General features: G+C 36.0%; 1 protein-coding gene and 1 pseudogene across 1 annotated transcript; one reads left to right on the top strand and one right to left on the bottom strand.

The window, feature by feature from the left end:
- Positions 1-38042: 38042 nt before the first annotated feature.
- Positions 38043-38710, top strand: LOC110127891 (phosphomannomutase 2-like; annotated as a pseudogene).
- A 21038-nt stretch (positions 38711-59748) lies between these two features.
- BCHE (butyrylcholinesterase) lies at positions 59749-129071 on the bottom strand. Its single transcript, XM_020878293.2, has 4 exons — positions 128938-129071; positions 121088-122612; positions 71305-71471; positions 59749-60354 (listed from the first exon to the last, which is right to left on the bottom strand). The coding sequence occupies exons 1-4, from the start codon at positions 129050-129052 to the stop codon at positions 60230-60232; spliced, it is 1932 nt and encodes a 643-aa protein (XP_020733952.2). The 5' UTR covers positions 129053-129071; the 3' UTR covers positions 59749-60229.
- Between the last annotated feature and the right edge of the window lie 15108 nt (positions 129072-144179).

The following is a 144179-nucleotide window of genomic DNA, read 5'->3' as shown; positions in this document are numbered from 1 at the left end:
TTTTACTATTTATTTATAAGACATATCTGAGGAGTCCAGGAGAGGCTAAAACATAATTCCTAAATCTCCTCAGAGGTTGTAATTAATCTTGTTTCATTTTCCTTAGAAAGATGTGAGTAGAAGGCAAGAGGAAGCATCATTCAAAACCTAGGGTAGAGAGGAAGGTGATAAAAAAGTGACCTCACAAATCTATCCCCAGAGTCATCTCAAATGGAATTAGCAAGCTAAATCCTTTCTCTATTAAGATATAAGTAGGTGGGGGGCGGTCCTAAGATGGTGAAGGAATAGGAGGAGACGACTTTCTCCCCCACAAATTCATCAAAAATCATTTGAATGCTGAGCAAATTCCACAAAATAACCTTTGAACACTGGCAGAGGACACCAGGCAACCAGAAAGGCAGCCCATTGTCTTCAAAAAGATGTAGGACAAAATATAAAAGATAAAAAGAGAGACGAAAGAGTTAGGGATGGAGACCCATCCTGGAGAGGGAGTCGTGAAAGAGAAGTTTCCAAACACCAGGAAACCCTCTCACCAGCGGATCTGTGGGGGAGTTTTGGAATCTCAGAGGGCAACATAACCGGGAGGAAAATAAATAAATAAATAAATGAGACCCACAGATTATGTGCCTAACTGCAACTCCCAGGGGAGAAGTAGCCCAGATGCTCACATCTGCCACCAGCAAGTGGGGGCTGAACAGGGAGGCATGAGCTGCATGCTTAGGGTAAGGACCACGGAATCTGGATGCCCTGAGGACCATCTGAGGGAGGTAATGTGAGATAGCAACCCAAACTGTGGGAGAGCCAGAGAGAGAGAAGAAAGAGAGAGAGAGACAGAACTTTCCCACGAGAAGCTCTAACCCGAGGCACTGCTGGCCCGCTCACAGAGCAAAGGACTGAGTGAATAGCAGAGGCGAGCTAGCTGGCTGCGGACCAGTCCATCCCCTACTGGAGGCAGAGAGGCAGGTGGGCGACAGCCAGAGCAAGCAAGGGGCAATCTTGGCCCCAGAGACGGCATCCTCCACCAAACTGCGAGCAGCCTCCCCGTCGCTAACCAAGTCTTCCTGAGATCCTGGATGGCTGACATTCATCAGGAGGGTCGCAGCCAGAGATCAGCTCCCCAGAGGAGACACACGGCATGCCTGAGATGATGCTCCAGCTGCACATCCAGGAAACTAAGCAGCAGGGACCCAGGAGGTGATAAGACCCACTGTACACCTGGGGAGAGTGAGCTCACCAAGCACATGGTCTCCTGAGCTGCTCGGACCTGGGAAGGGCACAAAACGCAGGCCCAACCGAGCAGGCCCAACCTGAGCAGCTTAGACCTGGGAAGTGCATGCAACCCTGGGCCCAGTTTAGACAGTTCCCCTGCAGAGCAACCTGGAGCCTGAGCAGTGTAGACCGGGGAAAGCACACACTCTGTGAGTGGAGGGGGAAACCCAATGTGGCCCAGACACTGCAAGCATTCCCCACAAATACCAGTGATATTTGCTTGCAGTGTTCCCCCCTCCCCACAGCACAACTAAACAAGTGAGCCTAAATAAGTGATCACCTTCGCCCCCTTGTGTCAGGGTGGAAATTAGACACTGAAGAGACTTGCAAACAGAAGAAGCCAAAATAAACAGAGGGAACCGCTTTGGAAGTGACAGGTATAACAGATTAAAACCCTCTAGTTAGCACTGACTGCATTGGAAGGGGCCTATAGACCTTGAGAAGAAGTATAACCTGGACAAGATACTATCTGAAACTGAACTGACCCCACACTGCCCACAACAGTGTCAGAAAAATTCCTAGATATATTTTACTATTATCATTTTTTTTAATTTTTAAAATTTTAAGCCCTTTATTACTCCTTTAATTTTAACTTTTATAACCTACTATTACCTTGAAGGAAAAAAGACCCTGTTTTTAAAGCAAATTTCATATACATTTCTTATAATTTTTGCGATTTTGCTTTGTTGCCTTTTTTTTTTTAATATTGCATTTTTGAGAGTCTAACCTCTACTCTAGATTTTTAATCTATGCTTTTTGGTATTTGTTACCAATTTTGTGCCTTTAAGAATCCAAAAAAAAAAAAAATTAAAAAAAAAAGAATCCAATCTTTAGTACCCATTTTTACTTAGGAACGTGATTACTGGCTTGATTACCCTCTCCCCCTTTTGATTCTCCTTTTTTACCCCCCAGGTCACCTCTATCTCCTCCCTCCCCATTCTCTTCTCTCCCCAACCCTGTGAATCTCTTTGGGTATTCTGGGATGTGGAGGACACTTAAGGAACTGATTACTGGCTAGATCTGTCTCTCTCTTCTTTTGACATCACCTCTTCTCCTGGTCACCTCTATCTCCTTCCTCCCTTTTCTCTTCTCTATGTAACTCCATGAACCTCTCTGAGGGTTCCAGGCTGTGGAGGGCCCATAGGGATTTGGTTACTGGCTAGATTGTTCTCTCTCCTTTTGGTTCCCCCTTTTCTCCTCCTGCTCACCTCTATCTCCCTCCTCCCTCTTCTCTTCTCCATGTAACTCTGTGACCCTCTCTGGGTGTCCCTCACTGGAGAATCTTTTCTCCATTAACCTAGGTGTTTTATCATCAGTGCTGTATGGATGGAGAAGTCTTGAGGCTACTGTAAGAATAAGACTGAAAACCAGAGGCAGGAGGCTTAAATCCAAAACCTGAGAACACCAGAGAACTCCTGACTCCAGGAAACATTAATTGACAAGGGCTCATACAAAAGCCTCCATACCTACACTGAGACCAAGCTCCACCCAAGAGCCCACAAGTCCCAGAGCAAGACATGCCATGCTAATCCCCCAGAAGAGCAGGAACACAGCCCTGAGCATTAACATACAGGCGGCCAGAGTCACACCAAACCCACAGACACCCCAAACTCACTACTGGACACTTCATTGCACTCAGAGAGAAGAGATCCAGCTCCACCCACCAGAACACCAACACAAGCTTCCCGAACCAGGAAACCTTGACAAGCCACTCGTCCAACCCCACCCACAGGGAGGAACATCCACAATAAAGAGGAACCACAAACTTACAGCATACAGAAGGGCCACCCCAAACACAGCAATCTAAACAAGATGAAAAGGCAGAGAAATATTGGAATATGATAAATGCCCGCCAAAGCAAACAAAAGAAGAGGAGGTAGGGAGTCTACCTGAAAAAGAATTCAGAATAATGATAGTAAAAATGATTCAAAATCTTGAAAACAAAATGGAGTTACAGGTAAATGGTTGGGAGACAAGGATTGAGAAGATGCAAGAAATGTTTAACAAGGACCTAGAAGAAATAAGAAAGAGTCAGTCAATAATAAATAATGTGATAACTGAGATCAAAAACACTCTGGAGGGAGCCAACAGTAGAATAACTGAGGCAGAAGATAGGATAACTGAGGTGGAAGATAGAATGTTGGAAATAAATGAAGCAGAGAGGAAAAAAGAAAAAAGCATTAAAAGAAATGAGGACAATCTTAAAGACCTCTGGGACAATGTTAAATGCACCAACATTCGAATCATAGGAGTCCCGGAAGAGAAGACAAAAAGAAAGGCCATGAGAAAATACTTGAGGAGATAATAATTGAAAACGTCCCTAAAATGGGGAAGGAAACAGTCACCCAAGTCCAAGAAACCCAGAGAGTCCCAAACACGATAAACCCAAGGCAAAACACCCCGAGATACATATTAATCAAATTAACAAAGATCAAACACAAAGAACAAATATTAAAAGCAGTAAGGGAAAAACAAATAACACACAAGGGGATTCCCATAAGGATAACAACTGATCTTTCAATAGAAATTCTCAGGGCAGAATGGAATGGCAGGACATAATTAAAGTGAGGAGAGAGAAAAACATACAACCCAGATTCCTATGCAAGAATCTCATTCAAATATGAAGGAGAAATCAAAAGCTTTACAGACAAGCAAAACCTGAGAGAATTCAGCTCCACCAAACCAGCTCTTCAACAAATGCTAAAGGATCTTCTCTAGACAGGAAACACAGAAAAGGCGTATAAACTCGAACCCAAAACAACAAAATAAATGACAATGGGATCATACTTATCAATAATTACATTAAATGTAAATGGGTTGAATGCCCCAACCAAAAGACAAAGACTGGTTGAATGGATACAAAAACAAGACCCCTATATATGCTGTCTACAAGAGACCCACCTCAAAACAAGGGACACATACAGACTGAAAGTGAAGGGCTGGAAAAAGATATTTCATGCAAATTGAGATCAAAAGAAAGCAGGAGTAGCAATACTCATATCAGATAAAATAGACTTTGAAACAAAGGCTGTGAAAAGAGACAAAGAAGGACACTATATAATGATCAAAAGATCAATTCAAAAAGAAGATATAACAACTGTAAATATATATGCACCCAACATAGGAGCACCGCAAAATGTAAGGCAAATGCTAACAAGTATGAAAGGGGAAATTAACAGTAACACAATAATAGTGGGAGACTTTAATACCCCACTCACACCTGTGGATAAATCAACTAAACAGAAAATTAACAAGGAAACATAAACTTAAATGATACAATGGACCAGTTAGACCTAATTGATATCTATAGGACATTCCACCACAAAACAATGAATTTCACTTTTCCCACAAGTGTACATGGATCCTTCTCCAGGATAGATCACATCCTGTGTCATAGATCTAGTCTTGGTAAATTAAAAAAAAATTGGAATCCTTCCAAGAAACTTTTCTGATCACAATGTGATAAGATTAGACGTCAACTACAGGGGGAAAAAAAAAAAAAACTATTAGCATTAATAATATTAACTATTAAAAATACAAACATACGGAGGCTAAACAACACATTTCTAAATAACCAATAAATCACAGAAGAAATCAAAAGAGAAATCAAAATATGCATAGAAACACATTAAAATGAAAACACAACAACCCAAAACCTATGGGATTCAGTAAAATCAGTGCTAAGGGGAAAGTTCATAGCAGTACAAGCTACCTTAAGAAACAAGAGAAAAATCAAATAAATAACCTAACTCTACACCTAAAGTAACTAGAAAAGGAAGAAATTAAGAACCCCAGGGTTAGCAGAAAGAAATAAATCATAAAAATTAGGGCAGAAATAAATGAAAAAGAAACAAAAGAGACCATAGCCAAAATCAACAAAACTAAAAGCTGGTTCAAATAGACAAACCATTAGCCAGACTCATCAAGAAAAAAAGGGAGAAGAATCAAATCAACACAATTAGAAATGAAAATGTAAAAATCACAACAGAAAACACAGAAATATAAAGGATCATAAGAGATTACTATCAGCAACTATATGTCAATAAAATGGACAACTTGGAATAAAATGGACAAATTTTTAGAAAAGTATAACATTCCAAATCTGAACCAGGAAGAAATAGAAAATCTTGACAGACCCATCACAAGCACGGAAATCAAAACTGTAATCAGAAATCTTCCAACAAACAAAAACCCAGGACCGGATGGCTTCACAGCTGCATTCTACCAAAAACTGAGAGAGGAACTAACACCTATCCCACTCAAACTCTTCCAGAAAATTGCGGAAGAAGGTAAACTTCCAAACTCACTCTATGAGGCCATCATCACCCTAATACCAAACCCAGACAAAGATGCCACCAAAAAAGAAAACTACAAGCCAATATCACTGATGAACAGAGATGCAAAAATCTTTAACAAAATTCTAGCAAATAGAATCCAACAAGATATTAAAGAGATCATACATCATGAACAAGTTTGATCCCTGGTTTGAGAATATCCCCTGGAGGAGAAAATGGCAACCCACTCCAGTGTTCTTGCCAGGAAAATTCCATGGACAGGGGAGCCTGGCAGGCTACAGTCCATCAGGTTGCAAAAAGTTGGACATGACTGAGCAACTAAGCATGCGCATACCCTGGTATGAACACATCTCAGTGCCATTCTAGTTCAGCAAACACCAGGAACATAGCTCACACCAATTAAAAATAAAATATCTGCAATGAGGCCCAAAAATGAGATTTTTATTTTCTCTAGGTGATTGCAATTTGTGTTCAGAATATTCTGTGCATTCCAAATTTAGTTAGATGTTGTAAATCCCCTTTAGTAGCTAGAATGCAAAGGCAAGAAACTTGGGTTTACTATTGGGAGGAAACAGAAGACTTTGAAGGAAATGGTGACCATTTGCCACCTAGTAGTCCATACAACGCAGCAGAACCTCAACCCTGCTGTCTCTTTAATTACATTTCATGCTCTTCTGCTCCTGTACTATTGTCCAACCGTTTTCATTCTCAGTTCATCAAACATTTTAATGTCTCAGGGATTTCACATATATAGCCCTAATGACTTGAATGCATCTTTTTCCACTCCTCACCAGACCAGCGAAGTAGACTATGTCAACTTCGTTAAATGGGAATCATATTTCCCTGAATTCTCTTCCCTAAATAGTCCCAAATTAGAAGCAAACAAAGGATATTTGGCGTGAAATTTGAAAGGCAGAGGAACCACAGATAGATTCTGTTCACACTCGGTTGATACAAAAAAAAAAAAAAAACTGTGCCAGTGCTGTCGTAGTTCACACAGGTGTTTGCTTCTCGGCTGACTCATCTTGATAGCACCGAGCAGCAGTAGGGCCTCTAACTCCTTCACAAACGATGAGTTCCTCCTTTGGCTTCCTCTGCTCCTGTACTAGGTGCATGTTTAGCTCCGTGACAAGGGTTGCAACTTTTCTAGAAAGTCACTTGAACCATTAAGATTGGTAGTTTGAAGGTGGTAAGAAACTGATGCAGGTTCCAGTTCATCCTCACCTGTTCTACTGTTTCCTCACTCTTCCCACTTCACATCATCTTCCAGACTTCCTGCCTGCCATCTTCAGTTTCCAGCCCCACATGCAAAGACAGAAGTCTTACATAGACTTAATCAGCTCTCACATCCTGTGAGCTCAAATCCCTATAAGAAATTCCTTATATACCGCTCCCAGTGGTTCAGTTCCTTCAAACAAATCTCGCTGATAATTCTAGCTTCTGTTCTCCCTTCAGGCTTCAACTTAAATGTCAGTCTTTGTGAGGTCTTCCCAGACACTGTTATCCAGAATGTTCCTCTTCTCATTCCTCTAGTTATACACCATTTCCTCATCTTGCTTATTTCTTTCCAAGCACTTATTTATATTTGTTTTATTAGACTTTTGTGCTATTTGTTTCCTTCATTACTAAGTATACTCTATAGGAGAAGGAGTGATGTTAGTCCTCTTGCTCACTTCATCTCTAAGGTCTGTTACAAATCCTGAAATACAGCAAATGTTCATGAAGTATTTTTTTACACATGAATGAACAAAAATTGAATGAGTGGATACTTTTTAGAAAGGTAACTCTGAAGGCCATGTGAACAAAGAATTAAAGAAGAGATTGGTGACTGGGTGACCAGATAGAGGATTATTGAAATAGTAAAGACCTGAAAGAGAACAGGATGAAAAATGAAAGAGAAAGATAAGAGACTCTGAAAAAAAAAGACTATATTGGTTAATTCATCTCCTCTATGGAGAAGGAGATGGTGAAAGAAGGTAGAACCAAGATATGAAATCCCTCATTCATTGTAAAAACAGGATCACTAGGAGGAATATATAAGGAATTTCTCCAAAGACTTAAATTCACACAATATAGGAGCTGATTAAGCCCATGCAAGTCTTCCATCTTTGCCTGTGGAACTGGAGGTTGAAGTCAGCAGCGCAGGAAGTTTTAGGGAGATCCATGTGAAGCTGGGAAAGTGAAGACAAACTGGAACAGTTGAGGATTAACTGGAGCCTGAAACAGTTTCTCATTCCTCATTTCTCATGGGGATGATGACACTTCAGCAGATTAAAGATGAAGGATAGACTTAGGGGAGTCAGGTGTTGAGTTTGACTTTTTCAACTCCAAAGGAAATTTCTGGATAAAAGTCAGGATTGATGACACTAATTTTAATTTATCAGATAGTGGTCTTATTTGAACCCATGACAGTAGTAGAGATTATCCAGGTAGACTGTAGAAGTGAGTTAGAAAGAGGTCAAAGAAGTCCTTAAATATTTGGAATGTGAGAGAGTGAGTAAAAATATAAAGCTTAAGAAATCAAAAAAAGATTTTCCATGCTCTGAGTAATCAAGTGAAATAGATCCAGGTAAGCAAGCTGGGCAAACATTAAGAGCAAAGAATCACATACTTCATTCCTCTGAACCAGCAGCCTTAGAACTAGGCTACCAACACTATGAGTATTTAACCTTCTCTATCTTCTTTTTTCCTCAGCCTTTCTGCCCAAATACATACCTTACTGTAACATTCTGAAGTACCTCAGTAAGTTCAAATCTGAATGGACAGCTACTACCTGTAGATGTCAAATGGGAGCAAATTTACCCCTGAGAGTACATTTGGCAATGTTGGGAGATATTTTTTATTAATACTGGCATCTGGTGGGTAGAACTTGGGAAGCAGCTAAGCATTAGATAATCACCGGACAGCAGGCCCTGTCCCCAGCCAAGGACTATTCATCCGCAAATGTACACAGTGCTGAGGCTGAGAATCACTGGTCTAGAGAAACATTTTGCAAGTAGCTGTTTTAGAACACAATTGGCACTAGCTCCAAAGAATATCAATAGATTTTGTACATATACATATTTATACATGTACATACACATAGACAGCTATGTGGTCCATTTAGTTGATAAATTTAAGTAGGTTATTTGCTTCAGTATTCCTCAGACTCTTGAATATATTAATGGACAGTTTACACCTCTTAAGTGGCATTTTGCATGCCCTGTTTCCCAAACTTAATTGGCCTTGGAGACTATTTCTAATGAAACGTGTTGAGAAGCTAATGTTTTGCAAGAAAACTTGGGGAAGCACTATTTTGGAGTCTGGGAACATATTCTTGGGATATAAAGGGCACAGTAATATGAGGATCGCCTTCTGAAAAGTTTACTAGATAATAAGCATTTAGACTTGACATTTAATTTCAAGTCTGTGTGGCCTATTAATCCAAGGCTGAGAATTATGTAGGACTTTATCTTGGGGCCTAGTTATTTACAAAAGTTTGATTCTGACAAATAAAACAGCATGTAATTTTAAGAATGCGTTAAAAATTCAAAACTTACTATCTATGCTATACATTTTTACAGAAAATTAAAATAAGAAATATTTAACATAAAAACATAAGTCAGACTAAGGAATTCAAATCAAGAATAGTAATTATTTCAAAAAAACAAGTAAACTAAGTTTATTTAAAATAAAAAAGATTAAGATTACACTAAAAATAATATTCAAGCTATGTAGAATAAAAATCATACTTAAAATTGAGTATCTTGCTTTTTTTTTTTTTTTTTACTTTAAATAAATATATTTTTATTTATTTGGCCGAGTAGGGTCTTAGTTGCTGCACAAGGAATCTTTCTTGTGGCACTTGGTGTCTAGACTGTGTGTGTGTGTGTGTACACAAGTCGCTTCAGTTGTGTCTGACTCTGTGCAACTCATGGGCTATAACCTGCCAGGCTCCTCTATCCATGATATTTTCCATGCAAGAATATTGGAGAGGGTTGCCATGTTCTTCTCCAGGGGATCTTCCCAACCCAGGGATCAAACTCACGTCTGTTAAGTCTCTTGTATTGGCAGGTGGGTTCTTTACCATTAATGACACCTGGGAAGACTAGAGTGTGGGAACTCAGTAATTGAGGTGTGCAGGCTTAGTTGCCCAATGGCATTTGGGATCTTAGTTCCCCCACCTGGGATCACCAGGGATTGAACTTTCATCCCCTGTATTGGAAGGTGGGTTATTAACCGCAGGACCACCAGGGAAGTCCCTAGTATTTTGTAGTTACTTGGCATCTCCATAAACACATGTCAAATTTAATAAATGGGCAAAATCACCAAAGAGATTTCTATACTTTGAATTCACTCTGATGTCAGTAGAAAAACATAAAGATATTCAAATGCACTGTAATACTGTGATCGCAGCACCTTGTTATAGGCACTACTTTTTGAAAGCAAGGCATCTTATTTGTGAAGTGATACTATTTCTTAGGCCTTATTTTTACTTGGAAAAATAGTGTTGGTCCATTGAGTGGCAAGTAAACATGGATTGTGTGTGTGTGTGTGTGTGTGTGTGTGTGTGTGTGTGTATCAAGTTTAAATTATTCTGAGAATTTGATGGTATAAATTTTAAAGAAAAGAAAGCTTGAAAGAAACCAGAGATCCACCATGAGTGATGGTAATATTAAATGGTCTGGAAAATAAGATATATAAAAAAGGCTAAAAGAGATGGTTAGCTTAGAAAAGCGAATCTTAAGCATTGAGTTACTGAAAATTCTATTTGAACCAAAAACAGAACATGTAAAAATGTACTTAAAGTGTACCAAGAAAAAAGGTTAAACATAAAGATGAACTGTGATGTTATACACTTGAATCATTTCTGAGGTTGGTGCTTTTATAGCATTCTCAGGATAAGAAACCAAACTCTTAAGCTCAGTTGAATTATATTTAGTTCTACTTGGATAAAAAGAAAATGTTATTTATTTTTATCTTTATACATCCTTCTATGACTTTAACAAATGCTTTTCTAAATGTATATAATGAAAAGCTATTAAGTGAAAAATGCATGCAGCAATGGGAGAGTGAAAGTATACAAAAAGATTTTATCAGGATGGAGGTGAGCCTCTGTGTATACAAGGTCGGGTACTATTGATAAAGGAACTCAGTAATTTAGGCTCTAAAACTTTATATTTTATATAGGAGAAATACTTATCCTTTTGAAAGACTAAAACTACCAAAATAAGAAAACTGATGCATAAAAATCTACTACTAGCATATTGAACGGACAAGAAGTCATGTACCTGTTACATTTACAAGAATCTTCATGGCCTGATCAACACATTACCTTGAGATAATTATTATTATTAAATTAGTTACTTAAATACTTATGTGTGGAGCAAAACTATATTTTTTATTTGGTGAATATGAAATTATAATAATGTAAATTAGCACACTAGGCAGATAGGCCGGTACACACTGTGGTATAGGTTTCTCCTACTATATAAAACGTTTCAAATCTTAAATGACATAAAATAAAGAAGCAATCACCTTAGGACGTATCTAACTAGAGCACACAAACAAAAAAAAATCCTGATAAATCACAGATGGTCACAGACGCAGTTCAATGGCAAGGCGCCTTGGTGCTGAGATGTTCAGTGCAGTTCCCCAAGAAGGGGCTGGGTGGCGCCACTCTCACAGCTCAGGGTGCATACTCCATCTTCAAAGACGCTACAGAACACATGAAAAATGCTATTTTTACTTTTTCTGTAAAAGCCCAAATCCTCTTCGTATTGTTTTAGGATAGTGAAAATAGGTACTAATGTAGGTCTTTTGCAAAAGCGAAGTGTTCTAGAGCAAAATTTATAAAATCTGGGACCTGTCACATAAACCCCCTGAAACTTCAGTGACACTTCAACTAGGGTTCATTTCTTTCTAGGAGAGGTGGAGGAATATACATCCAATGTTAAAAATACAGTTTCAAGTGACACACATCACTCTGGTCACAAACAACTGGCCCAGAATAAATCACATTGCCTAGTTGGAAGAGGGCTGAGAAATGTTGAAATGTGTGCAAAGATTTGGTGAGTTGTGATGAACTTATCCTGGTCAGACTCTCTCATTATTTAAGGGAGGTTAAAATAGGCTGCTAAAACCATCACTATGGTTGTGTGGAACTTGTTCATGATCTAAACAGCTTGAGTAAGAGGACAAATTCTCCTTTTCCTAAGAATCTCTGGAGTGGACATTGTTTAGTTTTTACTCAGAAATTCTAAATGCTTTTGCTATGATCCTATATCTGACCATCTCATTTTTAACTGGCATAGTCCATTTAACAGGTTTATATTTTAAGGCAACTTAACACTAAAATGTCAGCTAGCTCCATAGCCATTCTGATTCTTTACAGTGACTTAAGATATCTATAAGACTTGCCTGGTGGCTCAGTCGGTAAAGCGTCTGTGTACAATGCGGAAGACCAGGGTTCTATCCCTGGGTAGGGAAGATCCTCCGGAGAAGGAAATGGCAACCCACTCCAGTACTCTTGCCTGGAAAACCCCATGGGAGGAACCTGGTAGGCTACAGTCCATGGGGTCGCAGAGTCGGACACGACTGAGCAGCTTCACTTCAACTTCAATATGCCTATGATTTTAATCATTATATGTTGATTTTATTTTGGAACTGGATGGGTGAATGGGGTTGTAGACAGATTGAAAAAAATCATATGCTCGTTAAATATTTTAATTAAGCTTTCAGTTAATCTATTGTTTTATTACTAAGAAAAATAGAATTTAAGTTGAAATGTTCATATATATATGGTCTTTAGTAACAATCATTTTAATAGAAGTAATTAATGTTAAAATATTGAAAACTTTTAAATTGGTCAACTGAAATTATTCTTTCATTGTTTAAACTTACAGCTTATAAATCTATTTTCTAAATAATATGATATCTATTTTATTAAAGAAACACAAACTTTCACAAAATATTGTCATATTGAAAAGATGTCAACAGATTTTGTTAATAAAAAAGAGAAAATACACATAGACGTCATTTCTAGCAAGCATAAAAGTATTTTGAAAAAAAAATCTATATTGTAGCTCTATTTTGAAAGCTATTTTTGACAGAGCAGAAAAAATTTTCTTCATATTTACTGGACCATGCATTTTTCAGCCAAAGAGTAATTATATTTCCTAATATCACTAAGCACATTATAATACTGAAAAGAAATATTGATGAAAATTGTAATTTAAATTACAGTGAAAAACTCTGAAAAGTCAGCATTATTAAAAACTGCTGAAAGATCAAAATCTAAGTAGTTGACTCAACACCTGGCCTAGATGAATAGAATAGTGGGCTAAACAAAGAAGACACTGAGTGTTAAGAATTTAATTATTGAAAGTAGAGACTGAAATTATCCCAAACATTTTCAGAGAAGTAAAAATAAATTGGTGTCTACTAGGAGGGAAATACCATATCCAGATATACTAAAGAGTGAATTAGGTCCCATTGGACAAACTGGTTTGTGTCTATTCTGTCAGTGTTCATGCTCTCTGCTCATTAAATTTTTTAACTATCATACCCAATGTTATCTATTCATTTATATTTAATTGGAGGAGGTTAACTTGTGCATTTCTTTGTTTTCTCTTACATATATTTTCTTACGATTTTTTTTTTTTGAATGTGGACCATTTTTAAAGGCTTTATTGAATTTGTTACAATATTGCTTCTGTTTTATGTTCTTTCCATTTTTTTAGTCCCAAGGTGTGTAGAGTTTTAGCTCTCCCACCAGGAATTGAACCTCGTCCCCTGCACTGGTAACTACTAGACTGCCAGGGAAGTCACTATTTTCTTTTAAATATTTGATTAAAAATTTTCTTATATGTTTGTTCACACTTTATGATTAAACACTCAGACAATATCACCATTTTTTAAAATTGAGGTATGTTGATGTACAATATTACATGTTTCATGTGTGCAACAGAGCAATTCAAACTTTTAAGGAAATATTCCATTTATAATTATAATAAAGTATTGGTAACATTCCCTGTATTGTACAATATATCCTTTTAGCTTATTTATTTTATCATAATAATTCATGTCTCTTAATCTCCTGTATCTATTTTATATACAGTAGCTTGTATCTGTTAATCCCATACCTCAATATTTTCATTTCTTTACACCCAAAAAAGATGTCTTTTTCATTAGAGGGCACTGGAATGCAAACGTAGGATGTCAAGAAACATCTGGAGTAACAGACATTTTTGGCCTTGGAGTATGGAATGAAGCAGGGCAAAGGAGAAGACTCTATGCATGGACATCACCAGATGGTTGACACGGAAATCAGACTGATTATATTCTTTGTAGCCAAAGATGGAGAAGCTCTGTAGAGTCAACAAAAACAAGAGCGGGAGCTGACTAACTGTACCTTGGATCATGAACTCCTTACTGCCAAATTCAGACTGAAATTGAAGAAAGGTGAGAAAACCACAAGACCATTCAGGTATGACCTAAATCAAATCCCTTATGACTATACAGTGGGAATGAGGCATAGATTTAAGGGACTAGATCTGATAGACAGAGTGCCTGATGACCTATGGATGGAGGCTTGTGACATTGTACAGGAGACAGGAATCAAGACTATCCCCAAGAAAAATAAATGCAAAAAAGCAGAATGTCTGTCTGAGGAGACCTTAAAAATAGCTGTGAAAAGAAGAGAAGTTAAAAGCAAACGAGTAAAGGAAAGATATACACATTTGAATGCAGAGTTCCAAAGAATAGCAAGAAGTGATAAGAAAGCCTTCCTCAGAGATCAATGCAAAGAAATAGAAGAAAACAATAGAATGGGAAAGATTAGAGACCTCTTCAAGAAAATTAGAGATACCAACGGAACATTTCATGCAAAGATGGGCTCAATAAAGGACAGAATGGTAGGGACCTAATAGAAGCAGAAGATATTAAGAAGAGGTGGCAAGAACACACAGAAGAACTGTAAAAAATAGATCTTCATGACCCAGATAATGCCGATGGTATGATGGTATGTGAAGTCAAGCGGGCCTTAGGAAGTATCACCATGAACAAAGCTAGTGGAGGTGATGGAATTCCAGTTGAGCTATTTCAAATCCTGAAAGATGATACTGTGAAAGTGCTGCACTCAATATGCCAGCAAATTTGGAAAAGTCACCAGTGGCCACAGGACTGGAAAATGTCAGTTTTCATTCCAATCCCTAAGAAAGGCAATCCCAAAGAATGCTCAAACTACTGCACAATTACACTCATCTCACAAGCTAGTAAAGCAATGCTTAAAATTCTCCAAGCCAGGCTTCAGCAATACGTGAACCGTGAACGTCCAGATGTTCAAGATGATTTTAGAAAAGGCAGAGGAACCAGAGATCAAATTGCCATCATCTGCTGGATCATCAAAAAAAGCAAGAGAGTTCCAGAAAAACATCTATTTCTGCTTTATTGACTATGTCAAAGCCTTTGATTGTGTGGATCACAATAAACTGTGGAAAATTCTGAAAGAGATAGGAATACCTGACCACCTGACCTGCCTCTTGAGAAACCTGTATACAGGTCAAGAAGCAACAGTTAGAAGTGGACATGGAACAACAGACTGGTTCCAAATAGGAAAAGGAGTATGTCAAGGCTGTATATTGTCACCCTGCTTATTTAATTTATATGCAAGGTACATGATGAGAAATGCTGGGCTGGATGAAGCACAAGCTGGAATCAAGATTGCTGGGAGAAATATCAATAACTTCAAATATGCAGATGACACCACCCTTAAGGCAGAAAGTGGAGAGGAATTAAAAAGCCTCTTGATGAAAGTAGAAGAGGAGAGTGAGAAAGTTGGCTTAAAGCTCAACATTCAGAAAACTAAAACTGTCACATCCAGTCCCATCACTTCATGGCAAAGAGATGGGGAGACAGTGGAAACAGTGTCAGACTTTATTTTTCTGGGCTCCAAATTCACTGCAGATGGTGATTGCAGCCATGAAATTAAAAGACGCTTACTCCCTGGAAGGAAAGTTATGACCAACCTAGATAGCATATTAAAAAGCAGAGACATTACTTTGCCAACAAAGGTCCGTCTAGTCAAGGCTATGGTTTTTCTACTGGTCATGTATGGATGTTAAAGTTGGACTATGAAGAAAGCTGAGTGCCAAAGAATTGATGCTTTTGAACTGTGGGATTGGAGAACTCTTGAGAGTCCCTTGGACTGCAAGGAGATCCAACCAGTCCATCCTAAAGGAGATCAGTCCTAGGTATTAATTGGAAGGACTGATGTTGAAGCTGAAACTCCAATCCTTTGGCCATCTGATGCAAAGAGCTGACTCATTTGAAAAGACCCTGATGCTGGGAAAGATTGAGGACAGAAGGAGAAGGGGATGAAAGTGGGTGAGATGGTTGGATGGCATCACTGACTCAATGGACATAGGTTTGGGTGGACTCCAGGAGTTAGACAGGTGGACAGGGAGGCCTGGCGTGCTGCGGTTCATGGGGTCTCAGAGAGTTGGACACGACTGAATGACTGAACTGAAACTGAAACTGAACTAATTTTTTTCTCTATTAAAATTCCAATGACCTTTTTAAAAACTTTTATACAATTTAGAGGTTACCTTCCATGTACAATTATTGCAAAATTTTGGCAATGTTCCTTGTGTTGTACATTTTTGAGCCTGTCTTATTCATAATAGTTTGTCCCTCTCACCTCCACCCCGACATTGACCCTCCCCCACCACTGGTAATCATTTGTTTTCTATATCTTTGAGTCTTCATTTTAGTTATATTCACTAGTTTATTGTATTTTTTAGATTCCATGTATGAGTGATATGATGCAAAGTTTGTCTTTCTCTCTCTGGCTTATTTTGCTTAGCATAATGCCTTCCAAGCTCATTCATTTTTGTCAACCCAATACATTATAATCAAAGCTTCCTTACTTTCAGATAACTCAAAGCCTCATTAAGACCAGTAAGAATCTGGCCAATAAACATTTGCTAAATGTAGGGATAATTCAGCCTCCCAAATCCCATTGGTTCATTATATTTTATTCCCATTTCCCATATCCCTGAAGAGTTTTATAATGACTTTCCTAGTACTGATTCTACTTAATATACAACAATGTGTGTATAAATAAAAGCTTAGAATTCAATTCTTCTTGTCTTCAATTCTGTTTTTTTTTTTCCTTTAAGTCATTTCCTACCCTGAAACTTTCACTCAAATATCCATTGCAATGCCTTTCCTTTATGTTTACTTTATTTTAACAATTTTTACCCAATGTATGAACCCAATCTTTATCTAGCATACATTTATGTCTAAAATGTATCCACTCACTACAAAAAATTATTAATCATCTATTAGCTTAAAAACAGGCCTGTGTTGGTGTCAGTGGGATGCAAAATGTATAGAATACAATCCCTGTTCTTTGTAGATCATAGAAACTTCACCAAAGAAGGCAAATAATAGACTGGCCATTACCAAGTATAAGTACTACAGAGAGTATAACAGTGAAATACTGTCTCTGCTAATTCTATCTGGTGACACTGGAGACACCCTCTCAGAGAAGGGAAAATGTACACTGAATTATAAAAGAGGAGTAAGAAATTTCCAGCTAGAAACAATAAAATTGAGAAGGTCATTCTGAGTAGTGGCTCTAGTAAGCAATTGCCGCTTAGTTAGTTTGGTTAACTGCCCCTCTGTGGATCTTCATTTCATGGGGCCCCAACGCAGACTTGGGGTAGAAGCCTGCTTTCTCGTGGGTCCCATGCCCTCTCCTCCTGTAAATTGGAGTGTGTGCTTACTACACGCTGCATTTATTCTCATAATTCCTCTATCACTTACATTTGTATTATAATTTTATTATTAATATAATATTACACAAATAGATGAAGCACATCAAAATAAAAGGCACTGGTATAAAAGCTATGTTTTGGAAAGGATTAAGGTGAGTCTATGAATATACTGCTGTCAATTTACATATAGGTGGACATGGCCACAAGATATGATAGACATTTAAATTTGTATCTGCTATAAGGATTTTTACTCATATTTCTGTTCAACAAATTCCTATTCTACTTCAAATATCTGCAATACAACTGCATGTGGATATGGATATTATGGGGGCTTCCCCCAGGGTTCAGCTGTAAGAATCCATCTGCAATGCAGGAGCTACTGGAGACACGGGTTCCATTTCTGGGTCAGTAAGATCCCCTGGAGGAGAACATGGCAACCCACTCCATGGGCTGCAGGCTACAGTCTATGGCATTGCTAAGAGTCAGACATGACTGAAGCAACTTAGCACCCACACATGTGGGTATTGTAAGTCATTAAATTCTAGTCCTGGGCCCGCAGTAAAGAAATACACTTAACTCTGCATCTGTTTTAATTTACAGTACATTGCTTAAAGTATGATTGCATTTTGTTAGTTATCCCTCACTTGTCAGGTGTTTTCAAATGAAATGACCACTGGAAAGTTTTATCTTTTTTCAGAAACGAAAGTTTCTAAAAATCAGAAAAAGAAAAAAAAGTAAAACTATGGCTTAAAAAGTCATTGTTACAGAAAAAAATGAATATTATAGTGTTTTCTTACTCTTCTTAATAATTAACTTGCGTTGTCATTAGAATGTAAAAAAAAAAAATTTTAAAGGCTGCTTGAAGTAAACATTTATTGCCAGGAAGGAAAAAAAGGAATACCAAGAGAAGTAAGTTTTATTGTGTGTTTTTTTTTTTTTTCAAAGAGACACACCAGCAACATCTCAGTGGCCACAAAAATTACTCCAAATGAAAGAGTAATAAAAATTTTGCCACTATGTGTAAAAGGTCATCCTATTTAATAGACTGTTAGAAGATAATTTATTCTTTCATTCTGTCAATTTATATGCCAAGCATTGTGCAGTTTACTCAGGCTATTTATTCAAGAAGTGTTCCTCTCTTCTGGGAGGTAAAATCTGGTGGGAGACATAACAAGCAGAAAATTATAATTCTGTGCTATAAATAAGTTCTACAGTTAAAAATGCTACACCAGTATATTAATTTTCTACTGCTGCTATAAAAATTACCACAGACTTGGTAGCTTGAAACAATACAAATTTATTATCTTTCCATCCTGAAGTTCAGAAGTTCAAAATGCTTACAATAAAGAACCCTTCTACCAACCACTGATATAGATCAATCCATTAAATAACAAATATTTATTAAGGACTTTATATTTCAAGACTCAATATATGACACTATCTCTGTTCTTGTGGAGTTTGCAGTTCTTTAGTTGATGAGGCAGACATTAATAAAATGATCACAGACATGTAACATTACAATTACAATAGAATAAGATCTGTGAAGATAAATCACACAGTACCATGGAGTAGGGGAAAGACCTATCACCGGGGACCAGGAGAGAGGAAATTAAATTGTGATATCAAGAAATAACAGGAAATGAACACATAGAGAAGGGGAAAGTGCATTTAAGACAGAGGAAGGAACATGTAAGAGGCCCAGTGGTGAAGTCTGAGGTTCAGTTCATCAAGTGAAAGACCACTGTGTAAGACATAGAAACTAAGACTAACATAAGATCATGCCAAGTTCTATTAAGATTTCTGTTAAAAATTTGTAACATTTTGAGTAAGGATCTTGAGTTGATTAGATGTGCTTTGTGAACTGTTTGCCTTAGTAACAATGGGCAAGAATGGAGGCAGAGGGATGCATTCATAGGACTGCATTGTGATGCCTCTGGTAGGAGATTATAGTAGCTTGTTCTAGGGAGAAGAGTGTGGAGAACACGAGATGAATTCTAGAGATCTGTAAGAGGTAAGATCACAAGGATTGCTGATGGAAATGGACGATGAGAGGATATGAAGTGTAAACAATGACTTCTAGTAGTCTATCTGGAGGAAGAAAACATATGCAAATAGTATTCAGAGTTAAGTAACACATAAAGAGAATGAGTTTGCTGGGAGAGGTTAGGAGTTACTTTTGAGATGTATAGAGAAAAAAATTCAATTTTCTCTGAATTATCAAGTATTTCTGGTTCTTGTGGTGAGATGGCAGTAGTACTCAAATAAGAGGTGGTAAGAGAGTGGTAATAACTGAGATCAGAGTATTTGAAATGCCCATTCTTTTAGCACCATGTGGAATTTTACTGGGGATGAATTGAAGGATGATGGTGAACATTTCACTTGGGAATCATGGACTTACTATATACAGCAACAAACAGAGAGGTATAAGGCTTTTTCAATTTTCTGATCTACTAGCAGACATTTGCAAGACCAAAAGACAGATAAATTGTTGTGACAACTAAATATTAGGAAACTTTGGTCTGAAAGTGGAATATTAGATTTAAATGTGCCAAGTGAAGGATGTTAGGGTAATATCAAGGTATAGTGGCTGGACATGAATGTAAGTGAATAGTATTGGTTATTTTACACTGGCTTTTTTTCCAGTTGTGTGACTTCAGATTAGTGACAGAAATGCTTGGCACTTACATTTCCTACCTATAAAATGGGATAACAAAAATAGCTGTTTCATAGGCTTGTTGTGAGTTTTAAATTAATTAATATGCAAATGTGTAACAAATACTTAGAGCACAGTCTATTCTCTATAAATGTTACTTTTATTATATACAAGACACAGATTTCTTTTACTGCATGTTTATGCTATAATATACCCTCAGTTAAAAAAAATGTTTACCTTTATATTTTGCAGAATAGAATGAAACAACGAATCTTAATACATATTTGTTTTGTAAATCTTTCCCCAAAGGATAAGACAGTAGTACTACTGACCTTGATAACAACATAGCAGTTTCTTAATTAGCATGCATGTGTGATAAGTTTCTCAGTAATGTCTGACTGTTTGCAACACAATGGACTGTAGCCTGCCAGGCTTCTCTATTCATGGGATTTTCCTGGCAAAAATACAGGAGTGGGTTGCCATTTCCTCCTCCAGGGTGTCTTCCTGGGATAGGGATCAAACTTGTGTCTGCTGTGGCTCCTGCATTGGCAGGCAGATTATTCACCACTGAGTCATCTGGGAAGCCAGTTTCTTACTTAGATAGAAATTCTAATGTCTATGAATAACAAAATGGTTGTGTCTATCTGTTACAGATACTTATTTAATATATTTTTATATGTACTCATTGAGTCAAAATTCTGCAATTTTCTTCTCCTTATAGTTATTATAATTAGAACAAGTTAAGTTCTCATACTGTTGAAGCTTCACTTGGAGAATTTTGAGCATTACTTTACTAGTGTGTGAGATGAGTGTAATTGTGCAGTAGTTTGAACATTCTTTGGCATTGTCTTTCTTTGGGATTGGAAAGAAAACTGACTTTTTCCAGCCCTGTGGCCACTGCTGAGTTTTCCAAATTTGCTGGCATATTGAGTGCAGCACTTTCACAGCATCATCTTTCAGGATTTGAAATAGCTCAACTGGAATTCCATTACCTCCACTAGCTTTGTTCATTGTGATGCTTCCTAAGGCCCACTTGATTTTGCATTCTAGGATGTCTGGCTCTAGGTGAGTGATCACACCATTATGGTTATCTGGGTCATGAAGATCCTTTTTGTATAGTTCTTCTGTGTATTCTTGCCACCTCTCTTAATATTCTCTGCTTCTGTTAGGTCCATACCATTTCTGTCCTTTACTGTGCCCATCTTTACATGAAATATTCCCTTGATATCTCTAATTTTCCTGAAGAGATCTGGAGTCTTTCCCATTCTATTGTTATCCTCTATTTCTTTGCACTTATCACTGAGGAAGAAAGCCTTCCTCAGTGAACTGAGAAATTCCAGATGTTCAAGCTGAATTTAGAAAAGGCAGAGAAACCATAGATCAAATTTCCAACATCTGTTGATTCATAGAAAAACCAAGAGTTCCAGAAAAACATCTACTTCTGCTTTATTGACTATACCAAAGTCTTTTACTGTGTGGATCACAACAAACTGTGGAAAATTCTTGAAGAGATGGAATACGAATACGAAATCACTTTACCTACCTCCTGAGGAATCTTATGCAGGCCAAGAGGCAACAGCTAGAACCAGACATGGAAAAACAGACTGGTTACAAATTGGGAAAGGAGTACATCAAGACTGTATATTGTCACCTTACTTATTCAACTTCTACGCAGAGTACATTATGTGGAATGCTGGTCTGGATGAATCACAAGCTGAAATCAAGATTTCTGGGAGAAATATCAATAACCAAAGATATTCAGATGACACCACCCTTATGACAGAAAATGAAGAGGAACTAAAGAGCCTCTCGATGAAAATGAAAGAGCTGAAAAAGCTGGCTTAAAAGTCAGCATTCAAAAAACTAACATCATGATATCCAGTCCCAGCACTTCATGACAAATAAATGAGGAAACAAATTTTGAGGGCTCCAAAATCACTGCAGATGATGACTGCAGGCATGAAATCAAAAGACGCTTACTCCTTAGAAGAAAAGCTGTAACCAACCTAGACAGCATATTAAAAAGAGGAGACATTACTTTGCTAACTAGGTCTGTGTAGGCGAAGCTATGGTTTTTCTAGTAGTCATGTATGAAAGTAAGAGTTGGACCATAAAGAAAGCTGAGAGCTGAAGAATCGATGCTTTTGAACTATGGTGTTGGAGAAGACTCTTGAGAGTCCCTTGGGCTGCAAGGAGGTCAAACCAGTCAATTCTAAAGGAAATAAGTCCTGAATATTCTTTGGGAGTACTGATGCTGAAGCTGAAGCTCCAATACTTTGGCCACTTGCTGTGAAGAACTGACTCAGTGGAAAAGACCCTGATGCTGGGAAGATTGAAGTCAGGAGGAGAAGGGGACACAGAGGATGAGGTGGTTGGATGGCATCACCGACTCAATAGAGAGACGATTTTGAGCAAGCTCCAAAAGTTGATGATGGACAGGGAAGCTTGGTGTTCTGCAGTCCATGGGGTTGCAAAGAGTTGGACATGTCTGTGTTACTGAACTGACTGATGAGTTAAGTGCCACTGGATGTTTTCAGTAGTAAAAAGTTCTTCCTAAAGCAAGGTCACAAATAAGATGATATTAGGAACCTCTCTTTATATGAAAAGAGCTCTCTGTAAGTAAAAATAGAAAGAATAAATACCATTATGAACAATTTACCACTTTTAAATAATCTGCTATTTGTTATCTCATTCAATTATCATAAGTTACCTTTAAGCAAATCATTAAGCTAAGAAAACAAATGGCTGGAGATATAAAGCATTGTCTGCTATCACATGACTACAGACTGGTGAACACAGCTTTTAAACCCAGGGGTCTATCTGCTTTCAATCTTTGATTTAATTCTTACTAGACTTGTCTTTATCTTAAAGAGAATTTGACCTATGAGTACCTAAGGTTAGGTGTAATTGACACAAAAGAAAATTTATTTCATCTTAAGAAAGATCTTCCAATAGGTTCAGGTATCATTAAATGTTCTGCAGGGAAATTAAATGCTCTATGTCAGAAACACATGGCATACACATCCATAGACTTCATAATAAGTGCAGCAGAAATAAGGGACATTGCAAATGATATTTTTAGAAATGCACTCCTGACAGATCAGATTCCTGAAGACTAGATAATGGTTGTCATAACACACTTATCAAAAAGGCATTAAGCAATGACAAGTATAGGAACAGAAAATTGTTTGGCTTAACATAAATTATGGGAGAAACTATATCTGAAAACCAAGAACAGAAAATAAATGCTTGCAAAGAAATGCCACATTTAAAACAAAAAATAAAATTGCTTCAGTAGTGCTTCAATAGCTTATTTCATCATTTTAAAACACTACTTTCAATCACATGTGGGATATACACTGACAGTTATACTTGTATTATTTCCTACATAAAACTATGCATGTGTACTTTCCAACACAGCAAATGTGGTAAAGGCTCAAAATAAAGAAGTGCATATAGATATCAGTAGTGATCTTCAAATTAAACGCAGTAGTGTGACATTGTGCTTGGCCTTTTCACAAATATGTTTGGCTATCCAGTTATATAATAAGGAAATGTTAGATGTGTACATTAATTATCACTATGTATCTAACAACTCAATGGCTTTAAAAAAAATCAAAAACTTATTCTCACACTTCTGTGGATTTCCAGAATTTGACAATATAGGCTATCCTTTGTTTCAGACCTGGTTAGGCCTGATTTGGACAGCTCTGTTTTAATAATGTTCCTTGGGGTCCAGGCTGTGGAGATACTAGCGACCTAGCTATGTTTGTTAATTTTAGGTGTCAAATGGACTGGGCTTGGGGTTGCCAGATATTTGGTTACTTCTGAGTGTGTCTGTGAGGACATTTTCAGACGAGATTAACATTTGAATCGATAGACTGGATAAGCAGATTCCCTTCTCCAATGTGAATGACCTTCATTAAGCAGCTGGAGTTCTGCTGCTGCTGCTGCCTCACTTCAGTTGTCTGCAACTCTGTGCGACCCCATAGACAGCAGCCCACCAGCCTCCTCCGTCACTGGGATCCTCCAGGCAAGAACACTGCAGTGGGTTGCCATTTCCTACTCCAATGCATGAAAGTGGAAAGTGAAAGTGAAGTCGCTCAGTTGTGTCCGACTCTTTGCAATCCCATGGACTGCAGCCTACCAGGTTCCTCCGTCCATGGGATTTTCCAGGCAAGAGTACTGGAGTGGAGTGCCATTTCCTTCTCCACAGCTAGAGTTCCAAGTAGAGCTGAAAGGATCACTGGAAGGTGAGCAGGAGCTCTTCACCAGGACTACCATGAGCTGGGGCATGGGTCTTTTCCTGCCTTTGGACTCCAATTGAAACATAGATTCTTTCTGAGTCTTGAAACTATTGGTTCGTATATTGCAGCTGTTAGGAATTTTCAGCCTTCATAATCATATGAGCTAGTTCCTCTATATATATTATATATCAAACACAGGAGACCCAGGTTTGATCCCTGGGTTGGGAAGATCCTCTGGAGAAAGAATGGCAATCCACTCCAGTATTCTTGCTTATAGAATCTCATGGACTAAGGAGCCTAACAGACTACAATCCGTGGGATCTCAAAGAGTTGGACATGACTGAGTGACCAACACTACTACTTATTATATATTCAGTTCAGCTCAGTTCAGTTCAGTCCCTCAGTCGAGTCCGACTCTTTGTGACCCAATGAATCGCAGCATGCCAGGCCTCCCTGTCCATCACAAACTACCAGGCTTTACTCAAACTCATGCCCATTGAGTCAGGGATGTCATCCAGCCATCTCATCCTCTGTCGTCCCCTTCTCCTGCCCCCAATCCCTCCCAGCATCAGGGACTTTTCCAATGAGTCAACTCTTCACATGAGGTGGCCAAAGTATTGGAGTTTCAGCTTCAGCATCAGTCCTTCCAATGAACAGCCAGGACTTATCTCCTTCAGGATGGACTGGTTGGATCTCCTTGCAGTCTAAGCAATTCTCAAGAGTCTTCTCCATCACCACAGTTCAAAAGCATCAGTTTTTCGGCGCTCAGCTTTCTTCACAGTCCAACTCTCACATCCATACATGACCACTGGAAAAACCATAGCCTTGACCAGACAGACTTTTGTTGGCAAAGTAATGTCTCTGCTTTTTAATTTGCTATCTAGGTTGGTCAAAACTTTCCTTCCAAGGATTAAGAGTCTTTTAATTTCATGACTGCAGTCACCATCTGCAGTGATTTTGCAGCCCAAAAAATAAAGTCTGATGCTGTATCCACTGTCTCCCCATCTATCTGCCATGAAGTGATGGGACCAGATGCCATGATCTTAGTTTTCTGAATGCTGAGCTTTAAGCCAACTTTTTCACTCTCCTCTTTCACTTTCGTCAAGAGGCTTTTAAGTTCCTCTTCACTTTCTGCCATAAGGGTGGTGTCATCTGCATATCTGAGGTTATTGATATTTCTCCCAGAAATCTTGATTCCAGCTTGTGCTTCTTCCAGCCCAGTGTTTCTCATGATGTACTCTGCATATAAGTTGAATAAGCAGGTGACAATATACAGCCTTGACGTACTCCTTTTCCTATTTGGAACCAGTCTGTTGATCCATGTTCAGTTCTGACTGTTGCTCCCTGACCTGCATACAGGTTTCTCAAGAGGCAGGTCACGTGGTCAGGTATTCCCATCTCTTGAAGAATTTTCCACAGTTTGTTGTGACCCACACAGTTGAAGTCTTTGGCGTAGTCAATAAAGCAGAAATAGATGTTTTTCTGGAACTCTCTTGCTTTTTCGAAGATCCAGTGGATGATGGCAATTCGTTCTCTGGTTCCTCTGCCTTTTCGAAAACCAGCTTGAACATTTGGAAGTTCTCTGTTCACGTATTACTGAAGCCTGGCTTGGAGAATTTTGGCATTACTTTACTAGCTTGTGAGATGAGTGCAATTGTGTGGTAGTTTGAGCATTCTTTGGGATTGCTTTTCTTAGGGATTGGAAAGAAAACGGACCTTTTCCAGTCCTGTGGCCACTGCTGAGTTTTCCAAATTTGTTGGCATATTGAGTGCAGCACTTTCATAGCATCATCTTTCAGGATTTGAAATAGCTCAAGTGGAATTCCATCACATCCACTAGCTTTTTTCATAGTGATGCTTTCTAAGGCCCACTTGACTTCACATTCCAGGATGTCTGACTCTAGATGAGTGATCTCACCATTGTGGCTATCTGGGTCATGAAGATCTTTTTTTGTACAGTTCTTCTGTGTATTCTTGCCACCTCTTCTTAATATCTTCTGCTTCAGTTAGGTCCTTTCCATTTCTGTCCTTTATTGAGCCCATTTTTGCATGAAATATTCCCTTTGTATCTCTAATGTTCTTGAAGAGATCTCTAGTCTTTCCCATTCTGTTATTTTCCTCTATTTCTTTGCACTGATCACTGAGGAAGTCTTTCTTATCTCTCCTGGCTATTCTTTGGAACTCTGCATTCAAATGGGAATATCTTTCCTTTTCTCCCTTTTTTTTTTTTTTTTTTTTGCTTCTTTTTTTTTTGCTTCTCTTCTTTTCACAGCTATTTGTAAGGCCTCCTCAGACAGCCACCTTTTCTTTTTGCATTTCTTCTCCATGGGGATGGTCTTGATCCCTGTCTACTGTACAATGTCACAAACCTCCATCCATAGTTCATCAGGCTCTATCAGATCTAGTCCCTTAAATCTATTTCTCACTTCCACTGTATATTCATAAGGGATTTGATTTAGGTCATACCTGAATGGTCTAGTGGTTATCCCTACTCTCTTCCATTTAAGTCTGAATTTGGCAATAAGGAGTTCATGATCTGAGCCACAGCCAGCTCCAGGTCTTGTTTTTGCTGACTGTATAGAGCTTCTCCATCTCTGACTGCAAAGAATACAATCAATCTGATTTCGGTATTGACCATCTGGTGATGTCCATGTGTAGAGTCTTCTCTTGTGTTGTTGGAAGAGGGTGTTTGCTATGACCAGTGGGTTCTCTTGGCAGAACTCTATTAGCCTTTGCCCTGCTCCATTCTGTACTCCAAGGCCAAATTTGCCTGTTACTCCAGCTGTTTCTTGACTTCTTGACTTTTGCATTCCAGTCCCCTCTAATGAAAAGGACATCTTTTTTGGGTGTTATAATAAATATGTATAATAATGCTATATACAATATAAATTAAATATACATATAAATAATATGCATACATCTTATTGATTCTGTTTCTCTAAGAGCCCTGACTAATATATATCCAAGGGATCTCTTATGAAGAAAACAAGAATTTTCTTAAGTCTAAGTTCAGAATTGATTTATTGATACTTTTAACTGTATTCTATTAACCAGAAAAATCATATGTACAAAAATCATGTCGCGAAGTCAGAAGAAGAGACGAACACCATGCTCACTATGTGGCCATGGCAAAGGTGAAGATTTGGGGCATTTATTCACTGCATTTCAATAGAGCCAAAAATTTAACATGAGGATCCATGAGCATTGATATGCCTCTTTTTTAGCTTCTTTGCTAATCAAGATATAAAACTGATCACCTATGGAATATACTTTCTGTACATAGAATATTAAGGATCAGACATACATTTGAGAAAATTGTGTTGTAAATGCATTTCTCTCAAATATTTAGAAACTACTCTAGTAAGGAAAATGACAAAATATAGCAATAAAATGAAGAGATATTAACTACTTTAGAGGATTAAAATAGCCTACATTTGGTTTTGGTTTGACTAGATTTGGTCATTAGACCTGAATATTTTTTTCCCATAAGTTTATTTTTTCTATTTTTAATTGAAGGATAATTACTTTACAATATTGTGTCAGTTTCTGCCATGCATTAACATGAATCAGCCATAGGTACACACATGTGGAAATTTTAATTTTGCATTCACTTTCACTCTTCAAACTTTAGAATATACTTGAAGGAAGTACTCCAATTGAAAGAAAGAGACAATGACAAAGAGAAAGGGAGAAAGGGGGGAATAGAAAAAGAGAGATATTGAGAAAGCAGACAATTATTAAAAGTTTTTATTTTAATACTTTGTGTTCTTAAGAAGAACAAATAATGCATATGAAAAAAGGGTTATAACATCACAATAAATGATAGTAAATAAACAAAAGGTAATAAATAAAAGCATTTAGAGAACAAGAAAAATCTTCAGAGTTTACAATATTATGGCACAAATATAAAATTCAGTAGACTGAGAAGATAATTTGAACAAAGTTTCTGTAAAGTAGAAGAGCAACAAAAAAGAGACAGAAAGTAGAATATAAGAAAAATTAAAGCATTGACCCAGGATGTTCGATATCCAATATCAATCTACTAAGATTTTCAGGAAGCAGGAACATAAAAAAGTGGAAGCAAAGTCATCATTTAATAAATAATACAAGAACACTGCTGTTACTCTTCCCAAATCCTTGGAACCAAAAAAAGAGAATTTTATCAAACTTTTAAAATAAGAACATGACCATGCTAATTAAAATGTTCCACAACACAGAAAAATAAGGAGACATTTTTAACCACTTTTTTATATGAAAAACAACCACTATACCTAATAATGATTTTTTTTTTAAAAAGAAAAGAAAAGAAGGGAAACACTGATTTGCAAATGGAATGATTATTATGAGTTAATTGGGCTGAAGTATGTGTGGAAGAATAAAATATTTAAAGCCTCTGAGGTAAAAAATAGCATGTATCACTATATATTAAAAAAAAAAGACTGTTAATTCTTACTGTTAGCAAAGACAGGAAGGATGAATAACTGATATGAGAAAAGGTTGGAGAAATAGGCAGAGTATAAAATACAAAATCTTCTGAGATTTTGAGAAAGTTGTCATTAGGTACAATAGGATGGCATGAGAGTGTTTCGATCAGTAAAAATAACTGCTCAGATGTATCTAATTATGAAATCAGTTCAGTTCAGTTTAGTCTCTCAGTCATGTCTGACTCTTTGCAACCCCAGGGACTGCAGCACACCAGGCGTCCCTGTCCATCACCAACTCCTGGAGTTTACTCAAACTCATGTCCATTGACTCAGTGATGCCAACCAACCATCTCATCCTCTGTCATCCCCTTCTCCTCCCATCTTCAATCTTTCCCAGCATCAGGGTCTTTTCAAATGAGTCAGTTCTTCACATCAGGTGGCCAAAGTATTGGAGTTTCAGCTTCAATATCAGTTCTTCCAATGAATATTCAGGACTGATTTCCTTTAGGGTTGAGTGGTTGGATCTCCTTGCAGTCCAAGTGACTCTCAAGAGTCTTCTCCAACACCATAGTTCAAAAGCATCAATTCTTCAGCACTCAGTTTTCTTTATAGTCCAACTCACGTCCATACACGACTACTGGAAAAACCATAGCCCCGACTAGATGGGCATTTGTTGGCAAAATAATGTCTCCACTTTTTAATATGCTGTCTAGGTTGGTCATAACTTTTCTCCCAAGGAGTAAACGTCTTTTAATTTCATGGCTGCAGTCACCATCTGCAGTCATAGTTTCAATTATACTACTTTCACCAATTTTTCATTTTAAAGAATCTTCTTGGTGTCTCATCATGGGTCACAGAAAAAATGTATACTTGTTCATGATAATGAATCTGATAAAGGACCATGAGATTTAAGTTTCATATTGACAAAATGGGTGATTACCTATGCTGCACAATTTCATAGACAAATAGAAACTTACCAAGAGTACTTAACTTTATCTATTTAACAATACCTATAATGTATTCGGCCATGTGGTGCTTTCCTGGTGGCTCAGAGGTAAAGAATCCACCTGCCAATGTAGGGGACATGTGTTTAATTTCTAGGTCAGGAAAATCCCAGGGAGAAAGAAACGGCAACATAATCCAATATTCTTGCCTGTAGAATTCCATGAACAGAGGAACCTGGTAGGCTACAGTCGATGAGGTCGCAAAAAGTCGACTGAACAACAGCATCATTTGACAGGGTACACATATCAATGACGCTTCCTTATTCTTCCAATCTCCTGACCCTAATATGACGTAGAAGAGTTAATGCTTGTTTTCAATTTACACAAAGAGAAAAAGACCATAAAAAACCTTTAAATTGTTTGATCAAGGTCCTGTTTTTCAATCAGTTTTTCAAAGCTTTCTTTCAAAGATCTGGTTCTTGCTTACTTTTCTAGGATTATCTTTTGCCCTTTTATCTTTATACACCATGATTTCTTGCTACAGCAATACTGTATTTTTTGCTTTCATGGGAATTTGTATGGAAATTACTCTTTATATATGGAGAGTTCTTTGGGGTGAGAGATAGTAGCTTTTATTTTATGTTTATTTATGAGATGTATATCCAGCATATTTCTTTGTCAGATATCATTACCCACCAGGGAAAGAATGATATTAAGATAGAATTTTGTCTAGTAGTACTATTTTTGTGTGTGTGCTCAGTCACTCAGATATGTCCAATGCTTTTGCAAGTCCAAAATTGCAAAAGTGGGACTGTAGACCCCAAAGCTACAAGGCTCCTCTATCCTTGCAATTTTCCAGGTAAAAACACTGGAGTGGGTTGCATTTCCTACTCCAGGGGATCTTCCCAACTCAGGGATCGAACCCACATCTCCATGTCTTCTGCATTGACAGGCAGATTCTTTACCACTGCACCACCTGGGAAGCCCTAGTACTGTTCAATACCAAGTGCTAAATGTATATTTCTTGACTGTGCTATTAAGCACCAAATAAATAGTTTTGGAATGAATTTTAATCTCAATTTGCTTTTTAACATTTAAAGCCTAAAACTGAATAGATAAAGCTGTATATTCACAGAGAAGTTTATTTGATAGCTCTTTCTTCTCAGGAAGTATCTCTGTGTTAGGCAGAAGCTTGTCCCTATGACCTTTGCCCCTGGTGTTATGTCAATGAATACGTCACATCAGGTGGAGAAAATACTTTGGAGCTGTAATTAAGGTTAATAATCAGTTGACTTTAAGATTGAAAGATTATCTGGGATTATCCAGGTAGACAGAAAGCAATCACATGAGCTCTTAAAAGCAGAAAAGGAAGTCAGAGGGGTGTGGATAAAGGGTAAATCAGAGAGATTTGAAGAATGTGAAAAGTTCAACCTACTATTGTTGGCTTGAAGATGGGAGGAACCACATGGTAAACACGAGAAGGAAATAAATTCTGCCAAAGTTAGTAATCATGAAAAAGGACCCGAAGTTCTAGATTGAATTGTAACCCTGCTGAAACATTGATCTTGGCTTGTAATACACTGAATTGAGATTTCACCTATGTCTTGCCAGATTTTTGACCTACCAAAACTGGAAGATGATCAAAGAATGCAATTATAAGCTGCTATATTTGCAACTGATTATACAACACTAGAAATCTAATTTACTATCTAAAACAGTGTTCATTAGTACTATGGTTCCTTAGTTCTAGTGATAACACTTCAATGTTAAGAGATTTACTCACATAGAAAAACCAATACGTGAAATTAAATTTAATTGTATATCTAATTTAATGATATAAATACGATACCATTTGTACTTTTAGTGAATGTATAATCAATATATGGGCAGTATTCAAATTTGCAGCTCTTTCCAAAGACATTTTCTGTCATATTAGAAAAAAACCTGGAAGACCAACCAAAATAGCTGATTTCAAGTCCAATACCAGCCACTTGAGCCTTAGGGAAATCTGTTTTGCTTGTAAGTTATATTTGCCATATTGAAAATGGGAATCATGTCAGTTTTCTCCCCCCCACCCTGCACACGGTTGTGAAATTCTAATGAAATGATATGAATAAATACATTCATAAAACATAATGTAAATGAGATTTGTGATTACTATTAGACTACTGCTAAGTGAAATATTCATGTTTATGTTTTCTTAATTTGGAATAGTTTCCACAATTGCACAGTAATTAGGTATTATAATCAATGCAGTTTTCTCAAAAAATGTAAATGGATCAATGGATGGGTAGGTGAATGGATAGTGGAAGGCATACCTATTTAGATTTTAAAAAATATTATTGTGCTGTAAGGAAGACTTAAAATGAATTTAGAAAACTCCTCTTTTGTATAAGTGATTTTAGAGGGTTAATATCATTGGAAAAGTCTCAACTCATTAAATGCCACTGTGTAATTTATATAATTTTTAAAGTCAATATTGCTCAAGGAGCAAATTCAAAGAGCAAGACTATTTTGCATATGTGGCATTATTAATTTTGCAGCAACTCCAGGAGATGCTAAAAATAGTTCAGTTCAATTCAGTCACTGGGTCATGTCCGACTCTTTGTGACCCCATAGACTTCAGCACACCAGGCTTCCCTGTGCTATCACCAACTCCTGGAGCCTATTCAAACTCATATCCATTGAGTCAGTGATGCCATCCAACCATCTCATCCTCTGTCATCCCCTTCTCCTCCTGCCTTCAATCATTCTCAGCATCAGGGTCTTTTCAAATGAGTCAGTTCTTCACATCAGGTGGCCAAAGTATTGGAGTTTCAGCTTCAACATCCATCTTTCCAATGAATACTCAGGACTGATTTTCTTTAGGATGGACTGGTTGGATCTCCTTGCAGTCCAAGGGACTCTCAAAACTCTTCTCCAACATCACAGTTAAAAATGATCAATTCTTCAGCACTCAGCTTTCTTTACAGTCCAACTCTCATATCCATACATGACTACCGGAAAAACCATAGTTTGACAAGATGGACTTTTGTGGTAAAGTAATGTCTCTGCTATTTAACATGCTGTCTAGGTTTAACATGCTGTCATAAATTTTCTTTGAAGCATCTTAATTTTATGGCTACTGTCACCATCTGCAATGACTTTGGAGCCCCCAGAAATAAAGTCTGTCACTGTTTCCATTGTTTCCCCATCTATTTGCCATGATGTGATGGGACCAGATGCCGTGATCTTAGTTTTCTGAATGTTGAGTTTTAAGCCAACTTTTTCACTCTCCTCTTTCACTTTCATCAAGAGGCTCTTTAGTTTTTCTTCACTTTCTGCATAAGGGTGGTTTCATCTGCATATCCGAGATTATTGATTTCTCCCATTAATCTTGATTACAGTTTGTGCTTCATCCAGCCTGGCATTTCACATGATGTACTCTGCATATAAGTTAAATAAGTTGGGTGACAATATACAGCCTTGACATACTCCTTTCCCTATTTGGAACCAGTCTGTTGTTCCATGTCCTGTTCTGTTACTTTTTGACCTGCATATAGGTGTCTCAGGAGGTAGGTAAAGTGGTCTGGTATTTCCACCTCTTTAAGAATTTTCCACAGTTTATTGTGATCCACACAGTCAAAGGATTTGGCATAGACAATAAAACAGAAATATATCTTTTTCTGTAACTCTCTTGCTTTTTCGATGATCCAGTGCATGTTAGCAATTTGATCTCTGGCTCCTCTACCTTTTCTAAATCCAGCTTGAATGTCGGCAAGTTCACGGTTCATGAGCTGTTGAAGCCTCACTTAGAGAATTTTGAGCATTTCTTTACTAGCGTGTGAGATGAGTGCATTGTGGGGTAGTGTGAACATTCTTTGGCTTTGCCTTTCTTTGGGATTGGAATGAAAACTGACATTTTCCAATCCTGTGGCCACTGCTGATTTTTCAAAATTTGCTGGCATATTGAGTGCAACACTTTCACAACATCATCTTTTAGGATTTGAAATAGCTCAACTGGAATTATATCACCTCCACTAGCTTTGTTCATAGTGATGCTTCTTAAGGCCCACTTGGCATTGCGTTCCAGAATGTCTGACTTTAGGTGAGTGATCACACCATCCTGATTATCTGGGTCATGGAGACCATTTTCTTATAGTTCTTCTGTGTATTGTTGCCACCTCTTCTTAATATCTTGTTTCTGTTAGGTCCGTACCATTTCTGCTCTTTGTAGTGCCCATTTTGCATAAAATGTTCCCTTGGTATTTCTAATTTTCTTGAAGAGATCTATAGTCTTTCCCATTCTATTGTTTTCCTCTATTTTTTTGCAGTTATCACCATGGAAGGCTAAATGACTTGCTAAATGACATGTTAAAAAGAGTACATCATTAAATCGTAGATGTACATGGAATTTTCTCAGTTCTAGCTCCTCACAAATCTAAACTCACAAAGAAAATATGAAGGCATTAAAGATCCATTAATTTAAATATTAGAGTGAAGAAAACAGATATTGCCTTAGGGTGGGCAAATATTGGTCAATAACTCCTTATTAACTGTCTACATTATCATTTCTTTATTTTAGCACTTACTTATTATCCTTTGGTCTGGTAATTACTTTCTACACTCTGGACCCTCGTGTTATTTTCTGGCAAGCAAACTGATCTAGTAAAGATTCAACGTAGTTCATTCACACTTAAAAGTTTTCACTAAATCTTTATTAATACTGAATTTTAAAGGTTAAAACAATTTTTCAGTGGTTTTCAAAATATGACTCTGATGTGCTTTTCCTTTATATTTATGCTGATTGAGTTTATTGAACTCCTTTTATCTTTCAATTCATGTAATTCAGATTAGAATATTTCCTGATCATTATTTCTTCAAATATTTTTTCTTCCACCTTCAGGTCTGATTTCCTCTGTGCTTCATTCTATTACTATGTCTTCAAGTGCACTGATCTTTCTTTTGTGGCATCTAATCTGCTGTTTATATCATCCAGTGTACTGTTTATTTCAAATATGGTTTAGCACCTCTAAAAGTTTTAGTCTTCTTTTTAAAATCTTTGCTCTTTTTTGCTATCTTCTAGTTCTCTCCTCCTTATGTTCAAAGTTTTTTTATTCTGAGCATTCAGGACATATACATTAGCTATTTTAATACAACGTCATCTTTTCCATTTCTGCATCTCTTCCTTTTGATTCATTTTCCTGCTGGTTATACAACATATTTTTCCTGCTTATTTGCATACCTAGTAATTTTGTATTGAATCTTAGAAATTATGATTTTTATGTTGGGTGAATAGATTTTATTTCTTTAATGAGCTTGGAGTTTTCTCTAGCATGTAGGTAAGCTGCTTAAAGGAGATTTGATCCTTTGGGGATGGCTATTAATCCTTGTGAAGGCAAGTTCAGAGAAATCTTTAGTCTATAGTTGATTTGACTCAACTTCTAAAGTTGTGAACTATCCCTAAGGCCTCATAAAGTATTTAACTTTGTATTTCTGCTTTTGGTATTTTTGAGCTCTAGGATTTGTTTAGACTGGTGTTACCCCAAGCACTTCATGGAATGCTTCCCTATTCATGTGTAGAGAATTAATAAGGTAAGTATTCAAGAAGACCTCACTATAGTTCTCTGAACCTCTGTCTCTGTGCTATCTTCTCCCCAGTATTTTTTCCAATACATTGATCCTTCTCTACCTCCTTCCACCTGACTTCTGGCTCTTTAGCCGGTTCAGATTACTCAGTTTTGTTTGGTTTCTCTTTGCCTGCACTGTAGCCCAGAAAGCTGACGTCAGAGAGTAACGTACATCAAGCATAAGTCTGACTTATTTGTCTTCTTTCTCTGAAGAATCACAGTCCTATTCTGGATGTTTTCTAATGTCTGACACCTGTTGAGGTATATATATAGTTTTTTAGTTGTTTATAGCAGCAGGGTTATTCTAAGAGCAGTGCTCTACGGCCAGAAGTAGAAATACTCTTGAAGTCATTTTTTTTTTTTTTTCTATTTCTTTCCCTGAAAGGGACCAGAAAGAACAATGCATCATCCATACAAGTATATCCAGATCTTTGTTTTAAAATACTATTAGTAACTGAGATGAAGCAAAACTCCTTGTGGCTGATTTCCAATTTCCCATTGACTGATTCTAGAAGTGTTATAGGGAAAGGAAGAGATGAGCCTGAAAATTCTTGTTACACTAGAAAGTAAAAGCAAACTAAAAAAAAAGAAAAAAAAAGATGAATGTATATCAAAATTTTAAAAGTGTCTGAACAGCTCATATATCAAGCAATTCAAGAATTTCAGTGAAACACAGATGGGCCAATGTTTTAGGAGTAAAAGTCTTTCTCAAAATATGGAGCTGCGTTTGTATAGGAAAAACTGAGTAAATGTAGATCCACCCTGCATGTGTGCATGCTATGTCACTTCTCATGTCCAACTCTTTGCAATCCTATGGACTGTAGCCTGCCAGGCTCCTCTTTTCATGGGGTTCTCCTGGCAAGAATGCTGGAGGAGGCTATCATGCCCTCTTCCAGGGGATCTTCCAGACCCAGGGATCAAACACGTGTCTCTTATGTCTATTGAATTTGCTGGTGGGTTCTTTACCATTAGCGCTACCTGGGAAGCCCATAGATTCCCTAATAAAGTCTAAAACAAGAACATTCAGAAGATAAAGAGATTCATCAAAAATGTAACTGCCAGGTAGAGAAAATTCAATACTCTTCTGATGAAGGTAACAAAATCAAGATTTTCTTCAATATATCATCAATAGTGTTGTACATAGAGTTAAAACATTTTTGACATATGAAGAGGCAGGAAAATTAAATTTATAATCAAAGTAGAAAGCAAATGGATAGGAAAAGATACTCAGATGGTACATTTGTTTGAATTAGCAGCCAAATACAACAAAATTACTGTTGGAAATATGTTAAATAATTTATAGCCAAAGATGAATAGAATGCTAAAGAGGTAAGGAGTTTCCGAACAGATTGAAATCTCTCTTAAAAGTACCAGATATGAATCTTAGAAATAAAAATGTACAATATTTGAAATAAAATTATTGGAGGGAAATAATGACAATATAGAGAAAGAATATGTACTTGAAGGCCAGTAAATGGAAACTAATCTAATCTGAAGCACAGATATAAAAGGAAAGCTTGAAAAAATAAACAGAGCCACAGAGACCTAGATGGTGATAATAGCAAACAGTCTAAATACAAACCTCAACATATGAACCTTCTTGAAGTTGTGAACATGCATCTTGTTCCAGCAAGGAACCAGAACCTGTGCTATCGGTGGCAGGCATAAGTGAAATCACAGATTGTCCTCCATTCCCTATTGCTAACAATGCTTCGGTTCCACCTTAACACACCACCTCTCCCTCTTGCAGTCAGTAACTCTTCTTGCCCATTCACTGGATGCCAGCTCTTGTACTATACTACTGTGCTTTTCAAGGTACCATAGTGGAAGATTCAAAATGCTTTCTTAAAAAAAAAAAAAAAGCTTTCTTTATTTTTTTATGTTTATTTTTGCATATTATTTGTGTGAAAGGTATTATAAACCCTGTTACAGTGCAGTATTATAGCCAATAGTTGGATACCTAGACTAATTTTGTTCGACTTAACCAACAAATTGGACTTACAAATGTCCTCTTGGAACAGAACTACTTGTATGCAGGGAACCTACTATACATGTAATTGGTGTCCCAAGAGGAGAAGCAAAAATGGGAAAGAAAAAATATTAACCCCAAATAAAATTTTTAAGTTTTTAAAAACATCAGTCTACAGAGCCAAGAAGAAAGAAATCCCAAGCAGGATAAATAAAATAAAAACTACACAAGGTCTCAGCCTGGTGAAACTACTACTAATGACATATAAAGAAAATATCTCAAAGCATCTAGTAAGAAAGAAAGGAGGAAGGTAGGAAAAAGAAAAAGAAAAAAAAGGAGAGAAAGGGAGAAAACAAGTAATGTATACAGTAGAAGATGAATAGAACAGCTAGTGATGAAATGGTATCATTAAAGTGCTTTAAAAAATAAAGTACATTTGCCTGGAATGCTATATACAGTGAAGATATTCTTAAAAAAAGAAGGTAAAATAAAGAAACTTTCAGGAAAACAAAACTCAAGAGAATCAGGGAGTAACAGCAGATTTGCAAGGGTCATCACAGGAAGTGGATCCAACTAAAGAAAATGAGAATGAAAATAATTCTTGCCTTGTGTGCATTAATTAGATATTCATTCCAAGGAAATGAAAAGTTAAGGAAGCATACTGTAATCTCTAAAATACCCACTAGAAAACTAATTGAAACAGTGAATAACAAAATTCTGCATAGAAGGGAGAGTGGAATAGTAAAAACAATCTATTACTATATTTTCATTATTTTAACAGAAAGTAAGGGGGAGAGATGGAAACTAGGGTCTTGAGGGTTCCTGGCCCCATCTTCTTCCTCCTTGACACTGCTGGCCTCTTGCCAGGAAACTATGAAAGAAATAAATGGCATTCTAAGCAAATTGAGGCAGAAGATAAAAATCTGAGTAATAGGTGGGTTGACTTTTGATAAAGTGCAGAAGCTGGAAAATGATGTGGTTAAAAAGATATGATTATGTGTTTCCAGGAAATGGTTTGGTGGCATACAAAGATATGTAATTCTTGTATAAACAGAATATTCAAGGTCACCTGGGTGAGGACCTAATCCAAGATTTAATCGATTGTCTGAGCTACATTGCAGAAATGAAACTCTTGAAGAAAAGGGGTATTTTTAAATGAAATTCTAAATGAGATGTGAATGTGTCCTCTATTGAAACAAGCTGTAGCCCCAAAGAACACACGGAATTCTATACACAATACTAACAAAGAAAAGTTAAGACAAAAAAACATGTAGCAGATCTGGACAAAGAGTTTGCAAATAAAAACTTCATGTTTTCTGTTAGGAGGCCAGGTCAGCTTTCATGTCTTTCCTGATAGCTGGAACAAGAGATGTTTCCTGGGACATATGGAAAATCATGATTATGAGACTGTTTCTCTCTTTGGAGACATAACCATGGCAAGTAGGAAAGACCATGAGATATTCACAGATCTGAGAACCACAGGCCACACGAAGTCTGTGCCTGAAGATACATGCAAGATCCTTAAAGAGTTCTCGTCCTAATGATCCTTTTCCCCATGGGAAGGAAAGGGAGCTGACAGGTCATTCAGTGGCCAAACCTGAGGTTTCCTCATGCTTATGTGCCCCAGTCCAGGCCAGGCTCTCCACAGGGCCAGTCATCTCGTGAGTCCTGACAGTGGTATCCCCACTTAGCCAGGAGAACACTCTCTACCCTGAAACACACGATGTCCTCCATCTCCAAGGTGAGACAAGAGAAGAAAAGACTTGTCAAGAATGGAGCAAAGGAATAACCCCACCCATAGACTTTATCCTCCAAATCCATATTTTCAATCACAGTATACATGGGTTTGGGAGAAACTTCCTACCCTTCAAGAGGGAGAAAGAAGAAATGTTCCTGGACCCTCCCTCTTCACAGGCCATATGATATACTTAACAGATGTTTGTTTGGACATTGTACATCAATAACAGAAAGGGGGCCTTGAGATGAGAAAGAAAGGACAGGACACTTCAAACAATCCAAGCCTTGGAGAAAAGTGTAAAAACACTCTTTGAAATGGAACATCCTCCTGAGTGTCAGCTAGATGAGGCTTTGAAACTGAGACCACTCTGATCACTGGGGTAGTATTAAGCTCAAGACTGCCTGCAGTCTTTGTTTTTTGATCCTACACCCTACTTGTGAGATGTAGACCTCAGCATGGACTGCGGAGAGAGGACCCAAGCAACCACTGACCCCAACAAGTCTGCACTCAGCTCTCCTAGAAGGTGGATCATTTCTATATTCACCACACTTTGAATAGCCTGTCTGGTTCTGGGTGACCATGGAGATGGGAGGAAATCCAAACCAACAACCTCTGCTAGAGAACTGGCACCAGCAGAATGGTCCTTCCCTTGGATGTACATTCTGATCCCAGGTCTGGAGAAACTACCTTGGAGTGTTAAATTTCACCAAAAGTATCTTCTTATTGGACCTGGCTGGCTTCCCAAAATCATTATTCACCTCTGGTTTCTCAGATAGGAGTCTGGATAATCCACAGCAATAGGAACTGCAATTACCTCACTGCAGATTTTTTAATAAAAGGTGTTCATCCAGGCCCTTGCTGTTGTTGTTCAGTTACTAAGCCATGTCTAACTCTTTGCAACCCTGTGGATTGCAACACACCAGGCATCCCTGTCCTTCGCTATCTCCTGGAGTTTGCTCAAACTCAAGTTCATTGAGTTCACTGATGGTATCCGACCATCTCATCCTCTGTTGCCCCCTTCTCCTCTTGCCCTCAATCTTTCCCAGCATCGGGGTCTTTTCCAGTGAGTTGGTTCTTCACATCAAGTGGCCAAAATGTTGGAGCTTCAGCTTCAGCAGGCCCTCATTAGATCTTGCCTTAAGGGTTGAGAGCTGCTGTGATTGGGACCCTCTCTCTTCCCTTCCACATTCTACAAGTTCTTTGTGAAACTGGAAGGCAGTACCAGGTCCCAGTCTAGAACAGAGCTGAAGAGAACAGCCAAGGTCATTTTTCACACATCACTTTTCAGTATTTGAAATGACTGAGATCCACCAACCATCTACAAATAGGTACTGAGGGCCAGCCTCAGTCCTCAGAGAGGACTCTCCTGGGGATCACCCACCTGAATCCTGGTCTGGGGAAGCTCTGCAATTTCCCAGCCAGTTGCTTTATCATGGATTAAACTGGTTCCCTCCAAACCTTCTGGCCACTCAGTCTTCGCTTAGCTTGGATTGGGTTGGGGGTAAGAAAGAAGACACAGTGGCCTGTGAAGTCTGCCTGGCTCAACCACACTGTTTACACTACATGGGATTGTTGTTTCTTAGTGATTCCTAGGCACAAGCATCCAGGGGCAACTTTTCTCATAGAATTTAGTAAATGATACTGCGATAGCCTTTCAAAATGAAAAAAAGTGAAATGAAAAGCAGCAAACTAAAGGGATTTTTATTGTTTCCTAAAAACCAAAACAAACAAACTAAAAAAAGGCAGTGATGGCTAAACAGTGGACAAAGGACAGATGACCAAAAATAGGACAAATAGTAAAAAGGTACAATTGAACCCCAAAATATCACTAATTATACTAAATATAAGTGGACTTAGTGCTCTTATTAAGAGTCAAAGATTGTCAAATTGGATAAATAAGTAAAATTTTGTCTATATACAGTATGTGTGCCTGTGTGCTCAGTCATGTCTGACTGTTTATGGACTATAGCCCGCCAGGTTCTTCTGTCTGTGGAATTTTCCAGGCAAGAATACTGGACTGGATTGCCATTTTCTCCTGCAGGGGATCTTCCCAAACCAGGGATTGAAAGCAGGTCTCCTGCATTGGCAGGCAGATTCTTTACCACTGAGCTACCTGGGAAGACTTCATATGCAGTATACATGAGATGAACGTTTAACATAGGAAAGTTGAAAGTGAAAACATCAGAAAAGATATACTTTGTAAACACAGTAAAATAAAACTTGACATGACCGTACTTATTTCAGATAAAGTAGATGTCAAGACACAGGGTATTTCCAGGTATAATGAATATTTATAATTGTAAGAGAATTAATTTAACAAAAGGATCTAAAAATATTAAATTGCTTGCACCTAATAACAGAGCTCAACAAATCATAAGTAATAAATGTTGGAATTAAAGAGAGAAGTAGACAAATTCATCATTATTGTTGGGCATACAGTAGGATTTTATTTACATACACTAAACACTAATTTAATTTGAGGCAAATCTCAGTAATGGTCACTCTTGGTGAAACGTTTGACTGAAAAGGGGCAAATTATATTTTCTCAGGGTGATGAGATACCTTTCTATCCTTGACTGGGAAGGTGCTTTCACAGCAGTACACATTTGTCAAACTTCTCAAACTGTACACCTGTGCTTTTTACTGCATGCAAATTCTTTTTCAAAAAAAGCCTCAAATCAGTGCCCAGTATTTTCCATAATACCCCTTTTTCACTTACCACATTTAATATTGCATTTTCTACACATTTGAATGTATTATTTCTCCTTTTGGAAATAATACATATATAGAGTCCTGCTTGAGTTATTTTGGGGGCTTCTCTGGTAGCTAAGTTGGTGAAGAATCCACCTGCAATGCAGGAGACCTTGGTTTGATTACTGGGTTGGGAAGATCCCCTGGAGAAGGGAATAGCTACCCAATCCAGTATTCTGACCTGGAGAATTCCATGGACAGAGAAGCCTGGCAGACTGTATAGTCCATGGGGTCACAAAGAGTTGGAGACAACTGAGCTTTCACTCTCACATGTGTTATTTATTTATCTTTGCAACTTTTCAGCACTTTTCCAAATTTGAATAATCAATAAATATCAAATGAGCAAATAAAAATGAACTCTGAATACTGAATCCAACATTGTAGACAGCATTAAGTTTATCCTCTATTGTAGAGCAAGGAATGCCAAGTGATGCTAAATTTGGCACACTGCTTATTTTGATATGGCCCTCAAGCTAGGAATGGGATTTCCATTGTAACTGGATCAGAAGAAGAAAACATCAGTGAAAAAAATGATATGAGATTCAAATGTCAGGAAGCAGAAATGAAGTTTTATTATAACAGGGAAAGGTAAAAAGATAAGAAAAGACATACCATATAAACCCTGAGTATGACAAAGCTGATATGGTTTTACTAGCATCATGTAAAGGAGGCTTTGAGGGGACAGGGATTTCCAAATATAACTGAGGCAAATTCATGAAGATGAAATAGAAATTTTTAACTGGGCTGATCTAGAACTCAGGAATCTGAATTGTCTTCCCTGACGGCTCAGCTGTAAAGAATCCGCCTGCTAATGCTGTTTGATCTCTGGGTTGGGAAGATCCCCTGGAGAAGGGGATGGCAACCTGCTCCAGTATTCCTGCCTGGAAAATCCCATGGACAGAGAAGCCTGGAAGGCTACAGTCCTTGAGGTCACAAAGAGTTGTCCACGATATAGCGACTAAATATCAACAATGACAACAACAAATCTAAAATTGTACCACACCCTCTGTAAAAAAAAACAAACCTGCTGTAGCGTAATTGGAATGACAAAACAATTCTTAGTCATAAGCCATGCAAATAATTAGCTATTTCACAACATACAAAGTAGCAGATGGGGGTCACACAGATTTAGTGAGAGGAGTGCAAGTGATTATGTAGGCTACAGAAGATACAATTTGGAAGGCTATGAGATAAGGAGATAACTGGTTTCTGCCTACACAGTTTCAGCAGCTTTGCAAAGATGAGATTTATAAATACTTTATAAATTAAAGGAATTAACTACAGCACCACTAAACTGAAAGTACCACCTACACTACTTGCACAGTTTTCTATTAATAGTGACTGAAGCATTAGCTGCCAAGGCCTTGGAATAAATTATTATGAAATTAGAGCTCGCAGAGATGAGTTATCGCCTCTCATATGCACATTACTTGTAGCAAGAAAATACCATATTTGGAGTCAATCTCGTGGAGTGTCCAAAAGCTACACTTAGTTACAATGACATAAGAGCTCAGACATACAGCCTTATTAATGTTTTAAAGAAATGGGGTGGAGAAGATAAAATGGATAGTAATTTAAATGAAGATGAGATGGTTCTTTAATACTTCTCAATTCTTTTGCTCTCTCAGCTACTTCTAAGGGTACAAGAAGGAATTTCTTGTTTTAAAAGAAACTCATCATTCTATGGAGTCATTTATTAAGGAGGCAGTAAATTCAGTATTAATTACATGTAAGGTTATAGTTAGAAACTTTGAGTTCCACATTTAATAAATTGTCATATAACTACATGTGGGTGTAAAGGAGTTTCCTGGTCAAAATTGTCTACCTATAGCTAATATGATAATTATAACTCTTACTGGCAAATAACAGCTTGTTGGGAATTGTTTAATCAAAAAGAAAAAATTATTTACAGAATAGAATATAAGGGTAACTTACAGGTCACAAGGGCCTCGTGTGTCCAAACCTCAGAAAAAGAACTGGAACCATGAAAATGACTGTCATTAGAGCTTTCTCATCATTAGTCACTTGGACCGTTTCCTGGTTCAGTCTTGCTCTCATTGCTGAAAACGGCTGCTATTAGCTTCCATTTTAGAATTCTTGTGGTGGAGAGGTGCCATCATAAAGACTAAATGTTTGGATGCCTCATTAAAGAGCTGTTTGTGATTAGCTGGTGTCAGCAAGCACTTCTAGTCTAACCACAACGGGTCCTGCTACTGTGTCCAGAGGAAGTGATCTCACTGTTCCAACATGACAAGTACTCACTAATCGAATCAGAAATATGGTAATAGGGCCAAGGTGACAAAATATCATTTACCTAAAAAATTCCCTCATCCATAAAAACAATTATTTTCATTTATTGCCTTCAACCCACCAATTTGGGAAGATATTGAGAAAATAAGGAGGAAGAGCTTATTATGAACCCACACGCTTTTAAACTTAATAATTAGATGCATTTGTCAAAATTGAAAGAATACTAAGAGTTTAAGAATTCAACTGTATATAAATATATACCTCAACAACAATAACAAAAAAGCATTTTAAATAAATATTGAACTCTGGTTAATAATGTGCATGTTAAGGTTTTTGTGAGGCTGTACTGTGTCCATAACTTTGCTTGAAATGCATCAAAAAATAATATACATGAATCGATGGTTAGAGGGATGTGTAGATGAATATAGACAAACAGATATGTGATAAAGCAAATAGAGTGAAATGTTAATTTCTGTACTAATATAGTACATATATGCATTTTTACAGAAAAATTCATAGTACATATATGCATTTTTACAGAAAAATTCTTTCAACCTTTTTGTGTGTTTGAAAATTATCCCAATGAAATATTGGAAAAAAACTAAAAACCAAATGAAACAGAAGTTCCTCACATAAAGAATGCATTCTCAGTATTCCTATGCACTTGAAAGTCTAGAAGAATCTCTATTCCTAGTATACTTCAGATGGTATTTTACATTGCTTTAAATTCATTTACCTTTCAATTCTAAGTTCACTGTGTACCTTTCTCACTGATTAAAATCAGTCACCTCAAACATTTCTTTCGAGTTTTTAATTTCATAATGAATAGCTATCCATTTTTAAATACAAAACAGCAAAATCTGAAAATATAAATTATCTATATCCTTACTACTCAGGTATTTGATGTGTGTTCTTTAGAATTCACTTTAATAAATGCCCTTTTAAAAGTGAGAGTGAGTAAAGCAAATAGATGGGAAGCACGTATTATCTTTATCATCTAACAGATTTGGCCAGAAACCCTGCTTCTTAAAATTCAAATTTATCATTTCTCACCTGAACCTTATCATGACAAATATTGTATTTATCCTTCGGATTTCTCATTGACCTATCCCATGGGTATTTTATGTTCTATTGATTTTCTCAGCTAGTACAGTCTTCTACATGTACTTCATAATACAGTATTATCAGATTGTACTGTCTCAATAGCTTAGGGACTGAGATGTTTATCAAGTACTGTGTAATAGGCACCACTATGAATTGTGCCACAAAATAATATAAAGGAAATAAAACTTATTTTAGAGAATATTAAACAGGTTATTTTGTTGAATGGTTAAGACAGGTAGCTACTCTGAGCCCCGGTTATAGAACTTTAACAGCTTCAAGAGAAGCAAAATAAGATGCTTGTAGCACTTCATCTAGTGCACATCACATGCTCAGTGTATATAAGTGTGAATTGATATTAGTATGTAACTTTAAATTTGCATATTACTTGCATATTCACAGACTAAAATATGCTAAACATGTTTGTACTTAAAAAAGGTTTCAATATTCTTCCATAGATATTGTTTGCATTATTGATATTTTTATTAAGACTGTTTCCACAATGCAGCCCAACTTCAGCTTAGACAAGATCTACTATCACAAAGTCTGAATTTTTTTCGTCTCGGCCATTGAGATTTTGTCATTTAAGAATCTAAGATAATGAACCTCACTAAAAGTTTTAGATTCTTTGGGAAGCCATCCTTTTATCTGTATACTGGACTGTGACTCGGACACTTCATCTGTGCGTTTTTATTGTTGTTATTCTTTAGTCACCAAGTGGTGTCCCGCTCGTTTGAGACCCCATGGACTAGAGCGTGCCAGGCTCCTCTGTCCATGAGAATTCCCAGGCACGAACACTGGAGTGAGTTGCCATTTCGTCCCCTAGGAGACCTTCCTGATCCAGGGATGGAGCACCCATCTCCTGCATTGGCAGGCTGATTCTTTGCCACGGAGCCCCCCGCAAAGTCCTCATTTGTGTGTCTGCATTAGTCGCTCAGTTGTATTCGACTGTTTTGTGACCCCGTGGACGGGGGCCTGCCAGGCTCCTCTGTCCATGGAACTCTCCAGGCAAGAACACTGGAGTGGGCTTCCCTTCCCCAGGGGCTCCTCCTGCCCCAGAGAGTGAACACGGGTCTCCTGCATTGCAGGCGGATTCTTTACCGTCTGTGCCAGCACGTGTGCCATGTGAGGCACATTACACATAAAGTAAAGTTTTGTTCCTCAAATGATACAATATTATTTATTTTTGCCTTTCAAATTGAAGCTTTTCCATTTGCCACGAAATAGCCATTACTAATTGGAGAAGGAAATGGCAACTCACTGCAGTGTTCTTGCCTGGAGAATCCCAGGGACAGGGAAGCCTGGTGGGCTGCCGCCCCTGGGGTCGCAGAGTCGGACACGACTGAAGCGACTTAGCAGCAGCGGCGGCAGCCGTTACTAATCTCCTCCGACCATTTGTATAATTCTCACTTTCCATCAGTGTTCACTATATTTTTTCAATCAAAAAGAATAAATGGTCTATTTATTTTTGCTGTCCTCCATATCTAATGGAATTTCCCTTCCAACTCGCCTCATACGAGTCAACTGACATGTGGCAAATAACCGTCCTCACAGATGGATTGGTAATGGCAATCACACAATTGCTGAGTTTCGCAACACAGGTGCTCGGATTGGCTCTGCTTGCCTGCCAGCAATCTACAGATTTTTGGCAGCGCCCCCACAGTTGTAAAAAACAGCAGAGGGACAGCACATACTCATTCAGCTGGCGCTCATCCTTTTCTGCACTGGGGCCCAAAGTTGAGCCAGACTCACTGCTTTCATTGCCTCTCAGCCCCTGAATCGCTGTCAGATTCTTGACCCAAATCTGTGACTTGCGAGGAAACCATTTTGGGTTAATTACAAATGCACAAATTTAATATGAAAATAATGTGTTCCTTCATGTAATATTTATTACCAATGAAGGAGTGGGAACTGAGAAACTTGAAAAGTAGTTTTCTTCCTAGTACAGAATAGAATGTTTCTGCAATAAAAATAAAACTTAAGATGAGGTTATCTTTAATAAAAAAAAAAAAGATCTTATATCTGCTATTAGTTTCTAAGTTAAACCTTTGATGTTCCAAACATACGTACACGCTTGAAGATGTATGTAGAGAGAGGGCTTGCTATTTAGATATGTGCTGTTCTTCGTTGGTCAGTCATGTCTGACTATTTGAGATCTCAGTCATGTCTGACTATTTGAGATCTCATGGACAGTAGCCCACCGGGCCCCCCTGTCCATGGGGATTCTCCAGACAAGAATACTGGAGTGCGTTGCCATGCCCTCCTCCAGGGGATCTTCCCAACCCAGGGATTGAACTCAGGTCTCCCACATTGCAGGCAGATGCTTTACAGTGTGAGCCGCCACAGAAGTCCAAGAAGACTGAAGTTAGATATGTGGGTGGGTCTAAAATATTGTGAGCTATTTTTCAGCATAAAGTTGTGCAAGAAAATCTGCCTGGAGTAAGAATTTATACACTGGGCAAGTTTCCAGGAATCTTAATATGAATGAGATAGATTTAGCATTGAGGAACTCATAGTAGAGTTGATGGAAATGTCAATGTGATCCCTTCTCTTAAAGGGTACAAATAAAATGAAGTGATAGTATTGGGGGGGAGGCAGTGTGCCTGATGAAGATCAAGGAAAACAATAGAAAGAAATTGACATACACTTGAGATTTATAGGATGTGTAATACTTCATTAGGAAAGTATCTGGATAGGTAGTTTGGACAAAGAAATATGGAAGAGTAGGTTTGTTTTGGAAAGTGGAATTTACATATGTTTGCTAGGGTCAACTAGAGATGTGGTTGGAGAGATCGTTTTGGATCAGAAATGAAGCTCTGCTACGAGTATTTTCTCCTTTTCCTTGTTATGGCTTCTTATATTTACCCATCCTTTAAAAGTGGACATTTAATTTCCAAATACATGGGGTTTTTAAAATATGTTTGATGTTGATCTCTCATTTTGATATAAATTTTTCATTTAAATGCTTTCTTCTCTGCAATCACCCTCTGTGTTTTTTCAGTCTTTTAACTTTATTGAGGCTTTAAAAAGCTAAATCAAGGATCTCTCTTGGTAAATGTCACATTGAGTTTGAAAATATGAGGGTTATTTTCAAATATCTTTGGATATTGATTTCTAATGTAATTCCACGGTGATAAGAGAACAGACTCTGCATGATTTTGGTACTTTTAAATCATGAAAAATTTGCACCTTGTCTTATATCCCTGGATATGTTTCAGGGTCTCCTAGTTTAAGGTCTATGGGAACTTAAATAGAATTTATATTCTACTGTTGTGTGAAAATTGTATAAAGCTTAATTATGTTGAATTGGTTGGTAGTGTTTTCAGGTCTACTATATCCTTCTACTTTTCTATTTATGTTATTAATTTTTGAGAGTTTGATATTGAAACTCCAATGAAAAATCTTAATTTATATACTTAAAAGTATTTGTAATATATAGTGTAACTATATGTAACTTTGTTCTGTATTTTTCAAGTCTCCTGTAAATATGTTACCATACCTTCCCCTAATTAAAAAAATGAAAACAAAAAATTTTTTTAAATGAAGATCTAATAATTTTTCCTAAGGAGCACTGGATTTACTAAGCATAGGCAATGTGAATTTTGGGTCTTATTTGAAGGAACACTTGATTTACACCTTCAGCTAATGAACTTGTTCCACTTCCTGAGTTTCCTGATCTCAGCTGCCCCACCTCACTGCACCACAACACACTGAGTTAATCAAAACAAAAATTTTGGGGTCACTCTCAAGTCTTTCCTTCCTTCACACCCCTTATTCAATCCATTAAAAAGCTCTGATGATTTCACCTTCAAAGCATATTCCACCTCCTCCATAGTCCAAATTCAAACCTTTCAAGTCTTTATCTGCACTATTTTAATAGCTTCCTTATTGATCTCCCTGGTTTTGCTTGGACCACCTATCCTAAGAATCTGTGCCACAGAGATGTCAGAGTGACCTTCCAATATCTAAATTGGATCATGTCATTCCTTTGCTTATTAACCTTCTAATAACTCTCCATTGAATTTATAATAAAATGCAAAATCCTAGAGCTCTTATGACTCAACTTTATTTCCTATGGCTCATGCTATTTTTTTTCTAAATTCTAGTCTTTTCCTCAAACACACAAAGCTTATTTTCACGTTGGGGTCTTTGCACTAATACAGAATGCTTTTCCTCAGACATCTATGTAATGGTCTCATTCTTGTTATTTTCACCTCAGATTTACAACATGGACTTGGGGGACCATTTGCGACCATATCCCAGGCATACGCTATCACCGTTCTTAAATAAGACCTTCTGAGTTGTTGGAAATGTAAATAAAGAACTTGCAACAGAATGTAAATTAATGCACTGCTTTCTTTACTTGAGAAACTTTTGCTATGTAGCAAAAAAAAAAAGTCAACTATAGTATTTTATGTGTAAGCATCATAATTGCTTTTTTCAGAAACTACAGAAACCAGTATGGTGAACAGTCTAAGGAAAATTGCCTTTACCTTAATCAGAAAACAGACATGATATATGATAAAGAACCTACCTGGGCATGGAATTATGACTTTCTGCCTTTTGTTCACCTCCTCTTCTATCTTAACAACAGACAAAGAGACAAAGGGAATGTGTATGGGTAACATGGAGATCCAAAGAAATTCTGTGTGGATGTAGCTGATGCTCAAATCTAAGGGCTTATTCTCCTTTATCATATAAGAATACAAAATGGCCTGGGTTTGGGGCAAGTCCTCATATCCATTTCATCTGTTCAAAAAACCCAGGCTGTATTAATAGATACATTTTATACTGATTGAAGCAAACAGTAAGTACTCATTTTAATAGTTAATTGTGGAAATTAAGGATTGTAAATTGTATTTTCATTTAAAGAGTTCTATTGACTTTTTTTTTTTCCTGTAAAAGAATCAATGTCTTGGTTGAGATCCCAGAGTTCTGCACCACCGAGGGTGGGAGAGCCATTTTGGCCTGGAAATGTTAAGGGCAGGTGTTCCCAGTTATACATAGACATTGAAGGACTTCAGGAAATCTCCTGCCAAATGTATAATTTTGAATAGCACTGCCTTCATGGATCTTCCAGGATGAACTGGCAGCAAAATACCACTCTAAGTAGTTGAAAGTATTCAGTTGGATGAAATTATTTAGCATTATCTATTGTATTGTAGACCAATGCTTGTCAAAAACAATAGTATGAGCATTCAGTTCTTATTGTTGTTGTTATATAATTTTTCCTTGCAAATAATTAAACAGGTTTGCCTGCCTTTTTACATGTTATTATTTGTTTTGAAAAGGTAATATATGTCCATGCTACATAGTATAAAATGTACTCAAAGACAGAACATGAGCAATAACTTGTAGTCTGACATTTCTATCACAGGCCATCTAATTCCTTCCCCAGAGGTATTCACTGCATAGTTTTAAAATGTGTTTTCAGAGAGCATCTACATACATTAAAGCATAGGTACCAAACATAATGTTTTTAAGTAGAAATCATAGCACATCTTTAATATTATTCACATTATTTTCTTTCAAATTTGATGGAAAAAAAAATCATGGTGATCTTTCCATATCAGCTCATAAGGAGTTAGTGACCTCACACAGTAGCTATAGGGTTTTCCCTCTTCTGAATAAACCAAATTAGCTTTGACACCTCCCTATTAGTGGACATTTATGTATCTTTCTAGCAAAGAATTTTTTAAAAGTCTTGGAGAAGTCCTAAGATTTTGTACTACTCTAACATATTTTCCACCCTGAGAAATAGTGCCGTTTTTCAATTAACAGATGAAAAGTTGTGTTTAACATGCTTTTTTCCCTGAGTTATACCATCAAATCTTTTTTGATCTACTATTTCAGTTTTCACTCTTAGCAAGCTGATTGTATTGTATTTCCTTTTTCAGTCTCTTCTATTCTCCTTTTACTCTTGCTTTTATTTTATCTTATTTTATTTATTTTTCAATCCTGTCGTGTCATCAGTGTCTTCTCAAACAGGATCATTCTCTTTTATGATATTCTTAGTGTAAGCATCATACCTGAGAGTTTATCTTTTTTCTTCCTTCTGTTTTGTCCTTTGCTGACTCATGCATTGTATCTCTGTTACCTACCATTTCTTTCCTGAATTCTTTTATCTCTGCTTTGAATTATTGATTATATGTTTTTTTTTTATTTAATAGCAATATATTTGCTTACAACTTTTATCTGCTCCATGAATTTTTTTCCTAATTAGGTCATTATTTTCTTAGTACATTATTGACAAATATTATTATATTTAAAATACATTTTGATATTTAATTATGGCATCTACAATCTCTTAGCTTAGTGGCCCCCACTTGTTCATCTGAGTGCTATGTTAAAGCAATAAAAGGAAGAAGCATTTGGTGAATTTACTATACCTGAGTCCTGAGTTGATTTATTCCAACTCTGAGTTAGCAGCACCATGCCTATTGACTCTTAATTGAAAATATCTCAGTGAAAAATGAAACGAGTTTTCAAATGCCGCTGCATATTATAGAGGGTATATCTGACAGTTTTTGAGCTTCTATTACAAGCAAATAAAATTATTGGTGGAAGTGCTACTCAAAAAAAACTGTAGCACTCTGATCCAGTAAAAATAATTTTATAGTTCTTGTGACTATTATTTGACACATTTTCAGTTGTCTTTTGTACAGAACAATTAATACCCAATATTGTGATCATCAGTTGATATCACTATAGCAGAGTTACTTGTTCTTGGGTAATATATCTCTTTGAGTTTCTAATGAAAGATTTCTGACATACCGATTTACCTACAGATTTCAAGGATATAGTTTTTTTTTTTTTCTTCTTTTTCTAGCATATGAATTTCTGCACAGATGTCACTCATAATTCCAGCCTATACCATTTCACAGGCTTCCCTAGTGGCTCAAAATGTAAAGAATCTCTGCCAGCAATTCGAGAGATCTAGGTTCATTCCCTGCTTTGGGAAGATCCCCTGGAGAAGGGAATGGCTGTCCTCTCTAGTATCCTTAGCTGGAGAATCCCCTGCATAGAGGAGCCTGGTGAGCTACAGTTCGTGGGGTCACAAAGAGTTGGACATGACTAACACACACTATACACCTTTACTCTTTTAGGACCTTAAAAAACTTTAAAAATACAGGTCAGTAGGATTTAGACTCTTAACATTTTAATTAATCACATTTCTCATACTGACGACTAAGCCAGACAAAGACCAAACGGACCTCTGAAGGTGAATTCTGCTGTTTCCCATTACCAAGCAAAGCTGAAAAAAATGTGAAATAAAGCCAACAAGAAAAATGAAAAAAAAAAAAAAAATAGGACACTGCTAAGTTGCTACCACACTTATCTTGTAGTAGAACCCAAGAAATATCCCTTCTGAGGCACGGCCCTCCACTAGAATTACCTCTTAGATGGTGTCAGATATTGGATTTCCTCACTGATAAATGAAAATAATATTAACTATAATGTCTCCTTTTCCTTGGCCTGTATCTGAAGGACTAGACCAGGAATCCCCACCTACTTCTGTCAAAATTCATTTCAATATTTATAGCACATAGTACTATATTAAACCTATGGAAAGATGACTCATTTGAAAGGAATAACTTTATCTAAATCTATTCTGCTTTTGAAATTCTGCTAGTGCAAAAATAAAAGAAATTTTTAGAATATTTATGAATATATAAAATTATTTTTGAAAGATTAAAGGAACTTTTACACTTATGAAATCATAACAATGAATGATGAGAGAATAAGTTTAAATTAGTAAAAATATATGAGATGCAAAAAATTGTAACATTTAAGAATAATAATTGTGGTAATAAAAATAATGGATCAGTTATAGAAGACAAACCTGGGAGGAGGAGCAAACACTTGGAAATTTTCCCAAATTATAGTATTTCTAAGGAAAAGAATAAAGTAAAACTAAAATGAAGCTAAAGTGAGACAGATTCAGGTAATATGACTTGTGTATGGTAGGACTACAGGTGGTGAGAAGCAGCAGACAGAGGAGAAATAACAGATACACATGAGAACTTTCACCAAATTAAGATACATATTAACTTGCAGCTTGAAAATATCTTTGAAAATCTAGGGAAAGTTATGTTAGATAAACAATACTTAGGTTCATCTTGGTGAAATTTTATCTGATGTATTAGTTTCTTATGGCTGCCATAATACACTAACACAAACTTGATGGTTTAAACTATGGAAATTAATTTTTTCACAGTTCTGGGAGGTTAGAAATTTTATATTGGTTTCATTGTGTCAAAACCAAGTAGCTGGCAGAGCCACACTTCCCTCCATAGGTATGAAGGAAGAATTTGTTCTTTCTCTTCTACTCCCGGTGGCGGCTGGCATTCATTCATTGGCTTGTGGCTGTGTCACTCAGGACTGCCTCTGTGGTCACATTGCCTTCTCTTCTGCGTGTCAAGTCTCCCTCGGCATCTCTCTTGTAAGAATATATGTGATTGCATTTAGTGCTTACCTAGAGAATACAATATCTGCCCCTCTCAAGGTCTTCAACTTAATCACTTCTACAAAATTATTTTATGAAATATAAGGCAACCTTTACAAATGCCAGGAATTAGGAAGTGGCTTTCATTTGGGGATGTCCATTATTTAGCCTATGAATTAGATGTATGTTTGCTTGCACATGCAAGTCTTGCAAAATACACAAACAGAAGATACAGATTATAAGCATTAAAATAAGAATCTAGTTGCTCGTAGACTTTCATTTTGTAGAGAATTCTATGGAGTTGAGGAAAATATATTTAAGTGGTGATATTATAAATTAAACCAAATATTCATTTATTTTTGAGGACACAAAAAGATTTTCTTATCTATAAAAAGAATTGATTTACTTCTCCTGAAGAAGAAATTTTGTTGAACTACAGATGAATGGGAGGTGAATCAAGGTTAGAAACTTAAGGATAGGGAAAGGTCTGGTAATAAGCAGAGAACTTTATAAAATTGACAGGTTTGAACATCAAATTAAGTCTCAGTGCTGGAGTGCTGACTTGGCTCAGTTCATATTTGCACTCAATTTCTAGGTAATCTTGAGTTCCATTGCTTTATATACCATTTTTATGCTGGAAACAACTTTATTCACATCTCTAACCTAGACATCTCCCCTCTACTCTCCTTCAACAAAGTATTTTCTCTCTTTCTTTCTTAGATACCTCATAAGCATCTGAAAGCCAGCATGCCCTGAAAGGAACTGTTGTTACTCTATTTAGACCTGCAGGACCTACAGCTTTCCCTGTCTCAGAATATGATAAATTCATTCTACAGCTACTTAAGCAGAAAATCTTATATTTATTGTTTACTCCTCTCTGTCTTTTAGTGAATCCTGTTGGCTATTGCTTACAAATATTATAAATATAATACCTCTTACTTCTCAGTAGCTACTAACTAACTACACACCATTCTTTTCTCTTACCTGGATAATTAAACAGCTTCCTTTATACCCACTCTTGCCTTTTTATAGTTTAGCCTGCAAAGAATTAGAGTGCTCCTTCTAAAAAAAACAAGTATGATTATGATTGTGTTACTCAGTCTGCTCAGTGCCCTGTATGACTTGCCATCTGCCTTTCTCATCAGTTTCCACCTCATTTCCTATCACCCTCCTTTATTTCTTCCAGCAGCTTAGACCTCTTGCTGCTGCTGCTGCTAAGTCGCTTCAGTCGTGTCCGACTCTGTGTGACCCCAGAGACCGCAGCCCACCAGGCTCCCCAGTCCCTGGGATTCTCCAGGCAAGGACACTGGAGTGGGTTGCCATTTCCTTCTCCAATGCATCAAAGTGAAAAGGGAAAGTGAAATCGCTCAGCCGTGTCTGACTCTTAGCGACCCCATGGACTGTAGCCTACCAGGCTCCTCCATCCATGGGATTTTCCAGGCAAGAGTACTGGAGTGGGGTGCCATTGCTGTCTCCTGTTCCCTGAACACAGTAAGTGAGGAAATCTCCATAAGACCTTCTCATTTGTTCCCTCTGCCTGAACTTCAATAGGACAGTGTCCCCAAATATCCTATTACTCCATTTCTTTAGATGTGATCCAAGACAGACTTTACTGAAATTGACATGCCTTGGAGTGATAATGTAATATGATAAATAAAATATTTTTAATTAAGATATTAGCATATAATAGTTGGAATATTTCTTCTTCCAAGGGATAGTGATAGTCAAAAAGAGGTTGAAAAGATGATTGAAAGACATCCTAGAAAAAGTTTTTTCAGGCATTGAAAAATATGCATTAAAGAGTAGAATTCTGTACAGCAGTGTCAACCATTGATCAAGAACCATAGGTGCTCTGGAATTTAAGGCATTTTTTGTAGACTTCAATCTACTCTAAGTAAATTGCTGCCTCTCAGAACTGACTGTAACTCCAGGTGAGCTGAGAGGAAGGACATGGTATTCACTCTCTATCTTTGAAAACTTCAATAATCTTATAAGAAAGAACTAGTGTTCTGTTCTTCTTCTCACTTAATATTTTGCACATGACTTCAAAGAGAAAACTCCAAGGGAGATTATTAAAATTTTATCTTTCATGGTTATGTGAAAATGTTAATTCACTTACCAAAGAGAATATTATACACACATTTGGTTTAAAATTGAAATGCCACAGCAGATGTTAGCATTTGAGTTTTTACCCACTTATTACCTTGCACAAAGATAGTAACTTCAAAATTAGCATATTACAATGTTGTAAAACAATGATAGCACATTTCAACTAAAGAAAATTGGTGGAATGTCTTTAAAGGCAGTGGAGGGAGGCAGAGTCCTCTTGGACTAAAAATGTTTTGTGCCTGAGGCTATAGACTAAAGATGCATTTCCATTGATGCACTGAAAAACAGAAACTAAACTAATTTTGCTTTTCCTGAAACTCCTGCCCTTCTGGAAAGTCTTTAGCAAAAATAAAATTACACACAGTGCCTTCAAAGGGGTCCTTGCAGTATGATTCTTGAAGTTTGTTATTCTTCATGATACCTTTTTTCTTAGAAAATAATATTTTTTCATCCCAAAGGCCTAACAGTATAATAATGAAAATTTGCATTAAAAATATATACACAGTCCTTTATATCACCTGTGATTCCTAGACCACAACACAAGAATCTGTATCTATTTTCTGCATTCATGGAAAAGAAAAAAAAGATGAGAGGAAAGAAGAAAAAAGAAAGCCCGCATGCAAAATGAGTGAATCCATTTGTCCTCAGCCATTCTATGAGAAGAATATAACCAAGAAAACTTAAATTTGATGTCAAGTAGAAAAGAGAATATCATGAAATATTATGAAATGCTAAAAACAAAAAATGCCAAAATATCAAGATTAACATGAGAATGAAAATTATCATATGTGACCAAGGTCTAAAAGATATCAGAAAAATTTACTAAAAAGTAGATAGTCAAAACCTCATAAATTCAAATTTTACTCCCCTCTTCATTAGGGAACCACCCTTTCTGAAGAATATCTGCTGCAAGAAAATACTTGTATTATCTAATATGGTCCAGTCCAGTTCCAGTTCAGTTCCTCAGTCATGTCTGACTCTTTGCGACCCCATGAATCGCAGCACGCCAGGCCTCCCTGTCCATCACCAACTCCTGGAGTTTACTCAAACTCATGTCCATCAAGTCGGTGATGCCATCCAGCCATCTCATCCTCTGTCGTCCCCTATACGGTAGTAGAATATTAATATAGATGTGAATGTGCCCTAGGCACTTTAAGAAGTGTTGAATTTTGGTTTAGGCTGTGAAAGTAAACTGCACTGAACAAAGTTTAACAGTCAACAAAGACTTCATTCAAGGTTATTGCAATTGGGGAATTAAGATTACTGGGAGAAATATCAATAACCTCAGATATGCAGATGACACCACCCTTATGGCTGAAAGTGAAGAAGAACTAAAGAGCGTCTTGATGAAGGTGAAAGAAGAGAGTGGAAAAGCTGGCCTAAAACTCAGCGTTCAAAAAAGAAAGATCATGACATCTTGTCCCATCACTTCAGACAAACAGATGGGGAAAGAATGGATACAGTGACAGATTTTATTTTCTTGGACTTCAAAATCACTGTGGACGATGACTGCAGCCTTGAAATTAGATGATTGTTCCTTGGAAGAAAATCTATAACTAACCTAGACAGCATATTAAAAAGCAGAGACATCATTTTGTCAACAAAGGTCTATATAAGCAAAGTTATGGTTTTTCCAGTATTCATGTATGTTTGTGAGAGTTGGACTATACAGAAAGCTGAGCACTGAAGAATTGATGTTTTTGAACTGTGGTGTTGGAGAAGTCTCTTGAGAGTCCCTTGGACTGCAAGGAGATTCAACCAGTCCATCCTAAAGGAAATCAGTCCTGAATGTTCATTGGAAGGATTGGTGCTGAAGCTGCAGCTTCAACACTTTGGCTCCCTGATGCAAAGAGATGAACCACTGGAAAAGACCCTGATGCTGGGGATGATTGAAGGTAGGAAAATGGGGCAACAGAGGATGAGATGGTTGGATGGCATCATCAACTCAAAGGATGTGAGCTTGAGCAAACTTCGGGAGATGGTGATGGAGAAGGAAGTTTGGCATGCTACAGTCTATGGTGTTGCAAAGACTCAGACATGACTGAGCAACTGAACAACAATAACAACAGTTGCAAATGGGGAGAGAGACAGAACTCAACTTCTCTGAAATAAAAGATGTGAAGGTTTTTACATGTTGAGGTGAGCTAGTAGAAAAGTACTGGCAGACTCTGCGGGAGCGCTGACCAATGGGATATGTTGAGCACATAGAGTTATTCTTGAGTTTGCAATGTTTTCTTCTGGGATTAAGCCATCAGTGTTTGGTAATTGGCTCCCAAAGAAGTTAGGCTCCTATATTCCCATCGAGACTGAGTGATGGAGCCACTATCTCTTTTAATGTTTAATTTCAAAGTAATAGTTCCCAGGTCCTTGAGAAAGACATTTCATGGGTAGTAAAACTGACAAGAGGCTGAGAGATTTATACACATTTCAAAGGGGCAGAGAAAGAATTTACAATGGCAACATTTCTGAAGCAAATTCTCTAAGAAACTGGAAGTCAGAGGCCCACAGCTAGAAGGAAATCTGTCTAAAGCTTAGTCAAGCTGAGGGGAACAGTAAGTCTATCTTGGTCAAGGCAATGACTTTGAATTTATATTCCAGGTTGTATTAGGTATACTAGTAGCATCCTCTGGCTTTTATCCCTCCCTTTGACTAAAATTAGGAGCAGTTATCGTTAATAGATGATAGATAGATAAAAGGTAGATTGATAGATCACTCTCTCTTATTTTTAGATCATTCTCTTGATATAGTTACTTCAAGGATTTTAGAATGGTGTTTAACACTGTTAAATACATTTTTATAGTTTGTTATCCAGAGGCTTCTTTGATAAATCCTCTCTATTCCTGCTTTTTCTCCCCTAACCACTGAAGGAAATCAAAAATAATTAGAACAGAATGCCTAACTCAGAAAAACAAGGTAATATAGTAATTGCCTCAAGCAAAAGACTTCTGCAAATGCTTCTGAGGAGAGAAGCAAGTTGTTGTATTCACCTACTTAGTTTAATCATCATTATGTAATTAATCCTAGTAGCATCTCTTTCTGAGCCTGGCAAGAATGATTGCTTGTCCATATTTTTGAGAGTTCACAAAATAGTCAATACTTTTAAAATGAAAAGTGCGATGGGAAACAGAAATTAAAAGTCTGATTAGTCATCTTGCATCTGAATTATTATTATTACTTAGTGCCAAATAAGCAAATTCTGTTTGCTGTGTTAGTCACTCAGGCATGTCTTTATACTGAGAACTAGTTCTCAGTGCTTAATGAGCATAATCAACAATACTGCCCTGGGCTTCCCTGGTAGTTCAGTGGTAAAGAATCCACCTGCCAAGGCAGGAGACACGGGTCTGATCCGGGAATATCTCACATGCTAAGAGCAACTAAGCCTGTGCAGGGTGACTCCTGAGCCCGTGCTCCAGAGCCTGGGAGCTGCAACTACTGAAGGGCATGTGCCCTAGAGCCTGTGTCCAGGCAATGAGAAGCCTGTGCACTGCAAAGAATAGTAGCTCCCATTTGCCACAACTAGAGGCAAGCCCACACAACAACCAAGACCCAGCACAGCCTGAAAAAAATCAGTAAAACTGTTTAAAAAAAGAGAAAAGAGGTGATGGCCATTTAAGACAAAGGAAAATAGCAAAACAAACAAAAACAGTGCTGCTCTTTCCTGGGATTTAAAATCTCCTGACATTGTCCCTTTAATGAAAGACAGTGAATTTATTCATGGGATATGTTCCCTTGTCATGAAAGTTAGTAAATGCAGATTTGTAATTTTTAAAATTATAAAACAATATCATTTATCTGAAGAAAATATAATCTTTTTTTTTTAATTGAACAATTTCTTTACTAAAATCCTGATATATGCGGGTCCAGTCAAGGGATGTTTCAGATAGTACATAATTTTTGCATTACAGGAAGAATAATTTACATGTGGACATGTTTGGGGAAAGTTGAGGAGTGAGGATGTGAGAAAGAAAAAAGTTGAAAGAACAGGAATATAATTTGAGGACTATAAGCATACACATCTTTAAAAAATTCAAAATATAAGTAATTATATTCTTTTACATTTTGTCTTTTGGTTGTGACATTTTGTTTCTATTATTAGATGATTCCAAGTGATCAAGCCTCTTATTTTAAGATTCTCTTAAATAAATTTTCTTGCCTTCATATAAAAGAAAAACCAAAGCAGCCAATTACTTTGTTTGTTTTAATGTATCATGTTAACATTAAATGCATAAATTAGTTAAAAGGAAATAATATTGTAAATCACAGTATGTAATGTTTCAAGACCTCCCATCCATTTTTAAAAAATATATTTTATCAGTGGTAATAAAAATAAATTGGAGATTGGAAACAGAACTCAGATATGTTTTAGGGAAAAATTTTCTTAAAGTTATTCAGGAAAGAGAGAATTTGAAGCTGCAAATAGTTTTAATATGCATATAATTAATTGTCATACTTTATAATGTGAAATTTAATTAAACTAGTTCTAGCCATTTGGGTTTTGAAATGCTAGGTACAATACTAAGTGAAAGAAGAGAGGAATTGATTTTATCCTTTTGGCATTTTTGTTTTATACATAATAGCTTTCTTACCAGAAGTGTAAGAGAGCCAATGATAGTTTTGCCTTGATCTACAGGAAAATGAACATTCTATAAAAGGTAAATCTATTAATTAGAGACCTGCACAGCTTTCTTTCTTCCTAGTGTAATCGTTAAATTGATTTTTCCAATCCATCATGTAATTGTTCCAGCGATGGAATCCTGCTTTCCATTCTCGTTCTGCTTCATCAATATTTCCTGTAAAACACGGAATGAGTTGTATTAATCTACATTTCCATCTCTGTTTATGTTAATTAAAAATAATTTTGATTTCAGATGCCATTTTCTCCTAGCACACTGCACAGTGATCTTTTAATTTATTATTTATTATAAACTTCTTTCACTACATGAAAAAACTAATAAATTTTTAAATATACTATATGAAAATGAAAATAATATATACATACAAGATGTATTCAACATAAAATGTAACACACATGAGCTTGTATATTATGTCAAATTATATTACATATTTTTGCTTTAGTTTCTGAGAAGATTTATAAATATTTTCTAGAATCCTCTAAGCATAGTAAAAATCTCATTTAATACATCCATTTTACATATATAATTATATAGCAGAGTATTATTATTTCTGATGAAAATGGTCATATATAAATATTTATTATTAATGCATTAGGAGAACTTTGTAATTGGCATTCTACATAGATTTTACATTCATTCTGTATCAATATATTTTCATTACACCCAAAGCCTGGTCATTAAAAAGAGTTTATTAAAAATAGTGTAAGATAGAAGTTTATTAACTGCTTTGAAAATTAGAAAGATGACCAAGAAAATCTCTGTTTTTCAGCAGTTTGCAAAGTGTATGTTTGTGTCAGGGGAGAGGACTGTTTCTGCCAGAAATAATATTAGACAATGAACCAAAAATGGTTCTGTAATACAAAAAACTTGAAATCTTGATTTATTTGAAAAGCGTATTATATTAAAGAATAAAGATTGTAAACAATAGAAGCTCTTAAATTGCAAGCTTTTAAAATCATATATTTAAGTTCCTAATATAAATAGATGTAATAAAGCAAGAAGATGGTTTATTCAAATCTATAGGTATTTAATATATTTGTAGTACTCTCACATTTTAAGTTTTTAGGAGATTTTGCCAAGAGATAGCACTGGTCACAGCAAACAACCTCTTCCAACAACAAATGGACTACAAATGGACATGTCTACAAATGGACATCACCAGACGGTCAATACCAAAATCAGATTGATTATTTTCTTTGCAGCCATAAATGGAGAGGCTCCATACAATCAACAAAAACAAGACTGTGAGCTGACTGGGGCTTAGACCATGAACTCCTTATTACCAAATTCAGACTTAAATTGAAGAAAGTAGGGGAAACCACTAAACCACTCAGGTATGACTTAAATCAAATCCCTTACGATTATACAGTGGAAGTGACACATAGATTCGAGGGATTAGGTCTGATAGACACAGTGCCTGAAGAGCTATGGATGGAGGTTCATGACACTGTACAGGAGGCAGGGATCAAGACCATCCCCAAGAAAAAGAAATGCAAAAGGCAAAATGGTTGTCTGAGGAGGGCTTATAAATAGGTGAGAAAAGAAGAGAAGTGAAAAGCAAAAGAGAAAAGGAAAGGTACACCCGTTTGAATGCAGAGTTCCAAAGAATAGCAAGGAGAGACAAGGAAGCCTTCCTCAGTGATCAATGCAAAGAAACAGGAACACAATAGAATGGGAAAGACTAGAGATCTTTTCAAGAAAATGAGAGATACCAATAGAATATTTCATGCAAAGATGGGCACAAAAAAAGGACAGAAATGGTAGTTACCTAACAGAAGCAGAACATATTAAGGAAGGGTGGCAAGAATACACAGAAGAACTATACAAAACAGATCTTCATAACTCAGATAACCATGATGGTATGATCACTCACCTAGACCCAGACATCCTGGAATGTGAAGTCAAGTGGGCTTTAGGAAGCATCATTACGAGCAAAGCTAGTGAAGGTGATGGAATTCCAGTTGAACTATTTCAAATCCTAAAAGATGATGCTGTGAAAGGGCTGCACTAAATATGTCAGCAAATTGGAAAACTCAGCTGTAGTCACAGGACTAGAAAAAGTCAGGTTTCATTCCAATCCCAAAGTAGGCAATGCAAAAGAATGCTCTAACTACTGCACAATTGCACTCATCTCACACACTAGCAAAGTGATGCTCAAAGTTCTCCAAGCCAGGCTACAACTGCAAGTGAACTGAGATATTCCAGATTTTCTTCCTGAATTTAGCAAAGGCAGAGAAACCAATATCAAATTGCCAACATCTGTCAGATCATTGAAAAAGCAAGACAGTTCCAGAAAAACATCAACTTCTGTTTTACTGACTACAGTAAAGCCTTTGACTGTGTGGATCACAATAAACTGTGGAAAATTTTTAAAGAGATGGGAATACCAGAACACCTGACCTGCCTCCTGAGATATCTGTATGCATGCCAAGAAGCAACAGTTAGAACTGGACATGGAACAACAGACTGGTTTCAAATAGGGAAAGGCTGTATATTGTCACCCTGCTTACTTAAATGCACATCATGAGAAATACCAGGCTGGATGAAGCACTAGCTGGAATCAAGACTGCCAGGAGAAATATCAATAACCTCAGATATGCAGATGACACCACCCTTATAGCAGAAAATGAACAGTGACTAAAGAGCCTCTTGATGAAAGTGAAAGAGGAGAATGAAGAAGTTGGCTTAAAACGCAACATTCAGAAAACTAAGATCATGGCATCTGAATCTACGGCAAATAGATGGAGAAACAATGCAAACAGTGACAAACTTTATTTTCTTGGGTTCCAAAATCACTACAGATGTGACTGCAGCCATGAAAGTAAAAGACACTTACTCCTTAGAAGAAAAGCTGTGACCAACCTAGACAGCATATTAAAAAGAGGAGACATTACTTTGCTGACAAAAGTCCATCCAGTCAAAGCTATGGTTTTTCCAGTAGTCATGTATGGATGTGAGAATTGGACTATACAGAAAGCTGAGTGCTAAAGAATTGATGCTTTTGAACTGTGGTGTTGGAGAAAACTCTTGAGAGTCCCTTGGACTTCAAGGAGATCCAACCAGTCCATCCTAAAGGAGATCAGTCCTGAATGTTCATTGAAAGGACTGATGCTGAAGCTTAAACTCCAATATTTTGGCCACTTGATACAAAGAATTGACTCATTGGAAAAGACCCTGATGCTGGGAAAGATTGGAGGCAGGAGGAGAAGGGGACGACAGAGGATGAGATGGTTGGATGGAATCACCAACTCGATAGACATGAGTCTGAGCAAGCTCTAGCAGTTGGTGATGGACAGAGAAGCCTGGCGTGCTGCAGTTCATGGGTTCGCAAAAGTCGGGCATGACTGAGCGACTGAACTGAACTAAACTTAACAAAGCTAGAAGGTGGTTTATTTAAATCTATAGGTATTTTATATATTTGTAGTTCTCTCATTTTTAAGTCTTTAGAATGCTGAGCTACAGTCATTAAATTAAAAACAAAAGTTTAAGTTATTTCAACTATTGTGAAAATAAAAACTGACAATTTTTATTATATACTTTTCAGTTAGGAATTTTGAAATTAATTATAACTTTGTAAGGTGTTAGGAGAATGTTCGTGTGATCTCATACTACAATATAATGTATACATAAAAATGTCTTCATATTATTAACAATGGAGCACATTCAGTGATTTGGTTTTTGTTAAATGACACTGAAAATATTTAATGCCATTAAGAGATCCCCTGTGATCTGAGATATATTTAGGTTTGAAATGTTCACAGTGCTTGAACACTGGACAAATATTTGTGAGTTTATATTTGAGTTTATAGGAAAAAATGACCTATTTCTATGTAAAATGCCTTTGTAAAGGTCAATGGCTATATTATTTTTGTGACTAGAAGAACTTTTTTAAAGAATCAAAAAACAGTAGATGTGGAAGAAAGATATTAAATATCCTACCAAATGATACACTCTTCTGTTCTTTTTTATGATAATTAAATGTTGTTTTAAATTTATTTACACAAAATAAGAACTCTGAAGTTTAGAAACAACAAAACTTTTGGTATAACAAATAAGTGACTGGTAATTTAGCATTTAGATGATGAACTTTAATATTTAAAGAAAAGGTCTTATATCTGATTTTCTTTTCTTCATGGAATTATATAAAATCCATTGATTCATGTAAACATAAATTTATTTCTTTTTGGGTCATAATCAAATATCTATACAATTTACATACTAAAAGTTTACTTTCTAATGTCAAAATGCTCTGTAAATCTGATTACATTTTCCCGTTAGAATTACTGAATATTGATTGAGACAATACAGTACAAAACATTTAATTATTTTCTAGCAGAATCTAAAGGAACTGGATACATTGTAATGAAAAGACAATAAAAGAAAAAGAAAACCTTAGTCCTATGTCATAAATCATAACCAAAATTAGAATTTTTTTCTCCTCCCCTACTTCTTTTTCCTCCCAAACTAGAATACTGCTATACTTAAGTGGCTATAGATTTATCATCATCAGTGAGATGTAGTTCTATTTGTTTTGTAGTTAACAGGGTGCTGCACTATGAAATAAAGAAAAGAACATCAATATAGGCTTTGGAGTGACATGGGTTGAAATTCCAGCTTGACCAATTATGATATTAGTATAAAAAGTTAACTTTTCAAATTAATTTTCCAACTGTAAATGGAGTTGGTAATCCTTATTTTGCAGTGTTGCCATGAGGAATAATTGAGATGGTGTGTACATTTTGGAATTAAATTATATGCATCTATGTGGAGCTCTGGAAATGAACTTACTGCCTTTGTTACAAAAATTCACTCCTAACTTTGTTCTTTATTGAATCAGTGTAGACCTAGATTAATATCAGTAATTTAAAAACTCACTGATACAACTTATTCAGGACTTGCATGATCTTTGTTTTGCCCACTTTGTGTTTCATTTGGGGGAAAGTCAGCAGTCTTTGTACACAAAGAAGAATATAATTAAACTATGTTTTTTTTTTTGTCTTGTCAGTTAAAAAAGGGTGAGCAATATTTTATCAGAACTAAGTCTAACTAGCCAAGTCTGAGGAGTTAGGGCAGAACATACGAGAAGTTATTGTTATTGTCAATCAAGATGAAGGTAGAAGACATTAATTACATTGATACTGAATGGTACTGAACATTACAATAAAAAGTAACATTTCCTGTGATTTGAGAGATCATAAAAATATCATCTGTCCCCTTTACTTGCTTGTTTTCCTGTTTTTCAACAAGTTATTAAAATTGCAAAGGGATTCATAATTCTTTATAGAGCAAATCATAAACTTACTAACTGCCCTGTTATAATTTGAGGTGTGTGATGAGATGGCGTGAACCACGATAAACTTGTCAGGAAGATCTGCTGGAGAAGTGATAGGTTACCCACTCCAGTATTTTTGGATATCCCTCGTGGCTCAGCTGGTAAAGAATCTGTCTGCAGTGGGGGACCTGGGTTCGATCCGTGGGTTGGAAAGGCTATTCTGGCCTGGAGAGTTCCATGTGGATTGTATAGTCCACGGAGTCGCTAAGAGTCAGACACCCTGAGAAACTTTCACCTTCATGATAACTCAGGCTGGGCTTTGTGAAGACTTCGGATGCTTTTACAGTGAAATAAATAAATCAGTTACTCTGATCCAAATACCTAAAAGTCTTTTGTTTATTTGTTTGCTTTGTTTTGCTTTTAACAACACATGGAAAAGTCAAATATGAAAAACTGCTTGATATTTTTCCTTCAAACTACCTTTTCACTATATCATTTTTGTTTGCATTCTTGCTGCCTAATTAGCAAATAGCAGAATATGAGATTCCAAAGTGACCAGTCAGAATAATATGTCAGCTCTTAAATTTACATTAGTCTTCTTTAGTTGCATCAAGCAGTATTTCATGATTTATTCAAAGGCCAAAGGAGGAACAATTGGATCTGATTTTTTTTTTTAAATCTGAGATATGTAGGTCAATTTTTTCCCTTTATATGAATTTACTTCCTCAATTTTAATGAAAAATATTTATATTTCATCAACATTGAATGGGTTCATTTCTTATGATTATGAAATATTGTAGTTATATTCTTAGCAAAAAATATGAATTTGTTAACAGTTGAAACAAATAGTGTATTTTATTTCTTGCAGGTGCTTGCAATAAGAGCACAGGTGTGTGCTGAAATATAGTCTGAAGTTAAGAGTTAGAATTTGTGTGTTAAACAAATCTTAAGGATCATTTTTTTGAGCATATTTACTATTCAGATGTAAATAACTGCTCAGAAGGTACTTATGCTTATTGTACTTCCATTGTGAGTGAAGTAAACATTTCTCCTTTTAAGAAGTCCTATTCAGTATTTATTTTTTGAAATTTTCCTTTGCTTGTGAATTTACCTTGCTTTTAAAAAACCAAAAGGAGTATTTCCATAAAATTTTCAGCCCAGGTCATCTGAACCAAATTCTCAGAATATTGAAGAGCAAAATGTTTAAAGTTTTATGACTTGATAAACATAAGGTATATTAATAACATATCTTCTTAATATTTAAATCCCTCTACATTATTTTTTTCCATTTATTTTTATTAGTTGGAGGCTAATTACTTTACATCATTACAGTAGTTTTTGTCATACATTGAAATGAATTAGCCATGGATTTACATGTATTCCCCATCCCGGTCCCCCCTCCCACCTCCCTCTCCACCCGATCCCTCTGGGTCTTCCCAGTCCACCAGGCCCGAGCACTTGTCTCATGCACCCAACCTGGGCTGGTGATGTGTTTCACCCTAGATAATATACATGTTTCAATGCTGTTCTCTTGAAACATCCCACCCTCACCTTCTCCCAGAGTCCACAAGTCTGTTCTATACATCTGAGTCTCCTAGATGCCCATCAGCAGATGAATGGATGAGGAAGCTGTGGTACATATACACCATGGAATATTACTCAGCCATTAAAAAGAATTCATTTGAATCAGTTCTAATGAGATGGGTGAAACTGGAGCCCATTATACAGAGTGAAGTAAGCCAAAAAGATAAAGACCATTACAGTATACTAACACATATATATGGAATTTAGAAAGATGGTAACAATAACCCGATATGCAAAACAGAAAAAGAGACTCAGATGTACATTATTTTTTAGAAAACCTAAAGGCATGACATTTCAAACTAATTTTTTATTTAAGTAAATATCATTATTACTAATGAATACATTGTTGATATTATAACAATTATGTCATACATTTACTTTAAAATTTATTAAATATATTTCATAAAACTACTTTGGGGTAATTATCTGAAAAAATAGTGATAAATATAAAATATGTTTTCAAGATACATTGGGAGTATCCCAGAGTGAGATATGTGTTTCCATACAGCACAGTGCTCTTTACATTAGGAAGTTGTCCAGCCCTGGGTAGGATAGAGCAGCATCTAGCCAAAAATATAGGAGTTGGTTTATTCAACTGCTTAATAGAAGTTGGATATTTAGAGACAGAGATTTTGAAGTACATCTTCAAAAATTGTTGATATTGAAATTTTATTTTATCCACAAATACACTACAGTAGGGGCTTCCCAGGTGGTGCTAGTGGTAAAAAGCCCACCAGCCAATGGATGCTGGAGATTTAAGAGACACAGGTCTCATACGTATGTTGGGAAGATCCCCTGGAGGAGGACATGGCAACCCACTCCAGTATTCTTGCCTGGAGAATCCCATGGACAGAGGAGCTTGGCAATCTACAGTCCATAGGGTTGCATAGAGTTGGATACAACTGAGACAACTTAGCATGCACACACACACACACTGCAATAGACCACATATGCTTGAACCAGAACGACTAAGTTGATTTTATAATAAATTAGTCATTTAAAAATTTCCCATACTCTCGGATTATTTTGCTTCAAATTATGATCTTCCCATTTCAAAATCTGAGGTTATTGATATTTCTCCCAGCAATCTTGACTCCAGCTTGTGCTTCCTCCGGCCCAGCATTTCTCATGATGTACTCTGCATATAAGTTAAATAAGCAAGGTGACAATATACAGCCTTAACATACTCCTTTCCTTATTTGGAACCAGTCTGTTCTTCCATGCCCAGTTCTAACTGTTGCTTCCTGACCTGTATACAGGTTTTCTCAAGAGGCAGGTCAGATGGTGTGGTATTCGCATCTCTTTCAGAATTTTCCACAGTTTATTGTGGTCCACACAGTCAAAGGCTATGGCATAGTCAATAAAGCAGAAATAGATGATTTTCTGAAACTCTCTTGCTTCTTTGATGATCCAACAGATGTTGGCAATTTGATCTTCGGTTCCTCTGCCATTTCTAAAACCAGCTTGAATGGAAGTTCATGGTTCACATATTGCTGAAGCCTGGCTTGGAGAATTTTGAGCATTACTTTACTAGTGTGTGAGATGAGTGCAATTGTGCGGTAGTTTGAGCATTCTTTGGCATTGCCATTCTTTGGGATAGGAATGAAAACTGACCTTATCCAGTCATGTGGCCACAGCTGAGTTTTCCAATTTGCTGACATATTGAGTGCAGCACTTTCACAGCATCATCTTTTAGAATTTGATATAGCTCAACTGGAATTCCATCGCCTCCACTAGCTTTGTTTGTAGTGATGCTTCCTAAGGCCTACCTGACTTCACATTCCAGGATGTCTGGCTCTAGGTGAGTGGGAGTGATCACACCTTCATGATTATCTGGGTTGTGAAGATCTTTTTTGTATAGTTCTGTGTATTCTCGCCACCTCTTCTTAATATCTTTTGCTTCTGTTAGGTCCATACCATTTCTGTCCTTTATTGAGCCCATCTTTGCATGAAATGTTCCCTTGGTATCTCTAATTTTCTTGAACTAAAGAGCCTCTTGATGAAAGTGAAAGAAGAGAATGAAAAAGTTGGCTTAAACCTCAACATTCAGAAAACTAAGATCATGGCATCTGGTCCCATCAATTCATGGGAAATAGATGGGGAAACAGTGGAAACTGTGGCTGACTTTATTTTTGGGGGCTCCAAAATCACTGCAGATGGTGACTGCAGCCATGAAATTAAAAGATGCTTACCCCTTGGAAGGAAAGTTAAGACCAACCTAATCAGCATATTAAAAAGCAGAGACATTACTTTACTAACAAAGGTCTGTCTAGTCAAGGCTATGGTTTTTCCAGTAGTCATGTATGGATGTGAGAGTTGGACTATAAAGAAAGCTGAGCACAGAAGAATTGATGCTTTTGAACTGTGGTGTTGGAGAAAACTCTTGAGAGTCCCTTGGACAGCAAGGAGATCCAACCAGTCCATCCTAAAGGAGATCAGTCCTGGGTGTTCATTGGAAGGACTGATGCTGAAGGTGAAACTCCAATACTTTGGCCGCCTGATGTGGAGAGCTGACTCATTTGAAAAGACCCTGATGCTGGGAGGGATTGGGGGCAGGAGGAGAAGGGGATGACAGGGGATGAGATGGTTGGATGACATCACTGACTCTATGGACATGGGTTTGTGTGGACTCCGGGAGTTGGTGATGGACAGGGAGGCCTGGAGTGCTGCGGTTCACGGGGTCGCAAAGAGTTGGACATGACTGAGCAACTGAACGGAGCTGAACTGAACTGGACATTTCAAATACTGATATTTTAAGTAAAGATTGAGAATATATAGTCCGTTATATGTTAAATGGTACCTCTTCTAGTCTCCTGGCAGATTATTCATGTTACCTCATTGCTATTCACACCCAGAGGACACAAGGGCAGCACTGTAGCTGTGCCAAGGGATGCAGAAGCCCATCTCTGCTGTATATTGTGTCACAGGGAGTACACAGAGCACTGGTCTATAAGTAATGTTTCCCAAACAGGTGGAGTCCCTAATTATAATTTTGGTGAGTAAAGTAAATAAAAAAGCATATCAAAAAGTAAATCGAAAAGCATATTAAACAATCAAGTACAACTCTGAAGTGTCCTTATTTGCCTGAAACTAACCCTTAACCTCTCTAAAGAAGAAACTAAAACTACTATATAGTGATATCTAAAATATAGCTTGAAAATTGTGGAATATTATGAGAAACAGAAGGGTAAAGTCTAAAGGAACTGGTCAGCAGTATGCCCAGTGGTTAAACCAGATCTGAAAGAGACACATGCATCCCAATGTTCATCGCAGCACTGTTTATAATAGCCAGGACATGGAAGCAACCTAGATGCCCATCAGCATGCGAATGGATGAGGAAGCTGTGGTATATATACACCATGGAATATTACTCAGCCATTAAAAAGAATTCATTTGAATCAGTTCTAATGAGATGGATGAAACTGGAGCCCATTATACAGAGTGAAGTAAGCCAGAAAGATAAAGTCCATTACAGTAAATTACTTTTATTTGAAAAATATAGCAAATAGACTTGAGGAGACACATCAGTTATAAAGAGATGGGCATTAAAAAAAAAGAGAAAAAACAACAACAACAAAAGCAGGCAATGAATCATATATGTATGTCATTTTCTCAGAGAATATGCAATCACTCAAGTTGATTGTTCAAGCTTAGTTAAATATTTTCTTACCAGTGAATTTTGAAATAATACAATGATCTGAAACATTTTCCTAGTATTTCCTTATATAAATCTAAGTAATCGCTTTCTGAAGCATAGCTAACTAAACTACTACTTGTTATTATGTTATATAATGTATGTCTCTGGCCTTAAATATTTCCAAGCTCAGAATATTTAGAAATATTTGGATAATGTTTTTAAATATATAAATTTTAGAGATTTTTTTCCCCCTTAAAAATCAATCAATTTATCACTAAATTTGTTTTTGCCTCTTTTGGATTATCAATTGTATTTAGATTTATATCAGTTCAATTTTTTAGTTCTATAAGTTGTTTATTTTATATATTTACTTTTTCAATTTGTATTAAATAATTCCACAAAAATTTGCTGAATAGCAAGATCACCCTATCTTAGTTCCACTATTAGGTTTCATTTTCTTCTAGAGAAAATGTCTGGTTTTACTTTCTTTAAATAATGTACACAGTGGAATCAATTAATTGTAAAGTTGCAGATGAACATTATCATCCTGCCCTGGATAGCCCACAACCAATTATTTAACCAAATACTAAGAGAACACAAAAGTAACACATACCTGTAATTTCCAAAACTTTGGGAAAAAATAGTGTCCAGAATCGGCATTGTTGAGCACGTAGTTTGGTATTTACTTTTGGTGACTCGGTATTTAAGGTGAAATATTTTTGTTCATTGCTTTTGAAAACAGGCCATCTTGTACTATTGTTCTGGGTCCCATTCGGATTTCTAAAAAAATTGAGAGGCATTATAGTTCTATTGAAGTCACTGATAGATTTATATATATATATATATATATATATATATATGTTCTCAGAAATCAATAAGAGTTTACAAAGTCAGAAAAATGTTGATTTGTTTGATAATCAAGCATAAAAGAACTAGTTGAATGTTTTCAGTACCTTCAAGCACTATGTTAGTTAAAATTGTAGGAATTAAAATTTAAAGAAATTTTTTACACATATTTTTGCTTAACATATAGAAAGAAAAATATAGTCTATTTTAAAATACCAATATTTTCTTTACACTTGAACATATATATCTAAGTTTGGGGCTGATTGCTCATCTCCTTAGTATGTAATAACTGTATTACTCTAAATCTAACTTTTAAGTTGTTCTTTCATTCATATAAATTTGTTCACTGCTTAAAAATCCTTCAATAATTCCCCTGTGAGATCAGATAAAGATTAGTGAACATGCCACCCACATTTCCAAGCTTACTTTCAGGTATTGTCTTTGCAGGCCAGCCAACAGGAATTGGGGATACTTTCTTAGTCATTTCTTTCTCTATTACACCTCCTGTCTTTGCCTAGCTATTACTTCTGCCTGGAATTGCTTCATTTCCTAACATCAGGTGTCAAAATCAATTCAGAACCTTCAGTTACTGTTTTCATGCTGATGCTTCCCATATCTTCAATTGTGATTTTTATATCAAGAGGGCTTGACTCAATTTTTCAGAAATTTATAATTTTTGGTTCACTTACACCTTATAGGATTTAATAATATATTATTGCCTAGGTCACACAAACAGAAACTCAAAGAATAAACATTCTGGAAGTGACTATCTGGATAGTTACTGGTGATTCTAAAGACTTACCTTTAACATATTTGTACGCTGCTTTTAGGAGTCTGACACTGCTCTAGGCTTTAGAAATACAAATACATATGGGGACATAGTTTTCCTCAGAGAATTACAAGAAAGGACATCCATGAAAACAAAAAAACAACAATATATGGTAACCTAAATCAAGCATAAACACAAATTTTCAGAAGAGGGAATTAGCTAAAGAAATGCAATTTTACCTGAAGTAAGGAGAAAAAAATAAGAAACTGAACCAGAAAGAAAATTTTGGAAAACTAAAGAAAGGGAACAAAATTAAAATAGGTACAAAATTGTGTTCCTCCTAGTTCAAATAGCAATGAAAAAAAAAAAAAGTAGTTTTCTTGGACTGTAAGAGGAGATTATATTAGAATTATAGCTTTAGGATTTTAGTGGTATAGCAATAAGATCTGAAAATCTAGTAAAATGGTTTAGGCTTTAGTTTGTAGGCTTTTATGATTCTTGAGGGATTCTTGGCCTGATGGTTTACTGTAAACATAATAGTTTAGAACTATTAACCTAGAGGTAGTATCTAGAATAACCAAGAAACCTAGAAAGTAGTCACTGAGACTTGTATCAAAAAAAAAAAAAAAAAGATTAAAGTGATAAGCAAATGCAATTTATCCCTTTCTAACTTAAGCAAACCCATATAAGAAAATCTCCAGTTCAACTTTTCTAAAAGTATACCTCACAAAATTCTTCATCATTAATAACATACCTTCTATATATTATTGACAGAAACTTGGGAGAACTGATGGAACGTACACTTTATTTTTCTTGCCAAAAGCCTGTGAACCCCTAGGATTTGGAAAGAGAAGCAGGCATTCATCAGCATGGTTATCTGAGGCAGATTTTGCCATCAAGAACTTGTATTGAATAAGTACCCTAAGTTCCTATTTTATCACAGATGCAGACATATTCAACCATGATTCAAGAGCTATAGAGATAAATAGCTTCGTGATGAACGGGTTGATTTTATGTAGGAATTGGATGATTTAATAAGAATTATTAAAAACCAGAGCTATTCAAGCTAAACCAATATCATAACAGGATTGAACCCTCTTGCTTTAGGGTATTATTTGAAAGAGGTCAGGAAGAAAATTTCTCCAGATCACAGATGGCACACTTGTCTAGGTGAATTATGTAGTCTTTTTCTTTTATTTTAGAGCTTTAGAAACTAACAAGTACAGCTGCTGGAGGCTGGATATTAAACCAGGAGAACCATTGGTCTGATTCGGTACAGCAATTCTTATGTTCCTAAATTGCCCACTTTCCTTCTAATTCCATTCTAATTAACTTATGGCACCATTTTAACTGCACATTCATTTCTGGCTTCTGCAAATGGTGACTTAAACAGAGCTGACTTGTACTTGAGCTCAAGAGCGAAGCACTAATGGCACTGCCAGTGTTCATTTAACAAACTTTGTCCTATGAAATAACTCATGACATTCCAAATTGTAGTTCAGAGATAATAAAACTCCTTTGCCTATGGATGCAGATATTGTTTTCAAAAAGTGATTGAAATAGCTATTGAAGTGATGAAGCATTTTATTTTATAATTTGAAAAAACCTCCAAAGACCAAAACTTAACCAGAGACATAATTCTCTTCTTATTTGTATCAGTTAAAAACTTTGTAAAATCCAATATACTTTCCAGATACAAAATTCTGAAACACTGTGTTGTGCGTGTTCAATCCCTCAGCTGTGTCTGACTATGTGACCCCCGTGACCCATAGCACACCAGACTCCTCTGTCCAAGGAATTTTCCCAGCAAGAATAATGGAGTGGGTTGCCATTTCCTCTTCCATCCTCCTGACCCAGGGACTGAATCCACATCTCTTGCATCTCCTGCATTGGCAGGCAGATGTTTTTACCACTGAGCCACCTGGGAAACCCTCTGAAACACTATACAATTTTAATTTCAAAATTATAAATTTAAACATCCTGACTTTGCTATTTTTAAAAAAAGTAATTTATATTCTGATTATAAAATAAATACCTCAAAGTGAAAATATGCAACACTTTCCATGAAATAAAGAAATCTCTTCTCTTTTTGTTATCAGGGTTTGTTTTTTTTTTTTCTAATTTGTGTTATACAAAAGTAGTCTAAAGATCATTCATTGCACTTTTCCTCTAATGTAGGATTGAAAAGTTTTAAGATATGGTTTATTTAACCAAAAATGCAGACTATCATTTGAACAATTGTATTACAGAAAATTGCTTGCTTGTCATTGGTATTTGAACATTTTCTATTCATTTTATGAATAGAATCTTTAAAAAGAAATTAATTGACTCTGGGTGCCTGGTATGAAGGACTAGGAAATACTCAACTTCATGCATCGAATTTTCTTAGAAATACAAGTTCCATTATTGCTTAACCAATCCTAACACAGGAATTAAGATTCCTTTAAGAATTCAGAGATGGTTATTTCTAACTAAGATATATGGTTACTTTTTAAACATTTTATTTTATATTGGAGTGTAACCAATTAACAATGTTTTGACAGTTTCAGGTGAACATTAAATGGACTCAGCCATACATATTCATGACTCCATTCTCCCTCACACCCATCCAGGCTGCCACATAACACTGAGTAGAATTCCATGTGCTATACAGTTATTTTAAAGTGAATATATTTTAGTGTGCTTTACAATCTAGTAAAATGAGGTCATGATTAGTAGTTGTAAACTGAAAGGCCACCTGAAATATCCCACAATCATAAGCAGGCCACGAGGATATAGTGGATAATTTCTTATATGCAAATATTCATGTATTTATATTCCGGCATGTCATGCTTAAATAAAACTGTATTTTAATTTAAAGAATAAAAGGGTTATAAAAGAGATTAAACCGATTCTTTTATTAAACAAATATCAATTGAGAGCATACTTTGTCAAACTTGTTTGAATCACAGAAGATTCAACAACAAAAACAGAAAAAAATTCCTACCTCATACAGTTTTCACTCTATGAGAAAGATAGACAATAATGATAATAAAAGAAAATTATATAGTATGTTGAATAGTAATAGCTCCTAGAAATAATAAAACTGAAAGTGGGGATGATAGGAAATGATGAGTATTTAAGTATGTGTGTGTGTGGAGGGCAGAGGATAGGGAGTGTGTAATAATGAATTTGATTGACTTTTGTCCAAATTTCCTTGTGAGATAACCTCTAAGTCTTGGAACTTTGCACCATACCTGATAGGTTATACTAACAGGGTGATTCGTGTTGTGTATATGATGACCTTTGCTAATGCTATGACTCAGGGTGGGGCAGCACACACTGTTAATCTTAGGGAAGGAACTGACTTCCCCTGAAAAACTAACCAGTGATTACAGGGTTGGGACTTTGAGCCAACTATATCAGCCTGAGCTCTGGGAAGAGGAGGGGCCTAAAGATTGAATTGAACCACTTGGCCAATAACTGACTGTACCATGCAACCCAAATAAAACTAAACCTCAAGGTCAGGTGAGCTTTCTGGGTTGGCAGTTCTCCATGTGCACCCGCCTTACTACAATTGATGCCATGAAGACAAAGCGTCTGTGAGGATGTTGAAGATTTCTGTTTGGAAGCTTGTTAGTTGTAGATCTTACTCTCTGTATCTTTTCCTTTGGTTCTGAACTATATGCTCTTGCTATATTGTGTGTGTGTTATTTACTCAGTTGTGTCTAACTCTTTGTGACCCTGTGGATTGTAGCTCACCAGTCTCCTCTGTCCATGGAATTCTCCAGACAAGAATACTAGAGTGAGTTGCCATGCCTGCCCTTCTCTAGGGGATCTTCATAACCCAGGTATTCCACAATGCAGGCAGATTGTCTTTACCATCTGAGCCTCCAGGGAAGACCTTTGCTATATTAAAACTGTTCATTGTAATTTATGGAATTTTTCTAAGTCCTGTGAGTCATTCTAGTGAATTATCAAATCTGAGGGAATTCATGTGGACTCTGAACTCGCAAGTTAGATTTGAAATCTTGAAAGATGACAGTTTGAAGGGCTGTGCCTTAACCTTGACTTTGGAAGACTCTGGGTAGGGAAACTCCACAATATTTGGAAAGAAAGAAACTTTCAAGTGAAGAATTGACAGAGGATAAGAGTGAGCCATGCAATTTATTTGAGGGAAGAGTATTTTAACAAAAGCAGAAAGCAAAGGCCAGTGAGACAGGTGTGTGCCTGGAGTTTTCCAAGAATCCAAGTAGGAGGGTGTGACTCTAATGAAGCCAATCAGGGAGGAAGGAGTTGAAGGTGATATTATTTATTTACCTGTAGGACCTTATGATCTTTTTACATCTGCTCTGAGCGAGAGAAGAAGCAATTGGAAGGTTTGCACAAATAAAGGACAGATCTCACGTATTCTTTTTTAAAAAGATTACCTCTGAGAATTGACTGCAGAGAATCCAAAGGTAAAAGCAGGGAGATCAGTTAGGAGACCACAGGAATAATGTGCATGAGAGATGATGGTTGTGTGAACCACAGAAGTAGTGGCAGAAATTGAGAGAAGTACTCAGAGTTTGCAAATATTTTGAAGGTAGAGTCCTTATAACTGGGCAATGAATTAGAAGTGGAGAGAAATGAGAACAGTCAAGATGACTCCAAGAATTCTGGCCTGAGGAACTGGGAGGATTAACAGAGCTGCCATCATTCAGATAGGAAATGCTCTAAGAAAAGCATGTTGATGCTATTGCTGTTCAGTCGCCCAGCTGTGTCAGACTCTTTGTGACCCCTTGGACTGTAGCACACCAGGCCTCCCTGTCCTTCACCAACTCCTGAAGCTTTCCCAAGTTCATGTTCATTGCATTGGCGATGCCGTCCAGCCATCTCATCCTCTGACACCCTCTTCTCCTTCTGCTCTGTCTTTCCCAGCACCAGGGACTTTTGCAATGAGTCATCTGTTTGCATCAGATGACCAGAATAAGTGAGCTTAAGCTTCAGCTTCAGCATCAGCATCAGTCCTTCCAGGGAATAGTCACGGTTGATCTCCCTTAAGATAGACTGGTTTGATCTCCTTGCTGAGCAGGGGATTTCTAAGAGTCTTCTCCAGCACCACAGTCCAAAGGCATCAATTCTTTGGCATTCTGCCTTCTTTACAGTCCAGCTCTCACAACCGTACATGACCACCGGGAAGACCATAGCTTTGACAATAGACCTTTGTCAGAAGATAATGTCTCTGCTTCTAAACAAGTTTGTCATCGCTTTCCTGCCAAGAAGGAATCGTTTTCTGATTTCATGGCTGCAGTCACCGTCCACAGTGATTTTGGGGCCTGAGAAGAAATCTGTCACTACTTCCACCTTTTCCCCTTCTATCTTCCATGCAGTAATGGGACTGGGATGCCATGATCTTGGTTTTTTAATATTTAGTCTTATGCCAGCTCTTTCACTCTCCCCCTTCGCCCTTATCAAGAGGGTCTTTAGTTCCTCTTCGCTTTCTGCCATTAGAGTGGTATCATCGGCATATCTGAGATTGTTGATGTTTCTCATGCCTATCTTGATTCCCAGCTTATAACTCATCCTGAAGAGCATACTTGGAGAAAATAGCATGAGTTCAATTCTTCCCTGGTCTTTAGGAGGATGTCAGATTTTTCCCTTCCTATGAAGGGGAAAAAATGCAGCTTTTCCTTACTGTATATTTCTTTCCTGTGTGTCTCCTTTTCTATCACATAGAACACTTCACTACTGACCCTTTTGGACATTAACTGTGTGAACATTATTCTCACAACAATAAGCTAATCTTTGACACCAGCTGAGTGTCCTACAATTCAATTCTGATACTACCTGGACAGAGCATCAGATCTAACAGAAAAGGGCTCAGTCCCACAAGACTGCCCCACCCTTTCATAACAATAAGCAAGTCTTTGACACCAGCTGAGTGTCCTACATATTGAGCTAAACAATGTGAAACTTTGCATCAAATAAACTTTCACTATGGCTATAAGACACCGTGCAACAGTTTTTACATATCCCTTACATGTACACTATTCTCTTTTTTTTTTTACCATAGTTATTCAGCATTTAATAAAAACAATTGATAATATAGCATATAGCCTGTGCCTAAAGGATCCACATTTTAAAAGTGAGATGTTCAGATTTAGTACACTTAGAAAAAAATCAGGAAGCAACTGAGCAAAATAGAACTCAAAAAAGGAGACATTCAGTGAGTATCATGATTAGTAGTGGGAGCAGTACTGGAAACATTTCACATGTTGCTTCTATTATACTGACAAATTTATATAAAGGACAGAGCAATTTTCATATAGCAAACAAATTTGCTCTTCATATTTAAGCATATAAAGAGGAATGTGTATTTCTACAGAATCTATTTTTTTAAGTAAATATGGAGACACAGGTGAAACAGAAAAATATTAATAAACAGAAATGGGTAAATACCATCTTGTTTCTTGCAAAGTCATATTCTCCATATCATCTTGCATATAGTAAACTTCTTAGGATAAAAATAAAAATTAAATATATTTTGAAGTAGTTTTTGATTCCTTCCAGAAGAATTTCTGTGACTGTAGCATTTGTAAAATTAATCAGGTTCCACTACTAATTGTGTTTAGTTAAGTGTTTGAAAATATGAACAATTTAAAAACTGATCCAAAGATAGTTTTCTTAAATTAAATAAATCATAACACTTATTCTTAATTATAACCAAATAAAATTAGTTTAATAACTTCTGAATTCTATTAAAACAACTGAGTATTAATTCATAAATGCATTTCAGTAATTCAATGATACTGATTCCATTTTAATTTATAAGGTTATAGCCTAGGCTAATTAGTTTTATAAAACTTCTTATCCTTAATCTCATGATTTTCTACAAGTGTCCATAATGAAGCTTCAATGATTAATGAAATCATTTAAACAAATTTTCTTCAAAAATATACATGGAAATGTATGCATCCTCATTAATCTGACTCCTGATTACTATATAGTACATATGTGTGTGTGTGTGTGTGTGTATTACACAACTTAAATATTTAGGATGTGTGTGTGTGTATGCGAAGTCGCTTCAGTCATGTCCAACTTTTTGTGACCCTATGGACTGTATTCAATCAGGCTCCTCTGTCCGTGGGATTCTCCAGGCAAGTTGCCATGTCCTTCTCCAGCGGATCTTCCTGACCCATGGAATGAACCCAGGTTTCCTGTCCTGCAGGCAGATTCTTTACTGCTGAGCCACTTGGAAAGCCCGAATATTAAGGAAACCAAAAACAATTGAGCAAATATCATTTACATAAAGATTAAAATATATCATAGTAGCATATTATTGCAATTCACTGAAACAGTGGCAAATTACATAATAACAACTATACATTGAGCTCTTAAATAAATCATATCTTATTTATTTTTGTATGCTCTGTACCTAAAATAATCCTGAGCAAAATGTATATGCTCAATAAATGCTTGTTGAAATGAGAACTAAGTGAATAACTTTCATTACTTTGGATATATTTTGAATTAATTCAATATGAGGTATAAAGTATTTTTCACAGTACTATATGAAAAGAGAAATTCACTTTACTCTTTTGGGTTAATATGAATAAAAATGTCTGGTAAACATTACTCTTTTAACATTAAAAACCTGAAAACGCACATTGATTCTTCAAGTGCCTAAAGCAATAATACATTTCACTTCAAAGTCCTACATGAGCTCATGGAAGGTCACAATGTATATGAGTTACTCTTATGCCTGTTCACAGACTGAATCTCAACTCTTTTCCAAGTCTTATTTCTTCCATCCAGATGCACTGTACATTATCAGAAAGGTTTTTATGACTGTACTGTTTTCTCCCTGGAGGTAATAAGTGCCAAAAAAAAAAAAAAAATGTTACTAAAGCAATATGGAGTTTATAACAATTTACTTGTGCATAGAGAATTTTTTATAAGTGGATCATTTGCAATTTAGATTATATTTTAATGCAAATGACTTAATTTAGTTCACTTTTGGTACTTGTTTCCCCCATCTCCTGACATTTTCATTGAAAACTGTGGAAATGAGAGAAGTAATTATTGAAGAACCATTCCCTAGCTTCATGAGTTTAAGTTTCCTCCTTACTTCGACAGGTTTGTTTTTCATGGCAGGAATATGGGTACCCAGGGTGGCAGAATTGTACTAGCACACTGTAAAAGGTTGCAATAATTCAGCAATTCTCTAAAAATTATTTCTTCCATCTAAATATACTATGTAAGCAGGATCCATGATCAAGTTGGTTATTAAGTTTTTTAATCTCATTATTCTTAACTAGTGGATTGGGATATATTCTCAACTTCACAGAGAAATAGAAATACAGAAGGCAAGAGCAAAGAGGGAACTAAAGAGGAGAGTCCCATATAAATATATAAATTGAATAATCCTGTTACTAAATATGATCAAAAGGCAAAACACACCAATGATCTAAACTTTCTGAGGAACAAAAAAAAGAGGAAGATTTATTTTCACTAAGCACTAATAAAAAGGAGCAAATTACATTTCAGTTAAATAAATGCCATTAGGAAGATGAGATATATTTAGCTGCACATCATCTTCTAACTTTAAAAATAATTAGTAACTGTAGTAACTGGAGGCATTCAGAATATGGGATGAGGTTTCAGCTCTAGCAATAAACAGAGGCCAATTATTATATAATATAGATAGACTGGTGTTATGAAAACGGATGCCTGGGAAGTAAGAAAAAACATTCAGTCTAAAAGATGAACATTTCATAAAAGGTGAGACTTCTTGACTGTCAGAACCTTATCTGATCTTTTCATTTTTATTTTTTAGTAGCACTTAATAAAGAAATTGCCACAGATTTTCAATCAGTGTTGTTGAACTCAATCATATTTAAGGGGAGAATAAAGAGTTCAAAGTATCTTAAAAACACACAAACATGCTTCTCTTAATCCAAATCTGTATGTTCCAACACATTGTCATCTTTGCTGAGACATCGTTTCTTTTTTTTTTTTTTTTCCTCTAAATATATAACTAAAAGTCAGGTGCCCATTTTAAAGCACATTTTCTATTATTTTATAAGAACATTTAGATTGTAATTAGTATTTAAGAGAGGTTTTTATAGTTAACCCAGTCTCCTAAATGCTTGACTAAAGTACTTGGATAGAATCATGCAAACAAATTGATTCCCAGAACACAGTTTGCATTTAGCAATTAGGTTGCACAGCACAGCTTCAGTTGTTCATCAGTTGAAAGGGCAAAAGGTTGCCAGACAAAAGATCTCTAAGATCCTCACTAGACGGTTGATATGATGGATGAACAAAGCTTTCATGGTTTGGAAGATTATTCTTTCTTCTTTCCTCTGCATTGTTTGGACAGAAGGGTTGACTTAATTAGCTAGAGAGTTACAGAGAAACACCAGGCAATGTTTAGCCTCCTCCAGCTCTCTGGAAAAATGAACTGGACTGAATACTAGATTGATTTAAAGAGAAGCAGAAATGTTTCCTCTCTCCCTTCCTCCTGCTTTCTTTCTTTTCTTTATTAGCTTTGCAAGTGCATCCACATAATCTGCCTAATTTCTAATGTGAAAACACATTGTATTTGTACCTATATCTGTCTTCCAGTGACATCAGAGCAATGCTATCATTTGGATGCAATCAATCAACCTCAGAAGGGCTACAAGGCAATAGTCTGTATTAAGTTCAAATGCACTTTTACATAGTGGCAACAACAGAGCATTTATTTTAATGAGTTCAGACTTAGTATTAATTATGGATAAGAAAATAACCCCATATTTGAAACACATTGGCTTCTCTTTTGAGTCTTCCAAATTTTGCCAGTTTTGTTCTTCATGTCGGTTTGCTCTAATCTGTGCCATAAAGTTGATGGCAGCAAGCCCACAGTTTCAAGAATAAGCCTAGGAAATGCCAAGAAAAAGTCCTGGAAACTTAGTTTTGTAGTGGCATATGTGATTCTTAAAATAGATTGATTTTAAGGGAAGACTTGAACATTAGAAGGGACTTGGGAAATCAAATGCTCTAAGAAAATTACATTAAAAACTTAATTGCAATTTTTTTTTAACTTATGGGAGAGTTTTGGTATATAAAATACTTCTTCTTGAATTCAAACATTTTTCATTGTATCACCATTCACTTGAGGTTGCTTTGTTTGAATAATCAACTCCATTAGGCTGGAAAACTCTATGAGAGTAGATAAACATGCCTGTTTTGCTCATTCCTATAGCCTAGCACAGTCTGTACTCAATAAAAGCTGCTTGCTGAAGATTTTTCCTACCAGAGAGCTTGCTTAAGTAAGTAAACCATTAGACTGATTGTACCAAAACCCAATGTAATTTTGAATACAAAGCACAAAAGTACACACACACACAAAGATTTAGGCAATATGATGAATGATACATTGCAAACTAAAATTATACAAATATCCATGTATATTTGATTTTATTTATAGGACATTGATTCTAAGGAAAGTAAGATGAAGGAAAAAATATGTCAAGTTAAGCTGCAAAGATAGCAGTGACATTATTTTTGGAGAAATAAATATTTTAAGTAAACTTTATTGCAATACACATACATACAGAATAGACCCAAATCATGATTAATGAATTTTTCAAAGTGAACACCAAAGCATACTGAATTTCTAATTATTAATATGATTATATAAATTAAATGATCTTATTTAAGATCAATTTTGTATAATTCAACTAATTGGTAAAGTCCTTTGATCCAACTGATATTAAATCTATATGTTTGCTATCTATCATATAAAAAACAATGCTGTTGTTTTAATAATTCTTCTATCATATTAATTAGTAAGTTAAAATAATCATTTTCATAATTTTAAATTATTTAAAACTTTTATGATGTCCCATTCAAGCATGCATGCTAAAGTCACTTCAGTTGTATCTGACTCTTTGCAACCCCATCAACTATAGCGAGACAGGCTCCTCTGTCTATGGAATTCTCCAGGCAAGAATACAGGAGTGGGTAGCCATTCCCTTCTTCAAGGTGTCTTCCTGACCCAGGGATCGAACCTGGGTCTCCCACATTGAAGGCAAATTCTTTACTGTCTGAGCCATAGGAAAGCTCTTTATGATATCCTTATCTCAATTATTTCTCTTGAAAGCCTTGTATTTTATTGGCATGAAGTTGGACATACTTTATAATCAAAGATTTTCTATTCTTAAATTGTTTTGGCTCTTTTCTGGATACTTCTCCTAGCTTTTCTATTAATTAAATAATTTTAACTTTTTTTACTCAGAGATAAATATTATGATCTTTAAATAAAGTTGCAATTTCCTTGAGGTAATGTTGTTTCATCTCCTATTCACTGTTTCATTCTGCATAGAATATCTGCTTAAAGGTCTTCTAACTTGTTTGTTCATTTTACATCATTGGGTGTGTGTCAGATTCTGGACAAGTTCATTCCAAACCCTGACAACTTTATTCATTATTAACTCTAGTTGATAAAACATATTTGTATTAAAGCCCTCCCAGAATTCCAGGCACTGCAGCTATTTTTCACTTTTTCTCAAAGAGAAATAGTTTGCTGGGTTTTTTTCTTTTTTTTTAAATACTAAGCTAAATTGATATATCTATGAATTTTACCCAAAGGTTCCCTGCTTTATGTCCACAAAGAATATATCCAAAATCTTTTTATGACACATTTGACACATTTTTGTTTTACTTGAAACCAGATACATTCATCTCTTCACCCAAACACCTCTTTTTGTCCTCCAGGCTAAAGATAATCTCTTCCTTCATGAGACAAGGAGGTTTTCTTATCTGGAGATGTGTCACATGATAGCCAGTATTCTGTTGAATTTTCCTTAATCTACAATAAAATGCCAAACTTATTTTTTTCAGGAAGTTGTTTGTCATTCACTTACTGAATTTTATTGCCCAGTGTGCAGCAGGAACTCCATGGGCAACGGATATAGCAGTGACAGGACTGCTAAGGGCCGTGATCACAGATTGATCACTTTAACGAGTGGAGATGGACTAGAAGTAAAGTAACATTAATAAAAAATTCAGGTACTAAAATAAAATAAAAATTCAGGTACTTATACTTATTATGAAGAAAAGATAAGCAGTATGGCCAAATGTCTTTAAAGAGCATGCAGTAATTCAGAACTGGTTACTGAGTCATGGAAGGGAAAAGTGAGACAAACTGAGGAAGGGTAACGAAAGCAAACCTTCCTTTCAGCACTGGTTCTTGGCTACAGCTTTCTGGCTTTTACCTAGAAAGAGAAACATGAGAAGCAGTGGACTGTGCAATTCTCATAGATGCTAAATACAGCCCAGGCATTACCTCCTGGACTCTTCTTCAGTGACAGTGATGCATATGACTTCTGAATGACTTGAGAATTACAGTTAAGTCAGTCACAGGATCCTACTTCTTATGTCCGAGGCAGATGGACAATAACAAAGACTACAAAGACATTTATTTTACTAAGGAAGTATGATGTAATAATTTGTTAATTTAGGATAGGTTTCCTTGGACACTATTTCATGAGTTTTATGCAAAAATATTAAGATAATGAAAGATTAAAAATACCTTTCCTATTAAATTGTATTCTGTATTATGATTAGAGCTACAGATGTCTTTATCTTGTTATGATGAGACATATTGTCAACAATTTACATGAGTATAGAACTATGAAGCCTGAAATATAAATTATGAAATATTTATAATATTATATAAATATGATTTTTGAAATGAGTTATTAAAATATCCTTAATCTGAAAGGTGAGATAAATGTTTATTCTCTGCATAGAAAATGATAGATTTTTAAGAAAATAAATATTTCTGCCAACAATATAATCTTATGTTTCAAAGGTGTTTTTTGTTTTTGTTTTGATACTAGTATTAAAGTGTTATTGCAGGTGTCATAATTTAAAGACAATTTTAATATCATAAAATGAGGTGGAAAAGTATTTGTTTAAAATGTTACTGGTTGTGTGATCATGAGCATGCATGAATCATAAATGGCTTCATTGTCTGACTCTTTGCAACCCTATGGACTGTAGCCCACCAGGCTCCTCTGTCCATGGGATTCTCCAGGCGAGAATGCTAGAGTGGATTACCATTCCCTCTTCTGGGAGGCTTCAGGACCCAGGGATCTAACCTGGGTCTCTTATGTCCCCTGCTTGGGCAGGAAGATTCTTTACTAGTAGCGCCATCTGGAAAGCCCATGATCTTGAGCAATTTGCCTAAACTCTCCAATTGTTAGTTGGTTTGTAATATAGGGATATTAATGCATTTTATGTAGAATAGTTGTAAATGAAATATGAAATATTTATACAGAATTTCACAGAAATGCTTGAATCTGAATAAAATATTTAACAAATTGAATCTGAGATGATGAAGAGGAAGATGGCAGCCATGGCGAAGGCAAAACCCACACTATCCTGTAACCATTGGAGACATTCTGGCTGCTGTTTGCAACTTCTCACAATAGGATCCACAAGTTATTGGACAAGATTTGCCAATAAAGATGTGAGATAGGTTTTATTCAAGAAACAGAGACACAGAATTAATTACCTTGGCAACTCTGTGGTAAACATGGTTTTCAAAATTCAAGTATGTGTTTGTCTAAAGGGCATGCTATTTCTGATGCATCATTGTTTGTTAGAGGCCTAAAAAAAGGCCTTTAGAAAAACTTTTTGTGGTGGTAAAATAAGTTCATACTAAAGTATGTGTTTAGATTTTCAGCATCATTTATTTCAATATGTTCAGGACTGAAAAGTAATTAAAATAAAAGTATTGCATCTTTTAAACATATTTGTACTTTTAAATATTATCATCACAACTCTTTTTTGGAAAGTACATTCTTTCAGACACTCACATACCAGTAATTTACATTATCTGTGCAATGATGAATATTATCCATGAAATAGATTTTAATTTAAATATATATTTATTTTTATTCTGTGTCTCTTTAGCTACTACCATCATTTTCTGTTATATTTTTAACCTTTCCTTATTGATGTAGTTTGAAAAATAATTTAAGGTATTTCTGCTTCTTATACCATAAATCAGCGATTCTCAATGGAAAGGGAAATAAGAGTGCAAGGAAATGGTGGTAATTAGGAGACACATCCATCTGGGATCATGCAGACTTATTCGCAGGACTTTTTAAAATTGCATGTGCCTATCTAGAAGCTTTGATGAAGATGGACGTTCTATTCTCTCTCGTTAAAAGCACTATCATTGTGACTCAATATTCCAAAGGCAAATAAGACCTTGCTACTCAAAGGTTTGTAATAAGTAAAAAATCAAATTGCCATTCAGATTCTGGCTTCCCCAGGTATAGCCTTTTATAAGGTTTATAGCCCCAAGCTTAAATTTCCTTTCTGCCTCTAATCACTCCTTTAACAAATTTACCCACTCTCAGTTTGAATTGTTCTTGTATGTAGTGAACTCACCTGCCTCTTTTCACATTCTTCATCCACAGCAATTTGCTTGACCCTAGTGATGAAATCTCAGCCACTGTGTATAAACCTATATTTAGCACTTTACCTCTCCCTTCAACTCAGTGAGGCCACACTATGTTTAACCTCCACAAAAGTGCACACTTTTTGTTTTATCTAATTCAGTGGATGTCCTCAACCTGGTCCCACTGTCACATTATAACCCAAAGGAACACATAATATTTGATTTGTAACCATAGGTTTTGTGACCAGAATCTACTACTAAAATGGGTTAAACTTACATGGAATTCTTCAACTTCTCAGAGACTAGTTATCTGTACATTTTCAATAAATTTTATCAAGGAGACCGCATTGACGAGAGAGAAAAGTCTCGATCGAGAAGGTGATTTTGGATTGAACTGAAGAAAATGAAAGCTATATTCACATGCTTCTCTAGAGAAGAAGACAGAGATACTGAAGGAAACTCCATGCAAATGTTCTGACTATAGCTAGCACGGGAGTTTGCCCAGGAAGTTCAAAACAGAAAGGAAACCAGTGTGGCTGGTGCAGAATGGAGGTGGTAAAGGTAGAGATGAAGTCTGAGAAGAGATTATTCAAGGGGCCTATAAATCATTGTAAAAGACTTCATTTTACTCTGAGTAAGATGAACATAAATGAAGGAGTTTGAACAAAAGACTTAACATGTCCTGACATATGTAATAGCTTCTTTTGGCTGCTACGTTGAGAACAGATAGGAGTTAACAAACAGAAAATAGATACCAGACAGGAGGCTAGTGCAAAAATACATGTGGGAGACGATGTTGGTTTGAACCTAAGCAGTGGCAGTGGAAGTAGCCAAGACTGGTTAAATTCTGCTTATTTTCCAACTCATTCTATTTGTTTGTTTTATGCTATAGTACAGACATCACATTCTTCACCTAATCAATTCAGGATGCATCTTCCTCCTCTCAAAAAAGACATTGTTTCTATTTATCAAAAACAATGTCATACTGAATAAATTTAACAATGATTTTTTAATCAACTAATGGCCAGACTTCTATTCCTCATAGTTCAGACATTAGAGCATCTGCCTGCAAAGAAGTAGACCTGGGTTCCATCCCTGGGTTGGGAAGATCCCAGGAGAAGGAAATGACAGCCCACTCCAGTGTTCTAGCCTGGGAAATCCCATAGACAGAAGAGACTGGTGGGCCAGAGTCCAAGGGGTCACAAAGAGTTGGACATGACTGAGCGACCAACACACACAATGGCCAGATTATATCTAAGACTATCTTAGATTAAAAGATATGTAATGGACATTAGCCATTGTAAACAGTGTGTACTCTTGATGAGAATTCTGCTTGGCTACATTTTTTAAAAAAGATTTATTTATTTCTATTTTTGACTGTGGTGGGCCCTTGTTGATGTGCATAGGCTTTCTCTAGTTGGAGTGAGTGGGGGCTACTCTTCTTGAGGTACAAGGTTTTCCCATTGCTGTGGATTCTCTCATTGCATGGGCTCTAGAGTGAGGGTTCAGTAGTTGTGGCACACAGGTTTAGTTGCTCCACAGCATGTGGAATTTTCCCAGACCAGGGATCGAACTGGTGTCCTTTGCATTGCAAGGTAGATTCTTAATCCCTGGGCAACCAGAAAAATGCATGATTGGTTAATTTTTTAAAGGTCAAGTTAACAGAATATACTGAACTGGATGTGGGGAACGACGAGAGAGACAGCAACATAGTTCTTGAAGTTTGGGGCATAGGCAAGTAGAATGGAGTGGTTTTTAACTGAAATGGGAAAGCCTGGGAGGAAAATATTAAAAGAAAACTATGGCTATACTAAGTTTGTGATACTAGATATTTAAGTGGATATATACAGTATGTCCAGGGGTTCAGGCAAAGATCCGGGCTGCAGATATAACTTTGGAAGCCATCCACATGTAGATGGTGAGTATGAAACTGGGGTGGTATCATCTATGGGATAAATACATAGAGAAAAGACAACATGTCCAAGAGCTGAGTTTTGAAACACTAACATTTAGAGATGAGAGCAAAGCGAAAGGGTTATTTGCTTGGCCATGTTCTACTCTTTGAGACCCCATGAACTGTAGCCCACAAGGCTCCTCTGTCTATGATATTTCCCAGGCAAGAATATTGGAGTGGGTTGTCATTCCCTTCTCCAAGGGATCTTCCCGACCCAAGGATTGAACACGGGTCTCTCTCATTGCAGGCAGACTCTTTAACTGTCTGAGCCAGCAAGGAAGCCCCTACAGATGGGAGGATGGAATACCAAAGGAGACTAAAATAGCAGGTTTGGAAAGGTATGCCAAAAATCATGCGACTGCTGGATTCCCAAGACCTAACTGAAGAAGGTGTTTCAAGGAAGAGAGAATTCAAAAGGAATCGAATATCGATGACAGGTTAAATAAGGAAATGGAGAAATGACTATATGATTTGACAGTGCAGAAGTAACTGCAAATTATTATGAGAGAAATTAAAATGAAGTAAATGGGATAGTGAAATAGTGTAAATATAGAATAAAAGGAGAAAACTAAGCATTTGGTAGTGATCATTCCATTTACAGGGTTTTGTGGTCAAAGAGAATAGGAAAGTGAGAAAATAGTTATTGAACAATACAAGTTCTTTTTTTCCCCCATCTTTTGACTGAGCTGCCTGGCATATGGGATCTTAGTCCCCCAAATAGGGATCAAAACCACCTCCCCTACACTGGAAGGGCAGAGTCTTGACCACTGGATCACCAGGAAAGTTCCAATGTGAGGTCTTTTTTTAAAGCTTATACTATTACTTATTAGTAAACTGATGGGAATGATTCTGTAGAAAGGAAAAGATGATGATGAAGGAGAAAGAAAAAATAAATTTAAGAGCTAAGTTCTTTCACAGTCAAGCGTGGACTCTGCAGAATCCCACTCACACATAGAGAGGAGAGACAGAATATCCGCTATGGAAGGAGGAAGGTAAAATACCTTGGTATGGATTTTGATAGGTTGATTGGTGAGCTGATTGAATCTGGGTTTTTTATACTTCAATGTAAAATGAAAGTTTATAACTGAAAGTGTGTCTGGAGGAGGGATTTTTAAGCTTTGAAGAGAAAGAAGATATAAATGTTATCTGGGAACACTTAACAGTGGGCAACATTAAAAACTTTGAGGTTAATTTATTAGCAAGGTGTGTGTGTGTGTACACATTTCCAAGCACTTTAAGCTGTTTGATTACAACTATATGTGTGTCTTTGTGCATTCAGTCTCTCAGTCAAGTCTGGCTCTTTGCGACCACATGGATTATAGCCCTCTAGATTCATCTGTCCATGAGATTTTTCCTGGCAAGAATACTGGAGTGGGTTGTCATTTCCTCCTCCAGGGTATCTTCCTGACCAAGGGATCAAACCCGTGTCTCCTGCATTGCAGGCAGATTCTTTAACACTGAGCCAGCAGAAAAGCCCACAGTTATATATTTAGACATGAAGTTTTGATTCTTGATAATGAGAAACATTGAGATAAAGGAGTCAAAATGTTGGATAGTTCATTAGTATGAACACTAAAATAATTTAAAGTGCTTATATGATTTACAGTAGACAGAAGGAAAGTAAGTTAGATCCTAAAAATCTCCAATGAATGAATAGGATTCACTAGAATTTAAGAAGATGATACAGTAAAAATGGGCAGTGGATAGCATAGTGCAATATAGTCTGACAGAATCTGCTTCAAGTAAATTGAAATATTGTGAGAGAGGAGGGAGAAGTAATGTTTTAAAAAATGGTAGCCACTAGTCAGGTGGATATAAATACAACTCTGTGGTACAAGAATAGAGAAATAAAAACAGCCATCAGTTGAACTGACTGAAGGTGGAATAAAATCTTTAGAATTAGCCAGACATGACTCAAAGCTGGAGTTAAGGAAATATTCAAGAGGTTGAAATGGTAGTGAATTTTGGAATCTCAGAAAGAACAGTTGATGGGGTTTGAAGGTTTGGGAAAAGTAGTGATATGATTAGTATATTTATCAATATAGATTATTAAAGGAACAAAAATATATTTTCAAAGAGATTACTAAGCACAAGGTTACATTCCTTAGTGACATAATATGCTTTGTCATGTATTTTGAATATTTAACTCGATGCTTGCACAGTCATATGTATATAGGCAGATGGAAGGGAGATATTTTTCTATCTTCATATGATTCTGGAAGATCTAAGATACAGCACAGATCACCCCAATGACCTAAATTATTAACTATAAAGGGCATATTTTTAGCCCCTGCTCAGCAATTGTTCACATTTCTCTTTGAAAACTAATTTTCATTGCCTTTATAAACACCACAAATTTCTTATTTTTTTCTTCTAATTTTCTAGTCATTCCTCCTTACTCTGAATTGTAGGCATCTTTACCTTTTCTGGTGGCTCAGAGGTTAAAGCGTCTGCCTCCAATGCAGGAGACGTGGCTTTGATCCCTGGGTTGGGAAGATCCCCTGGAGAAGGAAATGGCAACCCACTCCAGTATTCTTGCCTGGAGAATCCCATGGTCGGAGGAGCCTGGTAGGCTACAATCCACAGGGTCGCAAAGAGTCAGACACGACTGAGCGACTTCACTTTTCACTTTACCTTTTCTTCCTCCCTAACAATGGAGATTGTCAAGTCCTACACCTAATTGGCTTCTCATCCTACATAAAATATCTTAGTGATCACATCCAGTTTGATTAATTAAATTATCATTTATATCCAAGTGCCTACTCAACATATCCCTATAGACGTGTCCTGAGCACTATGAATGACTGAACTTACCAATCTAACCCTGTCCTCCACATGCACCAAATTCAGTAAAAGACCCTGGCTAGTCAAGTCAGAAAACCAGGTGGCAGTCCTTGGTTTCTTTTACTTCTGTCTCCATACCTAAGTAGTCACCAGACAATTTGACTGATGTCCACTGAAGCCCTCAAAGCCATCTTCTAACTAGTCTTTTCATTTCCAATGAAACCCTGCTAATTGAGACCATTAATATGCTGCCTCTGCTCTGAGTGATTGTGACATGTTTCCAAATTATTCTCCCTTTCACCTTTCTGGCTCATTAGGTCATTCTCTCCTCTGCAGACAAAATGATCTTACTAAAATTCAAAGTTGATAAGCATTATATCCTGACTTAAACAAACAAAATGTTTCCACATGGTAACCTTAGAATTTAATCCATAACTGGTAGAATTTGCAAAAGTATAGCCTGATTCCTCCATACCTCTCTAGAGTCATATTTTTCTGCACCTCCTTTTGATAACTTACTGTGAACGATGTCGGATTCATGATCTCTGAAGAAGATTTAGCTTGGGGATCATGGACCAAGCTTGATCACTCAAGAGCTTTTGTGTAGCAGAGTTTTATTGAAGTAAGAAAAGCGACAGAGAAGCTTCTGACAGAGACACCAGAAGGGGGACAGAGAGTGCCCTGCTTTTGCTAGTTATAGCAAGCTGCTTTATGTCTGTTGGAAAGCTATTAATCAGATAAAAGAGACACCTCAAGGCTGAAGGAGTTTCACCAGGCCCCTCTCCTACAATATGCATTTTTGGAGATAGGATGGCATGAGGTGTGTCATCCCCCAGCCATAAAACAATTGATATGAATACTAGTTTGTTGAGTTACTATCAACTCAAGGTTTGAGAAAACAAAAAGTTAGTCTTAGGTGGAACCATTTTGAAGAAAGGCAAATTCCAAAGCAAATACATGGTTTCATGAACATAGCTTAAGAAAAACATTTCCATAGAGAGTTTATTTCCTCCTGCTGCTTAAGGGAGAGACAAAAAAATGTCTGACACTTGCATTCTATTTCCTCCATTTGGAGATGCCTGGCCTTCCTGCCTGCTACCCTCCCACTTTCTTACTTTCTCTCACCCTATCACTTGTTTACTCGCTCAGTCGTGTCTGACTCCTTGCAAGCCCATGGACTCTGTAGCCCACTAGACTCCTCTGTCCATGTGATTGCCCAGACAAGAATACTGGAGTGGGCTGCCATGTCCTTCTCCAGGGTATCTTCCTCACCCAGGATCAAACCTATGTCTCCTGCATTGCAGGTGATCCTTTCCCACGGAGCCACTAGGCAAGCCCTCCACCACCTCTGGGTCTTTGCAAATACAAACTAACTTTCCCAGGGACTTCCCTGGAAGCCCAGTGGTTAAGGGTCTGTGCTCCCAATGCAAGGGGCACAAGTTCAATCCCTGGTTGGTGACGTCCACACATCATACAGCGCAACCTTAAAGGGAAAACAAACAAACAAACAAACCACTAACCTTCCCAAAGGCTTGTTTGTCTCCTTCAGGAAGGTTTCTAGGATTGGTCTGAGAGTCTGTAGTTAAGCATGGTGCATGGTACGTTACTTATTTGCAGCTGTCTTCCAGCAGAAGGTGGTAACCTCCTGCCAGTAGGTATCTTTTTTCTTCTACACTATATTCCTATTAACTCCACAGTATTCCGCATATTGCCTGGTTTGTAACTGTTGCTCAATAAATATTTGTTCAATGAATGAGAGTACAGAATATTAAAAGAGAAGTGAGATAAAATTTAACATAAAGCATTTGATTATTTTTTATAATCATCATCTAAGTTCATAACATTGTATACAACAAAAAGGGACCAGAACCAGATGTTGAAATAATGGTATAATCATATATTTAGCATAATGATTATGTAATTTATTTCAATCTGCCTAAATAGTAGTCAAAGTGCAAGAAATATTGTTCTGATTATTTTAATGACCAAATTGGATGCTTTCCATGGTTGTGTTGGTTGACTCTGAAAAATTCAGTTGTTAGAAAAAATAGCTTTATAGAATACTGTAATCTTTGGGGAACAACTATAAATAAAGAATGATCCTATGTCTCTGAATAGATATTATCAAAACTTTAAGCAACTACCATCTATAATATTTTCCTGAAGAAATCATTACTATTTTTTGGTTGGTGTTATGGATATAGAAACTCAAATAGCATATAATTTTCATTTCTACTTATTTTTTGAGGTAAATAATACAGTGGAACTAAAATGTTTCATTAGGTTCCTCACATTAATTTATTAAAAATTTCCAGCAATTGTTTTTTTTACAAATAAAATCAGAACAAAAATCCTATGGATTAAGGTAAATTATAGTTGAATTACAGTGTTTGTCTACCTTCCTGACATCATATAAGACGTTTAAAAATTTTTTTTTGTTCTAATTTCTCATGATAAAGGCCACCTTTAAAGCAAAATAATATCTTTTAGAAGCTTATTTGCCCAATGAGCTTCCTTAGGAAATAGAGTTGAAATTCTCCCTGACTGGAACATTATAATATTTTCATAAAACAGCTACAGTTGTTTTCAATAACCAATTATCACTGCAGAAGACACTGAGATATTCATTTTAAAAATGACTTTGATCAAAATGAAATTTGATTAGATTTTTAAAAGTATGTTGCTACAGAAAAAGTTTTATGATTTAAGGTTTTATTTTGAGTCATATTTCATTAAGAAAAACTGACTACCAAGTAGTATAGTCCTGCCTATTTTAAACAACATTAAGTGTTCTGACACCAACTATTGGAAAAGGAATGATAGATATGTCACGTGCTCTTTAAGAATTCATAAACACTGATGAAAAATCAATTTCAAGAAAATCTTTGGACTGTCAAATATATACCTAATCTTTCTATTCTAGTTACATACAGTATAAGGAAACAATGAAAGACATTTGTAATTTTTAAAGTAATTTTTGGTATGTTGAATTTCTAATATACCAGTGATATTTTGTGAACAAATGTTATGTAATCAATCCATTATGGCAAGATTGTCATTAGGAAATATTTTCTATTTTAAACAAATACCATTCTTTCTTATTTTATAAACATAATAAATATTTAATTTTAAAGACTATGACTATATTGTAGTTTATTTCTGCTACAACTCAAGAAGGCCATTTTCAAATCACTGGAGTGGGTTGCCATTTCCTTCTTCATGAAAATATGCTACTTTTTGATTATAAAAATGCAGTTATATAAGTGAAATTAGTTAGAGGGGAATTTATTTAATACATAATTATCTTAAGGTATCACTGATAAACTTATGCTAAATATGAGCAATGGATTTAAACAGTTATGCATTTGCAATTGTATAGATACATACAAAATGGCAAGTGACATATTTTAATACACCTTGAATGTCAAAAAAATCTTTAAAATCTACTCATTCATCCTGATTTCTTATTGAAGAAGTGAAAGTGTTAATCACTCAGTCCGACTCTTTGCAACTCCATGGACTGTAGCCCACCAGGCTCCTCTCATCCATGGAATTCTCCAGGCAAGAATACTGCAGCGGGTTACTATTCCCTTTTCCAAGGAATCTTCCCAACCCAGGGGTCAAAACCGGGTCTCCTATATTGCAGGTAGATTTTTTACTGCCTGAGCCACCAGGGAAGACCAAATTCTTATTATATAACAATAAAATAAAAGTGCCATATATTTAAGTTATTATGCCACACAAGAGACCTACAAACATTCAAATTTGATGATAGTTTGATGTCTTGACATAAAAGTTGAAAACATCTCATAAAATTTTTAAATTGAAACCACATGGAAATTGGTTAAGGAATTTTTAACCTGAACTTCAATATTTTAATTGATTGACAGTTTTATCCATCCAACCTCCAAAATAGTACACAGATAAATAAAGGATAAACATTTTTATAATACAGAAAAGTGAAAGTTCATAACAATTTTGTCTTCTAAAAGCTAAATACTAAATAATATTATGGACACCCATTTATCATAATAATGGATGATTTCACATCAACTTGAGAAATACTTGTGAATTATCTATTCTTTAAATATTAAAGGTAAAAGGATTCTTTAGCTTTCTTAGTGATGAAATAATAAATAATACATGTAAAGTCAAGAGGAGTAAATAACTGTAATTCACCTCTCCATAATTGGTGATAGTTTTCTTTTTTCCTACATTTTACTTTCTTAACCACAGATAAGATTATAGTCAAGATTTTTCTGCAGTATACATGTCTGTTTTGTAGATATAAATGGCATTTTGGAAGAATATTCATAGCAGTCTAAGTGCTTTTACACTAATTGTAGAAATTGAGATTTATTTTGGAGACAAAAATAATGAGTTTTAGGTAGGCTATATTCTTGCTAACTAAATTTTTAAAAACATATATCTATTAATGGACGTATGGATAAAGAAGTATATATACATATGTGTGTATATACATACATACACACACACACACACACACATGGGCTTCACTGGTGACTCAGGTAGAAGAATCTGCCTGCAATGCAGGAGACACAGGTTCAATCCCTGGGTCAGGAAGATCCCCTGGAGAAGGAAATAGCAACCCACTCCTGTATTCTTGCCTGGGAAATCTCACTGACAGAGGAGCCTGGTGGGCTACTTTGCTATGGGGTTATGAGTCAAACATGGTTTAGCAATTAAACCACCACCATCACATATATGCACACACACACACACACACACATATATACACAATAGGATTTCAGTCAGTCATAAGAGAAAATCTTACCATATGCAATGATATGGATGGACCTTGAAGGCATTATACAAAATAAACTAAGTTAGAGAAAGAAAAATACTGTAAGTCACTTATACTTGGAATCCACAAACAAAAATATACCAAACTCAGATAAAAAGAGATCAGATTAATGGTTATCAGAGGCAGAGAACGGGGAGGAAGAATTGGAACAATGTGGTTAAAAGGAACAAATTTCTAGTTATAAGATATATTAGTAAAACATTACAACTGCTGTATGATATTATACATAGGAAAGTTAACAGAATAGATCCCAAGATTCCTCATTACAAGGAGATATTTTCTTTTCTTTTTATTGTATCTATATGAGATGATGGAAGTTGACTAAACCTATTGTGGTAAAAATTTCACAAAATATATAAATAACACCATCATGCTGTACACCTTAAACTTATACAGCAATATATGTCAATTTTCCTCAATACAACTGGGGAAAAAGAATTAAGCTTTTTATCTACTGTTATACTTGATATGAGCTAAAGATAACATTTTTTTATGTTCAATTTGTGATTTTCTAGCAGTAAGTTCAAATTCATAGGCAAAATGTTTATGAAATTTTTCCATATTGTCTCTACTAGGAGGATTATGCTCATGCCAAATATCTTTGCAGTTGTTTGTTCAGTCACTAAGTCATATCCAACTCTTTGCAACCCCATAGACTGCAGTATGCCAAGCTTCCCAGGCCTTCACTATCTCCCAGAGTTTGTGCAAACTCATGCCTATTGAGTTGGTGATGCTATCAAACAATCTTATCCTCTATCACACACTTCTAATCCTGTCCTCAATCTTTCCCAGCATCAGAGTCTTTTCCAATAAGTCAACTCTTCGCATCAGGTGTCCAGAGTACTGGAGATTCAGCTTCAGAATCAATCCTTTCAATGAATATTCAGGGTTAATTTCCTTTAGGATAGACTGATTTGATCTCCTTGCAGTCCAAGAGATTCTCAAGAGTCTTCTCCAGCCCCACAATTCAAAAGCATCAATTCTTCAGTGCTCAGCCTTCTTTATGGTCCAACTGTCACACTGTACCTGACTACTGGAAAAATCATATCAAAATATCTTGATATATACTATATAGTTATTCCTGGAAGAGTGTGGATTTTCCAGGATATATGCTTCTTCATTGGTGTGCTAATGTTGTATTTTAAGGGATTCGCTGAATATTTGCATAGCTTTATCACTTCATAACATTTGTTCCCATATTGTCCTTGGGGTATTATTATTTCGTTACCAGTTATGGCTTAGAAGCTAGGCCGTGATACTGGGACAAACAGGACTAGTCATAATGCCATTGGGAACAAGGATGCATCATGTTCATCAGCTCTGCTTTGGTGGCCATTTGGAGAATCAAGTTTCTCCACTTGAAATTAATAGCAAGTTATTAGACATTGGCTTTCTTAGCAGATTTTGATGTAAGCTGTTATCTCTTTCAAATTTTTTTGTTCTTCATTACAACATTAAATGAAGAACTTGTGTTGTGCTTTCATCTCAAAGGGCAACCTGTGGCAAGATCAACAAATAAGACTGAGGGAAACTTTTGGACAAGCAGAAACATCTGGTTCATGATTAATAGTAAACCTCCGACTAAAACACCAGTTGAATTAACTGCATTTTTTGTTTTACATTTTACTCGAGAGTTATAAGTTAAATTGACTGAAATTTATTTCTCAGCATTGATAAAAATAAGCTGTAGTACTGGAAAAGGTCAGTTTTCATCCCAATCCCAAAGAAAGGCAATACCAAAGAATGTTCAAACTACTGCACAATTGTACTCATCTCACGTGCTAGTAAAGTAATGCTCAAAATTCTCCAAGCCAGGCTTCAACAGTATGTGAACCATGAATTTCCAGATGATCAAGCTGGATTTAAAAAAGGCAGAGGAGCCAGAGATCAAACTGCCAACATCTGCTGGATCATCGAAAACAAGAGAGTTACAGAAAAATATCTCCTTCTGCTTTATGACTATGCCAAAGACTTTGACTGTGTCAATCACAACAAACTGTGGAAAATTCTTCAAGAGATGGGAATACCAGGCCACCTGACCTGCCTCTTGAGAAACCTGTATGCAGGTCAGGAAGCAACAGTTAGAACTGGACATGGAACAACAGACTGGTTCCAAATAGGGAAAGGAGTACATCAAGGCTGTATATTATCACCCTGCTTATTTAACTTATATGCAGAGTACATCATGAGAAACACTGGACTGGATGAAGCACAAGCTGGAATCAAGACTGCCGGGAGACATATCAATACCTCAGATATGCAGATGACATCACCCTTACGGCAGAAAGGAAAGAAGAACTAGAGAACTTCTTGCTGAAAGTGAAAGAGGAGTGTGAAAAAGTTGTCTTAATTATCAACATTCAGAAGACTAAGATCATGGCATCTGGTCCCATCACTTCAGCGCAAATAGATGGAGAAACAATGGGAACAGTGACAGACTTTATTTTGGAGGTCTCCAATATCACTGCAGATGGTGACTGCAGCCATGAAATTAAAAGACACTTGCTTTTTGCAAAAAAGCTATGACCAACCTAGATAGCATATTAAAAAGCAGAGACATTACCTTGCCAACAAAGATCCATCTAATCAAAGCTACAGTTTTTCCAGTAGTCATGTATGGATATGAGAGTTGAGTGCCAAAGAATTGATGGTTTTGAACTGTGGTGTTGGAGAAGACTCTTGAGAGTCCCTTGGACTGCAAGGAGATCCAACCAGTCCATCCTAAAGGAAATTAGTCCTGAATATTCATTGGAAGGACTGATGCTGAAGTTGAAACTCCAATACTTTGGCCAAATGATGCAAAGGACTGACTCATTTGAAAATACCCTGATGCTAGGAAAGATTGAAGGTGGGAGGAGAAGGGGATGACAGAGGATGAGATGGTTGTATGGCATCACCGACTCAATGGACATAAGTTTGAGTGAACTCTGGGAGATGTGATGGACAGGGAGGCCTGGTGTGCTGCAGTCCGTGGGGCCACAAAGAGTCAGACACAGTTGAGTGACTGAACTGAACTTAACTGAACTGAACACAATTGATAGCCAAAGTAGATATAATAAATATTTAATTTTTAAAATCATCCATGAATGATGCTAGTGGTAAAGAACCTGGCTGCCATTGTAGGAAACACAGGTTCAATCGCTGGGTTGGGAAGATGCCCTGGAGGAGGGCATGGCAATCTACTCCACTATTGTTGCCTAGAGAATTCCATGGACAGAGGAGCCTAGTGGGCTACAGTTCATGAGGTCACAAAGAGTTAGACATGACTTAGTGACTGAATAATAACAAAATCTTGGCTGTGGGGAACTGGAGAGATGACATTTTAAAAAAGATTCAACCCAATGTTGCTGGCTTTTAAGATAGAGTGAGGCCCACAAGCCAAGAAATGTGTGTGGCTTCTGGAATCTGGAAGAGGCAAGAAACTGAATCTTGCTTAGGGCTTCCAGAAGGGATGCAGCCTTGAAAACACTTTGAATTTAAGCCCAATGTGGGCCAATATAGCTTCCCAAGTGGCATTAGTGGTAAAGAACTCGCCTCTCAGTGCAGGAGACAAAAGAGACACAGCTCAATCCCTGGGTTGGGAAGATCCCTTGGAGTAAGAAAATGGCAACCCACCCCAGTATTCATGCCTGGAGAATCCCACAGACAGAGAAGCCTGGTGGGCTACCGTCTACGGGGTTGCAAAGAGCCGGATAGGACTGAAGCGACCTAGCACACACATGAAAACAGCAGCAATGTTGAATTTAATTAGTATAATATAGCCACTGAGAAATGAAACAATCTGGCTCAAAGATTCAAACTGCTAAAGAATCTAAAGAGGAGGGATTTAGGTCTCTCCATTTAAGAGGCAGTTACAAATATCACCCCCCTTATGGGGGGTGGGGGGCAGGCACAGTTATTGAGGCATGAGCCTGCTATGTTCCCCTCTCTGCAGACTGAGAATTAAAGCCATCTTTCTACTTCCTCCATACTCTGTCTCCTTAATATCTATTCAACTTCAGTGGGCAGAGAAAGCCAAGCTTTTGGCCAGCAACAACACCTACCTATATATTCATGAACAAATTCCCCACGTGTGTGTAAATAGAGGAGTGTAAATGTGGAGAGGGAATTCATGAATAAAGGATAAATTGAAAAGCAATAACATCATTTTAAAAACAAGAGGGGTTTAAAATAAAATGGAAAGACAATGGTAATGTTCTGGGGATAAACAAATTATCTGCATCTACCAAGAAACACAAAACTCAACTGACAAAAGAAATCATTTTTATTTGCTCTTCAAAAATTCTCTGTTTGGATTACTCTTTTCAGTATTAAAAATTTAATTTCTAAATTTGAAATATAGACAATTTAATCGATAATTTAGATTTCTTATTCCCTCAACAATATAGTAGGATATATGAATAACCATTGTTACCTTCCCAGTGCATGGAATTTCAGCCTAAACACAGAATTGTAAGTATTGAACATTATAGGCAGTAGGGATTAAAAAATAATAATAAACATAGTAAAATATAGAGTGGCAAGTTGACCACGTGACTAGGTGAGGAAAAAAGGCTTTGGTTTCAGAAATAATTTTGTCAGAAGCCCACTTCATACCATATCTAGCATTTGATTTTGCCCAGTTTAATTCACCCTCTCTCTTCATCTAACTAGGAGAGAAAATACCTTCTAAATGAATTTGTTATGACAATTAAATTAAATGTGTTAATATATGTGAACACATTAGTCCAAAGATAGAAACTAGATAAATTTAAGTTTCCTATTTTTTTCTTTCTTTCTTTTCTCTTATTCTCACCTGTCATTCTCTAGAGATTTTTTCTATTGAAGCTCAGTTCAAGAGTTCAAAATATTTTTGCAAGGTGGATCCTGAAGATTCTATGAATAGAGACTTTCAAGAACAGATAAAGGACCACATCATTCTATCAGGAACAAGCAGAAATTTATATAAGTAAATATTTTTAGTCTTTATACACTCTTAAAATTTTGGTATTAACTCTGGAATACACAATTTTATCAATAAACAGTTTAAAGAGACAAAAATATACTTAATATCCTTGTTCAAAGATTTCTTAGACTTTAAACAACATGGGGTTGAATTGCACAGCTCCACTTATGGGAATAATTTTACCTAATAATAAATACTATAGTACTATAAGATGCTCCATTATTTGAATCCAAGTCTGTAGAGCCATGTATACAGAGGATACCTATAAATTATACTGGATTTTCAATTTCACAGGAAGTTGAGTCCCAGTAAGCCCAGCATTGTTCAGCGTCAACTGTACATCCAGGTAGCCAATCTCCAAACATCAAGTCAGTTCTGGGCTCCATGCTTATTTCCTTGATCCTTGATTTTTATAAGTAAGTTCATATATGTAGCCCCAGTCAGTCATGTTCTATCCCTTCCTTACTGCTTCTAGAGTCTATAAACCTTGCTCTTGTCCAAACATCCCTTGGAAAGAAGGCTCCACTGTTTGTAAGGCACTGTGATCCCCCAGTCTATAGATTATTTCCCCTTGAATCTATATATAGTCTATATATTATTTCCCCTTGAACACCAAACTCATTACTAAATTGTTTTATTCTTGTCATTTGACAAAAATAAATATAAACAGGTTTTAAAAAAAAGTTATGTAATGTTTCCACCTAAGAAAGGGCAACTGCAAAGATGAGGGTTCAATTTCAAATTTAGAAGTTAACTTTTCTCATTTTAAAATTGCTTAGTCATCACATATAAATAGGGCTTCCCAGGTAGCTCAGTGGTAAAGAATCTGCCTCCCAATGCAGGAGACACAGGCTCAACCCTGGGTTCGGAGAAACCCATGGAGGAGGAAATGGCAGCCCACTCCAGTATGCTTGCCTGGAAAATCCCATGGACCAAGTAACCTGGTGGGCTACTGTCCATGGTGTAACAAAGAGTCAGATACAACTGAATGACTGAGCATGCAGGCACATATAAATAATGATCTCCATTGTACTAATGGTAGAGAAAGAATGTAATTAGAGAAAGATATAAACCATCCAGTGTGGCTGTATAATTTAGGTAGAGATCAAAAAACCTACTTACATTATACATAGTAGAAGCCCAGATAACTAATAGAATATCTCTACTCCCAAGTTGATGGAGGAGATAAGATTTGGACTTCTACATTCTTGAATTTCAATTATTTTTGTAATTATTAGATTTCTTTAATTTCCACAATGATTAGTTTGTAAGAAAATCTCTTATAAGGTCTGAGTAGTTTATTTTCTAATAACACAAATTTATGAGCAGATAGAGCACTGTAAATAATTTCTGGAGGTAATAAAAATGAAATCTGAGACTGCAGTCTAGTGTTATAAATAGAATTAGTTTGAAGAATCTACAAATAACATATTTTCTAGTTTATGCCATTTCCCCCTCATTCTTTATCACAGGCTTCATTAATACTATTCAAAAGTCTTTACAAATATATTTCATGAAACATTCATTTCCCAGAGGTTATCTTTTCTTAAAGTAGAAAAGAAAAGAAAACAAAAATCCAAAAATAAACAATGAAATAAACACAAGGAAATGCATATTCAGAACTTTAGAGATTTAGGTTAAGGGAAAAGAAAATCTTACTTCTATTATAAAGTTAATATTTAGACCAACTTTTTCCTTTCTGATGTTGATCTTTACTTTCCTCAGCTCACTTATAATGAAGACTGAGCCCTCCCTAACCCCAGAGCCAACCTAGAGAAATATAGCCAGGACAGAAATACAGTGAGTCCCTTCAGAGCCCAGCTTCTCTAATTCTGCTGGTCTGATCCAGTTGTGAGAATGAATTCTCACAACAGAATCTAGTGTCTGGTTTTTTATTTTGTTCATCTTCTTACCAACCTGTGGGCCTGATAGCAAGTAAATTGCCCTGTGGGGCGCCTTTCTGCTTCCCCCCCTTTTCTTGGTTATAGGAACTAGGCTTCATTCAGCCTCCTTGGCCTTCCCTGGGTTCCAATGAGCAGGTTGAAACAGCTGCTACCTACCTAAGGGAGGGGATGCGGTAACAAAGAAGGAACAGTCAAAAGAAACAATATAGCAGCTTTGGGGCAGGGTTCTGGTTCCCCCTCAAGGGATATACATAGCAATATCTTTGAGCTGTTTTACAGATGCTGAAATCCCCCTAGGTGGGAGAAGTTAAAGTATGTTGCCCACCAGGATGTAGACCCCAGACCTGTCCGAACCAGGAAGCTGATGATGCTAACTCCCACTTGCCTCACCACCAACCAACCAGAAGAATGTCCACAAACTGATAATACTCTCTTTGAATCATTACTATAAAACTTCTCACTACCCCTCCAGGTTAGGATACACAGTTTTGAGGGCTAGAGCCTATTGTGTCCCCCTTCGCCTGGCAAAGCAATAAAGCTATTTTTTTCCACTTGACCCAAAACTCTTGTTTCTGAGAATCAGTTTGGCATCAGGATACAGAGGCTAGATTTAGCTTCAGAACTTTCACTGAATTTCTGACACCTCTCTCAGCTTTACAAAATTTTGCTCCTTGGGGTTACTTTGCATTCTCTGTAAGCTATCTGACTTCTTACTAGGATTACCAGATTCAGCACAAACTAAACAAAACAGAACACCAAACTAATTGTGAATTTTAGCTAAACAAGCAATCACTTTATTTTAGTATAGGTATGCCCCATGCGGATTTATGAGAAATCTTATATTAAAAAAAATATTTCTTGTTTAGCTGACTGAAACAATATGTACTAATTTAACTGGGTATCCTGTTTCTTATCCATTAATCCTATCTGCACTATGTGTCTAGAAATATGTTAGATATTTTATTTATAGTTTCTCAGATTTCCATGACAGCCAGGAGATAGTTATCAGCACTCCCATATTAAAGATAAGGAAACTAAGGGCAGAAAAGATTCAATTATTTTCTCTTTCCTTTTCCCACTGATCCATAAAAATTCTAATACAAAAGAAGCAAAGTGTGGAAAAGATGGACCTGGGTTCTTCCATCAGACCACAGGGCTCAAACTAGAGCTCTGGTTTTTACTAATACCTATGGAATTTTGAGCAGCTTAAGTTCTTTAAATACTCTCAGAATCCTTGTCACTACCTGCTGATGATGACCATACATTCTTAGAAAAGCTGTCTGTCCTAATGAAAGTGAAGTCCCATGCAGAGAACAGACATGTGTCAGTGAAACAATTTGGTGTCATTTCAGGGGTTCTGGACAGCTCCAGCACCATAGTCCTTTATGTCTCAATGCAGAGAATTCAGTAAGAGCAAAATGACAGGTAAGAAGTGATTTATTAGAATAGGATGTTTGTGAGGTTTATAAGTAAGTGGGCAAGAAATGCCATACTGCAGAACTTAGAGGCAAAAGTTTTAAAATCAATGGAAAAGTAAGGTGGGGGAAAAGAACTTATTTGTCTTTCTTAAGTAGATGTGATGTTTCCATCATCAGTTACTCCTCCAGGATGAGCAGGGGAGTTTTCCTGTTTCTGCATGGTCAAGCTAAGTTCATAAATTATGTTTTTTTTTTTTTAAAAAATGTGTTTTAGGGATTATTAACTTACTGAGTTCATTGAGGTCATTTTAGGAATCAGCAAACTAAAATGGACTGAAATGGGTGAATTTAACTAAATGACCATTATATCTACTATTGTGGCAAGAATCCCTTAGAAAAAATGGAGTAGCCATCATAGTAAATAAAACAGACCAAAATGCAGTACTTGGATGTAATCTCAAAAACAACAAAATGATCTCCATTCATTTCCAAGGCAAACCATTCAATAACACAGCAATCTAAGTCTATGCCCTGATGAGTAATGCTGAAGAAGCTGAAGTTGAATGGTTCTATGAAGACCAATAAGACCTTTTAGAGCTAACACCCAAAAAAGATGTCCTTTTCATTATAGGGGACTGGAATGCAGAAGTAGGAAGCCAAGAGATACCTGGAGTAACAGGCAAATTTGGCCTTGGAGTACAGAATGAAGCAGAAGCTAATAGAGTTCTGACAAGAGAACGCATTGGTCACAGCAAACACTCTCTTCCAACAAAACAATAGAAGATACTACACATGGACATCACAAGATGCTCAACACCAAAATCAAATTGATTATATTCTTTGCAGCCAAAGATGGAGAAACACTACACAGTTAGCAAAAACAAGACTGTGAACTGACTATGGCTCAGATCATGAACTCCTTACTGCCAAATTCAGAGTTAAATAGAAGAAAGTAGGGGAAACCACTAGACCATTCAAGTATGACCTAAATCAAATCCCTTATGATTATACAGTGGAAGTGAGAAATAGACTCAAGGGATTAGATCTGATAGACAGAGTGCCTGAAGAACTATGGACACAGGTTTGTGACATTGTACAGGAGGCAGGGATTGAAACCACCCCCGAGAAAAAGAAACACAAAAAGACAAAATGGTTGTCTGACAAGGAAGACCTCACAAACAGCTAAGAAAATAAGAGAAGCAAAATGCAAAGGAGAAAAGAAAAGATATGCCCATTTGAATGCAAAGTTCCAAAAAATATCAAGGAGAGATAAGAAAGCCTTCCTCAGTGATCAATGCAGAAAACTAGAGGAAAACAATAGAAAGGGAAAGACTAGAGATCTCTTCAAGAAAAGTAGAGATACCAAGGGAACATTTAATGCAAAGATGTACACAATAAAGGACAGAAATGGTATGGACCTAACAGAAGCAGAAAATATTAAGAAGAGGTGGCAAAAATACACAGAAGACCTATACAAAAAAGATCTTCACGACCCAGATAACCACGATGGTGTGATCACTCACCTAGAGCCAGACATCCTGGAATGTGAAGTCAACTGGGCCTTAGGAAGCATTGCTACAAACAAAGCTAACGGAAGTGATGGAATTACAGTTGAACTATTTCAAATCCTAAAATATGATGCTGTGAAAGTGCTTCACTCAACATGCCAGCAAATTTGGAAAACTCAGCAGTGGCCACAGGACTAGCAAAGGTCAGTTTTCATTCCAATCCCAAAGAAAGGCAATGCCAAAGAATGCTCAAACTACTGCATAATTGCACTCATCTCACATGCTAGTGAAGTAATGCTCAAAATTTTCCAAGTCAGGCTTCAACAGTATATGAACCATGAACTTCCAGATGTTCAAACTGGATTTAGATATGGCAGAAGAACCAGAGCTCAAATTGCCAAAATCTGTTGGATCAACAAAAAAACAAGAGAGTTCCAGAAAAACATCTACTTCTGCTTTATGACTATGCCAAAGACTTTGACTATGTCAATCACAACAAACTGTCGAAAATTCTTCAAGAGATGGGAATAACAGACTACTTCACCTGTCTCTGGAGAAATCTGTATGCAGGTCAAGAAGCAACAGTTAGAACTGGACATGGAAAAACAGACTGGTTCCAAATAGGGAAAAGAGTATGTCAAGGCTGTATATTGTCACCTGCTTATTTAACTTATATGCAGAGTACATCATGAGAAACACTGGGCTGGAAGAAGCACAAGCTGGAATCAAGATTGCTGGGAAACATATCAATACCTCAGATATGCAGATGACACCACCCTTATGGCAGAAAGGAAAGAAGAAGTAAAGAGCCTTTTGCTGAAAGTGAAAGAGGAGAGTGAAAAAGTTGGCTTAAAACCCAACATTCAGAAAACTAAGATCATGGCATCTGGTCCCATCACTTCATGGCAAATAGATGGGGAAACAATGGAAACAGTGACAGACTTTATTTTGGAGGTCTCCAAAATCACTGCAGATGGTGACTGCAGCCATGAAATTAAAAGACATTTGCTCCTTGGAAGAAAAGTTATGACCAACCTAGACAGCATATTGAAAGCATAGACATTACTTTGCCAACAATGGTCTGTCTAATCAAAGATACAGTTTTTCCAGTAGTCACGTATGGATGTGAGAGTTGGACTATAAAGAAAGCTGAGTGCCATAGAATTGATGCTTTTGAACTGTGGTGTTGGAGAAGACTCTTGAGAGTCCCTTGGACTACAAGGAGTTCCAACCAGTCCATCTTAAAGGAGATCAGTCCTGAATATTTACTGGAAGGACTGATGCTGAAGCTGAAACTCCAATACTTGGGCCACCTGGTGCAAAGAACTGACTCATTTGAAAAGACCCTGATGCTGGAAAAGATTGAAGGTGGGAGGAGAAGGGGATGACAGAGATGGTTGGATGGCATCACCGACTCAATGGACATGAGTTTGGTTAAACTCTGGTGGTTGGTGATGGACAGGGAGGCCTTGCATGCTGCACACCTTGTGGTCTCAAAGCGTTGGACATGACTGAGTGACTGAACTGAACTGAACTGAGTTCACTGAGCAGAATGTGGGTCTCATGCCACCTTGTTTTATTGTTTGGGGGCATGTCTCATGCTTCTGTTGAATGGTTTTATTGCTAAGCATGCTTGCTTGGTTTTGTGGTTAAGCAAACCCTCTTTCTTAAGTAATCATTAATTTTCAGGGGTCTCCCATATATTTTCTATTTACAATAGTCTAGTGGTATTAACTATTTAATCACTTACTTTGTCCCTTCTCTCTGTCCTTATCATTAGCAGTTAATACATTTTTAACTAATGTTATTATTAACATGAATATTACAATAGACTAAATTTGTTAATCCAAATACTACTTGGTCAGTACCTTCTTAAGAATATTCAGATGACAACAGTAGGCTAAATGATTACCATGTATAGGTCATGTGTGAGGCATATTCCTTAAAGGCTCAGTTACTTTTATTGTAACCACATTAATTTTAACAAAGAAATTTTCCTAATAGATATTGTATAATTCTTCCCTGAGTGTTAAAGGACACATTAATGAAAGCATTACACAATTTTTTTTTTTTTTTGGCCTAAAGGCTAATATTTTGTCACTACTTACAGGCACCAGAGGTTATAGGCTCCCCACCCCAACAGCTGTTGGTCTGACTTAGTCTGTAACCTCCTAGTTTTTTTGTAAAGTTGCTTGCTTCCTGCTTAGCTCTCAGAAATCTGCTGCTTTTGATTTGTCTTTCATCTTAAAAGATGAAGAAATAATTCTTCCAGAATTTAGGGCACATTACAAATCCATAGGTTCTAAAAGAATGAAATACAATCTTTTCTGTGGAATAAATATCAAAGAAGTGCTTCATGACAGCCTTTTTCTGGATGTTTGGAATATTTGGGTTATGGTTTAATTTTCCCTTTGCTTCCCATCTCTTGAGTCCCTTAATTTGTGTTCTGCAAAATCCAAGTTACTGACAGCCTGATTTCTAACCAAAGGGTACACGTTGTATTTAACTGCATTGTTTTCTCAAAAAAGAAAATAAATAAAAGTGTAAAATTAGGCAGATGGTTATGATGCTGACATAAAACAAAATTAGTCACATTAATCACTATACCATTCCCATCAGCACACAAACATGTTGCAATATCTATCACAAAACAGCAAAAACAATCAAAAACCCTCCTGTTCTCTCTTATTCTCACATCCCCAGATTCAATTCCCCTTAAGAGTAAAGCTCTTAAAGAAGATGATTCAAGTTGCAATTTCTAATCACTTTCCTCTCATTGTTTTTTGGCTTTCCACTAAGATTTTAGTTTCTATGTTTTCATCAAAACATCAGGTATCTTTGTCACTCACCAATAGCCTCCATAATTCCAAACCCACAAACCTATGTATACAGTTTCATATAGTTTCCCTTATATGTATACTATATTTGATGCAGATATCTACACCCTCCTTGAAATTCTTTCATTATTGGTCTTGGGAGATATCTTGTTCTCCTAGTTATCCGTCTGACTCACTGGCTACTCATTCCCTCTGCTGGGGGAAATCTTTTTCTCCAATCTTTTTTCCAAATCTTTTCCTCCAAATCTCTGATGAGCTCAGATATCTGCCTCCATAAATGATATAATTCTGTGGCTCTAAATACCATTTTCATATTATTATACACAAAGTTTATATCTCTAACTTCTACCACTCCCTTGAATTTTAGACTTCAGTGTCAGCTTTTTTTTTTTTTTTCTCCAGGTGTCTACAGAATAGGCATCTTAAATTTAAAATGTTTAAATCAGCACTTTTGATCACACAATCTCAACCACTCTCCTACACAGTCATCCCTATCTCACAAAATAGCATCTCTCTTCTCCTGATGACTCAGGTCAAAAATCTTGGTTCATCCTCTTCTCGCATATGCACATCCAGTCAGCAAATCCTATCAGATCTTCTCTCAAAATATGTCCTGAAAGTCCTTTCCAGTTATACTTAATTCAAGACATCACCTGGATTGTTATAATAGGAGTTTCCTAGCTCCTCTCCCCGCTTCACCCTTATTTACCTACTAGTCAGAGAGATGCTTATAAAGTTTGAGTCAAATTATGCCACTCAATTGCCCCAAATGTCCCATGGCTTATCATTTCGTTCAGAGTAGATTCCAGAAAATCCATCTAAGCTCCAAATCTTATATGTTTGACCCTCTGTACTTCTCAGACTTTGCCTTTCACCTTTACATACACTTGCTTTCCGGCTTTTCCTATGTTAGCACATGTGTGTGTTCAGTCACTCAGTTGTGTTCGACTCTTTGTGACCCCATGAAGCCCGCCAGGCTCCTTTGTCTGTAGAATTTTCTAGGCAAGAATATGGAATGGGTTGCTATTTCCTGCTCCAGGGGATCTTCCCAGCCCAGAGATGAACCTGTGTCTCTGGCATCTCCTGCATTGGGCCGGCAGATTCATTACTGTGCCACCTAGGAACTGCAACATCCTAAATATTTCAGTCTCAGGGCATGTCCTTGCTGCTTTTTCCCTGGAGAAAACTTATTCCCAACATACTGACATCACATTTTTCTCCTGGAAATCCACATGATTAACTCTGTCATTTCACTCTAATATAACTTTGTGAGAGACTTTTCGTGGCAATCCTATAAATATCATGACTTTCCACTCACTTCAGGCTCTAGATCCCTAATTATGTTTAGTATTTTTTCAGAACTCTGGTCACTATAAAATTTTATTATGTATTTGTTAGTTGTCTTTTTCCTTCTATTAAATTGTATGGCCCCTGAAGGTAGAAACTTTCTCTGAGATTTATTTTTTTTCCCCTCCAACGTTTTGCTTTTCCTTTCTTTCTTTCCTTGGGTATATTTTGATGACTACTGTATTCATATGACCTAAGTAATACTTGATTCATATAAGCTTTCAGATATGTTAATATTTGTTGAATGACTAAGTGGAAGAATGAATAAACCAATCAACATAACGACCAATCTAAACAAACAATAGTAACTTGTGATTAGTAGATCTATAAAAGATGTAAACTTTTATTATAAGGAGTTTCATAAAATGTGTAATTTTTCCTATTTCCATAAATATCAAACCAGCAAAAGCATGTTTGGCATTATGGCTTTTAAGAAAAAGATGAAATTCTAACATTTTTGATATACTTGGATTATTGTTTTATAATGGTTTATCAGGTAAAATATAATTTATAACTAATATTTTTAAACCTAGTCATAAGACAGATATTATTATATATCAATCCATAAAGAATGCTACATCAAAAGTAATTAAATTTAATTTGCATAAGATAAAGATTCAATTGCTTTTACATAACAGAGGTCTGTGGAAAAGTTAATATTAATATTTCATGTATAAAACATTCTACATAGTATCCCATCAGGTTAATAGTATTTATCATGCTAATGTGAAGGTGTCCAGGAGAGATATTAACACACAGAAAATTTAAGAGAGTAGAGTTATGCTTGTTAACTCTGATCTTGAATGTTATTGACTTGGGAGAAAAATTGCAGCAAGAATAATTTCTTGGAACTTATCAATCTAACCAAACACATTTTAACAATTTCTGATTTTGGAACAGTCAGAAAAATATAGTATTTTAAACAGCAAAATATTTAAAGCCACATTTTGGGTTTTTTTGAAGTTATTTTGTATCTGACACATCCTTTGAAGTACTGCATTTATATGTACATTCCTGAAAATATGACTTTGATTTTTAAAAAATGATTAATTCTAATTTCAGATTGAATTTAAGATTTACAGGCAGACTGAATGTTATAATTTTTCCAAATAAAAATTTGGGGCTAACTCAGAGAACAAATCACATTAATCTATTTCTAAGTAAATTGATCCTATAATATAAATATGATTTTCCATGTTTTAATGAGCTCCCTTAATACCACAGTATTTCAAAACACTTAGTCAAACATTTTTGTAGATGTAGTAGCTCTTTGGGGAATCTGGTTTCTCCTTTTCATTCCACTGTCACTGATGGTAAAATATGACTGCACTTTGAAACGGTTTGCAAGTCATCTTACATACATTTTAAGTTGTCATGTAATATAATTCTTCCTTTTCAAATAGAAAAGGCAAAAATGGGCTTCCCTTGTGGCTCAGCTGGTAAAGAACCCGCCTGCAATTTGGGAGACCAGGGTTTGATCCCTGGGTTGGGAAGATCCCCTAGAGAAGGGAAAGGCTATTCACTCCAGTATTCTGGCCTGGAGAACTCCATGGACTCTATAGTCCATGGCGTCACAAAGAGTCAGTCAGACAGGAATGAGCGACCTTCACCTAATGCATATATATATGTATATATATTTCACCTACATATATATTTGTTTAACTAAGGTATTTTTAGGAATATTGCAGACAACATTTATTGTTTTATTCCCAACTAAATCCTCAACTAATTCCTAAGGGAGAGGAAAGTACTTGAAGTGATACAACATTGATGCATTCATGATAACAATAAAATAAATCCCAGAGGATCTGAACCCTGACCTCTTTGTAAAGTCATCAAAATGTTTCAGTTAAGTTAATTACGATAAGACACCACAAATAATTATAGAATCGGAGGTCAAGGACTTTTTCTTTCACTCTGGAAACCACATGAACAATTATCTGTCAAAAAATCTAATTACAAGCCTGATAATAACTGGACTAGATGGTCAGATGAGTCTTTCACAAACTTAAATTTGTCTCTGTATGTCATGCTGTCTAATTTTAGTTTCTTCTCTGTCCTTACCTCCGTAACATTATCCAGGTAAGTATCAGCATGCTAACATGTTAAAATTATAAGTTTGTAACCAAATGCATTTCATAAGCATATTTAATGACTGCTTTTAATAATTCATGGTGAAGGCAGTCTGGATAATAGAAGGAAATGAAAGTTAATAGTCTTGAGTCATAGTTAATCTTTGTTCTGTCACCTATTAGCTCCAATTCACTATTCTTCTATGGACCACACTCTTCTCATCAGAAACTGTTAGATAGTGTCATCATTTCAGCAAATTTTCATTCTAATAATAGCATACATATATTTCATACCTTGTCAGTTTAATCGTACTGTCCACTTTAAAACTCTCTTCAACTGCTACCCTTTTTTAGTATATTTAAGAAATCTCTTCTTAAGAGGTATATTGTAATTAAGTCCTAGAATATTTATTTCAAGTTGAAAAATATAATAAAAATAAACTCAAGTGGAATTTTAAAATTAATTTCTAGGTGACAGGATATGAATTCTATCAAATGAAAACAGATACATGCTAAGTACCTATACAGAGAGTTAGAATAAAGGGGCACTAGTTCTCCACTAACATTTTCTTTTTAACTTTTCTTCAGTTTTTCTATTACCTTTTAAAAATATAAAATGATTCCAGGAGATGAAAAAGAAAACATACAAAGAAAACAGATTTGTTTGAAAAATAACTGGAATTGAAATATTATTTCAATCACTTCACTTCCTGTGTCATATACACGTAAACACAAGAGAAATACACCTATTAAACACTGCTGCTAAGTCACATCAGTCATATCCGACTCTGTGCGACCCCATAGACAGCAGCCCACCAGGCTCCTCTGTCCCTGGGATTCTCCAGGCAAGAATACTGTCGTGGGTTGCCATTTCCTCTCCAATATTAAACACTAAATATTATTAAATCAACTTTACATAAATATTACAAAATAAGCATATTCCTACTAGTATAATGAAGTTATGGAAGTACATGTGTAATACCCATCTTATATATATCTGGAATATAGCTATAAAGTTCATTATTTTATAAATCTGGCAAATCTGTAAATTTCTGATGGTTGTAATTATAATTTAGTACACAGAAGCAAGCCTAATTTAAATTCCAACAATTATTCAAAATAATCTTGCGCACTAAGAAATTATGACTCAGGATTCATTTAATCTCACCTACTTTCCAGGACAAATGTCATGAACTGTTCATATTTATTTTATACAGATCAGTAAACCAGGGGACTGAAAGTTTAGTAACATATTTTTGTTCCTATGTAAAAAGTTGTTCCTCATACTCCAAGGGAATGAACAGTAAATAAATAAGACACATGAGGATATCAGCAGGTATACTGCTGTGAGATTACTAAAAATACTTTGCTAAGTAACTTCTGGTTTCACGACATCAAAATAGGACAAAAAGTATTTGTGTCATACCATTAATTTATGGCAAAAAAAAAAGTATTAGGAGACATTAACCAATTTATAGGATCCTGAATAAATGAATTCTCACCAAAGAAACAGAAGAAAGTTAATTGCCTCAATTTTGTAGTTTACCTTTGTTTGTTTGAAAACTTGATTAATGCTGAGCCAGGAAGTTAAACAATTAGACATTTTGGGGAGGAAGCCAAGTTTAAACTTAGATAAGAGTAGATTGAAGTAGTTTATGCTTGGTAGGGGAAAAACAAAATTTTTTTAATGAAATAGAGGAATGCAGTTTCCTGTCAATGATAAGGTTTATTTCAACATGTCAATAAGGGAGGTATATTTATAGCCTCATTTTTTCAGATAGGAAAACACGTTAAGGGATGATAAGTAACTTGACTGAGATTATATACAAAGGATCCCTAGTAAGATTAGCACTGGACACATCAGGGCTATCACTCATGATGGAGAAGGCTGTGTAACTGCACTGTGAAGAGCTCTACTTGAGGCTGTGCCCTGGAGGAATTCTGAATATAGCACCCAGAGAGAACACAGTAAACAAATGATGCGCTGCAGCAGCAGGAGGCAATTGGAGGGGTCCAAGAATAATGATCTATCCAACATTATACTACTAATTGTATTTTGGCTTGTTTTCCTCTTTTAGCTGTTCTGGTCTGTTTGACAAATCAAGTTTGATTTCACTCATTTCCTGTATCACTGAGGTAGTGCTGAGGATACATCATTAAGTGCTGGTTAATCTAATCTATTGGTCATCAAGGTAGTGACTAGACGAATAACTGATGGATATATATATATATACATATGTTATATTGATATTTTAATATCTATTATAGGATACTGGGTGTGATGCACATGTGGACATGCCTGCTATTTGGATCTAGATTTAAATTCATTTTTAGAAATGGGATTGAGGGAAAAGCAAAAGCAAGAAAAATGCATATAGGTAGTAATTCCAATTAGATAAGGCTTAAGTTATATTATATATATTTTATAAGGAATTTCAAACCATGCAACTAAAGATAGCAAATTCAAATACTATTTAGTGCTTTCACAGGATAATGTTTTCTTTATTTTTGCAAAGAAATCAAATTTTACAAGCTTTTTTTTTAACCTACATCGTGGAAATTGACAAGTATTTTTAAAGTAACTGAAAAAATAAATTTCATGGAACTGAATGAAATATATAAAGGTTAAGATTCTCTTAAAATACAAATGGGGTTGGGCTTTCATTGTCATCCATGATGGAATAATTGAAACTGGATTAACTGTCCCACCATAAACAAGTATATACTGGACCAAAAGCAAAAGACAAAACAATAAAATGATGAGTTTCAGGAACTGGTTAACAGGCAACACAAGTCTGTTATTTGAGAGAAGAGGAATTTCAAGGTGAGGCCGTATTTACTGTGGTTACTCACATGAAGATAATTGGCTATCCAAGATGCAGGGAGCTTGAACCTAAGCAGAGTACAGTAGCTTCACTGAGGCTAAAAAATAGAAATAAGAATTCTGGGGTATTGAAGTAGCTAGAATCTGTGGGACAGGTCTCCCTGCACATCTTTGGCTGAGGCCTGGGCTGAATGTATTCAGAGCGAGAACATGAGAGGCTGGGAATAGAGAGAAGATACTGCATGGCTGACAGCAGAAGAGATGGGACAGCTGGGGAGTGAAAACTAGTATAATGTTGTCAACACTTTGCTTTCATCTCATTAATATGCAGGCCAGCTGAGTGGAAGGCCATAACTTCAGAGTCAGGAGACCCAGTCTATCTCTACCATGGTGTGTGTGTGTATTCAGTTTTGTCCGGCTCTTTGCAACCCCATGGACTGTAGCCTGCTGGGCTTCTCTGTCCATGGGATTCTCCAGGCAACAATACTGGCATGGGTTGCCATTTCTTATTCCAGGGGATCTTCCCAACCCAGGAAGATTGAACTTGCGTCTCTCGCATGTCCTGCATTGGCAGGCTTTTTCTTTATCACTGCACCACATGGGAAGCACTATCTCCACTCTAACACACACAAAACAAGTAACTGTAACATCCTCAGTGAAAACAGACATTAGTTTAAGTTCTGCCAACTTAAAGAGTCTATAAAATATTTTGGACCTTTCATGAATTCACTCAAAATATAAAACCAAGTCTATACATACTTCAGACAAATTGAAGTATATACACATCCCTTAATTGAACTGTCTGGTAAAATTAAAAAAAAACAACCATCATTCAGTGGAAGCATATATTCTTCAGAGAAGGCTAAAATAATATAGAATTTTTGCTGTATCATCCACAAAGTCTAGTACAAATGTGAAAATTTCTAGACATGCGAAGAAATAGGAAAACAGTACATGAACCCATCAATCAGATATTGAATGAGCAACTTACAGCAGCTATTTTAAATATATTCAGGAACTTAAAGAATAGTATCTTTAAAAAGAAAACAGGGAGGAACTCAGCAAAGTAGTGAAACTACTGAAAAAATTCAATCTGAAAACTAAAATAAGTGAAATAAAAAATTCATTGGTTAACTTCAATCACAGATTAGAGATGATAGAAAAAGAATCATTGAGCCTGTAGAGAAAATTTTAAAATGTATCTAATTTGCAAATCTGAAGAAAAGGCAACAGAAGCTTAGTGATCTGTGGGCAAAATTTAATAGTCTAGTGCATGTATAATTGGAGTTCCAGAAGGAGATGAGAGTGAGAATGGGCAGAAATAATATTTGATGGAATACTGACACAAATTTTCTCAAATGTGATATTCAAAATTACTGAGAAAAAGCTTAGCAAACATCAGACAAAAACAAACCAAGACAAAATCCCTAGACAAATCATTCTTGGAAATACCATGGATAAACAATTGAAACCAAAGATAAAGAGAAAATTTTGAAGTCAACCAGAGGAAAACAATTTTTACATTGTATAGAGAGGACAGTCATACAAATAAAGGTTCACTTTACATCAGAACTGAAGAGATAGGAAGACAATGGAACATATCTTTAAACTGATGAAAAAAAAAAGAAAAAAAGATTAAACCAGAAATGTATCTTTAAAAAAATCATTCAATTGAAGGAAAATAAAGGTATATTCAGATTAAAAAAAAAATGCTGAGAGAATTTGTAACTATTCAAACTGCCAGTGAGAAATTCTAAAGGATGTTTTTTAGCACAAAGGAAGACAATTCCAGATGACAATTAGAATCCATAGGAGGAGTCAAGAACACTGAAGTGGACTGCCATTTCATTCTCCAGATCTTCCCAACCCAGTGATAGAATACAGGTCTCCTAAATTGCAGGTAGATTCTTTACCATCTGAGCCACCAGGAAAAGCCCACTAAATACACAAGTAAACATAAAAGACTATGTTTTTTATTTTATGAATTTACATTAATATAACTTGATTGTAAAAAACAAATACAATTTTAAGAGATATTTTATATTATACATTGCATAAACATAGGACAATATAAAAAATGAGAATACATGAAACTTGATTGTTAATTTCCTATAGTTGTGAAGCAGTTAAGAGTGAAATGGAAAATAGGAAGCATGAATTGTTTAGAAAGTGGGAAATGTCAGCAAAGTAGGTCAGTATTAACTCTAAGTACATAATTATAAGTGAAACAATTTTAGTGTTAAAACAAACACTAGGGAAAAAATAAAAGACAAACTAAACATCCATAAAAAGATACAATAGAATAAATATTAGATTAAAAAACAGAGTTGCAAAGGAGCAATAAGAAGGATGGATTAAAAATAATAACATGGTAGATTTAAACAAAACACATCAATAATTATACTAAATGCCAAATGGGTTAATCATGCTAAGTCTAAGTAAATGAGTTAGAGCAAGAGGATGGAACAAAATATACTGTGCAGCCAGAGCATGAGAAACTTGATGTATCTCTCTTAATGTTAGGCAAAGTCAATTTCAGGATGGAGACATTTCAAAATGATAGAAGTCAACTAATCAGGAATACATAATCCTAAATGTGCACAGAATTAATAGTATAAATTTAAAATAGTAAAAGGAAAATTAGTAGAATTAAGTTGAGAAATAAACAGAATCACAATTATAGTCAAAGATGTTAATACCCTTCTCTCAGTATTTAAAATAAGTAGACAAAAATATTAAAGACCTGAGAAACCATGGACTAATTACTTTACAGAACATATCATACCAAGTAAGAACACACATTCTTTTCAAGAGTAGGTAAAATAATCACCCATATGAATCATATTCTGGGTCATAAAATAATCCTCAATATATTTCAAACGAGAAAATCTTGAGTAGAGTTTCTAACTAGAACTGAATTAAATTAGAAAGCCACAACAAACTATCTAGAAATTATCCAAATAGCTGGAAGTTAAATAAAAGACTACTAAACAACCCATTGGGAAAATAAAATATCACAAAGAAAAGTTCAAAATTATTTTGAACTTAGTCCTAATAAGAAATATAACATATACTAAACATTATTTAAGGAGAAATAGTCATTAAAACATTTTATGAACCATGTACTTGAAAATTCACTTTCCTGAATGATAATTACAACTCTTACTTCTACTTTTTACTTTCTTTATGTGTGATTTTGGGGTTATATGGGAGAAAAATCTGCAGTGTCCCTATCTAGGTATTACTGGCATTTAGAATGAATAATTTGTTGCTGGGGGACTATCCTGAGCATTGTAAGAAGTTTGGCAGGATCCCTGGCCTCTATATAGCTAGTAGCCCCCCACCCCCACCCCGGCCAGTTCCAGCAGTGATACTCAAAAATAACTCCAGATATTGTTAAATGTCCTTGGTATGGGGAGTGGAGGCAAACCAAGGGGGGAGCATCCCCCTGGGAAGAGAAGATCAAACATCATGTTTGTGGGCAAATGAATGTGAGTGGATTTCCAAACCTGACACTTAAACCAACTTTGTTACCATGGAGTTTATTTAATCATTCTAAGCTTCTATATTTATTACATAGGTATACTTTGAAAAAATAGAGTACACACCAGGAGATTAACATTATGTTTGCCATCAAGTCAAATTTCAATGTATATGATATATTATTATCTCTGTCTAACTGTGCAAGCATGGACTATAAAGAAACTCACTGGTTGAAGTGGTATCTTGCTGAATGGTATCTATGGCTGAATTACATTAAAAAAGTTTAAATCTTTATGGTTTTAATCTTGTTCACGTGAATTTACTATTATAATAAAAATCTGTCAACATTCATTTATTTCCTATTAAAATATGCTAATCATAGAAGAAAATTAGGATTAAACAATCTTTTATTCCATTAAGTATCAAATATTCTCTTCTTTGACCTGTTGCACTCATTTGCCATAAATATGACCATTACTTCATCTGGTTCTCAGTGTTCTCCATTGTGAAATAAGAAATATACATTTCTTGATAATTTAAACATGCAAGATATAAGCCTTTTAAAAATTATAGACATCAATAATTTGAAGAAATATTGATGTTTCCCTTAAATTCCCTTAATAGCCCCCTTAAATTATTTGTAATCTCTACAATTGTCAGACAGAATTAAAAACATATTCAAGTGATTTAATGTGGATTAAAGCCTTGAGGGAGAGAACAGAATGAAATATACATAATTCTAAAGCAGCTCTAGAAATAAGATGTTCCTTGTTAAGCAGAAATTTAGGTTGATGTTGAGAAGGTGTAATATATTGTACAGCTACAGATAATAGCCTACATATCTTTAAAAAAAAGTTTCACTTGTTCTTACTGAATCCAAATATTTGTTAAGTGGGACACATACCAATCTCAGTACTTCAATGAGTGTCCAATAAAACCATAACTTCTCTTTCAAGAAGTTAGTTCTTAGTCTGTTTAGGAGGCTCAGAATACAATGAAAGATATCATTTAGATACATGACTGTCAATGGTTTCTCTGAGAGTGTAAAACAGGTCTGAAACAATTACAACTCTTAGAATTAAAGATACTCTGTATGAAACATGTAATGAGCCAAAACTTAACAAAATATTAGGATTTGTGTCATTAAAAAGGAGAGAGGTAAATTTTCTAAACAGGGCACACTGCAAGAACAGGCTCTAAGGTGTAGTTAAACTTGAAATCTTTGATATTCATGAGGTAACTCCTCTACCAAGGAAATAGGTATTGGGGAGAATGGGTTGTAGCAAGGTTACAGAAGCATCTTAATACTAGATGGAAGAGTTTTAGCCTTATATACAGTGAATAAGTGTCAAAACATTTTGATAGGAATTATATCATACAGGCACTTTGTAGAAAGATACCTACAATAACCTGAAGCAGCAGCACAATGAATTCCAAATGGAGGATGGAAAAGAAAACCAGAAAAAAAAATCATTCCCCAAATGCTTTTTGATTATAAAGATAGGATGACAGATTGGATTAATGCATCAATCAGTTTGTGAGTTTCTGTAAGCATTTTTCAAAGAAAGAGATGCCCCAATTTTTATTTTTTTGGTTATTCTCACTGATACAAACTGTTTCAGTGTATAAAGTTCAATTGAGGTAACACATTATTACAAAATCCTTATTTTTTATACACATGAAGTATTAAAACATAGAAAATATATTGATATTAAAAGAGCTTTTCTTCTCTGACTATTGAAGACATAATATCAGAATATTTATAACATATGAGGGAAAATATGTTCTTTTGCAGCATCTCTTATTATGTAATGTCACCCTTGTGACTACTCAAGTGGAAAACAGCTTAGCTAAACAAGATGAGCCTTGCAGCTCTTGTTCAACAAAGGTTACCTAAAATCTCTGAACAAACATATTAGGAAATAAAAAATGTTGATAAAATGTCAAATTCTCTATTTTGAGTAATGTGAGGGCCAACCCTAACACCATCCTGCCCTTTGATTTTCCTGTGATGGCATGTCTTTCTTTGTGTATTAGGTAACAGTGTATCACTGCTTAAGATCATGAGCAAACCAGAGATATTCCTGCTCCTTCTTATACCTGTGAATGCTGTGAACTTTTAGGCTGAAAAATACTTGACAAGGTGACAAGGTGGATATCTTCTTCACAATGTGGACATCAAGTTCCATACATACTTTGGCGAACATTGTTAAAGTACTTTATGGTACTTTGGAAATGAAATCAGAAAATATTTTTCACAAAAGTTCTTTGATTATTTCTTTTAAGCACTCGGATGCAAGGAACTGAAATGTACTACATAATGGAAAACAAAACCAGCTTAAGGTGTGAAGAGAATAAATAATCAAAATGTTTCTGTACCTTGAATGAAGTCTACACTGGGGACCATGAAAAGCTAAGCAAAACAAAACAAACAAGAATAATTACAAAAATTGGCACTTACCCATATTTTGCAAAATTTGCCCAGCGTTTCATAATGGATCTACTAAAAATTTCCTCAGCTTTTGTGTAATTAACTCTTCTTTCCAGTGGTAAACCAAAGACAAATTCAATCTCATAACCATGCATCACTCCCATCCATTCTGGCCAAGGGAGTTTGGAGGATCGGTGCTCGAAATAGTAGAAAAAGGCATTGTTTCCCATATCTGAGAACTTTTTGGTGAACTCCAAAGCAGGACATATGATATTATAATCCCCAACAACATCATCCAAGGCCTCACGGTAGTTTTCAGCTCTCTGATCTTCTAACCAGTCCATGTAGTGGAAAAGGATCGATTCCTTTCCAAGCTCACTCACTCCTGGAAAAAATATTTTTAAACCTTCTTGAAATTCTTTTCTAGTTATAATACTGTTGTTATCTTTGCTGAAGCCAGGAGCACCATATACTAAAAATGCTGTCCCTTCATCTTTATTAACACCCACCAAGATCTGGGTTTTTTTGAACTGTCCAAGTTGGAGTAGTGTGTCTGGCATGTCAGTGAGAAAATCACCATCTACAGTGGGACCAAAATTTACTGATAAGAGCGTACCATAGGGGACAACAAACACTTCATGAAGAAGAATCTCCTGGGGATCTTTATGTCGAAGACATTTGATTATCTCGGTGTCATTTTCTCTAGAACAACCAATAAATTTTGCTAACGTCAATGTTCTGTTCCTAGCTTCATAAAGAGATGTCACTGCCCAAGGAGCATTAGAGGATCCACTTTGCAGAATAGCTCTGGTAAACAATGGGTAACTTTTAGGAGAAAGTAAATGAAGGCTAACTGAAACTGCTCCTGCGCTTTCTCCAAAGAGAGTTACACTTTTAGGATTTCCACCAAAGGCTGCTATATTTTCTTGAACCCACTGAAGAGCTAACTGTTGATCAAATAGACCCACATTCCCTGGTGCTTCAGGATTTCCCGGTAAAGCTAAGAATCCAAGGGCACCTACTCTATAGTTCATTGAAACCACAATAACTCTTTCAACCCGTGCCAGAAACTTGCCATCATAAACATGCAAAGATGATGTTCCAGTCTGAAAACCACCACCGTAGATCCATATCATTACAGTAGCATTTTTTGGTTTAGGTGTTGGAATCCACACATTCAGATATAAACAGTCTTCACTGAGGTCAGTGTTTGGGTTCCACATCTCTGATCCAAGGAAGCCTGGGAAACTTTGATCTGTGTTCTGATAACAAGAATTAGAATATTTTGTAGCATTCCAAATATCAGGCCACTTGGTCAAGGATTGTGGCTTTTTGAATCGTAGTCTACCAAGAGGTGGCTGTGCATACGGGATTCCAAGAAAGGCTGTTACTGTGCCACCAAGTACTGGCAAGCGCATCCCCCTGACTTTTCCATTCTTGGTGGTAATTATAATGTCTTCTTCAGCGTGTGACTTCTCAAAGAGTACCCAGAGCAGAAGGAACTGCAAGATAAATCTGATGTATATGACTGTACTCCGGCTTTGCATATTGGTTTCTGCAAGAGAGGTAAGTAGAAAGTTTTAACAGCTTCATGCATCTAAGGTTATATTTTATCAATGATAATTAACTAAAATTTAGCAGTTCTTATTAATTCTATAAATTATGAAAACTAATTATCTGTTACTGCTACAAATAATAGAAAATGGTTGGGCATATCTCAGTTATCAATTTGGGAAAGAAATGAGTGAAATGGAAATGGAAAAAGAAATGATTTCAATTTGAAGAGATTCATTTACAAACCTCTGTAAGAAAGAGAGATTTAGTACTTTAAGGAGAAAATTTGTCCAAGGCATAAGAGTGTGTGTGTGTGTTTGTGTATATATATATATGACTTTACCAGGCATTAACTGGCAGTCTATTTATGATAGATATAGTAGATTAAATTTCTACCATGGTTAGAGGAAGAAATGCAAGCTCACTTATTCTCTAGAATATATACAGTTCTAATCATGGCTGACTGGCTCTTGACAGAGCTATGAAGTAGGAGAAGAAACTCAGGATCTTCAGACTTCTATTACTGTCTTTTTCTGTTTCCATAGTCCCATCTGTGGTCCTTTTTGCCTTAGTGGTTTTTCCCTCTGTACAAGCATAAGCATAGTGTAAGGTCAGAAGAGAATTTGGACAAGAAATTCATAAAATGTTAAGTAACAAAAAAACACAGCAGCTGCCATTTATCCTACAAATTGTGAAAACAAACAAATCTACTACCATTATAAAGGTCTATCAGAAAAATTAGACAGAGAAGACCAGATATATACCAGTCCTTTGGAACCGAATAACCATGAAGGCTTTTTCTATCTAAATTATGTTGTCAATGAAGAGACTGACTGATAATGTAATGTGTGGGTGAAGAAATCAATTTGGAAGAAATTTTACACTCAGAGATGACTCAACACATGCCTTGATCTGTTAATTTATTAAAGCATATGCAACTAGGGAGGTTAAATGTGTTAGTATGGTCAGATTTGCTTATATCCTGGTAGTGGACAGTGAAATCAGAGGATTAAAATTGAGGAATTACTGGAAAAGCAGGGGAAGCAAAAGTAATCTTTGATACCTACCAAATCATCACTATTTGACATTTCATGAAATAATATTTATTTAATAATATGAAAAGAACATTTGGGGAAATCAAAGTTTTATTAAAAATTCATAATGCACACTTGAGTTTCTTTTCAATAAACACATTTAAATCACATTCTGAAACTCTAAGTGACAAAGGATAGAAAAATGTAATGCAGATATCATCTGAAAGAACTAATATCTTTATACAACTGAGAAAAAAAAGAAAATCTGATTAAAACTGTCAAATACAAACACTGATTCTCATCCATAAAACAATAGCAAAGTTCCACACGTGTACAAAATATTTTATTCATTATGTTTTGAGAGTGTAATAATAAATCCAAACTATGTGTCCAAGAAACTAATCCTGTGAGCACTGAGAATCCGTATTAGATTTTTTATTTTTTTTATTAAATTTTAGATTGTCTTAGAAGGCAGTGATTTAGGCACTACCTATTAAGATAACTGTCTTAGATATATGATCCTCACAGTTAATGAGCCTCATTCACCACTGCTCACAGGACAGCCAGTAACCAACAGGTAATTTTTGATCCCCACTAATCCATTGTGTACACTATTTTGTTCAGTGTACAGTACTTACAGATGTATATCCATTTCTACCACTATCTCTGTCTCTTTGTCTATGATTATGGCTATGTATATACTCATATATATTTATCTCTAATTCTATTTATATCTGCATGTTTATGCATATATACACATATATATTTATACATAATGATTGCTATAAAAAAGCCATGAGATTTTTGATGCTCTCAACTTTGAAATTAATGACTCTGTGTTATTACCAATAAAATATACTATTGAAGTATATAATATATTTAACACTATATATATACTATTATGAAATTTAGATATTATAGTCAAATTAAATATAATTTTTTCTAAAAATAATAAATATAATGTCATGGTAATATACTCTTGCCTGGAAAATCCCATGGACAGAGGAACCTGGTAGGCTACAGATCATGGGGTCGCTAAGAGTCGGACATGACTGAGCGACTTCACTTTTCCTTTTCACTTTCATGCATTGGAGAAGGAAATGGCAACCCTCTCCAGTGTTCTTGCCTGGAGAATCCCAGGGACGGGGCAGCCTGGTGGGCTGCCGTCTATGGGGTCGCACAGAGTCGGACACTACTGTAGTGACTTAGCAGCAGCAGCAGGGTAATGTAAAGATTCCTGTAAACTTGACACTTGAGGCTTCCCTGATGGCTCAGTGGTAAAGAATTTGCCTGCCAATTCAGGAGCCCTGGTTCAATCCCTCGGTCAGGAAGATACCTCGAAGAAGGAAATGGCAACCTACTGCCGTATTCTCACCTGTGAAATCCCATGGACAGAAGATCCTGGGAGGCTACAGTCCATTAGGTACAAAGAGTTGGACACAACCTAGTGACTAAATAGCAGCATCAGTAGCAAAGTTGACACTAATAAAATTTTATATTTCAGAGAGTTAGGAGTTTTAGAGATACTGCTACCACATACTACAGTTTTATTTTCCCCCCTTCTGATAAATCCTAAGACATTTCTTCTAAATAATTGGAGGTAGGCATTTGGCCTAGTTCAATCAATCTCTCCTGAGTCTAAAAAAGATTGTATTCTTTTTATTTGGTTTATATAAAACAGATCCTGATAATTTTTGGTTTCTGACAGTTTCCAAACTTTCATTCTATTGGTTATTAATTTTATTCCATAGCAAATTTAAAATTACTACCAACATATTTTGTTTTTGTATATAATTAATAAATATAATAATTTTCATTGCATGTATTATGAAAGGCTGATATAGCATCTAAAAGGTTGTAATAACATTTCATGTCACTTAATTGATTTATATAAGTACTTGTACACTTTTATTTATATTTTGTGCTAAGTAGAACTTAATGTTATATAATATGATTTATATGAATAATAATCTTTCTTTTACAACAGTGATATCTATGAGTCATCACCTTGGTATTAGTAATATAAGTACTTACACCTTGCAATTATAAATAATGTAATTAGTAACATTCAATCATATAAGCCTGTGTTTATAGCAAGAATGGCAATATAATTTTAATTCACCTTGGTGTTAACCTGATGGCGTACATTTTAAACACTATATTATTAAATCTAGGTTTTAACATGAAAATATGCTTCTATTTGCATACTCATTATTAGTGTAGGCTAATATGTTTATATATATTTGCATGCATGCTAAGTCACTTCAGTCATGTCCAGCTCTTTGTGATCCTATGGACTGTAGCCTACCAGGCTCCTCTGTCCATAGGGTTCTCCAGGTAAGAATACTAGAGTGGGTTGCCACGCCCTCCTCCAGGGGATCTTCCCAACCCAGGGATTGAACTCTGGGTCTCCTGTGGCTCCTGCATTGCAGGAGGATTCTTTACTGCTGAGCCACTGCAGTACTTTATTTAAGTAAGAATAATTTTTTTTTTCATAATGTAGTATTCTCTAGTCTAACATGTTGCACTGCAGTTTTACCATTAAGAGATGCTTATGTTTTTAATATACATTATCACATGACTAAGCAATCAAAAGGTAGACAAAGGAGATTAAATAAATGTTATTGCTCTATATCTCTAAGTGTTTATTAATAATTAAAGTATTCAACAAAATTTCATTTATTTCATCCTCTAAATTCTGTGGCAAATTGACTACTGGCACATTAAACAATTAAATTCTGAGAACACATAACATGTTTATCACAAAGAATGGGGTAAATTTTCATACCAAGGACAACTGAGTATATGAATTTAGAAATACTCAGTTTAGATCAACTAATTTATTGTAATAATCTTTAATACTTGACTAAAGGCAGAAGTTTTGTTTGGAATTGCAAAAGAAAATTGATGGGAGTGGGGAGGGAGACAAACTTGGATAATAATGAACACTTCAGCGTTCCAAGTTTATCAAATGCTCCAGAATATCAGAATCTACTGGCAATTTGCGGAAATTATTCTAAATTAAAAAAAAAACTTTCAAAATTAAAAATGTAAAAATTTATTTTCATCTTTTTGCATTTTTAATTCAATTTTGAAAGTAGTATCAAAATTCCTTGACTAGTTTTAAAAATATGCTATGCTATAAGATGAGTATAATAAAATTATTGATATAAAAAGCTATTTATTTGCCATATATTTGTCATAATTGGATATCGACCAAATTTTAAAAATAATTGGGCAATCAAGGATCCTTATTAAAGGGTGGTCAAGCAAAACCTGTTAATAGTTTTCCCTGAATGCAGTCTTTTTGTCTTTTTAAAAAAGTTTTAGTATTATGTGTACTTCTATATAAAAATAAAGACTGTTAAAATGGTAGGAAAAGAACCATCTAGATAATATGATCTAGAACAAGGGCCACTAAAATGCAGATAGTCCAATTAAAACAACCGAGCCTTTATATCAAATCTAAAAAGCTTGTTTTGTTGTAGGCTAAGTGAAGCGGGGAATTGAGGAAGTCTGTTTATAAACTATACCACTGTCTTTCAGCGATCCTTCAGATACCCAATAGACACTAAAAGGATGTATAGATAGAAGACACTATATTAGGTATGAAACACATCTATAACTTTCCTCAATTAGGAAAAAAATTCACAAACTTTTTATTGTGTGAATAATTTGAATATTTAATATTAGGTATCGGGTCTTCTTGCAAAGTTCAATCTGTTCTGAGGTTGACATCTATTCATTTATAATTTTCCATTTGGAACAGTTCAATTTTGATAAGAATGAGCAGATTTTGGCATGAAAGCATTAAAACGAAGACAACATATAATTTAAGCATGCATTATTCATTGTTACCAAGAAATAAAGCAGAAATTACATTTGTAAATAAGATGTCATTTGCTTATATTTTAAAAGCTGAAATATGGAGTATATCCCTATACTTTCTTTTTTTAGCTTTCTTTTTTATTTTTTTTTAAATCCTGAAAATATGCTAACACATTTACAGGAGACTTGGAAATTACAGAACAAAGTTATGTACAGTTCCACTATATATTACAAATTTTTGTTTCAAATAAATATATTAAGATTTTTAGTTGGAGTTTCACCAAATATTTTCTTATAATTAAAAAACTAAGGACAATAATATGTCTAAGAGAACCAAACAGAACTTTGCAAATTCAATTAGAAATTTAATTTGCATCCAAAAGACCACTCTATTTCAAACACACAGAGAATTCTAAAGGTTGTCATTTAAAGTAAAAATCATTCTTTAAACCCTCATGCTTATCCTTGATAACTACATAAGTGGCATATAATTATATTTATCATAGCTATGAGATATATTATGGAAGGCATTATACAGACTAGTAACAGTAACTCCTGAGTTTATTATTATGCAATATATTCATAAAAAGTTGGAAGGGATAACTATTTTTTTAAAAAATTACAAATAAAAATCATAAATAGTGAAATAATTTTGTTCACATTTCAGTTCACTTTTAATCATTCATATGGTTTTACAAAAACTCAATGCTTAATCCTGTAGTTAAACAAGAATTGATATCAAAATAAAGGTAGATTTACAAAATTATAGGATAAGCAGAAAGTGTGTATTTGCTATTATTTCTGTAATAATAAAAATAACAACATATGTAAAATACTTTTCTATAAATACACATATTTAAAAAAGAATAAACAGGACAAATTAGACAAAAGTTTGTAAATCAAATCAAGAAATAGATCTTTGCTTTTATACAGAACAAACTTAGACCTTTCCTTTGCAAATTGATTTTGTTAAAGTTTCAGATGGCAAAATGTTAAGTACTCTGTAAAACCAGACAATAAGAGAACTATTCATTTCAAACCACTTTAAAAAAAGAAAAAAAAAAAGAGTAAGATTGGTCAAGAAACACTTCTGTTACTCTTTTAAGGAGACATTCACCAAACAGAGCGTTTAAGGGTAAAACACAGCATAAAATGTTTTCCCTTAGAGGGTGCATTAGGGACATACAATACAGTGATCCCATTAAGTGCTGCGGTCCTTTATACAAAGTTGAACAAATTCATTGTTTCCTTAACAGTTAAATGGACTCAGTCTGTGTTCCCTGAATAATCAGAAGATTTGATGTATGTGGCTGCTCCCTTCATCTGTCCCATTTCCAGTGACTGCCTCCCACGGAGCACCAAAGGGACACAATAAACACGTGAAGGGATCACATTCCTCCTACAGAATGAGCTTCAGGGTAACTTCCATCTCTAACAGCAAGGCGTAAATTCAGAGCAACTTACCCGACTCACTGCAGCAAAGATGATAAAGTTTGCAAGAAGTGGAAATCATGTAATACTTCAGGGAAATGCAGGATGCAGCTGCTGCTCCAGCCTGTAAATTGGACGGCACTGACATTACAATCAACAGTTACTGACAAAGCTCGCGAGAGTTGGCAGCGGCAACTTGATCTAGAAGCAGCCAATCTTTACTTTCTGACATCTGTTCAGAGGCTAATTGTATGAATGCTATAGTGATTCATTTACAAAAGTATTACCGGAGTCATGTTTTACGATTGCAGGCACTCATCTAGAATGAGGAAAAAGAAAGCTACAGAGCAGATGCTGAAATTGAACAGAAAATACACAGGGTTTTTTTTTTTTTTTTTTTTTAATCGTTTGTTTGTTTTCATTTTCTTTTTAAACACCACCAAAACTTTTAAGGTTTTATTCTCCTTTATGGAATCTACATTTTTCTCATGCTGATTTTGATTTAAATATATTTATGTTGCTTTAAAGAAATGTTGTTCAAATTGCTACCTTCAATCTGTGTCAAGCATGTGGCTATGTTATTATTGTTGTTTAGCCCCTCGGTTGCCGCCTGCTCACTTTTACCACCCCATGGACTGTAGGCTGCCAGGCCCGTCTGTCTGTGGGATTCTCTAGGCAAGAGTTCTGGAGTTGGTTGCCATTTCCTTCTTCACATATAGTTATAAAGGAGTGTAAAATATTAAGTAGGAAACTAATTATTCTGTAGATAAAACTATGAAGATCAAAAGACTAGTTTTATCAATGAATGAATGTGATATGTATGTCCTTCCAACCCCTACACTCCAACATCCATGTAAATCATACAGATCTCAGCTTTGATAATTTCCTAATTGGGGACCCTACAGGCAGTCAAGTGTTATAAGAAGTCACAAATTTTCTACTTGAGACAGAGAAAATAAAATATAACGAACATTCATCACTATACTTTATAGAAAAACACATCTGTCAGCTGAAACTGTGTGAACTCTCAAGGATGTATATGCGTCTTTCAACCTTATCTTCCCTGACTTAGCTTTTTGGGCAAATGAAAAAACACATAAAAAATTTTTTTTTATGAACCATATAATGCCTCACTTCTTAATGCAGTTATATTCTTTATCTCCCACCAGAGATCACTTTCACTTTTAAATCTCTCACTATGGGGCTTGTCATGGACTAACCAGTAGGCATGTAATTGTGGATAAGCCTATTTTTTGTTTTTAAAACATAATGTTTAAGATTTCAAATATGCAAATGTAAGAACTGTCATTTGTTATTAATACTGTCTTGTGTCAGTCATTATAATTGACAGCTTACATAACTTGTTTTACTTTATTTCATTAAATATATGAGTTAAATGTTACTAATTGCATTTTCAGATGAGGACACTAAGGCTCTTAATGATCAGAAACTTGGCTATATACATATTTTACCACTAGTAGGAGCTGGCATCAGAATTTTAACCTAGATTTTTCTGATGTCATTCCATGTCAACTGTTTCCAAGATACTAACCACTTTGGTCTTTTAAAATAATCTTTTCTGGGAAATTTGCTCCTTAGAAGGTATTTACTAGACAATGAACTTCACAGTCACAATGATTTATATTGTATTTAGAATATAGTTTGTGTAATGACAATCTAGTAACACAAAACTTACAGAGTAAATGGTTTATCTAAAGAATAAAGATTTTTTTCAAAAACAGTACACTGACAACAACACAGTGAATAGTAACGTGATGGCATTTCTGTTTAAAATATAGTCATTCTAGTAATCCATGTGGAACAGTGTTCGTTAGTTTAATATATGTGCCTTTTTTTCATTGAAATGCCAAATTTCTTTCCTCCAACACAGCTGCACTGCATTGTTCTGGGTTAGGATGTGGTTGATCTTATTCTCCTGCAATTATTGAGTGATGCTTTTGATGTTAGCAAATACAGGAGAACATTCTGCATATAATATCTACACACCACAATGAAAATATATCAGATATTAATATATTTCATTTTCATCTTTAAACAGGAAAGTAAACAATGCAATCTTTTATCCTTATATCTTTAACACATGTTTAAACTGGCTGACAAGCAATATCAACTGATAACAAAATCTGGCAATTTTTTCTCTTTTTATTTCATTTACCCTCACCATTCCTCAGACATGCCATCCTACTTAATGCATTATTTCAGTGCATTTCTTTTTCCTGTCTTATTGGAGGTTTTCTTCATTTGTGGCTCAACATATAGCAGCTACTTTACTTCTGTGATGCCAATATTTTTTCACACTTACCAGCAAGAGGACTTGGTCACACAAAATGAATTTTGTTTCAAGGTTATTTGGCCAGGGTTGTTCTGTTACCTGACAGAACCCTTGAGGGTTTGTGATCATACTGTTAAACGTTGAGACTGCCTCCTAAGTAATGCTGCTCAAGTACCACAAGAGTGTTGAAATGGTGTTAATACCACTCAGGTTTTGCAACCATGTACGCTGAAGGTCTGGCAAGGCAACCATTATTGGTCTTGACTGAACATTTTCAGTTAGTCTATAACACAGACTTTTTAGTTTTAAGGTTTTATTGTTACTTAATTACCACTGATCTGGTTGTGTTCTAGACAGCAGCTCTGAAGGAGATTTGAGACAATGTGGGAAATAATACCACATTATACATTAGTCTTCATTAGGCTTACTCATGCTACGAAAATGCCCTAATCTTTCATTAATACTTTCTTTTTTACAAGAACAATGCCTTCTCTAAAAAAATATGGGTTACCAAAAAATACCCAACATTTTATGTATCACAGAGATGGGAAAGGTCATTTGATGTATTCCATTCTACTTTTAAAAAAAATCTACGTATATAGTTATAATCAGACATATATAAAGCAATACTCAATTAGGTTATTAAAAATTTCCTTATTTTTAAAATTTATTTCATAATATTAATTTTTATTAAAATGTTTTAAAGACCTAGTGATACATTATCAATGATTATACTACAATTTCTTGCACCATTTGTTTCTTATATGATGATAAAATAATTTTCAAGCACTACTGCTTGCAGACATTGTTCTAAGGACTTTGAATATATTAACTCATTCAAAACTCAAAACCACCTTTTAAGTAAGTACTATTATTATCCTATTTTTTGGTTGAAGAAATTTAGTTAGAAAGCGTTTTTAGTAACTTACAAAAGTCATACAGGTAATGAAAGTATTTTCTAATTTTTTAAATGTAAACACTCACAATTGGCATTTTTGCAACTTTTGTTTATTTTCTTAATCTATTTTCCCAGAAGTGGAATAAGTGAACATAACTAGTAGAATGTAGTTAGGTGGTTTTTGTTTTTTTTGTTTTATTTTGTTTTTGGAATTTTCTGAGGTCCTCAATAGACTGTTGAATAAGCATAGGCTTCCAACAATTCTGGGAAAAGGAGAAATATTCTTGATAGAAGTAAATCTGAACAAGTCTCTGGAGTTAGGAGACTAGACATTCATCTCTGTTTGTGGCAAGGTGAGGTATTTAAAAGTAAATTTCCTGACAGATTTTAAAAGCATCCAGTCCTACAAGCAAAAGAATTTTTTAAGAGTTTGATGACACCTAATATTTGAAGTGCCTGCAGGCAGTTCCTGTTTTATCCTGCATGATAAAACAAAGATCTCTTGGAATTAAGGGAGAGTGAATAATTGGAAATCTGAACTAGCTCTGTGCTATTTAGACCGGAATACAGGTAGTTTGTGTAAAATGTTATGGAAAGAGGCTTATAAGCCCCAACCATTTGGTTACACTCTAAAAGGCTAGACTCTTAGAAGATAATTAAGATCAATAAAAAGCCACAGCTTCTGATGAAATACCAAGCCCGATTTCATGGAATTTGCAATCAAAAAGGATCAAAGTAAAGAAATAAACTCTAAAACTAAATTACATAGGGCTTGAGCAAAGAAAGGAGAAATTAATTTTTTAAACATGAAAAGAGAGAGAAACGCAGTATCTTTCTTGGTTTATAATCGTATTTATTGAATAGGCCTCCATTTAGTCTTACCAAGCCCTTAATTAATCTTGGTGCTATGCTCAGACCAAAAAAAAAAAAAAAATTGTACATCAGCATGCCACAGAATCAACCTTGGTGCTCTTTAAAAATCCTGGGTTCAGATATTTAAACTAGCCTCCTATGTGAGACAGAGTCAGGAAGTTCAAAGACCACACCCAGTGGCAGAGGCCTGGGTCCTGACTCCTCAGGAAATTGTTATCTTCTCATATTGATGGTTTATCTTTTTCTATCCACTCATGTGTAATTACACCTTTTACTTTATCTAGTTTGGAAAAGCATCAAATGTAATGTTGTTTAGTCTACTTTCAAATGATTAATTCTATCAAATAAATACTCTTTGTTCGGCTGCCGGGGCTGACAGGCGGCCCGGACCTGGGTTTTGGTTTCCCCTGAAATGGTGGGATTCCCCGCCCCCATCAGGTAACCTGGAGCCAGCCAATCAACATGCGCCTAGCAAGAAAAAGGGAACCTATCAGGGGAAAGCTGAAAAGCCCAAGAACGCCCAAGTTTGACAAAAGCCCTCGAAGGTTTGGGCCAATAAGAGTACTTTGCAAACATGTAACCAATCCGCTTAAGCCAGCTACCAACTGCTTATGCACGCCTTATAAATTGGGTAACAGCTTGGGCTCAGCGATCTCCGACCCTGCACCACTGCGTTGGCCGCGCGGCGAGAGCCCTGACTCGAGTCAGCAATAAACTTCCCTTTTTTGCGAGTTGCATTGTCTTGGAAGCCTTCTCTCTTCCCGCTCAGGGATTCGGACATTGGGCGTAACACTCTTCACCTTCATTTCATTGCCTGTATATTGTTTTTACAATGTACTATAATTTACCTCATTTTTTTTTTTTTTTGTTCTTGTAAAGGTAGATTTCTTTAAACTTATCATGGGAATAGTAGCATAAAAGTACAATTGTAGATATTTTTATATATTTATTTTTCATGGAATAATTAAATCAGAATTTTCAAAAGGTACATGGACTTGTATGGTTAACACACATATCACCAGCTATGTCTACAAAATATTACCAATTTATATTTCCAATATAAATTGGCTATCTAATGTGTCTGCTTTATGCTTAAAAGACAACTGATTATTATGTATTTTCCTGTTTCTCCATTTCACTTGATAAACTACGACTTTATATTTAACTATTTTGCTGTTACTGTGATCAACCATGTGTTTATCAGTTTCCTGAAATATAGTATTTTAATTTAGACATCATTTCAAAACACTGTGAAGAACTCTCATATACATTTACCCAGATCCACATGCATGCGTACTAAGTGGCTTCAGTCACGACCGACACCCTGCGATTTTATGAACTGTAGCCTGCCAGGCTCCTCCGTCCACGGGATTCTACAGGCAAGAATACTGGAGTGAATTGCCATGCCCTCCTCCAGGGGATCTTCCTGACTGCAGGATCTAATCCTTGTCTCTTACATCTGCTGAATTGGCAGGCAGGTTCTTTACCACTTAAGCCACGTGGGAAGTCCCCAGCTACTATTTTGACATATTTTCAATATCATGCTCTCTTTCTTCATGTGAAATATATATGTATGTGCATATACTGACTATTATTTTTCCTAAGTTATTTCAGTGTTATTTGCAGGCATAATGATCCTTTATCTTTGAATGCTCCTTTAAGATATATGGAAATTCACCTGCTGCAGATACAAGTGAATTCAATCAGCAGTATGATAAATATAATACAAAACTAAATAGCCCTGCTATTGAGGGATGAATCCAATTTAGAGAAGGACAACTAATATATGTAGAAGGAATAATATGTTAGAAACAAAGATTAAACAAACTTTAGTGAAATTGGGTCAGCCAAGAATTAACAACTGGTATCAAAATTAAGTATATGATTGATGGGGAACTATATATTTAATATTCCTTAGAAATCACATATATTACATTTAGAATTTCATGACCTAAGCAGAGGGACAAATTTAAGGAATATTGGGAACACAACAGGACCTAGTCCATCTAAAATTTTTTAAATTGAATTGCATTTTTTATCATTAAGCTTGAAGATCTGACAAACTTTGTATGAAATAAAGAAAATAAATTAGCAAAATAAATTATATCATAAAAAATAATCCAGGAACTCCTGAAAGTGGGACTTTCTATCCTGATTATTTCAACAAAATAATAAAGTTTCTATGCAAGACTGGACCACACATAAGGGACATTATCAGATACAGAGAGTATAGTTCAGGCTAGGAATGGGTTTGAATATCATAAAGAATATTTGCGGGGTTGATTTTGGATATTTAAATAATTCTGGCTATTAGATTAAATGAGAATAACTGTGGTAAAAGGTCTTGATTAAAAGAAGTAGGTAGTAGGATACTATGAAAAAATCAATTCCATTGTGGTGTGAGTACAGACAAATATACACAGAGGGAAAGATTTGGAAGGGTAAGCATTAGAATATTAATGGTGGTTATTACTGCCTAGTGAATGTACAGAATATTTCTACACGTTCCATTGCTCTATTTTCCAGTTTTCAATAATGCAAATGTACTGTTCCTATCATCATCATGTATATATATATATAAATAAAAAGTCAAATTTAAATAAATAGCAGTCAAAATGTTCACTTTGCACCTCATTTTCAGTTGATCTAACAAGAGAATTTATTTTGTGCTAATTGCTTTAGAGTATTGGGAAGAGGCAAAGCCAGCTGTGTGATACTGAAATATTGAAAATATATAAACTTTATGAAAAACAAGTTAAGGGCAATTTAAAAAAAGACAAGTTGTAGTCTGAAGAAGCTGGAGCAAAGAGATTTATGTTGGGTGGGTTAAATAAGATGAGAGGCAGATGAAAGGTAAAGAAAAGCGAATGATTTTGGGAGTCACCCTAAAGAGTAGAAAGGTGGGGAAGTTATGCACATAGGAAAGACTTTTAGGAAGGTAGATATTTGTGAAGTGTAAATCCCTCCTGAGAATCCTCAAATTGTTAGTAGGGACTAACATTGATTTTTTTAACAATTCTGGAGCAAATGTATGTGTGTATAGAATAAGAGAAATACTGGCTACAAGATTATGCAGAGCTGGGCTTTAGACAGGAAAAAAGAGAGAGATTTATATAGTATATAAAATAGTTATGCTGTGGTATTTGTGAAGTTGGAAATTGTGATACTTTGCTCTCTTTCTCTATTTCTATAGCTTGAAAAGCTTCCTAATTTGCATGTAACATGCTTAAATAAAAGTAAGCTTTTTATTAAACCATTTTGGTCATTTCTAGTAGCACATTTTGGAGCCATCTGAGAGCTCTGCAACAAGAGTTAAAAAAAAGAAATGTCATCTTCCCCAGAATGGTCTTGCCTTCATCTCCAAGGTAATCTCTCCTCAGTCTTGTATTTTTTCTGAAAATCTTCTGTCTTCTATGATACCTCCTTTTCTGCTTTTTCTTTGAAACTTATTTCTCTAGGATGACTTTGCAAATGCCAAAATTCATTTTGTATTTACAGAGAAATAGAATCAAAAGCCAGAAGGCAGAATCTCTGGACGGCTAAGATCCACCTCTGTTTTTCAACTGCTGACATTCACCTCTGTTTCTCAACGAATGTAGTGCCAAATTGTCTAATTAGCAAAGCACTGAATTGCCAGTGCATTGCTACAGTTACTAAATATAATCAGGCAACTAGTAATAAATCTTGCTACATCAGTACAATCTGTATCTTAATATTGCTTTTCGGTCTGTTCATATTTGGTGATCACATTCACAGGATGATTTTATCATACAAAGGAATTTTATTCAGAGTATATGCCAAAGTATAGAGAATGTTGTTTTGCTGGCCAGTAGAAAGCTTGTATTAAAATAATTTGTTGCCTCCAAGTAGTGGTTCTACCTTTGACAGCCTCCTTAAATCCATCAGACAGCACTTTAATCCTCTGTGTAATTATTCTAATGTCAAATTTCTGACTCTATTTAAACAATCAACATGCCACAAGTCGAAACGTGACTTGAAAGGACAACCTGTTTGTAGCCCTTACGGAGTATTCTTTTACAAATATATACACATGTCTAAATTATCATTATCCAGTAATTGTTAAAATTGTGTGTGTATAATCTTTTATACCAGAGGATGAGATGGTTGGATGGCATCACCAACTCAATGGACGTGAGTCTGGGCAGGCTCCAGGAGTTGGTGATGGACAGGGAAGCCTGGTGTGATGCAGCCCATGGGGTCACAAAGTGTTGGACATGACTGAGCAACTGAACTGAACTGATAAGCTTTTATAAGCCACATAGGTGGATACAGTAAAGACAGTAAGAACTTTCAAGAGAGACTATATACTCCCGTCTTGTGTATTTCATTAAATTTGGGGGAAAATCACAAAGAAATGTATGGAAAATCACATAATAAATTATATCATTGCATAGCTCTATTTTATAGTTTATAAATATAAATAACCAGAAAACATTTTGATTTCTGTTTTATTCATTCTTTGTTTCCCAAAGCACAATAGCATTGTATCACCAACAGTGATCAGAGTCTGGATCTTCTTACTCGGTCTTAGAGAAATAAGAAATGCCCCAATGTCTATTATCATAGCTTATCGATGGAGGATTTTCAATAACAATATCAAACTATAAAAGCAAACATAAGTACATTTATGGGCAGTCACAACAGTCATGAGGAAGCTTGGCTGTATTCCAAGAATCTATTACTTTTAAAGTGACAATGTGTATAGAAAGATGGATGATTAGTCCTCTTCCTATTCTTCTTTCTTTTGATCTATATCACTCAAATAGTCGTTTTAAAGTGACTATTATACTCAGCCATTACTTCAGTTAAATTCATCTGAATAGGCCAAGGTAGCAAGTGGTCAGAGCAAAAAGAGAGGGAGTGCTTTTAGAGTAAATACCTTACTCTTGTTCTTTCAGTGTTAATTTTCTTGTGTCACTCTCTTCCTATATTTGTTTCTAAAATGGATAGACATTTGTATATGTTTGTATTGGCAGTACTTTGTAAATTCCTTGGCACGTAGTATTATTAAAAAAATTTGGAAGTTGTTTGAATGTATAACTAAATGTATAAATGCACAAAATATGTAAACTGTTTCTTCTCAAAAAATATTTTAAATGTACAGTGTGCATATTACTCTAAAAGTTTAATTGTTACAATCAGAAAGTACACTGCTTTAAAAAGAAGACATGTTTCATACATTTGGGAATAACTTTTGAAGCCATTTATCGATTATTGATGGTTACCTCCTACAGGGATTTGCCAGTACCTTTCCCCATGGTATATTCTGAACCAGTTGTTTTCCAGCCAGATATAGCCAATAAAGCGATTTATTTGAAAGTTAGGCATACAGAAAGATAAAGACCATTACAGTATACTAACACATATATATGGACTTTAGAAAGATGGTAACGATAACCCTATATGCAAAACAGAAAAAGAGACTCAGATGTATGGAACAGACTTGTGGACTCTGGGAGAAGGCGAGGGTGAGATGTTTCAGGAGAACAGCATTGAAACATGTATATTATCTAGGGTGAAACGGATAACCAGCTCAGGTTGGGTACATGAGACAAGTGCTCGGGCCTGGTGCACTGGGAAGACCCAGAGGGATCAGGTGGAGAGGGAGGTGGGAGGGGGGACTGGGATGGGGAATACATGTAAATCCATGGCTAATTCATTTCAATGTATGACAAAAACTACTGTAATGATGTAAAGTAATTAGCCTCCAACTAATAAAAATTAAAAAAAAAAAAAAAAAGAAAGTTAGGCATATACCTTTTGCCTAAGGAATAGAAAATCTGGAATGTCATATTCAGGGAGATGTAACTTGAACTAATCACACACATTCCCACATCGGATTATGCTGGTTGTGGTAACCATGAAACACAATAGAGACTTCCTGGGCTGTACATCATGAGTACAGTTCATATGTTTTAGTGATTATAATTGAAATCAACACCCTACTATTCTTGCATCAAGGAAAATTGTGTACAGTTTCATGACATCCAAGCTTAACAACAGCCAATTATCTGATATTTTGAAAGTAAACTGTTAGCAGTACTTTGAGAACATTTTAGTAAGAATCTTTTTTTTTTCTTGAATTTAAAATATTTAATGGGGCAGCTTTCTTAAATTGTAGACTTGTACTTTACCTGGGACACTCTTGGTATCAGCTTGCTTTCTTTGCATAATTATTAATAGTGCTGCCTTTTATACTCAGAAATTTGAAGACATGTTATGAAGGGCTCCACCAGAGATGAAAGTGAGTCCATAAGTAATGTTGCACATATATCTAAGTGAGAAAGAACAAATATGAGCTCAGAGTTTCCAGTAATGTCATTTTATGTAATGACATAGCTAGTAATGACAGATATATTCCATCCAAGTAAAGAAGAGTATCCTTTTTTTTACGAGGTCACTCTATAAATAAAGCAAGATCTTCAAAGTCTCATTGGAGTGATTTCTTTTCATCCTATTTTATCCCATGCATTGCCAAGGCATTTCTTCACCATTAGGATAAGACTGGTATGTGAAGGATTTATTGACTGTGTAGTCGGGATGGTGACATCGTGATGAACACAAACCCTGCTTCTTGCCACTCACGCTTCACTTTCCAGTGTCGCTGCTGTGTTTAGCAACAGAATGCCAGATGGCACGGAGACATCAATTGATTAGCGCTCAAGAACAATGTCACCTACCAGAACAGGCTACAGACAAATTGACAAAGACAGTGCTATGCTTGCAGGCCTGAATGAAGAAACACTTTAAATAGATTTATGGCTGCATTTTAAAAATGTGTGCAATTTGGAAGCTTGTCTTTGTAGGATAAGGCTACCGTCTTAATTATATAACTGTGCATGTTTTGCCAGGGTCTTTTCTTTGCTGCTTTATCCTTTGTACTGTCTACACATCTAGAAAGATACTATATAACATATTAAGGCTCTCTGCTGTCTGCCATTGCAAATCCAAAATTATCCAAGCTCTCTTTTTAAAATGCATCCTTAGCCACCTTTTTGTGATAATCAGTGAACATTTTAAACTAGGGCCAGAGAGAATGGCCAATAGAAGAACTGCCTGAAGAATTCTGGAATTCACAAGCTGTCAGCATGAGTTATCTGTTCACAAAGAATGTCTTTTATGAGTAAGTTTGTTTTTATAGAAGGCATTTATTATCTCATTTGGCATAATTTTATGTAGCATATCTTGAACTGTTTGCACTCAAACCTTGGCTACATGCTGCACTGACCTTGGAAGTAGATGCCACTATTTGAAAAACACACAACCAGGTTACTCAGCTTAGTTTTGGTAAATAAGTTGTACTGATTTTTCACAAATTTTCCTGGGAAACTTCTTAACTGCTGTAGCCTTCCTCTCAAATTTATCTGAAGAGATGCTAGTCGGATAGTGAAAATCCTACTTCAACAAATGCAGTATATTGCTACTTTTATATACACGCGGATTGTCTGTAACTGTTGGTTCAGATAGTCTGCATTTACTTAAGTGCCAGTATAACATCTCTTTGGACACAAAATTGACCTACTTATCTAAGATGTTGCAAAAGTGCCTCACTTGCTGTGAGAGGCAGCTTTACTTAGAACATCTGAGATTTCTGGAAAAGAGAAGCCCATGGATTCTGAATCCTTCTGTGTTTGGTTATATATTTTGTGTTTAGTCGTTCAGTCCTGTCTGACTCCTTGCAACCCCATGGACTATTGTCCCCAGGCTCCTCTGTCCGTGGGAATTCTCCAGGCAAGAATACTGGAGTGGGTTGCTATGCCTTCTTCCAGGGGATCTTCCCAACTGAGGGATCAAATCCAGGCCTCCCACATTGGAGGCAGATTCTTTACCATCTGAGCCACCATGGAAGCCCAAGAATACTGGAGTGGGTGGCTGATCCCTTCTCCAGGGGATCTTTCTAACCCAGAAATCAAACCTGGGTCTCCTGCAATGAAGACAGATATGTATTTTAACTCTGCCAATATAACTTGATTATCTATAGCTGCCCTCATTGCCTCTTGGAGCACACATACCTGCTGATGGTAGAGATAGAGGAGTGGCCTCTGTATTTGTTTATTAGCTTTGATTTCTTCTGGTTGACAATAGTTCCTTTCACTTAAATATCCTATCAATATAAAGTTTGTGCACATTATCAGGGCTACTTTGTGCTTCAAATAGTCTTACCATGACTTTCCAGTTTGATCTCTTGATTCAAAGTGAAGTTTTCTAATCTCTGAGGAAGGCCTCATCCATAATCATCTTCTTGTCCTCACTCAACACTGCCCTGGCAGTCACTCCTAAACTGATCCTCTTAGGAACACCTGGTCCATCCTGGTTTTAGGCTATCAGCATGGTCCTCATTCATTATATAACTGACTCAGATCACAAGATTCCTGGATTCTTCTGCTCCCTTCTTCCAACTTGGGGTCCATTGCAGATCTCAGATCCTCAGCCTGGCCACACGCTCTAGGAGTGGAGAAGATCCTCTGTAGCTCATGCCTGCTTCAGGCAAGCTCTCAGTTAGGTCCCTGTGCACCCTCTCCAGCTGTTCTTCTGAGTAGAAATGTCCATGAATGTCCAACTGCTACTTATCCTCTTCCTTGATGATAATGTGCCACAGAGAGCAAGTCTTTTCTTTCAGTTTGCTCTTTGCCCTGTCTTGCAATTATTTTCTCTTCCCCCATCCTGAGTGGTGATGGAGTGGCTTTTGTCCCTTATCAGAGCCCTGCGTGTGTGCTCAGTAACCTCGGTCATGCACGACTCTTTGCGATCCAATGGACTGTATGCCAGGTTCCTCAGTCCATGAAATTCTCCCAGGCAAGAATACTGAAGTGGGTTGCATGCTCTCCTCCAGGGGTTCTTTCCAACCCAGGGATTGAACCACATCTCCTATGTCTCCTGCAAGGCAGATGGATTCTTTACCGCTGAGCCAATGGAGAAATCCTATTGAAGCCTTAATCAATATCTTACCAAGTCCTCTATTCTTTATATTTATGATCCAGTCACTACTCACATGTTTATATCTTTTCTAAGTCACAGTAAAACTGTCCTTATGTCATTTATATACTATATTCACCCTACACTTGGCTTTGGCAAAAAACTGTGCTCAGACTTCTCATTTTATCTTGATATTTGAAAAGAAGCTTCTAAAATGTGGGGAGAAAGTAATACCAAAGTCAATTATGTTCCTTAGATTAAAAGATTATTTAATTTGAAACTCAAAATTGATCAATAAATATTTAAGCTATATTTGAACTTCCTCTGATAACAATGCATGCCATTATTTTAATGGGTGTGGAAGCCAGCAAACAGCTGAGATTATCAGAAATAAAATTCCATTACTTTCATCTGGAAAATATGACCTTAATTTCATTCTATCCAAGTACACCACTGTTTCCTGAAAAAGACACTTCTCTTAGGCAAGGATGCCATTTTGTCCTAGAGTTGAAAGCCAAATATTCTCAAACTTGATTTTTCTATGACTTGCCATCTCTTCAGAAATTGAGTACTAGAGGATACTACATCTTAATGTTTGCATGATAGAATGCAGTCATATCTCACTCTTTGTGACCCTGTGGCCAGGCTCTTCTGTCTGTGGGAATTCTCCAAGCAAGAATACTGGAGTGGATTGCTATGCCCTCTTCCCAGGGATCTTCCCAACCTAGGGCTAGAATCTGAGTCTCTTATGTCTTCTGCATTGGTGGGTGGGATGGGACTGAGAGACTAACACGTCACTTCTTCAGTGCCACCTAGGAGCCCCTTAACCCAGAAAGTGCTCAGTTGATCAGTTGTGTCCAACTCTTTGCAACACCAGGCTCCTCTGTCCATGGGATTTTCCAGCAGGAATACTAGAGTGGGTTGCCATTTCCTTCTCCAACCTATAATAGTGATTCTCAAAATACCTGTGAATCAAAATCACCAGAGGAGCTTGTTAAATCTCTACACCCAGAGTTTTCAATTCAGAAGGTCTGCAGTGGTTCCAAGAATGTCCATGCCCTCCATTGGTAGCTTTGCCACTAGCATAGGCAAGGCTTTCTTTGAGCAGTTGTGCATCATTCTCCAGGGGAATCACAGCTGCATCTAATTCAAGAGGCATGCAGGCATTCTCACCCCCTAAATAACAGAAGAGTGAGATGTACATATTAGGGCATCCTGGTCAGTTTAGGTTTTTATATTTATATGGAAAATGGCAATAATCCCAGCTATTGGTTACCATCTTAACCACCAGGGAAGCCCTAATTTATGGCAGAACATCTTAAAGTTAAGAAACTTTGAATTCTTTATACACTTAAAAATTATTGAAGGTTCAAATAGCTTTTTAATGAGCTGTATATATATTAATATTTACAGTGTTAGAACTTAGAGCAGAATTTTTTAAGTTTTTAAAAACTTACTTAAAATAATAATCTGTGGTTGTGGTTTAGTCACTAAGTCATGTCCGACTCTTGTGACCCCATGCACTGTAGCCCACCAGGCTTCTCTGTGCATAAGATTTTCCAAGCAAGAATACTGGAATGGGTTGCCATTTCCTTCTTCAGGGGATCTTCCTGACCCAAGGATCGAAACTGGGTCTCTTGAACTGCAGGCATATTCTTTGCCAACTGAGCTACCAGAGAAGCCCAAAATAGTAATCTACTACATGTTAAGTTAAAAACATTTTTAATCAAAATAACTTGACTTTTGAAATCACAAAACAATTTTAGTCAGAAGAGGGGCATTAACATAAAAAAAAAAGATTTAATGTTTGTCAATTACAGACAGTTGGATTCTCACAACCACTTGCACATTCAATCCATTGTGAGATCACATGTCATGTAGCCTCTGGAAAACTCCACTGTATGCTCGTGAGATAATGAGTATGAAAAATACAAATGTGGTATCTGTGTTATGAAGATAGTGTTCACTTTACTGATCCCCTAAAGGGTTTCATAGAAATTCAGCAATCCCTAATCCATATTTTGAAAACTGTTGACTTGGGTGTTTCTTGATAACTTCCTTGTTTTGTTATAGCTGTTACAGCACCTCAACATTAAAAAATAAATAAATAAAAGTAAAGAGTGCACAGAGAAAAATTAAGAAAATACAGGGAAAAACTGATCTTTCTCTTTTTTGTTGTTGTTTAGTCATTTCAGTCATGTCTCACTCTTTTGTGACCTCATGCATGGACTTTAGCTCACCAGGCTCCTCTCTCCATGGGATTTTCCAGTTAAA

Source organism: Odocoileus virginianus, chromosome 4 (assembly GCF_023699985.2).
Source record: "Odocoileus virginianus isolate 20LAN1187 ecotype Illinois chromosome 4, Ovbor_1.2, whole genome shotgun sequence".
Lineage (NCBI taxonomy): Eukaryota > Metazoa > Chordata > Mammalia > Artiodactyla > Cervidae > Odocoileus > Odocoileus virginianus.
The sequence above is the reverse complement of the archived record's forward strand: the minus strand, read 5'-3'. Positions and strand labels throughout refer to the sequence as shown.

Excerpts from the sequence above, each read along its gene's own strand:
- BCHE (XM_020878293.2), bottom strand. The coding sequence starts at position 129,052 with ATGTCAGTGCCGTCCAATTTACAGGCTGGAGCAGCAGCTGCATCCTGC. Across the intron at positions 71,472-121,087 it reads GCAAATTTTGCAAAATATGG|AAATCCGAATGGGACCCAGA; the intron begins GTAAGTGCCAAT and ends CAATTTTTTTAG. Across the intron at positions 60,355-71,304 it reads CAAAGTTTTGGAAATTACAG|GAAATATTGATGAAGCAGAA; the intron begins GTATGTGTTACT and ends CGTGTTTTACAG.